Source organism: Tauraco erythrolophus, chromosome 22, assembly GCF_009769465.1.
Source record: "Tauraco erythrolophus isolate bTauEry1 chromosome 22, bTauEry1.pri, whole genome shotgun sequence".
Classification (NCBI taxonomy): Eukaryota; Metazoa; Chordata; class Aves; order Musophagiformes; family Musophagidae; genus Tauraco; species Tauraco erythrolophus.
Window position 1 is genome coordinate 3,084,456 of NC_141486.1, and position 144,179 is coordinate 3,228,634.

The 144,179-nt window shown below is 41.8% G+C and overlaps 1 protein-coding gene across 6 annotated transcripts; it reads right to left on the reverse strand.

Moving 5' to 3' along the window:
* Positions 1–7,271: 7,271 nt before the first annotated feature.
* On the reverse strand, positions 7,272–55,710 carry TNC (tenascin C). 6 transcript variants are annotated; one of them, XM_086625369.1, is made up of 28 exons: positions 55,248–55,710; positions 54,204–54,308; positions 52,995–54,110; positions 50,956–51,219; positions 49,987–50,102; positions 49,735–49,891; positions 48,849–49,118; positions 47,544–47,729; positions 46,710–46,799; positions 45,727–45,990; positions 38,577–38,996; positions 35,577–35,849; positions 33,250–33,522; positions 31,889–32,161; positions 29,271–29,546; positions 26,206–26,478; positions 24,457–24,729; positions 18,610–18,732; positions 17,222–17,365; positions 15,934–16,053; positions 15,369–15,512; positions 14,424–14,554; positions 13,311–13,443; positions 11,631–11,782; positions 10,594–10,690; positions 9,745–9,906; positions 7,876–8,039; positions 7,272–7,382 (listed from the first exon to the last, which is right to left on the reverse strand). In XM_086625369.1, exons 1-28 carry the CDS (start codon positions 55,708–55,710, stop codon positions 7,272–7,274), a joined length of 6,573 nt encoding a protein of 2,190 aa, XP_086481495.1. The 6 variants fall into 6 exon arrangements, with proteins under 6 accessions (XP_086481495.1, XP_086481496.1, XP_086481497.1 ...); XM_086625370.1 differs by lacking the exon at positions 38,577–38,996 and having other exon boundaries at positions 52,995–54,308; XM_086625371.1 differs by lacking the exons at positions 26,206–26,478; positions 29,271–29,546; positions 31,889–32,161; positions 38,577–38,996 and having other exon boundaries at positions 52,995–54,111; positions 54,205–54,308.
* Between the last annotated feature and the right edge of the window lie 88,469 nt (positions 55,711–144,179).

Sequence of the window (144,179 nt, forward strand, 5' to 3'; positions counted from 1 at the left end):
TTTTCTAGGGAGAACATTTTTGGCTAAGTATCATCTTTGCAAGCAGCATCCTATTTGCATGGAAACCTACAACACGTTGATCAAAAAGTCCCAACACCTTCTAAAGCTGAGACTTTTACAATTGGTTTGATGAAAAAGTGAAAATTATCTTTGAGAATGAATCTGAATGGTTGTGCTCTCTAGTGACATAGCCAGGAATTTTTTTGCTTCCACTTGGACAAGAAATAGTCTTTTTCATGCGTTTTCTCCTCTCTGCTGGTTACAGAAATAGGACAAAGCACTAAATAAAGTAAAAGTGAAGAAGCATGGGAAGGGCGGGGAGGAAATGAGCACTTTCAGTCCTGAATGTAGTTTCAGTTTAAGCAGTGGACAAAATTTCATGATAGCTGCTGGTTATAACCCTTTCTGCACAACTGTAAAGAAGGGGGATGTCTTAGGGAGCCACAAAGGTGGCAGTGAAAGGAATTATCTGTGTTGAAACCATCAGTGTGTTCGTTTTTTCCCCCCTAATCTGCCTATTGATGTGATCTGCCCTCTTTCTCTCTTTCCTCTTTGCAGCATATAATTTACAGTAAAAACACAGGAAGCTGAATTATTTCCTCTGAGGAAAGTACCTGCCAAAGAGGTGAACAAGTAAAATCGTCGAGCCCTGTGACTTCATCACTCCCCGTGTTTCCTCAATGGTTTCAGGCAGACACTATCGTGCAACGAGACACCTTTGAAGCGGTTTTGCCAGTCCGTGGCAGGCAGGAGGTACACGAGGCTTGGATTTTTCCCTATGGCAATCCAAGCACAGGAGTTTGTGAATAGCAGCAGCTATTAGTTATGTAGCTACGTTGGGTGTTGTAGCCCAAAAAAACTCCAGACTATTAACACACTGTGACTAGTGGTCATTCTGCACTCAGTGCATGGGCTTTGGGGGCTTCTCTCCATATCCAGAGACTGAAAAGCGTGAGGCTGCTGGGCTGGCTCTCAGGAGCTGCAATGGGGCTACTGGGCAGGGGGAGGCAGTTACAAGCTCCTGTCTGTATGGCGTAGCCAGAGCTGCCATTCTGAACCTGTCTCCTCTGTTCCTCTCTGCAGTCTTTTCAGAAGCCAAGCTGGGGAAGTAGAACATCAGCAAAAAGGAACATGACTTGGGCCTCCTATATTGCAAGACCCCTTTGAGAAGCTCAGCCCAAACTTTTGCAGCTTCTGAGGGCCTGAAGAGGGACTTTTACCCTAAAAAAACCCCTTTATCCTCAATGTCACCTAAAAGGGCACAAGTGAGTAACTCTTCTGATATCATGTCACTGAGACCATGACTTGCCCACACTTTAAAAGTGACTAAAATTAAAGTGAGTTTTTCAATGTGCATGTGTCTAAATGTAGGAGTAGAAAGGATGAAAGACAGACAGAGATTATATGCTTGGGTAGAATATCAGCTTCTTTGTTTAACTATAGTGCAATAACTTTCACTATCTTTCTTTTCCAACTCCTACTACCTCCAGAAAACCTTCCTTTAAATTAGATAGGTGTTGAAATTCTTGCATATGATTATATGTTTCTGCTCCATCCTCCACTCGGAATATCATTTCCACTGCAAAATGAAATAGGACTGATTCATTTTGCAGAAGGAACATGATTGATATAAGCCCAGATGGAGACTCATTCTCAACCCTGTGGAAATTCCTCACCAAGCTTGCTAGTCAAGTGAAAACCTCTTCACTGTACAATCATCAGGGTTGTATTTCTGATCCTAAACTTCTTGGGCTGGAGCCAGGAACAGCTTGTGAGCAGCTGAGGATGACCCAGAAAGCCAGAGCTGTTCTTTGACTTTTCATTCCTTTTTTTCTGAGAACTGTCTTTCCCTCTCACCTAAACCAGATGCTTCTTCACCACAGAGAGGTCATTTTAAGATTTGAAGGTCTGCTTAAGACGAGTGTTTTTACAGTGAGGCTGTCAGCCTTCCAAGAACAAAGATCATATGTGCAGCTTTTGCTGATATTTGCTTGCAGCCTCTTGGTGACAAACGACACCTTATTTATCAAGACAGCCATATGTTGTACCCACACAAAGCTGCTGTGGCACTACAGGCTGAGATTTCTTTACCTGGTGAGGCTGCTGGGGAAGTACCCAAGAAAAAGGCATATGAACAAAGACTAGTCAGGAGGGTTTCTGAGCAGACATTTTTCAAAGAAAATGATAAGGCAATCCTCAACAAGGGACATCCCCACCTGGAGCTCTAAAGCTGCTGAAAGGTTCATGTCTTCTTTTTTTTTTTTTTTTTTTTAATTTTATATAGGTTTTTTCCTCCACTTCCCATAAAATACATTTTATCATTTTGCCTGATCGTTTTATCAAGATCTTATATTTGTAACATTATATGAAGGTGTCTCTTATCTGCTTATTACTTCCAGCCTGCCTGTAGCTCCTGACTGAGCGCAGAGAACCAGCAGCAACCAGCTGAGCACCATCTCAGCACTCCCAGCTCTGTTCCAGAGGCCTGTGTCACCTTGTCCACGACCCTGGAAGGCAGAAATATGAAGTGGTGAGGTACTTATGAGGCTGATGCCACCACCTTGCCGTTTTCTGAGTGGAGGATCAAGCTGCGGCGTATTTATGACACTTAAAACTTCCTATTCAGCTTTTCTTTCTACTAATCAAAGTCTGACAGAGAAAGTTCATTAGATTAAGCACAAAGAATGCTTAAAAGCAGGAGTAGGAGAAGAAGAAGAGAAAAAAGAAAAAACAAAGAAAGGAAAAGAAAAAAAAATTACTCCTGCAGAGTTTAACAGCTCTCAGTTAATGTGGCAGCTGCAAGAAGGTTTCTCCAGGCTGCAGTTCTGGATTCAGGTAGTGAAGACGGAGACCAAGCGGTCAGAGGGGGCAGCCACTGGACCACTCCATACTCAATTCGTAGCTTTAGGCACTCTCTAACCCTCAGTTTTGCCCAACTCCTCTTAAAGAAAAGAAAGCCAAACTTGTAATTTTGAGTGAAGTGACATCCTTGTACAGTAAAGATGGAAAATAGAAGGTGTCTTCTGTTACAGATCACTGTGATAGTTTGGGCTACTTATTCACTAATGTGGGCTCAGGTGAGATGCCCTGGTTTTGTGGTTACATTCAGCCCAGCAAGTTCAGATCAGTTCCCTTGATTAATGAAGGACATGGAATAGCATCAAGAGAAGCGGTAAGGGAGCTGCACTCAGAGATGGTGCAGCAGAGGTGGGTGCTCTCCTGGGGTCAAACTGAGCTGGCATCAAGGTCTTACTCTGCCTTGGCAGATGGAAGAATTTAAAGTATCTGTCATCTAAGTGTTCAAGGCCAGGTTGGATGGGGCTTTGAGCAACCTGATCTAGGGGAAGGTGTCCCTGCCCACGGCAGGGGGGTTGGGACTAGATAATCTGTCAGGTCCCTTCCAACCCAAACCATCCTATGATTCTGTCTCCCACATCACACTGGAGTGCTGCAGCCACTCAGTCAGGGTGGCTGCACACTCATGCCTGAATTCAGAAAAAATCTGTCATTTAGTAGTCCAAGTCCCACAGAAAGCCAGAGGATTTAATAAGCTAAAAGCTGCCAGCAACTTAAGCCTTAGTCCCCCAAAATTACCTCTCCAGCTGTCTTTTGCCCAGCTGGCTTGAGGCACTCACCTCACCCAAACTGAAGTAAGGAATCCAAGTCTGAGATCTTGCTAGGACTGCAGTATGGCCAAGGGTCTCTGCAAGGCTGAGCGTGCACATGGACTGAAGGAGGGATGATCGGTGCAGCGGCACGGGAGAAGATGCTTTGCCATCTACGTGTCTCAAAAATATCCCTTACACATACAGTCCCTACCCCACAAGTTCCACTCACTTCCCTTAGTATCTCCTTCAGGGCCTCTGAGACAGTGGGTCTTGCTGCCTAAATATTTTTAAGCCCTTCCTCTCCTGCCCCCCCCGAGGCTCCTAAACCACTTCACCACGTTAAGTATTAACATCAGCACTAAGGTGACTTATGTTTTTTTTAAGTTGACAAACCAACCGGACAGCAATTTCGTGCACCCTTGGCAGGTTTATAAATAGATTCAAAACTGAAGGTGTTTTTAAGGTATTCTCACAAGTTTCAATCAGGAGAGGTGGGAGAGAAAAGCCAGAAAGTGAATATCCCTTACAATAGCCCATGGTGGAGCTGCTTGGTACGGAATCGAGCTTGTGTCAGCTCTGAAGGGAGATTTGGCATGTGTTACTTCAAGGATTTGCCAGTTTCTCTCTTGCAGTAGTAATCATGAAAAATACCAAGCAGGGCATCTGTCAGAGAGTAATTACAGGAAATATCTTTCTTCTGTGCGCTGTGTTCGTGCCGTTTCTGGAGCAAGGTACAAATTTGAGGCTGTCTCCAGCAGCCCTGTTTGGATCTGTCAAGCTAAATGACATCACAGCCAGATACAGTCAGCTTTGTGATGTTACTAGAAACGAGGAAATAATTTCATAAACGTCAATTCTTTCTCTGAATGTCTGCAAACAGACTGCAAGAGCTTTCAAGCCACCAGTTACACAGATTTAGTGCCACTTTCTAATAACTTGAAAAGCATCTTGAGAGCGGAGCGTATTTCTTCATTCCTGGATTTGCCCTCTTTTATACTGCCAGTCATTTACTCTGACAACCACTAAACAAGGGCTATTAATTACAAAGAATTAATTTAACGCAGTGCTGCAGCTCAGACCCTTGCCAGAGCTCTGGAAGGTCAAAGAAGACTTGTGTTTGCTGAGCAAAACAAATAATATTCGTAAGCATAACTTCAATTTTTTGGGGGAGGGAGAAATAAATTCAAAGCACGTGAAATAATATTCATGAAGGAAGTAAATAGTTTCTCTTTGATGTATGCTTTTGCTGTGACCTAGCTCCTGCAAACCAAAAAAACCCTTTTTCTCCCAGGTGTCCTGGCATAGTTCCCGCTGTGTGGCCATGGGGCGATGCTTCACTGCCTGTAGCTGGTTTTCCTGATGAAGACCACTGCTGCAGAGGCACCAACAACGGGGAGGAAGCTTGGATTGCTGGACGTCACCGTAAGAGCCAACAACAGTGAGGAACGGCAGCGTCTGGACGGATGCTGGAGAGCTGCGGGATTTCCAAGCGCTGCCAAACAGAGCAGGCACAGACCCAGAGAGACAGACTCCATGTGCCATCTGCTGGTAGCTGGGCTGGAACTGGAGGAGAGGGAGCCGGGCTGCCAAGAGATGCTGGAATAGAAACTGTATGAACAGAAGACCTCCAATGTTTTCCTAATTCCATTAGGAACTTTTTCCACTTGCCCAGCCAGGCACTGCCTGTTCCCAGCCTGTAAATCCTCTGCACCATCCCTGTGAGTTCTCTTAATCTGCGTCCCTAAAGACTGCTTAGCGATGAATCTGGTGCGAGATGGTTCCTGGGAGAAGCACTAGAAATACCTGCAGAAATCGGACATTTCTGACATGTAGTTGCTGAGACTGACTATTAATAAAGCACAGCACATGAGCTTCGATGCTCCTGTCTGCAGAACCTTCTGTGTCTCCATATAGCAATTCCTGCTGTCCTGGAGCTCCCTCACAGCACAGCTGGTCCCAGTACACACCCCAGCTTGGGGGTCCTCACCAGGCTCTCCCCTCTGGGGCGATGCCAAAGTTTCAGCCAAGACCGTGAACAAGGTGGCCCTGGGACATAACCATTGCCAAGGGCTAATGCTCGGCTAAAGCTCAGAAATGCAATAGTCGAAGGACTGCAGTTAAAAAGAGTAACGATATTAAAAGAAAAAAAAAACCACACAAGACAGGACCTGAGGGTGAAGGGAAGCGATTCCCTCCCTCCTTCCTTTCCTCCCTCCTGATTTTGACGTGTTTTAGTGATATTTCCCATGCATGCACATTTTTTGCACCCGATGTCAAACCAGCCAAGTCTGACCTTACCTAATAGCCAACGCTTCCCAGTTAGTGTTACCCACAGAGCTGATCATATCCGCTCTGACTGAAAGCATCTTCTTTCCCAGTCACCTTCCAGTGACCATCAAGCAGGAGGCAGAAACATCTGCTCTGTTTGAAAAGTGCAAATTCAAAGTAGGGCAGAGAGACTGGATTAAAACAAAAGATCTTTTATTGTCTTCAACTGAGGAGTATGGTACAGAAGAACTACACATAGGGTTCATTCATATATAAAAAAAAAAAGAGAGAGCCCTTTATTTACACAAGAGTTCGAAGTTGCCCATGGTACCTAACAACAATTCTGTATTTTCTTTGTATTTTTTTGTTAGTTATTCCCACCTAGATGGAGCAAGCATTGGTCAGTAACACTTAGAAAAACATTTAAGAAGCTTTGGGGCAGGAAAAGAATAAAAAAGAAATATGTTCTAAAAGAAACCAAATCTTTATGGGCGTTGCACTGTAACAAACCCAGCAGAATACTTACAACCAATCACTGACAAAAGGAGCAGTTTTTAGTACGGGCTTAACAGCCTAATCATTGTCAGCCTTTCTTTTTCTTCCCCATCTAAGTAAACATGCCCTGGACATGCACACACTCAACATGTATGAAAAAAGGTAGAAATTTATTTTAAAGTAATTGTGCTTTTATTTATAAAAAAAAAAAAAATTACAATCAGACACTGTCCTGCTGTGTTTCTGAAAGTATGGTTCTCTTAAAAATGACAAAAATTTAGCTTATTATTATCATTATTATTATTACTTTGTCATTATATTAATAATATTAATCTTATGCTTAAGTTTAAAAACATACTGCTTTCCCTTTCCCATACCCTCCTTCTCTGTGGTACTTGATATATATAAAAAAAGTTTTTTAACAACCAAAAAATTTCAATTATAACTAATAATAATAATAATGATAATTAATTGTACACATTTCTGTGTGTAAATTATGGCTGGTTCTAAAACAAACTACCAATGTACAAAACTGTTCTCCCTCCCCTACCCTGGGCCACCCAAGAGATAGTCAGACTGTGGAAGAACTTTATCCCAGAGGCTTTCTGAGAAAATAAAAATGAATAAAACAACATACAACCCTTGAGATCGTTGTCTTTGGTGTGGAGGACATTACTGATGGGCAGCTGGAGCTGCTCTGCTGGAAATGCTGGGACACTTAAGGCGTGTTGTTTGGACTGCTGCAGAAGCCTCTGTTGGGCCAAGGGTCACCGATGCTTTGGTACGACTACCAGCTCCTCACACCTCACCACCCCAATGACACCAGAGGATGCCCCCACACCCCCACTCTACATCCCTCCCCCCCATCACCCTGCCCATAGCCCCTTCACCTCTGGGGCTTTACGCTCGCTTTCGTCTTCCTTCCAGATTTCGGAAGCTGGAGGGTCTCAGCTTCATCTCCGCAAACTGGATGGAATATTCGTGGCCCTTCCAGTGGAACCAGTTAACACCCTGCAAAGACAAAGATGAGGTGTGGGAGGTCACACATTCACTTCTGTTGTCAGCCTTTACTGTTCTCGTTTCAGCTTGCAGGTTGTTTTCCAACTTGGGAACAGAGACACAACAAAGTAGAGGGGCTTTGGGAAGCACAGGGCTTTGGCCAGTAGCGCACCCAACCAGTACAAACCAACCCACACGCTATCTCGCTCTTTGCCTGGCTTTCATGGCAGGAAGAACACTTTGTTTCGCATGTTGAAAACTACAATTGTTCCCTGCACACTTGGGATATTCCCTTGGAAAATCGTACAAAACCATCGATATTTCACCAGCTGACATCTAATTCTTGTTTTGTGAACAACTGCCCAAATCTTTCCCTATGATCCTTTGGTCTGGAGAGTGGGCTTGGCTGGTGCTCTGATGTCGCTAGCTGAACCACCAGACAGATCCATGACTGCAGTTCCCCTTCTTCTAATGCATTACGGAAGCCTTCAAACACCAAGCTCACCTGACTGTGACTGTTGTCACCATATCTGCCCATCAGATTGACTCGGTGACAATTCTTGTACCAGAATGCACCCTTGTATGACAAAGCACAGTTGGTGATGGCAGAATCATTGTCCTTGTCAAAGGTGGAGAAGGACCTTCCGTTATGGTACGTCATGGAGTCACCTGGATGGGGGAGACAAAAGAAAGAGCAAAGTCAGCAGTTTGCCTGGTTTAGATCACATGAGAATGTTCTGCAGAAAATGTTTGTACTGTGCCGTGCACTGTCTGTAAAGTCTGACTGTGTATCCAAGTTTTTAAAAATTCACTTGTTTTACTACAGAAGGAAGTACATGATTTTTGTTGTTGGAGGCAAGGCTAAATATTTTTCCAAGCAGTCCATAATCTCAACTTTTTAAGTGTTTTTTTCATGCAGCTCAATTTTTGCACTTCTTGCTGAAAACTGGATTATGGCCCTGTACAGAAGGCACTGTGGACAAAACAAGTCCAAAGGGACGTCCACAAGGAGTGAGTCAAGACCAAAAGTCACGCTTAGCTGGTCCATGCAGTGAAGCTACTCATCTTCATTAGCTGGAAACACAGACAGAGAGCACCTCTCCTGTGAAGACAAGCTGAGAGAGTTGGGGGTGTTCAGCCTGGAGAAGAGAAGGCTCCGGGGTGATCTTATTGCAGCCTTCCGGTACTTTAAGTACAGGAAAGGCCTACAGGAAAGCTGGAGAGGGACTTTTTACAAGGGTATGTAGTGACAGGACAAGGGGCAATGGCTTTACACTGAAAGAGGGTAAATTTAGATTGCATATAAGGAAGAAATTTTTCACTCTGAGGGTGGTGAGGCACTGGACCAGGTTGCCCAGAGAAGTTGTAGACGCTCCATCCCTGGAAGTGTTCCAGGCCAGGTTGGATGAGGCTTTGGGCAATCTGGTGTAGTGGAAGGTGTCCCTGCCCATGGCAGGGAGGTTGGAAATAGATGGTCTTGAAGGTCCCTTCCAACCCAAACCATTCTATGATTCCATGTCTGCCTGCCATTGACTTCCCACTCCCAGGGTCTCAGTGCCCATTTACAGATAGGTGCAATAGAGGCAGCCTTCAGTGTATGCCTGAAGCAGAGCTCACATTCCTGCCTCAGAATCTGTGTTGCTCCATCTGTTGGTCTTAGACATGAAGGCTTAGGATGAGAAAGTAGTAGGATTGAATTCTACTAGCTGTAGCAGCTACTACTGCTCTGCATTAGCGTGTTTGCCTTAAATAGACATAAAGTCTACTACTGCTGCATATCTTTTGTCTGTATCCCTATCAGCTGTGCACGAAGTTCATGTGATGGTCACAGGGCAGAGTCCATAGACACACATCTCTGTCATCTGTTTTATGTACCGTGCAGCATGAGAAGTGTCGCTTTTTAAGACATCCTGTGAAGCTGGATTTATCTCCTTATCTTCTGAAGCCCTGAAGAGGACTCAATAAGGGCTGCAGGGTTTGCCCCAGTATGATTAGAAAAGGCAGATGATTTGTTGAGTAAAATGACAAATCGTGTTATAGCAGGACTCTGCCACATATTCCGCTGACAAGAGATGAGGCTGTGCCAAGCTATGATTAGCTGTATGAAGGACAGTCAAGCATTTGCCAGAGGAGATATGTGGCTGTTTAATACACTTGTTAATGTTCTGTCATAATCATGCCATGAAACCTAGCACCTAAATGACTGGAGGATTTAGAACAGAAACATAAAATATATTGGTATGTTCATATTTTCCAACACTTGACATACAAGATGTACCTGCTGTGATGATGATCTGCAGCATTCACACAGCGGTACTTCGAGCCAACTGGGAGGAAATTGCAAATCAGAAGAACAAGAGAAATTTCGTCTCACCCGCGGTGCCACTGTACCCGTCCACTCTTAGGCGGTATCTGCTCTTGGCATCTCCAACGCTGAACCTGTCGTAGACGGCATACGCTGTCTCCCCCTTGTCCCGCAGATCCACGCGCAGCTCGTACTGGCCCTGAGAAGTGATTTTGTGGAGGTTCTCCAGACCTGTGGAAATACCAAACCATCCAGTCATCTCCCCATATTTATTTGTCTACCATGACATTATCCCAAACAGGAGGTTATACTGGCCTGTAGGGATACACCCGAGCATAAACACTGGTGAGGAAAGTGAGATGTTTCAGGTGTTGTGCGCACAAACATAATGTTAGCACAAAACCAGGTAAAACCAGGCTGATTGGGAGACCTCTTCTCTTCAAATCACAGTAGCAGGTGGCCCTCGGGGAAAAGTAATCAAAGTTGTGCTGTGCCATCATCATTGTGTTTCATTTACAACCGAATCAAATGTAGCACAACCTTTTAAAATCTGGGGTTTACTTCTATTTTCCCCACTTTGTTTTTGTTGCTGAGGGTGTCCTAGGAGTGCAGGAAGGAGAAGGTTTGCAGTTGCTTCTCAGGTTACCTCCTGACTTCTTACAGAGCAGCAGTGAGCACTGGTTTGGTACATTTGATGATTCAAGCAGCAAGACATCTCTGAACTGCAACTGGAGGGACTGGTTTGGACCTGGCAATTCCCATCTCCCTCGCAGCATGCCGTCCCTAGCTTCCTTCACACAGATTATGTTCCTGTTTACAAATACTCCTGACAACTAAGTGGAGGCTTCAAAGTTGCTCCTAGTCTTTTGGGCTTTGTGCTTTCTTTTTTTAAAAAAAAGGCAAATTCTTGCCACTTACCTATCCAGAATTCATCCGTAGGATCTCCGAAACCAGCCACATAAGTCTTCCAGTTCTTGTAGAAATCTTCCTTTCCGTTTTGACGCCTCAGGAACACCTGCAAACACCACATGCAAGAGGCGTTATCAGCAGACTGCCTTTGACAGAGGGCACTACCAATGTGGCTTTCACAAATGCAGAGGTTGGCATTGCTGCTCCCCCGCCCTTACCACCCAAAGCAACAATCTCACCACAACTACTGAATTGTACCAACTTTGTGGGATGCTCCTGGCTTTTTTTAAGTCTCTAGTTTATCTACGGGATTCCCAGGCTCTTCTGAGTGATGTGGCCTTTTCGTTTCTGCTCTCTGCTTTTTAAACAGCCCCTTGCAGTTCTGTATTTCTCAGCCAAGACTTTCTACATCCTCTAATCTCATAGCCATGCATTTCTCCAGCCCTTTCTTGCTTTCTGTGCCCTAGGTCCCTCTGACGGGTTCAGATTTGAGGACATCGGTGCAGACAGCTTGCACTTTTATGGCCATTTAATTGTTGTCTGGGTGGGATGTGTCCCTTGTATAATGGCCTGGGAAGCCCAGCCAGCCACCACGCCATGTGGCTGTTGAACAAATGCTTTCTCTGTCCTGTGCTTTAACCTCCTTCACTGTCTCTCTCATTCAAGTGAGTCAGTCTGCCCTCCTCTGACCTCATTAGTTGTTTAGAAGGTATGTATCTGATGTAAGCTGGTCATTTCAGCACCCCCTATAACCAGTGGAGAGAGATCGGTGCTTTTCCTATGTGCTGAAACCAACTCATGTGACCCATCCTTTGGAGACTCCTCTCTCTCCTCTAACTACAGAAAGAGCTGGTGACCTTATTCTAGGCACTCATGTGTCCTACCTGAGATAAAATTCCCCAAATTTATAAGACGAGTCAGCCCTACTCTGATAATAGAGCACTATGAGGGATGCCATAGATGAGCAGGGATGAGATCTGCTACCCCTGCTCTTAGCACAGGCAGCTGCGTGCGAGCGCGGCGCAGACCCTCTCCCCCTTACTCACAATCCATCCGCCCCCATCCTCGCCCATGTCGCAGAAGACTTGCAGAGGCTGAGCCTTGTCCCCATTCAGGTAAACTGTGTAGAGCCCAGAGGTGGTTTCTCCATTCAGGAGAGCCTGGGAGCAGTCTTTAGGGTAAGGATAGAGAAGACCAGCTGCACACACACACAAAAAAAGGAGAAAGCAGTTCTTGAGAAACCAGCAATTACATGGAACTTGTTGAATACAAACAACTCATAAAAATCTGTTATGGGTCGATGGCACAGCCAGGTAAAGAGCCCAGGAGCAGGCTTATAGTTGCTATCTCCCACATGAATCTTTTTAGATTCACAGTAAACAGAAGATGATGTAAATTTTTCTTGTGAATATGCTTTTACACCTACGCCTACGCTTTTGGAAGTGCCGTGAACGCCAGATAACTACTCCTTGCTATGATGGAAGTGCATTCTCCAGCTAAATAAGCATGAGCTGTGTTTACAGTAACTTTTGGGTAAAACCAAATCTACCAATCTCTGATTATGTGACAGAGGAGGGGGAAATACAGAGATGTGTGTTGTACATCCCTGCCTGTGCTTCAGCTACAGAGAATGTTCATCAGCTTTGGGATTTGGAGAAAAGCAGCTGTCTGCAGGGGGCTACTTCAGTGTTTCCCTCCCAATAAAAGTTTCCCTCTCACTAAGTAGCACACAAATACATGTTTAGAGTTAAGGCCAGGCTTAAGCATCCGCCTGAACGAGGCTGGCACTGTGTTCATATGGGTGAGAACACCCCATTTAGTCCCTGTTTATGGCCAATTTGCCAAATATCACTTAAATACATCCAGATTTAATTCTTCTCCTGTTTCGGGTTGTGGGTTGTCGCCAGCTGGTGGAGTTCATCCTGCTCTACACAAGGAGTGACTGTGAGCAGACTCGAGGCTGTGTGACTTTTATTAGCCCTTCTGTAAGCCCTTCAGCTGAAGTTGGTACAAACGGCAGAAGGGAGAAGGGAAATGGCTGGAGGTCCTGCTGGGTCTGAAAGGCTGGAAACTGTGAAAAGTGAGACAAATGGCAGACAAGGTTTCACAGTTAATACTGAACAACTTTTTTTCTAATGTCAGCAGTGATGTGACCTTCAGAGAACCCAATCTATTCTTGAATCCAGCTCACTGGAAAGCTGTCCTGTTAGAGACGGAACAGACACGTCATGTGGATTTGCGAAAACCGATCTCGGAAAGAGGAGAAAAAAATCTGCCTGCCCAGAAATTCATCTCCTTGGACCACTGAACTGATTTGTGTGTGTGTGGTTTGCTCCATTTAAACTTAAAATGCTGATCTGTTTTAACAGCTTGTTCTGCACCAATACAGAGGTAAATCAGGGTGTCAGTTTGGATATCAGAGAGTAAGGTTCTTTTTAATATTTTTCATGGGAAAGACAGGATGTTTCATCAGAGAGAGGACTATAGGGGTGACGTGGATGGATATAAAGTAAAGAATTTCATCCTGCCCGCCTAGGGAAAGCAGATGATACTACAGCTCAGGAGAACAGAGACTTTTGCACCAATAGTACAAATGAAGTGCATACTGACAATTGGATTAAAAATCTTCTATGATGTCTGTGGCTGCTTATTGCAGAGCTCAGCTCTGCCCTGAGAACAGGAACTGGTATGTTAATTGAGCTGTGCATGTGCTCTGAAGTCCTTACTTGTGGTGAAAATAGTCTGGATTGTTTTGCTCCTCAGGGATCCGTTCAGCGCCTGAAGTTTCACCGTGTACTGGGTAGATGGGCTCAGCTCTGTCAGGCTGTAGGAAGTTGTCTCGGGGTTCAGGATGACTTCCTATGGGGAGGAGAAGTTATACAGGGAAATCTCAGTGAGAAAATCACAATGACTGGAACTGTTAGATATTTCAGTTTGTCGCATTATATTTTGTGGCAATTACTTATAATATTTTTAACCATCTAGATTATTTAATACAAAACTTCTATTCCGTTGAGATTTTTATAAAGCTAACTTTCTTTAGAAGTTCGAGAAAGGTTGCCTGGAACTGAATGTTTACCATCATAATGTATAAGATGTATGGTTTAAAAGCAAGTCAGCATAAACGTTTACATGCTTTGAACGTACACATTGTATAGAAGTCTCTGTGAAACTCATAAAAATTTGAGAAGGATCATCCCTTAGGACAAGGAAATATCATACTCTAGTCTTCAAAAGCTGTTTTTCTGTAACTTTAAAAGACTGACCTTCAGTATGCTTAGGGAATTTTTCTTCTTGAAAATCAGAACCCTTTCTGATGTACCAGGCTGGGTATCCAAAATTAGCTGTCATTTTTGCTGGGACTCACCTCGTTCCTATTTAAGCATCTAGTGTAATTTAGTTATGTAGGAACATACTAAAATCACTGGAGAACAAGAGATGCTTTCAAAGGCAATTCATCCTGCCTTAGACACCTCGCACGGGGACAGATTCTCCTGAGTTTAGAAAGGGGAATGCCATTCTTTGGGATGTGTGAGTTTTTTCCATGATACAGGTTCAGAATGAGAGAAAATGGTTGCTTGTGCTTTTATCCGTATTGTGCAAAGATGACTGTCAAAATTCAGGCTGCAATTGAGCTTCTGTTTCAGCACATAATATAGGAAAGTACTTGAAGCAGGTTTTAATGCATTTTTGTTCAAGCTAGCACTGAAACAGGAACTTAGTATTTTACCATGTTTAACTTAAGGCACATGATTCTGTTCCATTTTTGGACACTTCAGAGCATTTCTACTGCCTGGTTTTGAGGCACAGCCCTTCTGGTTTGGTTACAAGTGTTATACCTTGACTCTGCCATCAATGGACTCGTAGATCAGGAGATAACCAGTGACAGGAGCACGTGGAGGCCTCCAGGATAGCACAGCTGTTTCTGACTGAACCTCAGTAGCACTCAAATCTCTTGGAGCATCCAGTCCTGAAGGAGACAACAGATCAATTACAATCACATCTATATGGAATTTAGTACACAGGCTATCTTATGGGCAGTGTATTAAAACAGGTCAGGGAAGCAAACCTTTTCTCCCCAGAAATTAATAAAAAATAGAAATTAAAAAATATGTCAACCTAAATCTGGCGATTAAAAAGTAATTTTCTCCTTGGAATTTTTAAAATAAAGGTATTCATTTCATCTGTTGGCTTGTCTCAGGCACTTTAGTTTATAAGCAGTTGCATTGAAATGCCTTTTGAAACAAGACAACAGATCAGTATTTAAATATTCCCAGGAAGAGAAACTTTGGGTTTAATGATGTCTCTTTTGACGAGGAAAACTTTCATACTTGGTCTGGCTACATCTTCCCTTCTCGACAGTAGTTATAACACTGAATTTGTATGGCTCAGCTCTTGGCTGTCTAATTAATGTCCTGGGACAAGTCAAGTAACAGTCAGGAAAAAGGGAAACATCCATGGTTTCATTGATGCTCATGGAAAGCCACAAGTATTAAACCAACTGGATACCTTCAGCATTGATATTCAAACATCGGCCCTCAAAGTAGAGCTCCTGCTCCTGCTTTATGTGAGAAGCTGTAGAACTGGTGACAAAAACCTGCCTTCTGGATCAGCCACACTAGCCTTGCACCAGAGAAAATTTGGTGCAAATATTATCACAGTTCAGGTTTCTAACAAAAAAAAAAGCACAATGTGCGGACTGATTTTATGATATTAAAGAGATATAAGCCAGGTGGGACTAGAAGAGATGGCACCTCTCCCCACAGTGAGGTGGGACAGAGCACCTGTAGTAAACTGGGTGGAGAGAGTCTCACTCTTCTGTGTGTCCTTCAGCGCATGGATACTCAGCGTGTACTCGGTTGCAGGTCGAAGGCCCTTCAGGTCATACTCCACAGTGTTTCCTGATACCATCTGAGTAACTTCTGGTTCTAAGAAGAAAACACAGAACAGGTCCTGGCATTATTCAACTCCATGCTCCACTCAGTGATTTAGGGTTTTTTTAATAGCTGGGAGCAAGCCAAAAATAGTAAAAGCTCAGAGTCCACCTCTCTGCTTACACCTGTGCTGAATCTGAAATAGCACCAGACTCCTTTATCTAAAAGTACCAGCACTCTCTAGTGTTCACATGAATTATAACACAATGTTTTCTTTTCAAAAGTACCAGTACCTCTGTTCATGTCTCAATAGGGAATGCTTAACCAAAGTGATCACTTTTAAAATGCTTCCAGTGAGGAATCTCCTTCAAATAACAGACCCCTGCCATCCTCCTGGAGTCACACTGCTGCACCCATTTCTGAGCACCTCTCAAGAGCTGTAACGCTGTCATCTCCCATCACTAGCTCTTCTTACCAGCCTCAGAAGCATAGGAGACCACGTAATTATCCACAGCAGCAATTGCTGGCTGCCAGGTTGCCAGAGCCTCAGAGTCGGTGATGTTCACCACTGCCAGGCCTGACGGGCTGTCCAGAGCTGAAAGAGAATAACAGATTGAAGGAATGTGACAAACATTCTCAGCTCTGTGCAATACTCTGTTGTAAATATATGATACAAAACGCTCCAACACTGCTGCTTGGTGCAGCTTTTACGATCCCCTTTGGAATAGCAGAGCTCTGCAGAAAAGACGTCAGTGTCTATAAAGAGACATCAAATGCCTCCACTGGAAAGGGAGGTCAATGCATGAAAAGATTAAACGCTGGGAACAGACATAACTATGTTCTCAGATCAGTCTTGATATCATCAATCTTAACAGCTCTGTCAGAGCTGACATATTTCTCTCAACACCCTCAAATCTGGACTGCTTTTTGGAGCAAAATCAGGAGACAGAGCTGGGAAAGTAACTAATGTAACAGCAACTGATAGCCAGCATGACCTTCTATCAGCTTGCCCTGCATATTTAAAAATAAACCAATCAAACAGCCAGTCAACCATCCAAAATCCTCACATGTCCTGCCTTGGCTCCCCACAGGACTCTATTCTGCACATAGTTTTATGCTCTCCCTGAATTGGGATAGACAGCTGCCTCCAGTACATCTGGAATGCACAATAAATTTCATGTTACTATCCAATACTTATAACCTTCTTCCTTGCCTCAGTTCTCGGAACACTTGTTATCCCCCGAAAAAAGAATGAATGAGTGAGACTGCAGAGTGGGGTCAGCAGGAGCATAGTGGACCCTCATTTTCTGCAGGGATATTTAAAGCTGTATTGAAGAAAAACCAGGAGAGAGAATGTTTTTATGCTTAGAACACAGTCTGGAACCTGGGAGATGTGAAGTTTGAGTCCACAACAGAAACTGGTCTGAACTGCTCAGCTGAGCTGGCCCTTTGCTCCTCGTTTGTAAAATGATATTAATTAAACTTCTGCATTTTTGTGATGTATTAGGACTGTAAATACATGAGTTGTCTCTGTCTCACTGTAAGTTGGTTCAGCACTTAGCAAATGGGAGCCTGCTCAAACTTACAAGATCTATACTCATCTGAAATACAAAGATGCAAAGAAAGAGTCAGCAAAAAACTTCCTACAGTTTGTGCAGACAGCCTAACTGGGACCTCAGTGGGTCTTCAGCTCCAGTTTCTGAGTCACTCCTACAGAACAGACAACGCATTTGAAAACCTGCTATTTCCTTTTTATATATTACCTGTTTTCAGAGTGCCAGAGATGGGTTCACTTTCTTCAAAGCCTTTCACAGAGATGATACTAACGTTGTAGTCTACACCTGGGACTAACTTCACCAACTTGGTCCTTGTCTTGCTTCCATCGACTGTAACAACGTTTGGAGTACCTAGGATGAAGCCAAATGCCAAGGAATTGATGACAAAATGCTCCAGTAGACACTTGAAGGATGTTGTTTCAAGTTAAAGACATTATGATCAACATGGACATACTTGTACAGGGGAAGGTGAATTTTCATCAGTTAGCTACAATCACCAATGTCAAAGGGCAGCCTCAGGGAAAAAGTATTGCTGCCATGACACCTAAATCTAAGATATTTGTTTGTATTCATTCCTGGTGGTATGCCAACAGTAAGAAAAAATTAACATTTTTGTTCAGAAGAATATAATTTTACAAAGGAGATGTAAGGTGAAAACACAGCTCTCTCTACATGGAAGTTCATACGCTTGCGAGGACAGGACTTGCATTTAGATCTGCTTTGTTTCTGGCAAGGGCTGCAAGTTTCTCCTTTACCCATCTGATTTCAGACAGAGATCTAATATACATTATTTTGAGAGGTGCTGCATGTGTGGGTGAGGACTTAGGAAACATGTTTGTTTCAAATTCTGAGTTTATTCCAGGAAAGCACTTGGACAAGTGCCTAAGTTTATAATTGTGGGTTGTTCCTTTTTTTCTGTGAGATCACTACACGTGTAAAGCTGCGTATGTGCTTACGTACCATGTTGCCTAAAGGCCTATAGCTTTACTTGTCTTAGCCAATAGCACGACTTTTATGGTCCTGTCATCTGTAGTGCTTGCTCTTTAGCTAGTTGCTTTCGGAGATGTCCCTAAGTTATGCTAAAAATGCGTTTAAGTATAGGACATTTTTTAAGCTGAGCACTAAAGCAGAGATATAATGGGTGAAATGAAACAACATTAGGGAGTACTAAGAAAAATCACTGCCCTGGAAAACTATTACAACCATGGATTACGATCATTATTTCCAAGGGCCGTCTTTCCAAATCTGCTTAGCTAATAAAGTGCCTACAAAACAATGAGACAGTTTGGAAATAGATCCTTACTTAGGAGGCTCAGTGGGAACAGAGACTTTTGTGAGTGTGGCCTTGTTACAGGTGCAACCATTCCAGCACGTAGTTCTGAGCCCCCTTACAAGTCTTGTCCATGGGATGTGGGAAAATATGTTCAGACAGAGGCTGCGTACTGAGACCACGTATGCACAGCCCCATTCCTGCTCAGCAGCTCAGCTCCATCTCATCTGGGAGATGAACTGAGAGATGGATATCAGCACAACAAACCCTTTTTGCTCTCCCTTTTACCATCTTCCTTCCTGCCTCTTCCTTGCACTTTACTCACCTCCCGTGACAGGGACATATGAGATCCGGTAGCTCTCCACACGGGTGCGAGGGGGTGTCCAGCTGACTGTAGCAGAGTTTTCCGTGATGTCAGAGAAAGAAATTCCCTTGGGAGATCCAACAACTGTCAGTGGAGAATAGAGAACAAGCACACCACATAGAAAGAAAAGGTAAATAATTTGTTTATCACTCCTTAGTGCTGGAACACTCATTTGTCTTATCCCTCTACCTCAGGAGCTGACGATATCGATATTCTGCCCTAAACAACACTAATGCAGGGAGTACCAAACAGTTAATGGTTTTCTTACATACTGACAGAAATAATCTATTTGGTCTAAATTTTCCTATTTCATTAATGTTACTGTAGTGCAGAGCTTAAAACCACCCCAGACATATATCTATATATCATGTACACAGAACTAACAGAGATTTCAGTGTTACAAAAAAGTATGGAGGAACACTTACAGGAATGCCATTCTATTACCCAGGAGTCATTGTATTTTTAATTTTTTCTACTCTAGTTTCTCTTGGACATTTTTTGGACTTTCCATTGAGTCTCAGAGCCCTATCTGTGACATATAGCAATGGCAGCCCTTAGCAGCCGAGAGATCTCTCCTCCTGAGCATGAAGTTTCTACTATAGGATGCCTAGAAAAGATCTGGACTCAGTTGCATGAGTTCATCAAGGGTCCATCCTCTCAAGCACTGACTGCCTGTAACTTCTATTGGCTTCAAACTAGAAGCAATAATATTTTCCTCTTTGAATCTCTGAGACAATGATTTTCCTTAGGTACGTTCAAGCACATTCATCCAGAGGACATCCAAGTACAACCACCAAGAGGAAGGCACTTGTGGTTCCACTACAGCTCTCTGTCATACAACCCAACCTTTCCCTGTGTACACCTGGGCACTACATTTGCCCATATAAATTAAATCAGTAAGCTGGGCAAACAAAGCCCAAGTTTTGCCAAAATAACCCAATCTTAAGAGGCAAACCAATACATATCTGAATTGTTCCAGTTTAAGGCTTAATTAAGCTACTGCACAGCAGGTATGGAAAGGCCTTCTGCAAGGACATGGCAAAGAGACCTGCCACTTCAAAGTTTACATTCAGCATCTCACTTCCAATTTGCTTTTTTGCCTGTAACCAAAACAACCCTGACACTGTTAAAAAAATAAACAGCCCACACAGAGTAGGCTATTAGCACAAAGAGGAGACATACCAAACATCAGTCATGTTAAGAGCAGTGAAGATAGGCTGAGGGCAGGGGAAGGGGGGCAAGAGGAGAAAAAAAGTGACTGTGCTTGAAATAGCTTGGAAAGAACGCGTCTGCGGGAAAGAAGTCAGAGGGCTGTTTGTTCCATGTGTCCCCAAAGCTCCAGCAGCAATGCACTAAATCAACTGAAAGGCAAGGAAAGAATAACAACTGAGCTCTCAAGAGAAATGTAAATTATTTCTCTGGAGCTCACTAGACATGTTGCATTTGTGGGGTTTGCTCTCATGGAAAAGCCAAAGAAAGAAAAGAATTAAAGATAACGAAGAAAGCAAGATGGAGTTAGTAAAACTACATGGCACATGGAGTTGGTGTTTTGGTACAGTCCGAAGGAAACAGAAGAGCATAAGAAAACCTGGGAAAGAGAGAGAAGAGAAAATCACATTGATTTTGTTTCACATTGCAGGTGCCCTTAGTGAACTGGTGAAGTGCTACTGATGACTCTGGAGGCCAAATAGATGGGTCAACACTCAGTTTTCATACACATGGGGAATTCCAGTCTTTCCCAGAAAATAAGGTACTTAATCCATCCCACTTGAACTCTGCTGTGCACACTTCCAAGGGCTTCATACTTGTTTGCTGAACCAGGTGAACTGCACAACAAATAGTATTAAGAAGAGCCTTGACTATGTGAGGTTCCACATCCCCAACTACCCCAACTGCAGCTACTTTCCTGGGAGCAAACCTGGCAAAGAAAGTATAACGGACCATCAGAGCCAGCATCAGACCTGGAATAAGTCCTAGAGATGTAAGACAGTGGTACATTTGAGCACAGGGAAATTAAAAAGGAGCAAATGAAACGATCTTCTTGGGCTACCTGAAAGCCAAAATTAAGCAGGCATAAAAAATGGTCAGCATGCTTCTGTCTTGTCACTCATAAAACGCCTCAGTTCACCTGTTGGGCAGATTCAGGTAACGAGCATCATCCTCCAGCTCCCCATTAGCTGTATAAGAGATGGAGAACTTTCCTGTGAGGTCGCTAAAACACCCATGATACCTGAGTAGCTGCTATTATTTGGGGATTATTTTTGCTAAAAATTGTTCTTTTATTGCTAACAGGAGTATGTTCACTGGCTTTCTTTGCCTAAGCAACAGGAAGCATCAGACTGTGTTTATCATGTATAAAGAGCATGCTAAGTGTTTTGTGATCCTCTCAAATGAAAAATCCTCTCATGGTGTGGAAAAACACCATTAGAAGAGAAGTAACAGCATGAGATCCTCATTTCCTACCAAGGATGTTAAGTGGCACACAGCCATGTTGTGGTCCTTGGTGAGGGCTGAATTGCATCTCAACAGACACTACACAGATTAATTTCCAAAAGACACTGACTGTCCCTCTGAGAGCAGCAGTGGACTGACTCCCTTGTGCCGACTTGATGAGACACTGCAGATCTGTATCTCGCACTGCAGTCATCTTGTAATTAATGTTTTCTATCTCAGCTGAACTGATGAAGATAAAATGACAGACAAAAGCAGAGGGTAGGGATAGTGTGTACCATCGTCATCCAAAAAAGGATAACCTTTTAACAACATCAGTAGCATTCTGGGGGAAAACTATTGCTGTTCACGTGTACATATGAGTAAATAACGGAGGAAGAAGTACTTGCGGTGGGTGTGGGAAGAGATGACTTTATTGTCAACTCCCACACCCAGTGGTTTCACACCACATTCCTGGTGTGATGGGAGCAAGGGAGATCATCTCAGCCTCCGGGCAAGTTACCAGCTGCAGGCCCAACACGACCTACATGGAGCAAACGGCAAATGCCAGTCCTGCCATACTCATCCTTTCCACATCCAAAGCCCATGGCTGTTGGTAGATCAACTGCCTTGCTGACCTCTTCTTAAAAGAGAAAGAAGGAAAGGAGACCATGCAGGAGGACAAGGCAGCAAAAGATGAATGCTACAAGATCTTTCCTCCTGCTGCTTCCTCATGGTGGGTGGGTGGTTTGCTGTACAAAGATAAGAGGTCAGACCCTCAGAGAGGATTGCTTGGCCATGCTCAAACCAGACTCCCTCAGCTGCACATCAGTTGAGGACCTGATCGCTGCAGACCACATTTGTGTGTACAAGGGTACGTGTCCAGGTAGAGAAGATGGGGGAAGCTGTGAGTGACAAATACAGAGAAGAATTTTCAATCTAGATTATTTTCCTGCCTTAATTTCCATGGTAGTGCTTGGTTTAGGTTTGCTGCTCTGTTTGCTAGCTTTGTTCCAACTGTTATTTTACTATTTCCCCTACTAAAGCTAAAGACTTTCAAGCTTATTTATTCCTTGCTCACTGGTAACTTGTACACAGGCCAGAATAAAGCAAGGCTGAATATAAACCTGTCTGAGCTACCCCCTTCAGGGACAGAAATATTTCTTTGCAACCAGACTGGAAATGCTATAAATATACATATGTTTGTCTAATAATCAACTCCTAAAAAAGAAATTAGTTAGATGCCTTGGTGGCCCAGCTACCCAATGTGGTGTAACCCGCAGTACGAATTATTTAGCTGGATTTTTGTGGCTCCAGCTCTGTTATCAATTATCCATGGGCTATTTGCATCTGACAAACATCTTTTGGACTACTGGCTTCAGTGCTAAATCCCTGTGAAAGAACTGAATAAGAATGTAGTCATGAAGAAAATGATAACTCTTAGTGGTTTACCATAAATATCCTGGAAGTAAGTGAAAATGGGGACATGCTGCTAACAAGTGCAGTTGGCTTTAAACATCCTTCTCTGTAATGTCAACCCATATGGGCCTGGAGAAAGGTGCCTTGTGATGGATGCATGTTCTGCTTTATGTAAAGGTCTGGGTGAGTGTGCATATGCCCTTGCTGTTTATTCAGGGGATGTGATGGCAATCAGTGGAGCTGGTCAGAATCGTGCCTTTCCATGCTAACAACTGGCACCACAGACATTAAAGGGAATCACGAAGCCATGCTATTTCAGGAAGAGCTGTCCAGTACTGAGTTATTACTGCCCTGTTCTGTGTGTTGGCTGGAGTACATTGCTACAGCTGGGCAAATGCCTCTTTTATGCATTTATTTTCGCTTCCTTACACATTGAGCATCCCTGCCCCTTTCTCATTTCCCTCCTCCCAGAATAAGGTTGATTTGAAATTACTATGTTTTCATATCAGCAAGCTCAAAATTTTTTGAGAGTGAATTTGGGTTACAGGACATTGCTTCATTTGTTTTAGATTTAAATATGTTTCAAAATAAACCCATGATTTTGGTGGGAAAAAAAAAAAAGAAAATCCACATTCAAAAGTGCCAAAATGAAATGCTTCAAATTATGAACCATTTTTTTTTGTTTAAATTAATCTAAGGAATTGAATTTGAGCTTCAAGAATTTTTTACTTGACTAGTATCTGCATATTTTCATAGAAAAATAATAGAAGAAAAAATATTCCAGTTACAAATAGCAAAAATTTCCTCCTTCTCCCTGGCACTGAGAAAACAAAGCTCTGTTCTGGTGGAGATTTTTCTGAAACATATATAGGTTTAGGCTCACTTCAGACAGAAGATGTCTGTAGTTATGTTTACAATCAGAATGGTTTGGGTTGGAAGGGACCTCAAAGATCATCTAGTTCCATCCCCCCTGCCATGGGCAGAGACACCTTCCACTACACCAGGTTGCCCAAAGCCTCATCCAACCTGGCCTTGAACACCTCCAGGGATGGGGCATCCACAACTTCTCTGGGCAACCTGTGCCAGTGCCTCACCACCCTCAGAGGGAAGAATTTCTTCCTTATATCTAATCTAAATCTCCCCTCTTTCAGTTTAAATCCATTGCTCCTTGTCCTATCACTATATACCCTTGTAAAAAGTCCCTCTCCAATGTTTTTTCCTTAATCTGAAACTATGAAAGGCAAGAACTCCAGCTTTGTGGAACTGGCATGGTATAACTGAGGATTAAGGCCAAAATAGCATTAATTGGCAGTCATAACTGCATCTTTTCTTCTGGATGATTTTACCTAGGTAACTCACTAAGCTGATTAACATCAGGATTTTTGACACAGAAGAATGAGAATTTACAGCAACTTCCGCTAGGGAGTTCAAAGCTTTGTTTTTGCAAGAAACTCAAGTTTATTTTGAATTATTGAGCACATATTGCTCCCGGTAAGATCAGTCTAAATTAATGGGGCTTGGTCCTTTGCTGGTCGAACCACAAATAAACTTCTCAATACCTCTGGTAAATTCATTTTGTCAAACCTCTTTTCTGGGGAGGTAGATTGTTGTGCAGTGATGATATGTAATTAGTTGCAGGAAATCACTGAAAAAGACTGATGCAGAGACAATATTTCTTGGCCCTGGAAGCCAGTGCTTGAATTGCTACACTCTGCTGCCTAATTCCACATCATGAAAGTAATTAAATAAAACCCTATTAAATAGACAGTGATGAAGCTAAGGAATCTGAGATGATTGATTATAAATAACTACACTGCGTTGAACCAGTAACCTGGATAAGGAACATGCAGGAGACAGTTTGAACCCCTCAGTAAGAGCTCAAGCTGGCTATGAACAGGAGAGATGCTGAAAGAAACAGGCATGAAGATGTTAATGATTTTCCTACTGCAAAGACAATACCTGTGGTTGCTACTGCATTTACGGGTTGGGAACGTCGTCCACTGCTAACTCCATAGAGCTCAATTTCATATTCAGTACCCTCTTTCAGCCCTGTTATATCCTGGGTGCGCTCATGGCCTGGTATTATTAGTTCCAGTGGATCAGATTTCCTTTTGGTATCCCTGATTTTTAGAACAAAACTGTCGAAAACCCCATCATCTGCAGTCCAGGACAGACGGAAGCCATCTGGAGTGGCATCTGAAACCAGAAGGTTGTCGACCTCGGGCTCTGCTTCTAAAAAAGAAGATAGCAGTAGGGAAAAGAAATAATTTTTTAATCAGTTCATTAGAGACCTGCCTGAGGTCTGGATATAGCACACTGCAAGAGTCCAACCACAGTTCAAAGAAAGGGAAACAATCTGCCAGCTATTGGGAAAAAAAAAAAAAAAAAAAGAGAGTATTAGCATTATACACATACTGAAGAAGATACTTGTGCATCTGTGCAGGCTCATTCAAACTTTCACTCTTTAATAGCAAATCCACTGCATGGACATACACCGTTTGCCTCTGACATGCAAAGTTACACATGCTAATAGCAGGTTTCATGTGCATTTCTCCCTTGCTACCTATGTGAAACCTTCATGTCTGATAAAAACAAGCTCTTGTTATAGAACTGCAGGCATGCCTGTAATATCGTCAGGTCTCTCTGTTAGGAAGACAACACAGAAGCCACTTGAAAGAGTCTTTTTCTTCATGCAAACCCCTTATTTCATGCACTTCTGGCATCTGTGATGCTTCTGATCAGATGAATCCTCTACTTCGACATTAAACAAATGCTGAAGCAACAAAGGGCAATCAGGAAAATTCACATCTCTTAAACAGCACACTTAAATCCAAATGCAAGACCTACTGTCTTTAGGGAAGAACCCATTCAAGAGGATCCCAGGAGCTGTAAGTTATTAATTACCTGCAAAATATCTTTAGCTCAGTATGGTCAGTCATGATTACCTAGAGAAATGCTACTGGAGTGGTTACTATCTTACAGCATCTCCAATGCACTTCTTTCTTCCACAGAAAGACATTCCTATTTATTTTCTTGTGCAGCTCCAATCAGGTAACCCCCAGATTTACTTCTGCATAGACTGCGACATGCAGATGAGACTTGACAGTTATGGGGCTAGAGAATCAGTCTGCAATGACGTTTCAAGAAAGCTCAAGTGCTGCTGGAAAACGGCAGCTATGATGAGGTTGAAAACACGAGCTGAGGTTATTTGGAGAGAGATGCCAACTTTATGGGTGGCAATGATCACACTCAATGGTCTCTGTGTAGAACCCACACAGAGAGTGAAAGAAAGGAGGCCATGGGTGAGAAATCCATGACTCTTCCTGAAGGTCCTGACAGTTGTCAAGTTGGAGAATGCTGATGTGCCCAGCAGCTGTTAACAAGACGAGCTCCCACATGCAGCCATTGCTCTGTAAAGACTTCGGTTAGAAGTACCTGCATGACCATACCAGAAATTTTCGCCCCTCAACCCACGTCATGCGCCTCTGCAGGATCCCTCATGAGGACAAAAGGGAAACATCAAGTTAAAAGGTACAGAATTTCATTGGTGAACCTATCAATCACGAGGAGTTACGTGTAGCCACGATGCAGAAAAGGATGCAAAAGCCAAGGTTTGCTTTGCAAATGGATTGCATGAAAGATCTTCCATGTGAGAACAAAAGCAAGAAAGAAAGAGTGGAAGAGAACAATTTGTTCACATTAAAATACCTGTAACAGCCACAGTGCTTAGGGGCTTTGTTTGGTGCCCCTTGGCAAAACCATAAAGCATAACCTCATAGCCAATGCCAGTAATAAGGCCTTTAAGCTTCAGTTGCCGCTGGGCTCCCGTAAGGAGGAACTCCTGTGGGTCCAGCAGCTTGCCAGAATCCACCACGACTACTAGAAAGTTGTCAAAGGCATTCTCCGATGCCATCCACGACACTGTGAACCCATAAGGGTTAATATCAGAGACAGTTAGGTTTTCCAGTGGGGGCATGGCCTCTGAAAGAAGGGAAGGTGCAGAAACACACACACAAAAAAAAAGAAGCAAAAAACATTGCAAATTAGAAAGTGACACAGATTCCATCAAACATAAATCACATTTTTCCTCAAAGTACGGATTTAATAGAAGCGCACAGCCAGGACTACAAGACGAGGATTTTCAATGGAGCCTCCAGAAGTTGGATACTCAATTTTCATCTAGGTTGTCTCGGCACCTAACCTCACAAGCTCCACTGAAACTCCTTCCAAGCTCACTGTGTAAGTACATTTCGTCTGTCACACATGCACTGTAAGACAGTTACAACCAAAACTATTTCAGAAATACCGTGCATAAAGCTTTGGTTTCCTTCCACTTGTCCCTACTGTCAGTGCTTTAGGGACAAGCCTCAACTTTGGCATTCACAATTCCTGTATTTTGCTTCTTTACCGCTCTACTTCACGTGAATGTCTCCGGCTTTTCTGTTCAATAGTGGGGGGTCAGAGATGCCAGAAGGACTGCCAGGAGCAGGACATCAATCAGTCAGGATCATAGTGCAAGTACCAAATACTTGCATGATTGTTTTTTGCGGGGGATAGGAGAGAAGCCAGAGCTTGCACTGTATGAGGGCAGGGGCTAATGACTGCAGAACAGAGCAATAATCTGTCCAAAGAGCTTCACAGGCAGCTGTTAGTGTGGTATGTTGACAACTTAAAGAAATTCCAGTGAGGGTTTTTTTTTTTTTCACATCATCATGACATTTGTCAAAGTTTAGAGGCTGTGGATCAACTCCTCAAAACTTTCCCACTAAGTCTCTGGAAAAAGAGAAGGCCAAATTTTCACAAGATAGTTTCATAGAATCATAGAATGGTTTGGGTTGGAAGAGACTTTAAAGATCATCTAGTTCCAACCCCCCTGCCATGGGCAGGGACACCTTCCACTACACCAGGTTGCTCATTGCATCCAACCTGGCCTCGAACACTTCCAGGGATGAGGCAGCCACAGCTTCTCTGTTTTTTCTCACTCAAAATCTGACAAGTCAAATAGGAAGATCAACTGGCTCTTCTAAGCCCTGGCCTTGATCCTGGATCCCAGGCATTGCTAGCATTTCTCCAAACTATTTGTCAAACCTTGCTTTGTTGGCTCAGGAGCTAACTCGTTAGATCTTCCAATCACTCAAATTCCACTCACTTAAGAAAATACTGGTTAGTTAACACAAAACTTTCTCTGGAAAAGGGTTTTGGGTTTGGTTTTGGCATTTCATAACTAGTGAAACTGATGTTCTTTTAGAACTTGGCATAAAAATTGCCTCCTAAATTTTTATAATTTGGAAGTTCTTATGTTTTGATGTTTACACACTTGGGTGCCAGAGATTCATCTCGAATTTACTCAATTTGGAGACATTTTTGCAGCTTACGTGCTTCTAAACAAGCAATCTCAAAGATTCACATATTGGTTTGGTCCCTGGGAGGGTGAGTAAACAAATAAAGAGCCCAAAATGCTGAAATTATTTTCCTGGGACAGGTGTTGAGTGACACCAACACTCTAAAGCCAGCAGGCTTACGTGAACTGCTGCCACATCCTTCTGCTGTGCAGAGTGCCACGTTTACCTAGCCGTGGGAAGTTTCCTCTCAAAATACCAATGTCCGTGGTGTATTTTCAAAAAGGCAGCATTTGTGCTCTGGTGGAGCAGAAGAGGAGGATTTTTGAAAGCAAACAGTTGCTGACTTCTAACTATGTGACTAAATGTCATCAGAGGCAAGTCAGAGCTGGTGCAAAATGCAACCGTTCGTCTTAAGGAAAATGATCATGGACATTGCCTTTCACAAAAACCGGCAGCCCAGATGCTGTGAGGGATGCTGCTGCTGTTCCCACTGCATGTTAATGAAGTGAGAAGAAAAAGGGAAAGGTCTCAGTTTCGCTATTAATCCTGCTAAGGGTGTCCATGTGTCTGTGACAAGCCCTAGCAGCACATACTGGCCACAAAGAATAATAGAATCATCTGGTTGGAAGAGACCTTCAAGATCGTCGAGTCCAACCGTTCACCCTGCACTGTCAGGGTCCCTAAACCATCTTCCTCAATACCAAATCCACACAGTTTTTAAACACCTCCAGGGATGGGGACTCCACCACCTCCCTGGGAAGCCTGTTCCAATACTTCACAACCCTCTCTGTAAAGAAATTTTTCCTGATTATCTAAGCTAAATTTCCCCCGGCGTAACTTGAGGCCATTCCCTCTCGTCCTGTCATTCATAACGTGGGAGAAGAGACCGACCCCCATCTCCCTACAACTTCCTTTCAGGTAATTGTAGAGAGCGAGAAGGTCGCCCCTGAGCCTCCTCTTAATAATACATAATACATAGAAGGTGAACTCTGGCATTTATTTGATCATCTAGGAGGCATATGATGTACAGCCAATCCCAGGCAAAATCTGGCCAAAATATTCAGACATAGGGATGTGCTGAGGGGACATTACAGGTTAGGAGGTGTTCCAAAAGCCAGTCCTCTCCAGATCCTTCAGATATAACTACTGAATATTAGGCAAATTTCCCCCTCAAACTTCAGGAGTTAAAAAACATTAGACATGGAAGAAATACTCCAGAGGGTTCTTAACTCACTTTAAACTAGTTCTCCTCCTAGAAAACTGTTTTAAGGTCAACACGACTGGTCTGACCTATCCTTGCACTAAACTTGCAAACAAAACCATTGCTGCTGGATGAGATATTCAGTGCTGCAGAAAGTTTTTCTTTTTATCCATGCTGGAATACATATTTTTATAAGCCAACGAATAGACTGCAAACCTTTAAGCAGGTACCTGTCATGACAAAAGCCGTGAGGGGCTCTGTGTGAACACCTGCCTTGGTGGTCCCCTTAATGTTAATGTCATAGCCAGTGTAATCTAGCAGGCCTGAGATGTGGGCGCTGCGAGCACCTCCCGACACCGTGAGCTCCTGGGGTTCATGTGCTGCATAGGAATCTCTAATGTGTATAACAAACTTGGCAAAAGGCCCATCTCTTGTGGTCCATGAGAGGTTGAAGCTGTCGGGGGTAACGTTTGTGAGTGTGAGCGTGCCCAGCTGTGGCTCAGCCTCTGAAGGAGAAAGGAACACAGGTGAAGAGACAGCGTTACTCCTGGGGGCTGGGGGAATGGGCGGTGGAGGTTTATAGGTGCTTAAAGCAAAGGCTGAATGTTTTAGCCTTGTTTTGCAGTAGGTGAAGATTAAAAAAAAAAAAAAGGAGCATTGCAAGAGCTGTTTTGTAAGGTTTTGGAAAGAAGCCACTGAAATTAGTGCTGACTCCTAATTTATTTTTTCATTTAATTTCCTTAAAAACACTCAATTTTCCTAATGAAATATGTGCTTGATTTACAGAAGCACCAACAGCACACAGTCCTGTGGTAAAAACATGGAAATTACAGGAACTCTGCACCGGGAATATGATGGGAATAGAAACCCACAGCAATTCCAAAGTAGATAAAGTAGGATTCAGGTAGGAATTATGTCCAGAGCAGACATCCTTGAAATCCCAGTTCAGTTTCTGTTTAGTGTTTCTGTTGCCTGGAGTTGTAGATACTTTTATTTTTGGACCCTGAACTTTATGAGGTGTTTCAGTACTAACAGTAATTATCTCAGCACTAATCTCAGGCCAAAAGCTCTCTGGGCTCCACAGATGAGGTGTTCCTCATCCTCTGATTAGGCACAATTGGAGAATATCTAATAGAATGAACAAAAAACCCCACAACACTGCTGTTGCTCTCCTTTCTGACTGTTCAGCAGACAGGGCACTTCTTTAAGTGAAGACTTACCTTTTCTGCTAAAGAAAATTCAAAATCTCATCTCTCCCTTGCCAGGGGAGAAACTTGGCCTTCAGGTTATGGGAGGAGGAGAGCTCCTCGCTCATTCTGTTTTAAAGCTATTCCATTATTAAAGCATAAAATCATTAAAGATTCATTAAAGCCACAGAGAGAGCACAAACATGACCCGGCAGTCAGGTAGTTAGAGAATTCAGTGTCTCCTCTCAGGGCTGATTTTCTATTTTTTCTCTTGCCAATTGAATGTAAACCAAGAACACCTTGGGAAATGCAGCCAGTGAGATACAGGAAAATAACTATGTAAGTGATTCATGCTGGGAGAAAAGTAAGAAAGATGCATCCCACCAACAAAGAGAACAGTGAAAGAATGAAATCATTTTCTTAACCAAAACATGAACTGCTGCAAGATGTTCCAACTTTTACTCCCGTCCCTCATTGCAAGACTCTTCAATAATAGTCCACTACCTTCTCTGGAAACATCTAGGAACAGGTGAATCCAAGTGGCCCCAGTTAAGGACACATGCTGTTGTCATGCTGTCAACCAGTGACCATCAATGCCTTCATGGCTGACAGTGAAGATGTCACCATGTAAGCATGGTACTTCTGAAGACAGGGGAGAAGCTGAGAAAATATCCACAAAGCAAACAGGCTTGGGTGCAGAACCTAGTGAAACCGAGCACAGAGCCATCAGTTCCGCATGCAGATCACAGAGGACAAACTGATCCTTCCCAGTCTCATCCTGAAATGGCCACATTCCTTCACATGCCACTCGCAGCCAGTCAGGCACGTTCACATTGTGACACTCAGACTCCAAAGAACACTACATGCAAAATAATTTGAAATTATCTCTTCAGGCAAGTCTTAGTGATCTTCTGCCATCCTGGAATCACCAGAGGAAAAGCTTTGATATCCAGTGAAAGAAGACAGGTCTTAGAGGCTCAAAGGAGGCAATACAAGTGACAGAGTGGTGGGCTGACCATCAAGAAAGGGTGAACTTGCTTTTTGAGCCCTGCTCTCTGATAAGAACACATAAAAATGCTAGGCAGAGAAGAACATCAGAACCAACACAGGTGGCCAGACCACACCATGCAGTTTTGGCTGGTCATTTAGCATGCTACATGAAACTCCCACAAGAGATGCAAATGTCTTGGAAGACGTTTGGTTTTAAGAACAAAGAACCAAAATGGCATGCAGGTGCCTCTCCAGGCTGATAGAGACATGAAGGCCTCCCACTCACAACAAAGCAAGTGAGGATGGGAAGAATATGAACTTTATTCCAGATCAAGTGCAAAGATACTCTGTGAAAAACATTAACCATCTGGAGCAAGTTAATTATATATACACAGAACTTGCAGATAAGTGTATATATAAAGAAACCAATCATGGTTTACTACTGGCTCCCTTAATGCTGGGGGCACTTTTTCAGCCTTTTTCATTGTCTCAGATTTCTCTTTTTCCCAGCACTCCCAAGCTCAGCTTATTTCAGCCTTCCCTCATAGGGATCTCCCTATAATTTACCAAAGGAACGATGATGAGTTGGAGCCATGTTTTAGAGCAGTTCGGTGGACAGCAAAAGACAGAAGAGAAAAAAAGCAAACCTGGAAGGTGAAACAGTGAAATACCTGTGGTTGCCAGTGCTGTCAAGGTCTGACCACCTTGCCCATCGATTACACCATGGAGTTGGACAGTGTAATTAGTGGCAGCTTTGAGGTTGGTGACTACATAGCGCCGGAAGGCCCCTGGCACTGTGTGCACCAGGGAGTCCAAAGGGGAGTCAGAGTTTCTGACTTCTAGAATAAAATGGTCAAAGGCATTGTCCTGTGCTTCCCACGTCAGTGACATGCTGTCTGAGGTAGCATTTGATACAGTGAGTTTGCTAAGGAGAGGTTCCTCTACTACAGGAAGAAAAACAAATGGAAATGCGTTGCAATTATTAAAACCCAAAGCAAAATAAAATAATATAGAAGTTTGAGTTCATATGAGCCACAGGTCACAAAGATCGCCTAGCCTTGTGTTTCTCAATGTTTTCCCTACCACGACCCCTGTAGTTACTCTGCCCATGTTACCCATGATTCAGTGAAGGTATTCACAATCTGCTGATGCTAGAAACTACGACTCCGTATTGTCTGATCACTGAGATTTGATATTCTGTTTAATGTCATTGATCACATTAATCTAGTGCTGTGAGATCCTAAGATCATGTCAGCAGGCAAAATTTGGTAGAGATATTACACAATCTCAATGTGAGCTATTATCTGCCTACTTTGAGAATGTACCTTCTGCTTCTGTAGTCTGGTCCTCTCCTTCCACTTTCATACTGCGCTAGAACACATCAAACATTTGACTTCCCTGTCTTTTCTGGAAAAGCTGTCAACTGTAAAACCTCGAGATGCACAATGTGCCAACAACTAAATGCCTGCCTATTTCATTCACCAACGTCAAGTCAAATGGTCTCTTTCAATCTCTCGTCCCATTAAACTGAATTCTGGAGTTGAATTGAAGCAATGCATTCGCCCTGTAGAAGTCTGCTGATGCAGACTGAAATATGCCTGAAATCTATCTAGAGAATCAGGATAAAAACTGTATCTAGAATTTGGCTTATCTGAGAGTGTCTCCTCTATGCTAACACACATTGCAAGGCTAACATAATGAATCATCTCCTGCTTGGTTCTTGGGAAATTTATTTTGCTTCTCATCTGTGTCAGAGGTTGCCTCAATCTTAGTGTATGAACAAGAGCAAACTGATTGTGTGAATGAAATTACATCACAATATGATTGACAGACTTTGTTGGATGTGATGGTGGATTAACATTCACAGTTCAAAATGTGCTCCGGCAGGTCTTCCTCAGAAGGTATCAAACAATGAGGTAGAGGATTTGGTAATGGGTAAACTGATGGGGTAGCTGAGGGCAGGGAAAGGGGCACAACCTGTAAGGAAGACTTAGAGTAAAGGAGAGTTAGCATTGAGGTAGGTTTTATATACCTGTTGTAGCTGCAGCGCTTACTGCCTGTGTGCGGAAACCATGAGAGATCCCATAGAGGTAGACAATAAAATCAGTGCTGGGAGAAAGCCCTGAGATATGAGCAGTTCTTGAATCGCCTGAGATGTTGAACTCCATGGGCTCCAGCAACCTGTTAGAATCAATAATTTCAATAGTAAAGGCGTCGAAGTCCCCGTTGGTGGTTGTCCAAGAAAGGTTGAAGCTTTCAGGAGTAATGTCGGAAACGATTAGCTCACCAACTTCTGGGTGCACTCCTGAGGAGGGAAACAACATTGGTCAGAAGTGGACAGCCCTGTATCTCCTCCTGCTCAGAAATGCTGTGCTTCTCTCTGCTCATGCTGGCAGCACTCCAAGCTGCCATTGGAGAAAAAGTTTTGAGTAAAAGCTTGCTACAAGCAGACAGGTAGTAAGGGGAAGAAATCACATGAAAGCATCTCAAAGTGTTAAATAAGAAAAAAAAGAAAAAAAAAAGAAAAGCAAGCTTTAAAGCTATGGCTATTTCCTTTTATCTTCAGGAGCAGCCATGTGTCTTTCAGGTCTGAGCATAAAAGCAGATGCCAAAGAACTTTTCTGAATGCCCCCAGGACATTTGGAAAAGTCAGCTTCCAGTTTTAGGAGAAGCTAAAACTAGAGCTGTTTCTTTATCCAAAGGAAAAGGTTGTGGTTAAAAAAACCACAAAAAAAAAGCTCTTCTACTTTCCCTTTCAGCTTAAGCTTATGAAAGTTGGCATGTAATTTTGGAGCTGGAGCCAAAATGCAGTGGTAGCTGCCTTGGGGTTTCTTCCTCTCTGTAGACATCTCTGACGCGTTACAGGAAGGCTCAGAAAATTCTGACAATTGAAAGTCCCCAGAAGGGAAAATTTTGAAAAGCCGGGTGCTGAGCATGACCCAGAAAGGGAAGGGAAAACCTCAGCAGGGCATCTTCTGCTGTTTTCATTAAGTTAGTAAAAAGAGAGCACATTGCCTGTTTGGGCAGGACACCCATGCTGTCTGTTTTCTTGTTTGTCCCCGTGCAGCCTGCTTTGTCTGGCCACATTTGTCTATTTTCAATGGGCAATCTGCTACCAGCTCAGGCTCGGGACTCTCAAAACACAGGACTTCTAGCCTGCAGTGGGACACAGCCCAAAGCAAGTGCCTTCTGCCAGACACATTTCTACCTAAGCCAGGCTGCTTAAAACATTATTGAAACAAACAAGCTGTATTGTGTTTAACGTTTTAATTCTGTTTAGTTCTTATGTGTACTTTTATTCCCTTCTGTGCTGGGTGATATGGGGAAATCAAATATGAGCAAGTTCTGGCCATCTCACAGTCACAGGAGGTTGCAACGGTCTGCAAGGAAGCCCAGAGGCAGCAGATATCATCTACAAGAAATTGTCTGAAGGAAGAGCCACTGGTGCCCCTTTATTGCCAATTAATTCATACACTGTTCATTGCTAATGATCGTAGCACCAGGAGCAGTCAGCGAGCCGTACGGGATAGATATAAGTATATATTTACTTCTCACAGCCAGAGCTCATGATAAGCTCTCATTTAAAACTGTAGTCTTTCACAAGATGAGCCAGAAAATTATTTTTGTGGCTCTTGATTAACTTCATGCAACCTTCTGATAATGTGAAGCTTACCTTCCTTCTTTCAGGTCAGTTTTATGCCAGAGTAGTTCTGCTGAATTTGGTCTTGCATTATATCTTTTTCAGACCAATCAGACTGTTTCACGACTTTATGTGGCTTAATGTATGATACTGCTCTTGGTAAGAATTCACTTGTGTTCGTTTTTATATGAGAACATAGAGAAGGTGTCTGTCCTTGCCCTTGAGACAGATGCACACGCTATTTCCCCGAGTTTGTGTTTACACAGGAGCTGGTGCATAATTTCAGAGGTGGCTTCTGAAGGGTAAAAACTAAACGTACTCTCAGGCTTGGATTATCTGCACTGTAAAGAATCGATTTTTGTAATTTTACAAGGCAACATGGGCTTTCCCGAGCATGTACAACAGGCAGCTGGGTATTGCTGTTAGCGTTGATCAGTAGAAAAGTGAGTAAAGGGAACAAAATCAGCCATTCTGAGGTGGGGGGAAAAGCATTCCTAAAAGCGAAGGGCTCCATGAGGGCACTGAGACTCTTATTGGAAAGCCTGATCATGCGACATTTCCATGCAGAGATGTTCAGCCCAGCTTTGGAGAGTTCAGTGCGCCTCATGCAGAGCCGACCGAGCCAGCGAGCTTTGCCGAGCGGTTGCGTCAGCTCTGGTTCACATCCCCGTCCGCAAGGAAACGGAGCCGTGGGATGGATGGGGGACTTGGAAAGATACCTGTCAGGGTTTCAACAGAGAGGGGTTTGGTCTTGTGGCCTTGGATCACACCATAGAGTGTGATGTTATACGGTGTGTTGGCCTTCAGGCCTGTAACATTCACAAAGCGCAGTCCTCCTGGGACTGTGATATTCTGGCTTTCTTCGGGATTGTCAGACTCCTGCACCTGAATGATAAAGTTCTCATAGGCCCCGTCGGCTGCTGTCCAGGTGAGCTGGAAACCATCCCAGCCAGTCTCCGATACTGATAATTGTCCAAGCTCAGGTTCCTCCTCTGAATAAGGACAGAGAGTCAATCAGTTACTCAGATTACAGACTGTTGCCGATGAGGAATTACTTAATGATGTTCCATGTTAATGAGTTTCATTTGCAATCAGTGACACGGAGATGCGCTCGTACACACAGCGACATCCTCAGCTGCCTCACAGAGCTCGTAAAGTTTCTTCAGAGACTTGGCAAAACAGAACAGTAAGAAAAGAACCGTAATAACAAATAATAACCACAATAATACTAAACAACTGCTTACAGAAGGCAGCTTATAGACCATCTTACAGCTGCAAGGGTTTTGCCAACATTAATTACAACTCCCTATGAGACAAGTAAGGATTACTCTAACCACTTAACTGCATTATTAACAACTCAGTGTTGGCCATTATGAAGTGACTGTGAATACTGCAATAATGCCTGTTGTAAGGGTATGAAGACACTGAGTTTAAAGTAGTTGAGATTCAGATGTTTATGCTTTTAATTGTGTCCATATAAAGGATGCTATTTATTCTTCCAAACCATTTCTAATCCAAAACAATATAGGGGAAAATTCCTCCCTGTCTGCATGTCTTCAGTTTAATGGATTTGTCTTCCTTATATTACATTATTCTGTCCACAAAACCTTCCTGAGGGCAGAGAAGCTTGGATTTTCAGGGTTACTGATATTAATCTCCAATTGAAATCTGAATTCACAGAAATCAACATTTTCATAAGCCATCACTGAGGTGCCTAAGGAAGTTGGGAACCATTAAAGCTAATTCTCTGATGCTGTTACATCAGAAAGTTTATTTTCTCAGCAAGAATAATAAGTCTTCTGTTAAAGAGGAAATATGGCTGATTCCTTAAAATCAGCAGTCATATGGGAAATGGACAGAGTTATACTTGTTTTTTTCTATATGGAAAATCTTGCTATATGATCTATCACAGGTCTGTGGACTCTGATAACTTTCTAGCACTTTTCTTATTTACTTGCATTGTAGATACACAAGCAATATAATAAGAACAGTATAATAAGAACAGTATCTAACCAAATAATCCCAGTCTGCACGATTAAGAATTTATATGAGACAATGCAGGAGGGAAATGGATCTGATTCGTCAGTTGTAAACTTCAACTTTAAGCTTTATGCATATTTCAAGGCAGAATGTAAAGGAGCTCTGGAACAAATGAAAATTAGGCTCAGCAACATTACTCTCATAAATTTTTCCCCTGTAAAAACAGAGTCCTTATTGCATGACTGCTGCATAGCTTTATATAAGTAGCTGGGGTTGTATTTTCAGAGGTTGAGTACTCAGAGATCACAGCCAATTATCTTCAGCGAGATTCAGGAATGCATAGTAAATTGCTACTACTCAGGAACAAAAAAGTTTTGATGAGTTTTTCCCATCCTGTTAGAAAGGAAGAGATTGTTTATGAAATAACACAATGTTGTTCAACAACAATAAAGTACGAAGCCAGAGCTGTTTTGTTTTGTCAGGAACAGAAATGAGACACATTGAGGCAAAACATGAATCCTGTCAACTGTTTAGCTGAAAAAGAGAAAGCCGGACAGAAAAGGAACAGGTTGTATCAGAAATAATGTTTTGGTGGCAACAGAAAGAAATAAAACAACCATATTTCCTTAAAATGAAGATGAAACTAAACCAAAAGTTATAGTAAGGTAAAATGTCTTAAGTAAAAGCTTGATTATAATAAGTAATGCAGTAATCATCAAAGCTTAAAAGCAATTCAGATTTCTCTGAAGAATGCTCAGTTTCATTCACCTCCAAGATGCAGAATCCCATTTCATCCCATTTGTTTCTCATGCACATCTGAAATGGAAGCGCACGTAACCCCATCATGCTCTCTAGGGACCGAGGGATTCCCATACAAAATCATGCACCAACTTGGAGTGTTGGAGACCTCCAAAAGCCTCATCCACAAAGCATTCAACATATATGACAAAACAATGACAATGTCATGGCAAATGATATCAAGGGATGATGTTTCTTACTTTAAAAAAAAAAAGAGAGAACAAACCATTGAGAGATGAGACTGCTCTAGCCTTGCAGTAGGTATGAAATAATCTGTCTGTTTCCATGTAAATATTTTATCTCATGTTGTGAATTTGGGTTTGGGTGATGGAGAAGTAGAGTCATTAGTCTCCGGCTAGGGTCTCCAGATATGAACTTGCACACTGGTACTTTGATGGTTATTGAACTGAGCCCTGTGGCTGTAGGCCTGTTTCCTCATGAAATTCATGTAATAGGGGTAAGAGGTGGAAGTTTTCAGGAAGATATACTCCCAATGTGTTACTATCTCTTTTTTCTCTGACATCACCACTTCCATGCCAAGGCTGCAAACTGCAACTTCCTTGTGATCTTTCTTGTGTTTGAGCCACAATCCAGATAAATACCTGTAACATCTTGCTATTTTCATGTGCCTTGTAAATAGCAAATACATCAATGTATCTCTTTGCATGCAATTTGAAAAGAGAGAATTGATGCTACATCGCCTTCAAAGTCCCCCTAATGCCCCATAGGGCATTGTCCATGCTGCACTGCTCCAGGCTCTCATTCCATAGCAATAAGAGTTTTATACCATGCAAAATGAAGAAGGGAAAATCCAAAAACCTAAGAAGAAAGGCATCACTCACAAAGCCTAGCATTTCTGCAGTGGAACAGCAGTACGAAAATGAAGTTCTGTATTTCAAAGCAGAAAAGGAACATACGGCTAATGAATCCATAGAAAATACCTGTAGCAGCTAGGGCTTCCAGGGACCAAGAGAGCTGACCTTGAGTGCTTCCATGGAGGTTAATCTGGTATTGTGTGCCAGCTGTGAGATTGGTAATTTCTGTTTCTCGATGGTTTCCCGGCAAAAAGATTTCCTGTGTTCTGTTTAAGCTGGACAGGTCTTTCAGAGTGATAAAGAACTGATCAAATGCCTCATCCCGTGCTGCCCAAGACAGGGTGAAACTACTGAAAGTCCTGTGTGTTATATTAAGGTCATGAAGAGCACCAGTGGCTTCTGAGCTGGGAAGGTCAGTGGGCACCAAAAGCGGAGCATGAGAATCAGTGCTGGGGTATGTTACATAACTGAGCTCTGCAGGTGCAGGGCTGGTAGGATTAAATGACGTTTCATTGTTTGATTCTCCAGGTGTTGTGACTAGATGTGCTAAATAGAGGTAAATTACAAGTTAAAATTTCCTGAAAATAACCCCCCAAAATACACCAAAAGACAGCTAACATCTGCTACAAAACAGTTGGTGTGCTTTGCATTACAGAGCTCTAAGAACAGAGAAAACAGATGGGTGCTTCTTTTTTGGAGACTGAATCCAGGCCACAAGCAAAGGTAGCATCACCAAGTACGACATAACTCACACAACCATGCTGACCAGCAGATCCCGAGCAACGACCATTAAATAGAGACGAGCCGCAACGCTTCCAGCGGAGAAATGGGCACATCCTCAGTTGACGTAAATCAGTACACTTTGACTACCTCCAGAGAACTTAGCTAATTTACATCGGTGAGGATCTGAACCCTAAGTCTCTCAAACATGCCTTTTGTCTTTGCTACAGCATGTCAGTTGTTGCTCCTGATAGACACCGTAGGTGGAACACATGCCAAGTATCACAAATCTATCCAGATCCAGACTGAGAAATCAACCACAGCAGAAGCATGCTAAATCTCATCCTATCCAACCAAAAGCAGGCTTGGAGGAGTTATCCATCTGGATACATGCACAATTTTCAAAAAAGGCAGGGGAGGACACACATTCTTACCTAAAAACCAAGACAGAAAATCTTTCTTTTAAGACATCCAAAGGAACGGAAGGGAAAAAGACTTGGCCTTCAACATGCTGAATGATCTGTGAACGTATCTTGCAGTACAGTCAGACTCTGAAAATCTGAGGACTGTGGAGATCACAGAGAATGTGTTTCTGATCACAGCTGCAAGGCGACAAGCAGGTGATTTTTCTGACATGCAGAATTATCTCCTTGTTAGTGGAAAACCACATCATTCCACACCTTAATGACTGCCTTGCTTTCATGCTCCACTTGCATTCAATTAAGAGAGAGCAAGTCATCTACCACCATCAATCAGATCAGCACAAATATATAATTGGGATTCAGTATCTGTCTCCAAATTCACACATGTAATCAGGAAAATGAGTTTTCAGAGGAGAAGGATCAATTAAAAAAGTTTTTGAATAAAGGCAGGAACGTTATCTTGAAAATATACTCTCAGGACAAATATAGACATAAAAACATTGTTTTCTGCTCACCTCCAGGAAGGAAAGAAGCCTGTGAGGCAAACAGTTATTTATATTTACATATATCATTGATATTCTTGACTTAGGTAAGGGCCCTCCTTAAATTACTCCAGCACATGATGTGAACCAGGCCCTACATATGGTGCAACCTGAAGACAGCCATGTTGTCATCACACCAGCATCCTTGTCGTGGTAACCACTGACAGAATTCACTCCTCAGCAAATGGACCATCAGAACCATCTGACTGCACCAGGGTTACTGAGCTCATGCAACAAAGCAGGAACACATGCAGCACGGAACCGTCAGCCTCCTGCCACTCTCAGCTGCTGTGCACAACCAAATGCCAATCAGCTCTTTTCTAGTTTGGGGACAGGCAAAAAACTATGACGTCAAGCAAGTGCACTGGTACTTGTTCAGCCTTAAGGTTGTCTACTTAACATGCATAGTGGTAACTAGGCTTTATCATGGAGTATTTCTGCAGAAGACGTGCATGGATAGAGTGAATAGATCAGTGAGGAGGAAAGGGCAGCAGTACATGACACATGTACAGCTCCATGGTGTGGATGGTCCCACAGGGAAAGTGCCATGCACCCTGAATTGGATAGCTAGGACAAAACATTCAAAACCACAAGGGAAACAAGAGGAAAAAACAAGTCTGGCATTATGACCCTGATATACTGAGGATCCCTGAAAAAAACCTGTGACGTATTAATCAAAATTGGGTTCTCATTTTCTCTCATTTTACTTGACCAGCCCTACTGATGTTTCTCCCAGATTCCTGCTGGTAATAGTATAACCACACAAGGACTCATTTTCTCTAATCTGAACGGGAAATACAGCAAAGGTTCAAATGCATTATACAAAAACTGAGGGACCACCCACCTAATTGGCATTTTAATTCAGAATTTTGCTGTCACAAGTGGGTTAATTTTATTGTGCCAACTTTGACAACTACATGGGAGGTTGCCATGTACACATTGTCTCACGGAGCATATGTAATTATATGTAGTTACATTACCTCTGAGTTTTTTTCTGGACCTAATTCTGAATATTACCTTGGGTTTAATGACTTGACTCCACAAATGAATTTGTGGACGAGAAAGAGTGGTCTACTCTCTACACACACATATGATAGAGAAATATGTGGCTTTGTGTATAAACATACAACAGATAGAAAAATGAAAATGGCATGAATATATGGAAAATACTCTGATACCACAGACAGTATCAGTGTTCACTGTTTAGCAGACAGAATACTATAACAGATAATGGAAAATCTGGAATACAAACTCTAGGATAAGACGACCAATGGAGTTCAAACACTTGACTAGTGGAAGAGACGGGGAGAAGAGAAAGAGAGCTCTAGGAGACCTAGGTGGGTGGATGACAGTCAGATAGAATGATTCATAGTGGCAAGATGAACCAATAGCAGATGCCGAAGAGGTGAAAGCTGTGTAGAAGGGAAACTGGATGGACAACAAACATATGCTCTTTCTCAGACTGGAATACTTCTCAATATCATTTTCTCAGCAAAATATTCAGGCTGAATATGGCCTAAATATGTCTATGCTGCTGTTGCTGGCCTTTTGAGGAATTCTATTGTACTTCTTCACTGGTGATTTTGCTAAAAAGAATGTTAATGTCCTGCCAGGACAGTTCCCCGGCTACTTGGGACGGAGCAAACAGTATTCTGCATTATTTCTTGCTTCTGTCTCTTGGATTTTATATTATTTTCTAAGAGGGGCTATCAGCCAGTTTCACTGCGGAGTCTCTTGTCAGCTCAAGCACACCTGAAGACGTGATGGCCTACCAAGGTATTTGCATTATTTTCAGACCCCTTTGGCTAAATGGCTTTCCCCACTCTCAACCAGCTGATTAAACTGGGCTACAGTGCCAGTGCATGTCTGAAATTTATATAAAGAAAGCATTGCAGTATATCATAAGCCTGAAATAGTACGGGAGCTACCACTAAAAATCCTCATACTGAAGTCAGGTTCCATGTACTCTTAGAAGAGGAATCAGCTGGACGAAAGGACTATCTTTACTGGCAAATTTATTTTCCCAGTGGTCAGCGCTGTAGTTTCCCATTGAACTGGCTCACCTAAACATTCCTCCTAATGTTTCTTCGAGTTTGTATAAAAAAAAGGTGGAGCAATCTAGGACTAGCAGAAGCCAGGAGAGGAAGAGGGACTGACGCACAACACAGACAAGGGTCTTTGGTAAACAGCATAAATCTTCTTAAAAACATTCAACAGAACGGAAAAGTTACTTCTCCAAGCCATGCTCCTATGTGCAACTCACTTCCAGAGGCAAGACAGTATCACGTCCATGATTCATCAGCAGTTGCTGCACAATCTGGGTCCTTCAGCAGAGGAATCTGAGGTTGGCACTTGGTTTCTGTAGTGTCCACTTATTTATCTCCACAGGCCTCTCATGCCTGATATATTACCATCCGTCCTCCTCCAGGACCCACATTGTGCTATGCAGGCAAGGTTCCAGAACCAGAGCAAGAAAGAACAAAGCTGCAGCCTGACTGCTCAGCTTCCTCAGAGCTGGGTTACGTGCTTACCCTACAGATTAGTTGTTAATCTGATGTAACATTCTCAAGACATGCTGCCAGAAAGGTCCCTCCAACTAGTAAAATGGCTCATTCTCTTTGATTTCTGAAGCGGTTCTAAACCAAAACCTTAGTGCAATGCTGGGTGGGACCTCTAACAAATAAGCAGCACCCTACTTTGTGACATCTTTGTTAATAACAGAAAGGAGGTACCTGTTGTAGCCACAGCTTCCAGAGGAGAAGAGCGCTGTTCTCCAGCCAATCCATACACCTTGATTTTATAGGAAGTGTTAGCTTGGAGGCCATCAATCACAGCACCCAGGGATTCTCTGGGCAGGAAGGTTTCTGCAGGGGGCCCAGCTGCCAATGACACTTCCTCGTACTCCACCACAAAACTACTGTAGACTCCTGTATTCGCATACCATGAGACACTAAAGCTGTGGTCTGTTACCCTTGAGACCACGAGGTCCCTCAGCGCATCCTCCTGCATCCCTGAGGCCTCTGGAGCAAGAAAGCTCCCAGAGTCAGAAAGCTCCTCTGGGTCAGGAGTCGTTGCCTGCATTAGGGATAGACTATATAGAGCTACAAAGAAACAAACAAGCAAATAGCAGTGTGATATATTCAGTCTTTCCTTTTCAGTAAAACAAAACAACATTTAGCAAACCATTCACTTCATGGTCTTTACCATCCCTTGAATGCAGAATCATGGGCACCAGTTAAAAAAAGTTTTGTCACTTGAGCTGCACTTCATCCATATGAAGAGACAGAAGCAACAGAAGGCTGCCATCCTATACTACGGAAGATTTTGTGACATGTCCTTTGCTAGAGGTTCATGAGTTCTGAACGTTTCACCTGTCTGTGTGTGGGGAGCTGATATGCATAAAAAGATAACGGGAAGAATGTGAGAGGGGAGATGAGGCACCAACACAAGATCTTCAGCTCTGGGGCTGAAAGAAGCTTTACCCTCAGTGACAGACAATTCACTTACGCAAACAAATAAGAACAACGTGTGGGAAACTGCTGAATATTTGCAAGCAGAGAAGCCTGACTGAACCATCAGGAGGCTGGGAAGAATATAAGATGAAAAACTGGTAATCTGGAGAAGAAAATGAAACTCTGAAAAGAAAAACTCTAAGCCCTTCCACAGTCCCTGGCCCTCTAAACAGCACCCCTGCCACATGGCCCTCTAAACAGCAGGACTGTCTCCTCCACCCACTGAGAAGAGCTAGTCCAGTCCTAGCTGTGCTACTGGCATTTTCCACTTCAAACATTCCTCTCTCTCCCTGGTTGCTCCAAGTACTCTCCCCAGCAGGGCAATGGACCTGAGGTCCCTCATAGCTCTGCAAGAGAGGGTAAAACAACAAGTTTGTTTGGCTTAGCCTGAGGACTTCAGGACCTCCCAAATACTGGGAACACGGATAAAGAGGACTGACTCGAGGGTGGACAAAAAGTAAACTGAAGAGGAGACCTCTTGTCTTATACCCCACAGGCTCACAGAGCATTTCTGCCTCCTCATGCTCATGTGTTTGGATTTGTCCATTCCGACACAGGAGGAAGGTCACAGTGACAGGTTATGTCAACTACTGCTGTTGCTTCTAAGGAGCCCACTGCAGAGAACTCTTTGTTTACTGGCTTCCCTGAGTAAAGATTTAAAACAAACACGCTGGCCAGATGAATGTATTTGTAAAACAATCCCAAAACCCAACCAGGAAAAAGAAGCCACCTTGTGAAACTTTAGAAGCTGGTGCTGGAAAGACGAGACTGTGAAATTCCACAGCATGTTGCTTCTGCCTTTTCACTGTCTATGCATACTTCCTTTGAGACCACTCAGTCTTCAGATGAGGAAACATAACTTTGGAAAGATTGAAGCCTGCTCACTCCTGCCACAGAAACCTTCTCCTTCCTTTTGTATGTATGTGCCTCAAGGCCTCCTATTTTTTCCCAACACTGGACACAGGCCTGACTTATGCATCGAACAAGTGATGAAGTACTGACAGCTTTCTGTGGTTTACACAATACCATATAACTGTTGTACTGGATTACTCAACTCTATAAAGCCTTCAGAGGTTCTGCTGGCAAGGATGCTAGCAGGGAACACAAACCCAGTTTTGATTAGTTAAGCTGTAGAGTTATTAATTTGCAAAATCCACAACTTCTGGCATGTGTTTACCTCATAGATGGTCTTTGGGGAGAAAAGGATAAACACCTTGAGATCTGCTAAGGATAGTAATTGTAGTCCAGTTAATTCTGATTTCACTGTCTCTGCTTACTTATAGAAGTTCAGGTTTTGCCTCACAGGATTTAGCCTGAAGGCACCGAAAGATTCAGGACTTAATTGTTTTCTATACTGAAATATAATTCTGTATGCAACAAACTTTGGGTCAAAATGTTTCACAAAGAATACAAGCTTATTCAATAAGTAGTCCACTGATCCTGCCTAAGTAGAGTGGTTTGTACAAATGGAGATGGTAAAAATGGACTACTCCTTCGTAGACAAGTGTAACAGTCATGGTATCCAAGGGAAATGGTGACTGTGACCAGATTTGTGGCGGTAGCCTTTCTCATTTTGGATGAGAAAACTGAAAACAGGCAACAACAGAGCCCTGTTGACCCTGCTGAAGCATGACGGGTGGAGGCATGCTGTGAAGAGAACTCATTAGGCAGGAACAAGCAATGTCAAATACATCCTGGCTGCTCTTCCTCTTAGTTTTTGGCTGTAGAAAACAAAACAAGTTATAAGACATAATGCACAAAAAAGCAGCCTCGTTTAAAAAAAAAAAAAAGGATGAGGTCTGCATTTCCTGCAGGACAAACAGCTGCCTTTTTTGTGAGTCTTCTCAAAGGATAAACAAGAAATCACTGAGAACAAGTTGCTAAACACAGTAGGTAGGGAAATACACAGCTATTCCTCGGTTAAGCCTGTCATGCTAGACAGAGCTAAGTCTGCTCTGCATGCAGGTGATGTTTTGAAGTGGTTCTCCAGACATGGCTCACCAAATCAGGTGAGGCTGCACTCGGGCTAGTCATTGCCCAATGACCTGGGACATGGCACTCATCAAAAGCTTTTACTCACCGGTCGAACCCTTGACAGTGGTGGGTTTGCTTTTGTGTCTGCCTTTCTCCGCCACCAGACTAACGGTGTATTCCGTCCCTGCCTCCAACCCTCGCAGGATAAAAGAGGTACTGTCCACGGGGATCTCCACTTCGTTCTTCCTTCCAGAGGGGCTAACGTAAATGAGGCGATAACGATCAAACTTGGCCACTGGTCTTCTCCAGCGAAGGGATAAGGTGGTTTCGGTAGGGTCACTGACTTCCAAGTCCTTGGGGTTATCAAGATCTACAGGTTAAAAAAGGAAAGTTGAGGTGTCTCTGAACTGCCCTGGGACAGTTTTTCAGGCCTCTGTAGACAAAGCAACATCTATACTGGGTGTCTAGAAGCAGCTCAGCATGTTATCCATCTTTTGGAGCATTTGAGGACCCATTGCTTGCTATAGGTGGAGGATGATGAAGTTCTCTTTTATGGATAAACCACACTAGAACACATTTCCCCCACCTACACTCACTTCAGCAGGCACTGCATGGAGGAGAGGCAGAATTTAAGCCTTTAGATAATTTGTGTGGGAAATGGGGGATATTGTGTGAAAAATCCTGGATTTGAAAGGCAGGCAGGACTATTGAAACCACTGAGGCTGCGCTCTTGGTCAGATCAACCTTTTGGCCATGACCATCATTCCAGCCAGAAACCCTCAGAATTAGAGAATGGCCAGAGTAATCAGTGTAAGCATAATTATCATTAAGGAGCTCACCTGAAGATGAAACTCCCAGAGCATTAAGAGATCCTTGTACAGGAAAAGGAAGACAGATTCAGAAGTCAAGATCTTTCGAGGAAATGTTTTTTCTTTCCTTTGAGGGGAAATGTCCCATTGGTACCAAAATGAAATCAAGAACTTTCTAAAATGTTTCTTACAGCATTACATGGAAAGGAAAGAAACATCAAAGTGGCTCCACCTGACTTGCTGCTTCCACCAGAGGACAAAGAAGGATCAAGCTACTCACCAGTGCCAGCATTAATGGTAGCAGGAGCACTTTCCCTGTCCTGTCTCACTGCTGTCACTCCAATGCCGTATTCAGTTCCAGGTCTCAAACCTAAGAGATAAGGAATATAAGTATGAAGTCATGCCCATGGAATAGGCCTATGGGCATTTCTTTAAATAAGGAAGGCTGAATGTATGCAAGGTAAGATATGTGCTTTCCTGTGTATGCAGAGATTCAAGGTTTCAGGTGACACTCCAGCTGACTTAATGTTAATAAATCTTTTTCCAGGTACATACGAAAGAATAAAGATTATGGCTGACTGAGACTGCATGTTGGACACTGCAAATGCATAATCAGAGATTGCTTCTACTTTCAAGAGCTTGCAGTACAGGTACTTCAGCCAAAGAAAAGCAGGTAGACATCCATATGACATGGAGAAAGTACCATTATCCAGCCTTAAAGGCTGGTAAGGCAACTTGCAGGTACACAGAAAAGTTGCAGACTGGCATCAGTAGATACCATCCCTAGCACATGCAAAAGCCTTTTGAACCCAGGGATGTGAAGCTGTCTCCACTAAGACTTGTAGCTACCTAGAACTCAGGGACCTGACTAGTGGGATTCAGAGATGCACATGAAAGTGAAACGGCTACACACTTTCTGTTGGCTAGTTATTCATCTGCAGGTCTGTAAATATATATCACATATATTTTAATTTAATTGCTTGCACTCCAGATGTGTAACCTCTGCTCGTGCCTCTTATGTGCAGCGACCAAAAGGACGTTTTTTGACTACATTGTTGTGCTCTAGGGCGATGGCAGCAGCATGACGTCGATGACGATCTCTCCATTCTCCTACCTGTGAGGGTAGCTCTGGTTGTTGCTTGGTTGCCCTTTGGCACTGTGATCTCAGCATGGTCTCCACCAGAGATGGGAGCAAACTTAATCCGATAGTTATCAATATCTGCATGGCTGTTCTTCCACTCCAAAGTGATGCTATTGTCTGTCTGAGACACTCGCTTCAGGTTTCTTGGAGCATCCAAATCTGTAATCAATCAAACAATAAATAAATAAATAGGAATAATTCTCTTGTGACAGCAGTCTCTTACGACAGTACTTTTTAGAAGGTGAAGTGATCCATAAAGCTGAAGTTAAGCTTCCTCTCACGTGATACCACTATGTTCTTAACTACATCAAGCAGATTTCTTGTAGCATGAAGCAGAGAGTTCCCTAGCTTTGGCCAAAATCAGTGGAAGAAATTCAACTTTTATCTCCCGAGACAAAAATAACATTTTGCATTTTAGAAATTATTTTTTATTACAAAATAGGCTTGTGGAAAAACATATTTGGATGAAAATATTTTTCCTTTATAAATACCTCAGCTTTAAAAAAGAAAAGGACTGCTAAGAAAAAAGAGTTGATCATCTCTAGAATTTCTGTTCAGTACATATCTTGCATTCATGGCTGAAAAGAACTTTAAGTCTCAAAACAAAAGGTGAGTATCATGTAGAAATTCAATGAGCTTTCTCTGTTCACACCTATAGAAGACAAATCCTGCTCTGAATGAACTACTACATTTTGGGATGAAAAGGGAGGTAATTGTCTATGCACTGTTTACTCAGCTCCCTTAATGCATCAAACCTTGATAACACGCTAAAGTACCCACACTTTCATCATGGATTCCCAGGATGACTAAGGAAAAAGTAAATCTATAAAAGCATGACAGAAAACATTTGCAGAACTGAAGAAGGAAAGAAAGCAAAGTTCTATGATAACCTGTTTCGCATTTAGATAAACAGAAATAAGGTCTTAAATGGAATAGGAAACATGGAAAATACGTAGCTCAGCAGACAGGCAAGTAATCCAGAGGAATTTGTTTCCTGAAGCAAAGATTTAGAGCATGATGAACAAAAGCTTCTAAATTACCTATAACATAATTCCCATTTTCAAAATACTTTTAGATACTTGGGGGATCTAAATATTTTATTGAGCCTGTAAGGTATATAAGACACAGAAAAACATTCTCCATTTTCATGTAACTGTACAACAGTGTTGATTCCATTTTGATGCAGTGACTCAAGCAACATGATGCAAATAGCATAGGAAGATTATTGTTGACTGTATTACCTTCCCAGAAGTTTGGACTGGTATCCAAGCCTCTCACCTGTGACAAAGACTTCTTTCATGGGGTCACTTTCCATATCCCCTCGACGAGAGACGAGTGTCACTTCATACTCTGTGTGCGGTCTCAGGTTTCCAATAGAATATTGGTTTTCATCTTCAGAGAGGTCAATGGTTGTCCTGTCCCCTGGAACGTCCTTGGGCCCATAAGTGAGCTCTATGCCTTCAATTTCAGCCAGGGGTTTGGACCATGTGATAAGAGCTGTGGTGTCGGTGACATCTTTTGCCTCGATCTGGCTAGGGGCATCAAGCTCTGTTACAAAGAGAGAAAAAAGTGTTCTTTAAAGAAGTCTTGCCGGAAAAATAATACACATTCTTGTGCTTTTAATTGCTGATTCAGAGCAAAATTAAAATGAGTGGCTTCTACCAACTGAAACTTATCTTCATTTACTTCCTTTACTTTCCATAATTGCAGAAGAAAGTGCCAAATGGATTCAATTCATCAGAGGCAAATACATCAAAATTCATTAACATCAGAAGTTGCCAAAGGAAAGACAAGCAGGAACCCTAAGAGGTTCTCCATCTGCACAAGAGAAATTCTCCTTTAAATAATTTCTTCATGCACATATCACCAGGATGAAAGAAATTCTAGTTCCTGTTGAGGTACATTTTGAAAAAGAATTCAAGTGCACACCGCTTGCTACCTTCTAGCTAAACATAAATCTCATTTTCAAACAGGTAATTTGGAAAGGAATTAATTTCTGCTTATGTATTTTCATTAGCAGCTCCAGTACCTTTTTTTTTTTTTTTCCCCCCCTATCAATTCACAGTATAGAGGTTGGTTTTCTCATCATTTAAAAACTCCCTAGGCTACACTGAACAGCAGTTGTTTCATTGGTGGCACTACTCCAAGTGCAGGTTGTGCTTACTTGTGGTTATCACTCTGGATAGTCCTGGTCCTCTGGTATTGTTTTTCACTATATGAAGGGATACATTATACTGCTGCCCTGGTGCCAAACCTGGCTGCATATAAGATGTCTCTGGCCTTTTCAAGCTGCTGGTTATATCTCCATTATCATCCTTTTTCTGTAACACATGGAATGGTCAGTTAGTATAAATGTAAAAAATCCAGGATCTTTCACTTACACATGGTCTCTACACAAGAAACACTGTTTTCTTACCATATTATGGAAGACCAGCTCCCAGCCATCAAATGAGAAGTTCAGAGGATCCCACTCCACCTGGACAGACGTTTCTCTAACAGATTTGAATTTCAGACCTTCTGGAGCAGGCAAATCTGTGACAGAAAAAAAAGTATATCATTACATGAGCAACAAGTTCCCATAAATAGGGCACTTTCATGGGACATCTTTCCATCACTATAAATATCTGCTGCGTAGTTATCTACATCTGAGATGTTTAAACCCTCTTCACAGCCAGTTATTCTGCCTTTGGAGAAACATTTCTCTGACCTGTTTTGATGCCACCTTAGAGTAAAGCGAATTTTGCCCTAGAAATCTCTGGTTTTGCCCTCTTGAAAGAAGCCTAGTGCAGACATTTGAATTTAGGTGAGATGAATCCTGCCCCAGGTCTCCAAAAATGAGCACAGTGACAGAAGTCAAAGAGCATCTTCTGAGTCTGGGATGTTTAGACATGACTGCAGTGTGCACAATACAAAAAGGAAGATGAACAACAAATGAACAGACAGGCAGATTCAACTAAGTTGTGGTAAAAAACACTGAAGATGCAAAACAAATACAGCCTCCATTTTAGTCAAAACAGTTTGAATCCAAGCGATTTCATATTGGTCTTTTACATGCTGCTACATCTATATGTTTTTTCAGGAAGCATTACCACATTTTAAAAATGTACCTTATTATGAAAAAACCACGGGTCTAACTTACAAAGACCCAGTGATGTTCGTTGGGAGGCACTGCAGAAGGCAGAAGAGCTACTGAACTGTACACTCAACACAGCCATTGGTATTGGAAAAGAGTAGGAAATGCAAGTGCAGAAGGCTGTCTTCGTCCAGAAGAGAAAATGAATTGAAAATAGAAAACACAAAAGAAATAATAACCTGAAGAAGAGATGGAAATAAATACATACTATGGAATAGACAAAAGAATGAATACAGGAAATACGAAACTCACATGTTGCTACTCTGGCACTAACTGGAATACTCTTCTTGTTTTTAAGGATTGCAAAGACACGGATAAAATACTCAACACCCGGCTCTAGTTCATGAATAGTGGCAGCTGTGTGGTTTCCTGGCACGGTGAACTGCATATCTAAGCCACCACTGCTGGTAGGGACATAGGTGATGAGGTACTCATTGACCAGATTCTCATGCTTCCATTCCAGATTTACGGTTTTATCCGTTACATTTGTCACAGTCAGCTCAGTTGGAGGAGACACTAGGAAGGAGAAAAAATAAAACAGACTTATTAGAAGTTTTCAAAGCCCAGAAAACAATAACTTACTCAGTTTCGCATTTTCCCAGAAGCAGTTTATAAGAATTATCTAACCAAGAAGGAACGAGGAAGCCATGTCACACAAATCGGTCACTTGAAGAAAGGAATGTTCAGCTGATGAAGACTACAGACATTTGCAAAAGTCATGGGCCAATTTCTGCTCTCACACTTGCACACAACCTATGGCTGACTGTGTTCCAGCTCCTCCTCTCATGGCTACTGCACAAGATTGCTATAGCCAGGTCCCTAGGGATTCAGGCCTTCAATTCAACTGCCAGCAACACATGATTTTATAGCTGCAAGTCCTTGGGTTTGGATACACAGAATTACACAGATTTTCCAAAGGAAAATAAAACATGATTATTTTTGTAAATACTTTTAATAGATTACTCCACATATGTGCATGTGCAAGAGCACAAAATGTGGCTTGGGAGTTTTCCAGGAGGAGGAGATGAAAAATGGGAATTTCTTTTCAAGGGTATTCATTGTCTTTTATAATGTTCCCAACCCCAAAGTGCTCTTTGATTACTCGACAAAGATCTGAGTTCCAAAATTTCTCCCCTGGGATCTACTAAAGAAAACTACCTCCTTCACAGCATAATGCCTGTCATTATCTAGCTGCCAAAATTTCCTATCAATTTCCACAGAGTCGGTGGTACTGGGAAACTAAGCATGTGGCTTTATAGCTAAGTTTCCACTCCAGCTGAATCCATGATTTTACTCTAAGCTTTGTGAGATCTAACATATGCATACACGCACATATGTACATATATAATATATATAAAATTGAGTTTTACTTTAATTTTAAAAAATCTATTTGGCCAATTGAGAGATAGCCAAGGTCTCTGTAATAATCCTGAAAGTCTACACTGCAATATTTGCACCATCTGACAATTCCGTCATGACAATTGTCTTATAGGGATAACTCAGATAGGACGGTATCTTCTGTGCTTGCCTTGTCTCCAACTACACCCTCTGCCTCCACCAGGGCTCCAGCTCAGAAATCCACCTCCAAATCAAAGTCACTGAGCCCTTGGGGTCTATCAGTGTATATTGTGAGTGCTGCGTGTTTCGTTTTAGGCTCCTGCAATAGTGGTGGCATTGCAAATGCGAACCCCTTTCTTACCCACCCAGCATGAGACTGGGAACCAGCACCTGCCTGTAAGAAAGGTCTGATACCCAGGCTCTTTATTCACTGATGTTCATTATCTACATTATCTCATTCCCTCAAAGCCTTATTCTTCAGTCAAAATTCAGTCCATATTCTTTTGACTACTCATACTGAATATCTAGTAAGAAGACTCTGGATACATCTCCCTCTTCTCCATAGCTAGGACAGTTTCTTTCAGATGCGGGTTTTTTCAGCATGAAAGGTCATGGTGTCAAATCCCCATCAGTGCGAGCTACAGCTCTGGTGACACTGTGGTGGGAGCAAACTTGGAGGTAATAAATGGACTGCATCACCATTGTCAGCCTGTTGGCTTGCTGACCAGCGAAAGTCACCAGCAACTGCCACACTATACAGCCTTGAAAAGTAAGGGAGGCCAAGAGCTTGCTATCGGTGTTTGTACTTCTCCGATTCAGCTGTTTGGACTACAACAAAGAAGAGTGGCAACAGGGCCCAGCTATATGGAAAAGGTTCACAGAGCCTCTGAGGCTGCTGGATGGACACAGGGAATTACCTGGGGGAACGATTCAACAGGGAATTTGCAACCTACCGTTGGAGCAGTCATCCCCCATGTAACCATCCTCGCAGACACAGCGTCCATCGATGCAGCGGCCCGCATTGTTGCAGTCGTTGGGGCAGGACCGTTCACGGCAGTCCTCGCCCATGAAGCCCTCGTGGCACACGCAGCGCCCATTGATGCAGCGCCCGCGCTGGTGACAGTCGTTGGGGCAGGACAGCTCGCCGCAGTCCTCCCCCGTGAAGCCATTGTCGCACTGGCAGTGCCCCTCCACGCAGCGCCCGCGGTTGTTGCAATCGTTGGGGCACCGCAGCTCCCCACAGTCCTCCCCTGTGTACCCCTCGTCACACACACACTGCCCATTGACACACAGTCCATGGTTGTTGCAATCGTTGGGGCACCGCAGCTCACCACAGTCGTCCCCGATGAAGCCCTCGTGGCACACGCACTGCCCGTTGACGCAGCGCCCGCGATTGTGACAGTCGTTGGGGCACCGCAGCTCCCCGCAGTCCTCTCCGATGAAGCCTTCGTCGCACACGCACTGCCCGTTGACGCAGCGCCCGCGCTGGTGACAGTCATTGGGGCACCGCAGCTCCCCGCAGTCCTCGCCCAGGTAACCCTCGTGGCAGACGCAGCGGCCGCCCGAGCAGCGCCCACGGTTGTGGCAGTCCTTCGGGCACCTCTTCTCACTGCAGTCGTCCCCCACGAAGCCCTCGTAGCAGACGCACAGCCCGTTCTCGCAGCGCCCGTTGCCGTTGCAGTTGTTCGGGCAGGTCAGCTCCCCGCAGTCCTCCCCGGTGAAGCCCTCCTCGCAGAAGCAGGTCCCGTTGACGCAGCGCCCGCGGTCGAAGCAGTCGTTGGGGCAGATGAGCTCGCTGCAGTCCTCGCCGGTGTAGCCCTCGTCGCAGACGCACTCGTTGTCCACGCAGCGTCCACGGTCATAGCAGTTGTTGGGGCAGAGGGGCTCGCTGCAGTCCTCACCGGTGAAGCCCTGGTGGCACACGCACTGCCCGCTCACGCACCTGCCGTGCACACTGCACCCCTGGGGGCAGAGCTCGTCGCTGCAGTCTGTGCCCGTGTACCCCTCGAAGCACACGCACACCCCATCCACGCACTTGCCTTGGTCGTTACAGTCCGACGGGCAGCTGGCATGGCTGCAGTCCTCGCCAGAGAAGCCTTCGCTGCAGATGCATTTGCCCTGGACGCAGAGGCCTCGGTTGAAGCAGTTGTGTGGGCAGTCTGGTTCGGAGCAGTTGGGGCCTTTCCAGCCAGGCTCGCAAACGCAGCCACAGATCTCGATGCTGTAGTTTCCATGTCCACTGCAATAGGGTGTTGTGTCCAGGCGACCTGTACCAACGACCCAGAAAAATCATTAATCCTCTTGGCTCCAGGATGCGTTAAGCCAGTGTGGCACACAGGACCGAAAAGAGGTCTGATTTTCCCAGCTCCCTGCAGGACACAACTTCCAGAATCACCACAGCTCTTGAATGAGAACTTCTCCTCCTTTTTCTAGTGATATTTAGTTTACCAGGAATGCTTTGATTTGCACTAATGCCAGGGAAGAGCCCCTGGCAACTACTTGGTAAATGAGCATGCTGGATTCCTCTGACCTTCTCAAAATCCCTCTTCTACCAACTAAGCAGCTTTCCTGACTGCTTCATTAGGGCATGCCCCATGAAGCATTACTCACCATTTCACTCCAGAACATAAACAGCACGCTGTATCGTCAACTGCAAGACCAGCTCTGGGCTTGGAGGGACAGATTACTACTGAGAAGACCTCTGTTTTCTCTCTTGTATGACCAATCGCTTACTCAGTTCAAAAAGCAGCTGGAAGGATACTTTTTTTCACCCTTCTCTAACTATTTATGCTTGTCTATTGCCTTACGTCCTGCAGTATTTTTATTGGTCTCTATTAAAGAAAACTTGGAAAGAAAACTGTTACATTGGCAGCTTACTCAAGGGGGCAAAATGTGGAGCCAAGAACTTGGGCTGCATGAGTTTTAATCTTGACTCTGACACAGATTGTCACCATGCCCAAGAGCCACACATGCTCAATGCCACAGCTACAAAGTGGCCCCGACAGACTTCTGACCCACAGATTCATAAAACTGCAAAACTGTGAATGAGTGTATCTTGCAAGCTGGCCGTATACATTCCCAGTTTTGATACGTTTCAAATTTAACAGGTTGACTTTTGCTCATTCTTGAAACAGAGCATCTACCCTAAACAAGATCTACAGCCAGCACAAGAATTTTTGCAAGAGCAGCTCCCCAGTCTGCCTTACCTTCTACTGCCTGGGAATTAGGACAGCATCCAGCCCCGCTGGCACACTGCTCCCGTAGGGAGGATACCAGCCCCTCCAGCTCCTCTAGTCTGCTCAGCAGATCCTTAATGTCTGGGGCAGCTGCACAGCCACAAGCCCGGCGTGGAATGTTAATACGGTGCGTGAAGACAATCTGGTTCTCCTCATTCACTGTGTGCTCCTCGTAATTCTTAACGGGTTCGATTTCCGCCTTCAGGTCTTCGTCACCGCTTGCTGTATCCAGGTTCACAGAGCAAAGGGAGCCAACAGGCAACTTAATATTGTAGACATGGTTAAAAACCACAGGCTGATTATCCTCTGGCAAGGTCACATTTAGCCCAGTCTCTCGCTTCTGCCGGATAATTCGCTTGATGAGTCCACCATTGACATGCTGGTAGAGCAAAGCGAAGATCGCACAGGCCAAAACCTGGGTGGGGAGTCCCATTGCGGCGTGCAGTTCCTTTTCAAAGCTGATGGAGTCTTATATATGTTTGGCCTTTGTAGTCTGGAGCAGAAATTGAAGACCCAGTTCAAACCAAGTTGGATATTCTTTCCTTTCCTGGCACACTTGTTACCTAAAAGAAGAAGGAGTAGTGTAAGGGATGAACCATAGCTACATGACCCCACAAAAGGCCTATGACACTCAACAAGTGCTGGCATTCATAAAGAACATGACTGGAGTGCTACTCAATGTACAACCTCTCTTCCCCCAAGCTGCTGAGCTTGCTCTTATTTGTAATAACCTTATTTTCCAGGATCTCAGTGTGCTTGTGAGCAAAATGTCACAAAACGTGAATCTTGAAGGAAGTGACTATGATTTCTAATTTAGAGGAAGTATAGTGGAGCATGGAAAGTTTAACTGCCTCAAGCAGAAGACCAGGACAAAGAAGCCTGCTGAGCCTCATCTCAACTGAAAACACTACTTTCAGACAGAGGTAGGTAAAATAAATCTATGTTCTGTTATCATTCAACTATTATTAAAAGTCTGTGTTTCCTTCATGCATTAGTCCACTGCTTGAAAGATACTGAAGGCTGGATCATATAAGAAACTCGAGACGTTGTCAAAAGGCAAATTGACACTACTAAGTTCATTGCAGCCCTTTTCCATATGCTTTAAATTATTCCAATTACTTGGGAATCTGAACACCAGGACTTGTAGCCCAATAGTAAGTTTCACTATACTGATGATTGGTCTACAGCATGAAGATGAATGGCGCTCTCTGGAGAACACTGAACGTTGAAGGTTCTGGTGTCAGTGTTTGCATAGCAATAGCAATATTTTGGCAGAGAAGTAGTGAGACACACCAGAAGATGAGACCCCAACTCACTGTAAGGAACAGCAGTAGAAATACATGTGCGTTTGCACACACAAAAGCGAGAGGAAGAGAAGGAAAATAAAGCCTTTGCTCGTCTAAGTCCTTCAAGAAAGAGAGAAAGCTTTACATCCATACGGGTGTAAAAAAGTCTTTTTAGTAATCAATACACCTTTTGACTAGGCAACATTTCCCACTGCCTGACCTTTCATCAGCTACAATACAAGAGCTCGCTTACGGTTACAAGCACCTGGCGGGGCTGGATGAGCTCTTTCTGAAACTCATTCTTTTCAATTAGCTTCAATATTTCCTCTTCCTCCTCAGTCTGTGCCTGTTCCTTTTGAATGATGTGAGCCAGGGGAGCTGAAAGACATCTGTTGACTTCCATGCAGAATCAACCCTCCAGCATGCAGAGTGAAAACCAAAAGCAGCTAACGGACTGACTAAACAAGTCATAGCCCTTGGTTTTGTTTCTACTCCCAGAAAAGCTTGGTTAGGTTGGTGACTGCTTTCACTAGTTGCAAGCTCGTGAAATGCCAGCAATGGAGGAAACAGCAATTTATTCTCTAAACATCACGGTTTTGATGATAATTCATTTGTCAGATGGGACACTAGCTTCCTCCACCCTTCTGCTTCCCCCGAAACGTAGAGATCATTTTTTTTCCATGCTATGCCAACATAGAATGGCAAAATACATTAGACACTTTACTGAAGTTCATTTTTTTGTAGGCATTCTTGAGCTCACAAAGAGTGAACTTCACCCCCTTTTATTGGGGAATAAATCAGAGGTAAACAAGCAGCAGTGGAGGCTCTTTTCTTGTCATGGAAAAGCATTCAGCTTGAAGTCATTTCTAACACTTAACCCATTTGTTCAAATATGTCTGCAACCTCCGTCTGTGCCAGAAGAGATCACAAGGTAGCTAATAAAGAATAACAGAGACAGACATGGTCCAGGTCTTGTTTGTGACTCAGGCCAACCCCTAAATTGGGTTCTCAGTTCATGAAACATGTTCAGGACAGTATTTGAAATGGGATTTTACTGTCAAGCACTCCCACTTGAGAGTTTGGAAGCTGCTTTCCATGCAGCGAAATTCCATGTGCTATACACTTTATGCCCTGAGACAAGGTCATACGGCTGAAATTGGTGCCTAATCCTCAAGAAGTTATTAAAGGGACAGGCTGCTTGACAGATGCATCACCCGTGGAAAACAGAACAAACTGGAAGAAACTCTGCATCTATTTCTCACTAAATTTTAGTGAAAGTTGAGCATCAATTTTCTTACAGCTTTTGTAAATCCCAACCTACAAGAATATAGGCATTGCCCAAACCAGGAAAATGGAATGTACTTTTTCTGCTGACTGACATGAGTTTACATATCATTTTATGATGGTACAAACTTGTGATTTTTTTAATATGCTTGGAAAATGAAAAATCTGCTTCTGACAAGAGCCACTGTCACTATTCCCTTCACTGTTGATGAAAGCCACATGAACACCATTACTTTTACTGGATACTCATTGCACTGAAGTCAGCCAAACTCCTCAGCCTACAGATGATACTGGAAGACTTAATGTATCTTGGCTGACATCCTTTTGAAGTTTATGAAGAAGCACTCTGGTGGTCTAGAAGAAGCATTCCTCAGTGTCTGATCTGTGACCTCTGTGTTTTGACACCTAGTGTGATGTCTGAGTTAGTTCAGATCAGGTGTTTCTCATCTGATCTGCCAAGGACCCAGCATGATTAGCTAAGCTCCAGTCCTAGATCTGAGATCTACAAACCAAGACACCTTCATACAATTATTTATACAATAGCCATATTTTTGGCTGGAAGAACAAAGATGACATCCTTCTCTCCAACTCCCATCTCTCAAATATATCTAAACAACAGCTCAGACCCCTACAGACCACCCAGGAGAAGGCCATTCTAGAGAGAAATGGAAGCCACAGCAACAGTCAGGCTCTGTTATTCGTTCATTTTTCCCCATTTTCTTCCCTTCAGAATGGTTCATGTAGATTGTGTTTTAAAACCTGCCTCTTGGAGACATCCTTTTTATATTTTCTTTGCAGACATTAGCTGCTGGATTATTTACAGGCACCTAAAAGTCTTGCAGCAAGGTTGTGGAAAAGGAGATGACCCTTCTCATCATGAGTTTGGCCTTGCTGCAATATATATAAAAGGGGTTGGGGGATGTTTGTAGCATATCTCTCAGATACATTGAGAGGCTTGTATGACCAAGAACATGTCCATTTTTACAAGCAGTTTGTCTAATACAGAATACTACTCATCTTAATGAACTGTTTTCCTCATATCTTCCTGCTATCCTGACTACAATACAACTGCTTCAAAAATCTTGGCAATGATTATGTGATTAGTTTGCAAAATATTCTGCTTGTTGTGTAGAACAATAAAGTCTAGAGCTCATGTTCTTCCAGTCTGATCACTGGCATCTTCCCACAGCCATCACCCTCAATGGGCAAGAGTTATCCTTTGCTTCTCTCTTGTTCCCTTAGGCACAAACACAACACAAATAATAACAAGAGGCGCTGTGGCCTCTCACACGTCTCTTAAATTTGCTTCATCAGGAGTGACTTCCTGCAGGACTGAGTTTTGCAGTCATGTCACTGAGTTGCGTACTGGCACCAGACAAAAAAACAGATCCAAAAGTGTATCTCTTAGAGTCATCTAAGGCCTGCTGTGCACATCTTTGCTTCGAAGAACACTTAGGTAGCCTTCCCATCTGAGTACACCTTGTGCAGGTACAGGCTGAGCAGCGAAACCGTGGCTCACTCACGCTGGATGCACCACTTATCATCGTAAGAGTACCCGGGAAGAGGGTGTTTGGCAACGGCTCAGCCACCAGGGCAGTAGTGGTGTTGAAAGTTTGGAATCTCTACAAGGAGAGTTGAGTTCAAGTTCAAGTCAGAAGAGTTTGAAGATAATACACATTTTTCCATCCCAGCTACAGGCTAAACTTGCTGTCTCCTCTCTACTCCTCAGTCTTGGCTGGCTCAGGGCATGTTACTATTCACACTAACTGTAAAAGGTAGATGTTATCCAAAGAGAAAAAAAAGACCATTCCGAGAAAAACACTCCTTAAAACCATGATCACTAGCTAACAATACCCTTAATAATATGTGGCAGAAGTAAGATGGACTGTCAACAGTGCAAAGGAAAGGAATAATTTTCCTTTCCACTGCAGTCCTTTCATCTGAGGATCTGAAACCACACCATAGTCTGTCAAAACCTGAAAAAATGTGTTATTTTTTTGTTAAGATGTTCCCCCGCCTCTCCCCCCCACCCCACCCCCACCATCAGAACTTTTTCAGGACCTTTCCATTTAATTAGAAATTTGTTTCTTAATAGGAAATTTTCAATCAGTCTTGAAAAAAACCCAGGAATCCTTACTCCCAGGGAATACTAAGCAAAGGTAATGTATGAATATTTTCCTCCCCTAAAGACATATTTGCTGGAAACCAGCAGGTGTGAGAAACTAAATTAACGTTTGCATAGTTTAAAGTTCTAGTGTACCATTGAAGTCTCTCTTGCAAATACAGGGGTGGCAGATTTGTGAGATGATTTGTGGGTATGCGGAGCGATAAATATGCAAATGAGAACCCTGTGAGATTTTAATCAAAACAGATTGCAGCAATGATGAAATGGAGGTGTTAAAAAGTATCTCAGCTGTCCTTCTTATAAGGAGGCAGAAGGCTGATCAGAATCGCTCAGCCACTCTCTACATGTCATGACTTGGAAATGAGATTTTAAAAAGACAGGAAAAAAAAGAGAGAAAAAAGGAAACAAATACTCTCTAAAGAAATACTTCCAGCATTACTGCAGGAGGGGATTAAAATATTGTCAGTATATATTGGATTCAAGTACATCTTGTTAAAATCTGCATAAAAGCAGCAATGGGTTGGATTCTGACAGAGGGGAAGACTCACTTGGAGAAGAGCCATAGCCCTCTACAGAAAGCACAAAATGGTGCATTTTGAGGTTTGTTAATTGCTAACCTCAAAATAGTCTTCTGCGATCTGTTAAGTGAAGAAATATCACGTTTCAAGAATTTCCACCAAAGTGTGATCTGACCATGTTTCCACGAGACTGGAGTATCCAGCTCGTTTGTAGGCACTGGCATCATGATATCGTGGTGCTCTTCTCTTTATCTATTGCCATACAATTACAGACAAAAGAGCCATGCTAGGAATTTGATCTGACCTGGAATACTCCCTTTTTGCAGACACAGGGAATCTGTGCATTTGCTACAAGGAATACCAGCAGTGCTATTACAGAAGATTAATAAATTGAAACTGTCTGCCAGAGTGCATTTTTACAAGGCAAGGCTTCAAAAGATGCAACCTTTTAAAGAAAAAGTGCTAATGTAGCTTTGCCGAGAGCATGTGACTCTTGAGGCTCTAGGCACCTTCTCAAACACAGATGAAATCTGAAGTAAACCGAAACATTCTCAAATCAAGAGAGCTGGGGGGGGAGGAGGGGGAACAGGGGAAGGGAGGGGACTGAAATTTAGACATGGCTGGCCGAAACACAAACTGTTCTGAGTTCATCATCTTTCACTGCTGTTTTCATACATTCGTAACTACAGAAAATCATTTTCTTTCCAGTTCCAATTCCAACAGGGGAAAGAAATCAGCAGGGATACTCAGTGTAGGTCAAACTGCATTAAATCACAGTGGAGAGCAGATTTTCATAACAATCCTAAACCAACAGTACTGAATCTTTCCAGCAGGAATGATCAAGGCCAAAGTGTTCCTTTTTTTCCTCCTTCTTTATTTACATTGCATTCATTCTAAGGAGAAGAATTTTAAGGCAGCCAAATCTAGAGTAATTCAGAAAAACCATTGTGTTCCCCAAGGCTCACACAGAATGTGTGTGCAAAGTGTTGCAATTGTTTCAACACCAATTAGACACCACAGATATGAATAGGTCCTTAGGACATGAAGCTCCAAAGGGAAATACTCATAACTCAGAAATTTTCTTCAGTCTTAAATAACCGGCATGAAGAGAGGAAAAGAGGATCACAACTATTAAAGAAGAAAGAGAAGCCCATTCCCTCGTTCTCAAAAGTTCTAGCAGATGAAATGCAGTGTGATAAGCTGTAATCGATCCAGTTTCCAAGTTGCACTGTGAAGACTTACCTCTAGTCCACATTCAAACATCTTCACTTCTACCTCCACGGCCAGTTTATGAAGAAAAACATCCTGCATACATTCTACAGTTTACTATACAAGGAATCCCACATCTGGAAAACCTGCAAACAGCTACGGATCCAGACTTAGTGTCCCCCCCACCCCCCTTTTATAAGAGCAAAACGGAAAGGCACTGGTTTGAAAGCATTTGCCACCCGACTCTGCTCCAGATTTGCAGACTGAACCTATTCCTGGAAGTTAAAAAGAAATAAAAGCATTAACCAAGATGATCTTGCTGTCTGTGGATGTCCAACAGCGGAAGAGAGAGAAAAAGCACCATCTGGAACAACTGCGTGAAGAAAGAGGCAGAGGAGACAACTGGGAAGGAAGTTCTAAAACACATTTGTTTTTAACTGGGGAAGTATGAAGTCTAAAGATACAAGATGGCAGAGGTACTACAATCCACTTTCTGTTACAGATGTGATTCAGTGATGCCCACGGCCCCAGAACCAGGCTGTATGGCACCTATGTGTGCTGTAGGAGTGAAGGAAAGCCACGGTGGACAAACAAAGCGCCATTTCTCCACTTTACATATAGAAAACTGAGACCCAGAGGGGCTGGCACTGAGACACTCAAGCTCCCACAAGCCTCTGCATTTGGTCCTAAGTATTTGACCCACTGCAAGACTGAAGAATCTGATCCAGCTTTGCTGAGTCCCATCACAGTAGTTCAAACACAAGCACCTCCCAGAAGGCATTTATAGCACCTTACAGCACCAGACCCTAATATCATACTTTCCTTTTCATGAGTCTGCCTTTATGACTTGAATCTTTTTTATTCAAGAGCAACCTGGCAGGTTGTGTTTGATGTGGGTAAGCATCCACAAGGCAGAGCCACGGATACACCCTAAAGCCACCCGTCTTTCATCTAGTGCCGGTACCACACGTGTGAGAACAGCCCCCTTCATGGGACTGGGAACACTGGCAAATAGGGGCCCTTTGAATGCAGAGATAGAACTGATTTGCACAGTTAATTCAAGATTGATTTCTGAGCTCTCATAGATTAGGATTTTGATGTGCAGAGTGCATCCATCAGACATTCTGAGGGCCTTGCCCATGCCACTAGAATTACTAATAAAAACAAAACAAATTTTAGATTACCATAAACGAACACTACAGTAGATCCTGGTGACCACTAGCATTGCAATCAGATTTATACCTCAGACTTTTTCAAAGAACAATTACAAAAAATACACAAATATTTTTTGCCCCATCCAACCCCTGAGGTCCTGCATTAAACACCACTCAGCTAAGCCTGAACTCTTCACTCCAGTTGATTTTTCATCTTTGGCTTCAGCTTTTAGATGACATTTCGACTTTGAGGAATCTCTAGTTTCTGGTTCACAGATCCTACTGTATGTCATCTTTAAATAAAACCATTTGGATTTATATTAGCCTCCTCCCATTCCACCTTGGCTGAAAAGCAGTATATAGACAGGGCTTCGCCAAGGCTGTTTTGGAAGGAATTTTAATTAATTGCTTTGTGTACAATATAGAATTTAGCAAAGGCTCATATTTCAAAGCCATCAGCATGACAGTGCCACAAAAGGGGAAGGAAAAATAACCCACTGAAGCCAACATCCATAAAAAAGTGAAAGGGCTATGGTAAATTCTGAATGATAAGCATAAAAGCAGCCCCATGAGAGACTAAACCTTCTGTCGTACAGTGACTATTTTGAGTTAAATTAGCATGATTATTCCATTATAAACTACTTTGTTTCAAAAGCTTTGTACTCTTAGCCATGGAAAATCTCTCTAGGTCTATCCTTGTTTAGGATCTGAGAGAGAGAACAGACCTTTCCAAACTAAACAATGAGTTTGGCTGTTTTTCAAAGCAGAGCAAAAGTTCAGAGATCAGAGGTGGTCTTCTTCCAGTATCAGTAACACCTTTGATCAATAAAATATTGATTATTATGAGTAAATGTCATGAATTAAATGAAAAATTAATTCAGCTGGCAGAGATACAGATACGAGAAAATGACTGCTGAAAACATGTAATAATTAAACACAAGTGAAAAACAGATTATGTGATGAGGTGCCTGCAATAACAGGATATTGAACTCAACAACCAAGAGATGCCTTTCAGTTTCATAGTCCTAAAGACTTTTTTGATTTATGTTTCTTTGGAATTACCTGGCTGATGATGAGAAAAGCAAAGAAATTCTGCCTGAACATACTACTGCTGCTATTGCTATTCCATCAAGAGGAAAGGAGCAATAACTCAGAGGAGAGCCAGGCATGTGGAAATGGAACTGTGCTGGGACTTGTGAGATCTGAGATCATTCCTAATTTCTGGCATGAGTTTAGCAAAGTCAATTATCATCCTGATTTCTAATAAGTCTATGGGAGATTTACATCCTAAACAAAGTGCAAATGACTATACTAAATTACTTAATTCTTTTTATGTTTTCAATTGTTCCTCTAGAGAGATTCTTCAGTTTACCTCCTATGAGAAGACTTTCTCTGCTCTCGATTTTTGTGTCCAAGTTCTATGATCTTCATGCTAGAGGTTCTCTCTTAATGCATTTATGTACTATCTAAAACAGAGGAAGCCCAAAGTGTTTTAAACAGTAGTAGCCAAGTAGCTACAGTTCTTAAGATTTAATCACAGTCACCTTCTAAATAGGAAACAGACAGAGAGTAGACATGATTGATGGTGAAAAGGGCAAATGAGATGTTTTTGGAAATTATAAAATCTGGCTAGAGCAGAGCTGCTGAGTATAAGATATTCTTGTTAAGGCTGTGCCTACGCAATTATTTAGAGAATAAACTCAATGCTTCCTTTGGAGCCATTCCAGAGGCCAGACACCATCGAAGGAAATTAAATAACAAACCTGTGTTTAACATTATTAAAAGAAGATTAGTGTTATGGAAATGTTTTGTGTTACTACAAGGACATTTCCACCTCTATGTGCCGGGGGGTGGGGTGCAGCGATGGCCCCTGCTGCAGTTTGCACAGGGCAGAAGAACCTGCTCACCTTCTGCTCTGCCTACTGATCAGGCACAACTCTAGCAGGATGTGTGAGGGGCCACCACCCCTGAACATTGCCTCCTGCAGATAACTTCAAAGTTGTACGTTCAGATTGTCATGCTAAAAAGCAGCCCGCTGTCCCTTAAAGCAATGTAAAGGCACAGCATGTATTGTAACATGATGCTCTCCTTACTGCTTGAACCCTCACTTAACCCAGACGATCATGAATACCAATTAGAAAATGTCAAAAACAACATCTGTTGTCCCACCAACAGGTATCACAAGTGTTATGCAGAATCCACATTTACAGGATCAGACCCTAAGGAAATAGCACAGAATATCCCAGCTCCTCTTGTCTTGTGCCAGACCCTTACGGCTATTTAAACACAGTTGTTTGTATGAGAAGCATCCAACGTGGCATTACGTAACAGTTACACATAGCCAACCAGACTTAGGAAGAGACCCATACTAAACACAGGAATCAAAAGCTCTTAATAAGTCATTTTTGATACCACCAGAATTAATAAAATTATCTGCGTTCAAAATGAATGAAGATAATTGCGGAGTGACTTACCTGCATAATGCAGAATTAATCAGACCATGATCATAACTTGGTATTTAACCTCTCATGCAATATACTGTTAAATGTGCATAATTAGAAACAAATAAATGATACATCTCAGCCTGAATCGCAGATATGTTACCTTCCAGCACTCTCATGGCTCCTGACTATGGATAATGTGGCTTTTACCAAAAGCGCCTCCAGCTTATGACTTGGCAGGATATTATCATTTTAGTTAATTTTACTTCAACAACTACAGAAGTCTTTCCTGCTTTTTCTTGGACACCATAAGATGTCTGTTGCTATTCCTTGTCCAGGAAAAATACGCCAGGGTGGGAGGCTGCACTGATCTCCATATCCTCCTCTTCATTCACAGGGGCAATACAATCCATGTCTTTACACCCAAACGGAGATTTCAAAGCACCTGGCTAGAAATCAACATACTTCCTGAGAAGTGCCTACGAAAAGGATACCGATGCTGTGCGACATTAGGTACCAGAAACCCCCAGAGCATCGGGGAGATACAATGGTGTCACTTCTTATATATTAGGGAGGGATGCGTGCCACCTTCTGGCAAAGGGTTAGTTTTGAGAGCGCTGTGTGTGACCCCACAAGCATTCCCAGAGTCAGCTCCAGGCTGCCAAGGCTCCGAGCACCCAACAAAACCAAGACAGACAATGGGAGCTGTGAGCGAAAACCAGACTTGCTCCGCGACTGCAAACCTGTGCCAGAGCTCGCTGGTTCCAGGAGGGCAACGGCCCAAAGGCACCGTCCAGCCAGCAGCTTTTGAGGGCACGGCAGGCTATTTGTGACCAGGGAAATCTGCTCCTTGTGCTGCATTTCCATACATGTTTAATCCCAGTGACTGAGGAAGACATTGGCAAAGCATATGCCCTGCCGAATGGAGGCGAACAAAGCACTTCGCTGCAAACGGAGCCTAACATTTATTTTGGGTGTGCGATGGAGGCTGAATTCATGTGATGGAGTAATCCTGTCGATGAGGTCATGTGTTCCTCTAAAGGGGTCTTTGTAGCCCGGGTTAGTTAGCAACGCTTTTTCTGTTATCAAGCATCTGATTAAATTCACAAAAGAAGGGTCTTTAAAAAACAGTCTCAGGCAGAATTGAGAAGTGAATAAATAAATTGTTTTGTTTTTTCTTTTCATTTTATCCGACAGGAAAAGGAGAGAGGAATAAAATGGGAAAGGGGCACAAGAAAGGGATTCATTGTTCTCAGATGACAGAATAAAGGTCTCAATCTATTTTCAAATTTTCTACAGAGCCCAACTGGATGGCAGATACCAGTTATACAAATCCATGTGGCAAATTTCACCTTGAAGGATCACAGTGTGCTATCCGAATAACGCAAGCCTCCCAGCAGCCGTCCTATGCCTCTCCCTGCTGGAGTGACACAGCGCCTACCTTCTGCAGTAGTGAAATCCTTACCAAAACACTGGGCTTTTGTCCCATTATGGGGGAGGTAAACTAAAATATCCTCACAATTTTTATTTGACTTGAAGAAAGACAGCCCTTTGGATGTGAATATTTTGTCCTGCAGCTCAGACAACTTTTGTAAGGCTTTGTGGTACCCCTTAGCACATGGCAGGAACACCAGCTCAGCTCTGACAGCAGGGAAAGAGTGAGTTATAGCTAAATCATTACTACTATCCCTTGCAAGGCACACACCCCAGGCAATCTTAGTTTGTGAAAGCTCAAGTTATTTTGCACTGTTTTATCTGTAAAAACTCAAAGATTCTTATAAAGTGTAAGGTATCTGCTGTTAAATACCTGTAATCATTAGAATTACATTATTTCAGATTAGTTATTTGTGGCATCAGTGATCCTCTATATTAGAAAAAAAAAAAAACTGGGTTCCTCTCAGTCTGGATTATTTCATTCAGTATTTCCCTGTCATCTCCATTGGATGTCTGAGCAACCAAACAGATGTATAAAGGTTGGCTCTATAAAGGGAGCACTATAAAAGAACTGTGACCAAGTGATGATAAAGTAACAGGTACAGCTGGTTGAATGCTTTTTCACAAAGCATACTTTGCCATGGAAAAATGCCATTTTTCATTTGATTCTGAAAACTCAGCAAGAAGAAAACCAAAATATAGCCAGCAGTGTTTCAGAAGTTCTCTTTCTCAAGAAGAAATTCCATCTTACCCTGAAAAACCTCTCTGTGGAAGTGTTCTTCAAAACCAGTAATTTTTCTGCTATGGCTTGCTTTGAACAAAATGGCCTTTTTGAAGAATAACCATCTCCACCATTTCTTCAACCTCCTTTTTCTAATAAAACACAGAGCAGCCGGGACTTCAATTGCTGAGTGAAAAGCATTATGAAAACAAAACTGCAGTGCTCATGCTCTCTTTCATCCCAGGACAGGAGGAGAAAGAAAATGAACCTTATGTTCATTTACACCTCTAAAAGTGCAGAGATGTGCCCATAGGGAAGCAAGACATGTCAGTGCATTTTAAAACACCTTTAAACACTGAACTGAATTTTCAAATAGCAAAATACTTAAATACAAAATACTTAAATACAAAATACTTAAGTGGTCCAAGAGCCAAAGAGCTTTTTATTGATGGCTGACTCATTGTTCCATTACCTTCCTGTTTCTTACCATCTTCGAGGACACTGATTCTTCTGTTTGCAGGGCAAGTTCTGCTTATTATACAAAAAAAGTAACGTTAACTGCTGATAACTAACAGTCCCCTCACACCCCCTAGCATGTTTGGCTGGCAACCATCTTGGCTCAAGATGTGAAACAAACAGCTTGAAAGACTGGGAAAAGAGAAGAAAGAAGAGCTGGCAAGGGGGCGGGGGAGCAGAGAAGACAGATACTAGTGATTTCTCAGTTTTCTAATTTGATTGTGCTGTTCTGGTGTGTTAGCCAACTCCACTTTCTCTTTCCTACCCAGCATGTTAGACCAGCTGGTGAATTTGACCTGCGGCACTCCACTGATTCACAGCAGCTAAAAATATGTCTCTGTATTACATTTTTTTTAAAAATGTAGTCTTTGTTTGAGGCAAAATAAGGATAAGACCATGTAAAAAGGATGCTGCTGAATGAGTTCAAGAGAATAACACAACTGTAGTGAGTTGACTGAAGTGATGTCTCACGTGGTTTATGTTGCTGTTTCTTTCTGCCTTAGGAGTGTAAAGCCCAGGAAATTAAAATGTTGCATCTATAAAATGGGCAGGGTTTTTTTTATAAATTAGATTTATTCCATTTATTATGTGAAGAGGTGAAAAAATGCTGAGCTGAAAAAGTCAAATAAATGTTCATTTGGAGCAATTTTTTTTTTTTTAAATACATTTCAGCTGACGTTTACAACAGTGGCTTGTATGTTGATGCGATTTGGGTCCTGCTACTCAGGCAGCATAAGAAAAGGAGCAAGTATCTTCCAGATTTGTCCTGTAGGGACATGTGGAAGATGATGGCACGCAAGGGAGCATGCAGCTCACTTCTGCTCTACCGCAGAGTCTTGGTTTGTGGAGCTGTGAGGACAGATCTTTCTGGAGAGTAGAGATTCTCCTTTATGAAAACTGAGAATTCAAACTGCCAGATGGACTTACTAAGGAGTCTACTGCTGACTGATGAGAAAATAAAAATGGAAATAAAGTTTGAGATTAATTGATATATAGGGCAGTCAAAGAATATGTTCATCTGGGAGTTATAGTTGAAAGGAATGGCAAAGCACAGGCTGTTACCTTATAATATCATTGCAAAGTGAAAAATGAACAGGTCCCCCATCAAACGGATTCCCAGGCCTGGAAAACCAGTAGTTGAGACAAAAGCTTCCCAACGAAGGGTCTGCCATCTCTGAGTCTTCTGAACTTTAACAAGATAAATTATACTAAATAGAAATGGCTTGTTAGGGCTGGATGCACAGAGTTCCCACAGAACCACGCGCTCTCGGCAAGGACTCCAGAAAGTGCTCGCCACCTTGGGATTAATAGTGTGGTCTGGTGGTTAGAACTAAGGGCTCAAACTCAGGCATCCTGCACTGAAATTATTTTATAAATCATCTGATATGTCTCAGTTTATCCACTGGTAAAACCTCACAGGGGAAATGTATGTCTCAGTAAATTAAGTATTCCAAAAACCTCACAGGAAAGGTACTGTCAAGTCCTCATTTCCCTAATTAAACATCTTCCTGAAGAGTGCTATAAAATTGCCAGAAAACACACAAGTAAAAAGCAAAGAACTGAAGTGTTGTTCTCTGCAGGATAAAGGAGAAAAAGAATCTTTTTTTTGCACTGAAGAAGACAGGCTGACCATAGATGTGTAGCTGATACGCTGAAAACTGCAAGACTGCTTGAAATTCTAGAGTAACGACAGAAAACCGAAGACTTATTCTGAAGCCAAAACATAGCATGTGCCAAGTCAATTACCAGAATAAGAAGATGAATCCATGGAAATAAATGATAAGGTTAACAAAATCCACAGAGAAACACACCAGAAAGTTTGAGAAAAATCTGCAAATGAAGCAAAATACATGGGTCCAGCTAATTATCATTTATCTACAAAATGCCCTTTCATCTATAACGGTCTCCAGACGTTTTATGAAATCAGAGGAATCATTCATACACACATGTACACACAATCTTCCTCCATGAAGAGCTGTATCCACCATTGTGTAGCAATGTCTTCTGCTGTTTCACAGCTGAAGTGATTCATGCTTTCAGACAAGAAGTAAAGAATACTACTGTATTCAGCTCAAACCACAGCAGGATTTTTATACAAGTCACAAGCTAATTATTTTATGGGGCAGTTTATTCAAATATGTTACCTACAAACTAAGAAGGAGAAATAGAATTAGAAGAGACAACTAAAGGAGAACTAGCACCAACCCCATCTGGACCACCTCCCAATGACTGAGATGAGGCACAAGTTAACAGGGGATTCAGTCTGTCCTTCGAGCCTGTTTTTTTGTTAAAAGATCAGACGTTTGAGCATCGATTTCTGGAAATGGGAACTCAGAAAAGAGAAACAAAACAAGCAGGTCAGTGGGGTGCTTTTGAGCTGCATTCAGACTCATGGCAGGGTGCACAGCAATCAGCCAAGTAGAGCAATTTGCTACAAACTTGAAAAAAAAAAGACTGGATTATGCATCTGCTTATTAGTTGTTTTTTTTTTCTCCCATCTGCAAAGCAATATCTGTTCCTACTGTAGCTTTTAGAGCTGGAAGGAAAAAGCCACTGGCAGATACAGCCTAGACAAAAACTGTGGATTAGAAACAGCAGGACACATCAGTGATGTGTACAGCAACAAAGGCAATGGATTCAGAAAAAAACTCACTGTTCTAAAAACAGAAGCAGAACTATAGAAGTGGGTCATCTCAGAAGGACTCCATGGAAAGCAGAAGGGATGTGTTCACACCTTCCTTTTGCTTAGTTTCCCACTGAAACCCCTCTGTTTGCATTTGCAGCACAGAAGTGACTTTTACCCGTTAATCTCTGAAGACATATGTGGAGCTCTGGACTGTTAAATATGGAATTGAGTCAGGTCCATAGGAGAGCTGCCACAGACACCGAAGCCTAGATTAGTGTCTTTTCCAATATAAAAAACCCTTTTCACAGAAAAGGCAACTTTTGCACATAATCTCTCAGCAGAAGTCACTGTTGCCTCCTAAGTATGCACTGTACCTTTTAATAAAGCCTCTCCTAATAGCAAAAGCATTTGCTTGGTCTCTTGGCTTTTTCCTCCTCTTAGCAAAGACGCAGAGCTGGAAAAGATCTACGGTTTTCTAAACTTGTCTTTGGAAAGTTTCTTTGCCAAGTTACACTTTGTCAGGAGCTCATTATTTTCTGGGTAGACACTAGAGACTTCACTTTGAATTATTTTAAGGGCTTTGCTGATGCAGTTTCAAACTAAGAGGTTTGTGTGCTTTCTTGCATGAATCACAGCAACTTACGTTCATTCCTCATACAAAGCCCTGCTTCATTTCCAGACCCTTCTCCACAGTGTTTCTTCCAAAACCACCTATAGGTTTTCCACAGCCCATTTCACAACATTCTAGATGGTTTTGTGATGAGATGGAAAGAGCCGAAATTGAGGACTTCTGAATTTTCTTCCCATTCCTTTTACACTAAGCAAGAGTTTGAGAACAAAGCAGTAGCCAAATCTGGGGATAGAAGCCTGGACAGCCTCATTTGTCCCTAAAATTCACAACTGAGGTATCAAACATCAGCTTTTTACAGATAATGAGAAGCAGGAAATGAATCATCAACACTTTTGATAAATATAACATAGATAGGTGAAAAAATAGGTGATCTACTATAAAAAGCAGATGTCAAATTCATAAACTCACCAAAAATGTTGGTGAAAATTATGCTGTAGAAAATAGGATCTTTGCATTTATAACAACCATGAACTATTGACATATTAAACAAATACTTGCATAGTATACAACTGAAGAGGCTAAGCACACTGAAACAACATTGCTTTGTACAGCATCTCTGATGAATTTGTTTTTTAAATTTCCCCTGGAGATCAGAAGGAAGAGGTTAGCCAAAATTCTACTCCATACACCCAGCATCACACCTTTCCATATTTGAAGTGATTTTAGCTGAAGGAATGTCACGTACAGAGGCAAGTGATGTGGAATTCTTCTATTTTAATGACTTTGCTGTAGCTAAAAGCACAAATAATTCGCATGTGTATTCATCTGGAATAACAAAGAGTGTGGAAGAAGTATGAATTGCTACAGATTGTATTGGTCAGCAGGATACTTTGAAAATTCATTGTGGTTATTTGCATGCAGTTTGTAATTTTACTTTGCTTTAACCACATACTTATTCAAGCACTGAAAATGACATCTCTCAAAACATCTCAGAACTCAATCATAAAAGCCTGCACTATTCTTGGTGACCAGAAATATTATTACTTGCCTCCTGTCATTAGCAGACTTTAGTCATCTTCTTAAAAGAAGCTGGGAATACATATGGGTAACCCTTCCCCAGACAATTCTTTGCTTTTAAACCAGTTATTAGCTTACTGGGGCAGCTTTTCCTCCCTGCCAGAGCTCCTCTGTCCTTGGTACTAGCATCTGAAACGTGCAGGAATGTGCACATTTTTCTAACTCACGGGACCACAGAAGAAGTTCCTTGAAATCTGACTTCCAGTAATAGCCCCCAGGCTGGATATCTGGTTGGCCTAGTTCTGTCAGATGTGGTAGCATCAAGAATTTGCATCTTGGGCAACCTAGGGTAGGGTAGTAAACTCTTAGTAGAACCAAATATAAAATGAAGGGTGAAGATGGAGTGGAATCAACCACAGGCTGGTAAGCAAAATAAAACATAAATTAGATTCACAAAATATGAAACAAATCTAGTGCAAGGCATTTGGAAAAAGAGTGAAATCTGTTTCTAAAAAGTCCAGTCTGAGGATGTTTCTCAGTGCTCTGATGTAAAGCAGAAGCACTTATGTAATGTAATGGAAAACACAGCCACGCACACAGCCCTGAGCAAGTGATTAGTTGCAACGGTGACTGAACTCGGACAAAAATCTGCGCTGCTGCTTCAAATGTCAACAAATTGGGCACAGTTACACTAATGGGAGACTTGAGAGACCTCCAGCAGCAACACTTTGACCTCATTCTCTTCACCCACAGTGACTTGAGACCTGTCTGTGCTAAAGTCTTAGCTGAGCAATTTGAGCCGTGGAATAAAAGAAGGGACGTGGAGCTCAGTTATCCAGCAACGGATCTCCAGTGAAATCAATGCAGTTGTGTCACATAAGCATTTGGCTGGCAGCCTCTGAAGTCTGCACAGGAGAAAACCACCCCCTCAGAAATGCAAACTGAAGTGAAACGGACAAGGCACAATGCAGACAACGAAGTGCTCCTCTATGCATGAAAAATGCTTGGTGGATTCTAATTTCCTCTCTGTCAGACTGGTTTTATCCCCGTGTTACTCCATGAGCAGTACTCCTGAACTGTATGAGCACAAACCAAATCAGATCAGGCCAAGGCATCCTCTACAGAAAGAAATTTCTCTACTATACATTTAAGACAATGTCAAGCAGGTACGCAATACGCATATTCATCACGCCGTATCAAAGGGAAATAATAATTGCTCATGTTAGTAGAAAAAGCTCTCTCCCCGGGTGAAACCACTGAAGTTAGACACCATAGACTCAATTTCTATTTACATGAAGGCATCTTTTTTTGTCAGTGTAGTAGGGCATATTAATAGGATATTAGGATACAGGATTATAGGATATATAGAGCATATTTCTATTTCTAGGAATTGCACTTTTATTACAGCAAGTGTGAGTTTTATGTATGTACACAGAAACAAACACAGTTTAAGAGTTCCTGCAACATAAATTTCTGAGTTCTAAGCAGTATAAATTGTACAAAAGAGAGTCAGGCCACAACCTGGAAAGCACGGTATTAATTCACAATCAGTTCCTTTTTCTTACGGATGAGGCTTCACCCATTTGAGTAGCACCAGTGGGACCATTAGTGATGTGGAAATGTGATCACATCCCAACCTAGACAGATGCCAACCAAACCAAAGCACACGAATTCTGTCCAAAATGACCTTCCTTAGCACTGACACGGCATTACAATACCAGAAGCGAGGGGCTTCTGAGAACACAGCCAGGGCAGTGACACTGAGTTCCCAGAGATGCAGGAGCCCAGGCACCGTATCCAGTGATGGGGAAGGCATGGACAGGCACACATGGCCGGCTGGTGGTAAACCATAGTTCCCTGCTTCTGCCAGCAATCCTGTCAAATCCAGTGTACTACTACTAAGGCAAATAAACAGAATATGAAATGATAGCCTGAGAATGACAAATAAAGCAGAAATAATGTCTAACGGATTTGAGAATGGTCCTGCATTCTTTCCATCAAACCTAGAACTGCAGCACTAGTGCTGGATCACTGTGTTTGACTTGCTAACCTGTAAAGTGTACAAGTCTACTTCGTAATTAACACTTGGCAGTGGAAATATAAATTGCCTGGCTTGTAGATGGTATATCCTCCTATAAACACTTCACTTGGCCACCAAACTGGAAAAATAGATAGGACATTCATAAGGAGTGCTCACCATGGGAAATGCCAACGTTTTTTTCCTGGAAACTATTCACATTGCCAAAATACTTCAATAAGAAAAATGATCTGAGACCTTTGCCTTAATATGCATCCTGTTCTCATTCGACTTGTAGTCTACAGTGTGCAGCATTCATTGAGTCAGACTTGAATTACTGTCGTACAAGCAATGCAGAAGGGAAGTACAAGCCACAAGTAAAGGGAACACATGCATTACACTGTGTCTCACTAAGAGGAATGGATTGCCTACACATCACAAGCTACCTTTATATCTTCCTTGGCATAGACCTTTGTCACACAGCACAGAGAAACTATTTAGGAGGATTCAGCATATCCAAAAGAGGCTGGCTTTCCAAAAGAACCAGTAAAAACAAAGAACCAGGGCAAAGTGGACACTGAGCTCGTTTTGAAAGTCTAATAAACCAATTTCTGACAAAACGAGATCATGCCAGGCCAAGGACGAAGATAACCACTAAGCTCTCATACTGAAGTGTACAACACATACTGAAAGTGAGCCTTTCCTGTGAGAATAAAGGCTTTTCATCAAACCAAAGAGGCAGAAAACCACAGTCACAGGAGTGTTCAGCTCACGATTGGCTCTCTCACCTGCTAGACCTGCATCCTGTCTTAGAGACAAGCACAAGCTTGATTGACAAAATTTGTCTGTTTCCAGTTCTTTTGATTTCTTGGGGATGAAAACTGAACTCCTTTCTTGGAAATAATTTTCTCTTTTTTCTTAACCCTTTTCCAGCAGGAGTTCCTTAATGGTAGAAATAACTATTTCGCCAGTTCTGATAGACGCACAGGGAAACGATCTTACACTTTAATTTTTGTATATACTCAGAAGATATTTACATCTCCTTTTAGCTTTGTGCTGCCAGAATAGAGTAAAAGAGCATAAATTTAAAGAATAATCAAGACAGTTTAGATTAATATTGTGGTTAATATCCTAATCCCATAAGAAAATCAGCATTTGTAATTTTAGGCTTATGAGTTTATCATGTTCTGGTGCGTTTTGGAAGAAGGCACAGACAAATGCTCAAGTACTTAGCTGAAGCAAAACCATTACAGGGGAATTTCCCCAGGCACCCAATTTCAGACTCCTCTGAGTATCTTGGCCAATATCTACACACATATAGTTAATGCTACAGCCTGGCGTGGGGAAGAGGCAGATTATTACAATAGAGCTTTGTTGAGTCTATGATTCAAGCAATTGTTTTGAAAATCTGTATTAAAGATTTCTGTTCTACCACCCTGTGCTTTCTACTCAATTACTAAAAAGAATATGTTTTCTAAGCATGAAACAATATCATTTTTGTCAGGAGTTTGGAAACCGAGCACTTATATGAATTGAAGAAAGCTTCCTTTCTCTTCCCTGTGCGGTTCTGGTTATGGGGAAAGAGCTTTCTGTGTGAGTAATCTTTCTAAGTAGGAAGCAGAGCTCCCCTATTGCTAGGGAAGAATGGACCTCCAGTAGGCTAATATGTGATGGATGACTGAATGCAAACTTGGCAACGTCGTTCTCCGCTACCCAAAGAATACAAAATGCCACAGGCTATTGGTACACAGGGACTCTCTAGTTGGAAGTTCTGAAAACTTGGCAACATCCCACCTTAGTTTAATTGAAACTACAGTGGAAAGACAATTAAGGATGTGAATTTGGAGAAATTTATTGCAACAAGATCAACTCAGGATGAATTAATCTTTGGTGATTGGCTCATGCATAAGCCAAACAAAAACATAAATGGAATATTATTCTCATTGACTCCACAACCTGAGCAGCAAAATCTCACATTCATTTCTGAGAGGTACTTTATAGGATGTAATATATATTAACTAGTATTCTTTAAAATCTACATCCAGATATGCTCATTAAAGCTACAGGAGTTTTTTTGTTGTTGTTGTTTTGTCAACAATGGGATATGCAGTATACGAGAGAGAGAGAGAAATTATGCATATAAAAATCCAGTAAAATATTATATTAAGACCATATCTAGTTTTAAGGACATGTATATCATTTCAGTCAATGTTAAAAAGAGACACTAAGTTATTCAAACTTTGTTCTTTTACCAGAAAGATCCCTATTATATTCTTCCTTTCAATGCCTAAACACTTTTCTACGGGATCAAGAGACATCTCTTGTCAGGCAGAATCCCATTCTGACTCCTCCTCCCCTAGTCTGTCTATTCTGCACCGTTTAGTTACATCATACATTAAAAGATTTCACTAGCTGGAAGAATGCCCGGTTTCTAACTTTTCCCACATGTGGAAGGCATTTAACTTCAGCTCAGACTGGACAGAGGATCGAATGCACGAGTGGACAGCAAGCACTGAGTTAGGGGAAGTTTCACACTTGTATAAACCCCAGAGCTTGGTGGAAACTGAGACGGTTCAAGATTGTCTCTCGGGGTTGTTCATTTTCCTCCTTTCCGGTAGTCCCGTTCCTCAAAGAACTGTCTTCTTCCTTCTTTTTTCTCTTCACTACACAAAGCACTTTTTGGAACAGCTAGAAATAGCAATTGTAAGTTCTCTGAGGCAGAGAGCATCACTTGTTATGGCTATTCACTCTTTCTAACACAATGAGGCCCTAAAATGCTGTAGCAGTAGTAACAACATCATCAACTTCTAATAAACTCCTACATGAAACCAACAGAAGGCATGGACAGCAAGTCCACTTTGATATCAAGCAGTTTAATGAATTAAATTACATCTTATAAACTCATAAGTGATCTGTACACATTCCTTATTTTTCAGCTCTTGAGCTCAGGTCACAATGTTTCCTGTCCAGAACTTACTAGTTACTAGTCTTGCATATTTCTGACCCTGGGTGATGATAAAATATTTACTCATTAACTTAATTCACTTTGATCGCTATCTTCCTTAGTTTCCTACTTTGGAAACAATTATTTTTCTGCAATATTACATCAGCAACATCCTTAAAACTACTATGGGTATTACATTTTCCAGTAGTTTCAGACTTCTGTATTTTATAACCACTGGTTTTGATAACAGAGATCAGCCTTTGAGACGGGTGTGCTAAATTCACACCAGAAATTAAGTCTGAGGAAGTGCGTGTTGGTAAATCAGAGCGCAATTTTAAAGCCCAATATTTCAAACTGCCACAGTTCAAAACAAATGCCTTTTTATTATTGGAAAGCTGAGAATTCTAACTTTCTAGTGATATATATCATCCATTTCTAAGACTAGAACTTTATGAGACACTAGACCTTAAAACTGTCAATGGCCCTTTGGCTTAGCAGACTGTGATGGCACACGTCCAAGGACGAATATATTAAGTCACAGGCTTCAATGAAAAAAAAACAAAAAGTAATTTTTAACTATTCTGGATTTCCCATGTTTTGATACATGCCACACAGGTAGGACAGGTAAATGTGTAGCTGATAATGAAAGAGACACCACCTTCTGCATTTACACTTACTTCCAAATGTAATATCCAACCTAGGCAGGTGCCAGGGTTCACAAATGGAAACAACCAACTGAATGAACGCTCTTTCTCCCTTACAGATTTGCCAATATGGGACATCCATTTACACCAGACAACTCTTATACAATCCAGTACACTTCATTGCCATTTAGCACTACTCAAACCCTACAAAGCTGGATGAACAGATGCACTGTTGTGTTGTACGAGGAAAATGGCTGAGAACTGCACAAACAGGTCTAGTATTTCAAATGGTTTTACCAGAGGGGATGAAAGGGGTAAAGCTCTGTCTCCAAAGCAGCATCACTGTTTCAAACACACACCTGCTTCTCGGTTCTGCTTCACTCTTGAGAAGGATGAAAAAGTCTCGAGAAGCACACTCTGCCATCTAATCTCATTTTCTTATCAAAAAGCGAAACAATATTCAAGAACAAACCTTGACAGTCTCTGTACAGCAAGTTAGAACATCTTCATATATTAATAGTCTTTGGCTTTTTTTTAGATATTTTATAAAAAGCAGTAATGTGAAAAATAAGCCACTCAATCTCAACTTTGAATACCTTTAGAAATACTGTTCTAGCAACATGACAGTTAAGTGAATACTGAGGAGAAATGATCCAATCTTAAAGAGCTGGAACCAAAAAAAGAGAATAGATTTCCATTAACAAAAAATCTCCAGCTAACATAGTTACTTATATACTTGTGGAGTACTTTTTAGCCTGAGTTTAAGGATGTTCCAAATAAGTTCTAGCATCATTAAACATCATTATTTCAATGGAAGAGTTGGGTCTGGCTGGTTCTCTTTTTGTATGTCTGTCACCACAATGTACCTGAATGAGATTTTGTCAGCAGATCCTTTGGCTTTTCTACAGCTTTGGGAACACTGATAAAGTAACTGTAGATGTAAGATTAAGTACTGGAACTTGCCAATAATTTTCTTTGGGCTGAAAGGAGCCAGAGGATAAAATTAATGAGCAAAAAATGCGGGAAATTAATAGCAATTTGCTGAGGATAGTGACTGTGATAGCGTCAGTGACAGTAGGGGCAAGCAATCCCCGGTACAGCATCCCGTTCATGATGATGTTCTGTTCAGATGCACATCCAGATGAGTTCTGGTGCAGGGCTGTAGCAGCTGCAAAGGCAAGGCACTGGGAACACCCTGAAAACTCTTCCAAGCACTTTCAAAATTCACTGCCAAGGAAGGTGAACTGCAAATAGACCAATTCTCTTCTTTTGGCTAAACAGTTTCATTTGATCAAACATTTGCTCATGAGTTCCCAATAGAATTAAGAAAAAACCCAGAAGACATCATAACACTTTTCTGCAAGTATTCCTAGGATTTACAGGACTGCCACTAGCCCTCACTGTCCAGCTCATTCTCAGACTACAGCACGTTAAGATTTCACAGCTTTAAAAGGCAAACACACAAACTCAGCATAGTAAAATAAAAACCACGTCCAACATTGATCAGGAAGTGTGTAAAATGAATTCCCATTATTTAATATAATTAAAAAAAAAATACACTGGGAGACAGAAACAAAGACAATAGCTTGACAATAAGGTTTTTACCCAGTCCATAGAATCGCAGGCATCTCATAGTTGTTTTTTTTTTTTTATGAAGGAAAATTTGATTAACATCTTTATTATGCTTTTTAATTTTATAATGTCTCCACTGGCAAGAAGACATGCCACCATCATCTCAATCTGAACATACCTTTCTCCTGTATAGTATGATACAGACTTTTCCAAAGTTTAGAATAGTTGCCAAAAACTCTATCTCCTAGTAACCAGAGAGCCAATTGGGCAGGGAAAACTGCAAAGGTGATGTAACACAAAGTTTTGAGTAAGTGGGCTTAACTCCTAAATGAAACTAAGTGCGACCACCTCCCAGTCAGCTTCTCTATTTTAAGCCAATTTGAGCCTAACTGGTAAATGCAGACACAGTCATGCAGAAAATCCCAGTGCACAAGGGAGCAAGTAGTTAAGACCTGTGGTAAAGTGTCTCCGTTTTTCCATGATAATGGAGAATTTCACCCTCCCACTCCCCAGAACCCACCCATTTAAGTACTGGTAACAAGATACCGGTTGGATCTTCCTTTGTCCTTTGCTCCCCACTGCAGACTGGTGGTACCGCGCTTCTACAGGAACGGGAGCCCAGCGGGGGCGGGGAGGAAGGTGACAAAGGCTCCAGTGCAAACAAGTGTGCAGGCAGCAAATTAAAAAGGAGAAGGGCCTGACTCCTTTCGAGTCGCACACAATAGCGCAGGAAGAGGAGCTACCTGGGAGGTTTAGGAACTGCACGCGGATTTAGTCTGGTACGCGAGGTGAAATGAGGGGAACATTTGTATTACCTTCAGCAGCCCAGAGGAAATCCCAGATCTGATTTTCTGCCCTTCCTGTCAATTAGGTTTCTGTCTATGTTTCTGTAGATGTCCAGCATTCAACTAACTCATCCTTCATTCATTCATTCATTGGATCCGACTGATGCCATTAAGACATTTCTGATGTCATTATTACACCGGACAATAAAGACAAACTAAAGACAGGCATGCACCAACTCAAAAATACTCCCTAAAAAGACCCCTGACTATTCAGACTGATAGTCCCGACTATGAAGGTCATGACAGAACACCGTGTTTCTGCAAACTTGGGTGAGAAAAGAGCTCCTGAGTTTTGAATTCAGGAAGGAGTCAGACTTACCTTACAGACTGGCAGAGATTAGATCCCGCTGTGAGCAGCCTCCATGAAATAAATATGATGTCCAAGTCAGCTGTCGGCTTCTGACTTTGTTGCCGTCCTGTCAAAACTCGGAGAAGTTGCGTTGTCTAATTCTGCGTGTGAAAGACAGTAAGGCAAACTGGTCAGATCAGCCCGATTCTGCTGGGTTTATATAGCTGAGCTGCAAATCCTGATCCTTGGCTCATTCCACTGTAATAGGATGCCTGAAGGCATTTTTTTTTTTCAGTTTTGCTTTAAAGGAACAGCCTCTCTCTTTGGCTTGGCTTCTGAAAGACACACACACACTCACATACACACTCTGTCATACACAGGCACCCACACAAAAAAAAGAATTTGCATGCAATTTATGGCTAAAGAAGGAAACCCCTGAACCATTAAAAAAAAAAAAAAGTCAGCTCAGGGCAAATGACTCAGAAAGGAGAATATTTTCCTTACAGCATCAGCAGAGTATATTATCAGGAGTTCCAATCCCCTCATCCCCATTATTTTAACATTGCGAAAGAGTAGCAAACTTAAAAATAAAATCAGAGGAATCACAAGCAGGGTTTCAATTCTAGGAACTCCTACAGAACATAAGTCATCCAACGTGCAGTTGGTGTTAATTGACCCCACTCCACTGAAAAATTCAGATTTTCGGAAGCTGAGGATCTGGCAAATCCCGTATTTTCAAGCTTGTGATCTCCTTTGCATCCTTTTGCACCCCTCCTGCTCTCTCAAGAGCCATAGAGAGAACAGAAATCAAGAGAAAAGTCTGGTGAGCCGTCCCAGTCTGATTTTTTGGTGTGTTTTTTTTTTTTTTTTTTTTAAAAAAAGGGAGCGATAAAAGCATGAAAAGAATGACACAGGAGGGATTCCCTTTCTTCTCCGATCTGATAAAAAGAGATTACGTGGTTGTGTGTGTGTAGAGATAATCCAACCACTTTTGTGAGGTTTATGGTTTCCCAGTCACTGCATTCTCTCTGCTTCCCATCCCAGAAATATCAGTAACACACAGAGTGCTCCTCTGGGACCTTTTCAGGGACCTTTTCAGGGGTGTTTGTTATCTCTGGCTGCCCGGGAGCCTCAGGCTTGTGGCAAAAAGTAAAGATCACGGTTAAAGGATTCTCATTAACTCTGATCTCCCTTCTACCTCATACTAAAAATCTGCCTCTCCCTTGCCTACACCCCAGCCCACTACTGGTTTGTTTCTCCCTTGTTTTTTTTTTGGTGGAGTTGTTTTGGGTTTGATTTGTTTTGTTTTGTTTGTTTGAGAGGTTTTTTTTGTTTGTTTTGGTTGAGGTTTTTTTTTGGGGAGGGAGGAGGCGGGCAGCGGCACAGGGGGGAGAAAAGAAGATTAATCTTTAACTTTCACGACTATCTTCTAGGATAAAGGATAAAATCACTCTTCTGCTGGTTGATTTAGAGAACAAGAATTACCCAAACACCTCTGAAGACAATAAACACAAAACACTGCTCACTGAGATCTCATATGGGACAGCCCAGTATGAAGGTAATGGGATCCTGCTCAAGAACAAGGATGTTTGTAAGGATAAAAATTGATTATCTGGGCCTTTCTGATCATGTTTCTTCTGAATGTATCTCCTCCCAGATGGCTTTTCCTACGCTCCATGGACTCACACATCACTTTCAGGACTTTCTCCTTTTTGCTGCTTCACAGGTACAGCACTGTTTGGCCCATCCTACACATTTAGGGAAGGATGGGAGAATCCCTGACCCTGAAATTCTGAATCACCATTTTAAGATCAGTATTTTTGGAGACCATAAAAAGTAGAATTCTGTTGCTTACTGAACTACTTAAGTTTTCTTTGCTGTGGCTTTGATACATAGCATTGACCCCATGTGCGTATCCTCTTGTGTCTAAGAATATCGCCGAGCTCCTGCTGAGCTCCCTTTTTCAGCACATGGTACAAATTTTAATCATTTCCAAATAGCTGGTGATGAAAAACCAAGCCAAAACCCCCAAATAAACCAAAAAAACCCTCTCACAGACGTTTTTATAAATCATTTTTCCAAAGAACAGATCCTGCTTCTCCAACCAATCATTCCAGTGTTCAAAAAACACTGAGATCAAACGTTTCAGTAAAATCAACGATACGTGTCTATCAGCCATTTATGAATACCCATTTCCGATTTCTGTGTTAATTTTTGACATGGTGTGTTTCATAACAGTTACGCCCTCAGAGAAGAAACGAGCCTCTAATGGAGAGAGGGTCAGAAACCTTAACTAATCCCTGGTAAAGGCATCGGACCCTCTTTGATTGCTGATTTCTTAAAAGTAAATCTTGTTCTGGACATCTCCATCGATCTCAAGGGCAATGGGGTTACTCTATACAACCACCAGTAAGTTACCAATTTTTTATGTAATTCTCAGAATATTCTCAAGATGATTCTGGTACAAGCCTATGTTAGCTCTTGTCCGATTATATAGTCACGTGAAACTCAATTAAAACATGTACTCAAGGCCAAAAACTGCATGTGAGATGTAACAGAATTCCTCCATAAAATCTGATGGGGACTCAGCAAAAGATGGTTTCCCATAGAATTCCCATACAACGATTCACTGTCTCTTACTTCAGTAGTCCTTTCGCACATGTTTGCAGAACACTTCATTGCATTGTCCACACCCAGAAGTCCGAACAAGATAGTTAAAGCCTGTGTGTAAACTGTGGAAAGCAACTTGCAGGATTTGTTTTTACAGCATTTGCTAATATTAGCTTTTCTGCCAACAGCTGTTGAATCAAAATTTAAACTAAGTTTTTCTCCAATAATTCTCCACCCACCTACCTGACTTCAAAACAATATGCCATATGAGATGAGTTTCAGGTAAGAGTTCAGGCCTGTTCTTGTTTTATCTTTTTGGGCTCACCCATCCTTAATCATACTCTGTTGCAAATACTGAATGATACACTGAGTCAGAAGCAAATGATAAACATGAAAGAACAGAGAAAATGTATTTTAATCAGAAAGATAGCTTTAGGTTGTGATCTCTAACAAGCAGGACTAAACTGGATTCTGTGCCCTGTGGTATCCTCTTTCATTAGATAAATGTGGATAGGAATTGATTTTTTTAAAATGAAAGGAACTGGGAGAAATTAAATGAACACTGAACTTCATACTCTTGAGTTTATTGCTTTGTTTTTATTTGCTTACTAGCTTCTATTAGAGATGAAATTCAAGTGTGTACAGAAGATCATAGCAGAAAGGCAAATGTAGGAATATCTTGATGTTTATGAAAGCATAAAAGAGACCAACTAATTGTTTTGGAAAATATTAGTGAACTGCAGAAAACATGCTCATCATTACCTTTGGACAAAATTGTTACAACACTGGTAGTTAGACTTAGTTCCAATTTAATACCTGTGTTGGTTCACCCAGTCCTAGGAGTAATTTACTTTGTAGCAGCATATTTGAGAAAGTGAAAGCTGTCCTGAATTTGAAGACTTGAACATAGGGAGATCTAACTAACATTACTGTTAGTGTAGCCTGAGAAGTCTTTTGCCACACACACAGTGCAGCTGATTTCGGGAACATGCAGATGGGAACGCAGTGAGCCACTGGAATATGACTTATGAAACATAAATGGCCAAATGATACTGCTTTGGGGCAGGGAAACAGGTTCTTGATTTGAACAATTTTAGGAGCCAGGAGTATTCAGTGTCTGTGGATGGAAGGGAGTGAATTTCTCATAGCAAACTGTTAGCAGCACCCAAGAGCACAGTGTGGAGACAGCCAAGCCAGCCAGCTTGAGAAACAGAACCAATTTAGTCACAAAGAAACGCATTCTGCTGAAGACAGCTTGTCTCGTTTAATGCTAAGAGGAAGATGAAAATCAAGATTTAAAGAGAGACTATAATATCACAGGGTTGATCCTTAGGGAGACATGACTTTAGAGATCCTTTCTATGCTCCATCCTTATGACTGATGCTTTCAGGTCAAGTAATTTCCAGAGACATTCTGATCCTTCTTCACTGAATATCCTTTCACTACATTTTCTGTCTTTTGAGACCGTACTCACAAGATTTCACTGGTACAGGATCAAGTTCACAGTCCTTTTGTCCTTACATCTGCATTGCCTTGATTCCTCTACGACTAGCAGAATACAAGTTAGTTAATTCTAGTTCACATTGCGTAGTATTCTGGCAACCTTGCTAAAACTTTGGCTCTTGGCTTACTATCTTATCTGTTGCTTTTCTCCTGATTTCCCACTAATTAGCAGCAAACCATTGTCCCAGTGCGTTCCCTTGACAATCATTTGGAAACAGACTTTGATTTATATGACAGCATTCATTTAGAATCGCTCAATGCTAACACACAAGAATACACTTCAACTTATTTACCCAGAAAATATCTAAACTACTGTATTAAATATCTTCTATTTGCAGCAATTCATGTTGCCTCTACCCTAATATTCTCCTTTCCCTAATGTGATGACTCTCAGACAGAATAAGGCCTTTCAAACATTGCAGACTTTTATTACTTGTCCAGTGGTTATATGAGAACACCGATTTACATCATTATGCATAGACCATCCTTTCCCAAATGTTATGAGCACTGGTATGACCATGTTCAACAATGCTGAAGACAGCATTGCTTTGAGGCTGGATTGATCCTGATAATTGCAACCCATGTTGAAAGGCAGAAAGAGTGTCCACTGGTTTTGTATCAGAGAATGCATCAGCTCATTCTTAACCCAGGGGAAGTCTGACCTAAATAGACGATTGCAGAAACTGAAGGTACAAGTTTGCAATCGCTGCACAGATCAGCACTACCGAGAACTTCAGCGGAATTAACTGCACATGTAATGACAGTAAAGTTGAGGCCCCATAATGTCCATTAAAATATGAAATATCACACCAAACACTAAATTACAAAAATACACTTGTGAATTTTGGAATTTTTAAGATATGATCTCCAAAAAGGAAAAGGAAATTTCCTCTATTATTTGTATTTATAATTATTATTACTATCATCAGGACATTTCCCAAGGGTTGCATTCATTCCCTAAATGAAGAAATAAGAAGCAGCTGTTTAAGAGCAGACCCACTGGTCTTGCGTACTGCCTGTACGCAGGAAGACAGTTGTGACAGATCTCCATTTAGCCTTTATCTGTCTTTTTTTTAAGAGCTAAGTATGTCTTAGCAGTATTTACATGACCTGGAAAGACCACAAGCTTAATTACAAAAAAGAGGTAATTGAAAGAATGTTGGTGTTTAATAAAGTTATTTCACAGTCTCTTATCACATCGGTGAAAAGAAGATATGTGTCTGTTAAGGAATACATGAGACTGGAGCTATATGACTTGGGTGCTAATGCAAGGTCTGCCACGCTCTGAAAAGATGACCTTGATCTCCTTTTTCCCTGATCTATAAAATTAATATCCTTTTCAAGGTAGACATCAACACATTAATATACACTAGACAAGAAATTATTGTTAGCAATATCACAAACATTTACAAATATAATCTAGATAGCACTATGTTAAGTTCACTCAAAAAAAATCAAAGTTTCACTGGAAGAAAAAAAAGAACAAATAGATAATAATAACTATGCTAGTACATAAATATTTTCCATCCAAACTGTTGGTGTCAGGCTCTGTGACACAGAGTGACTTCTAATGTTCATAAATATCTTTGGCATTTATTATGTTTGCAGTAGATTTTATTAGAAGTTTATGAGACCAAATATAGTTTTCTCTACGAATCATGGTAGAAAGAGTGACAAGGAAGAATATACCAAATTGCTGAGGACTGAGTGAGAAAGTGAAGCTCACTATGTGGGATGGCATAAAGCTTTTATCAGCATGTTAGCATCACTGGTAAGTGGCTAATATATAGATGACACAGGGAAAGTAACTCAACTGCTGTAACAGTTTTATACCATGCCACACCAATTTGTATCCTCTAAGTGCTTGAGTTCATAAAAATACTTAAGCACAGGCTTCTATCCATCCCTATGTATGTGCACTTTACTGTAATCATGTTTTTAAGCTTATTGATGTCAAAATTGCAGCTAATCACATTAAATACATCCTTAAATATCTTGCAGGAAAAGTTATCCTACAGAAGCTTAAGTAACAAAAACAGCAAAGCACAAGTCCATAGTGTTTATCCGTTCTCTATGAAATATGTTCAAATATAATGATAGTCATTATCAGTACATGCCCCACAGTGACGAGGATTCCTTTGTTAGAAAACATGATGCAATTTCACCCAACTATCACCAGAAGGGGTTTGGCCTGGGAGGAAGGTAGCCTACATTACCCACAGGATTGCTCTGCCTACGTGATCCCTTCGATAGCAAAGGAGGCATCTAATAAATACGGTAGTTGAAAAATGTAGCTCTCCACAGGCAGCAACAGCAACGTTCCCTTGGCCTGCATCTTGGTATTTCAAGTATGGTTTGTTTAACAAAACAATTATAACATTTAATAAAATAGAATCTGTCTTAACTTTGGGAAGGAATCTGATGGCACTTGCTATCCAAATATCCTCATTTATGCCACATTAACACTCCCATACACCTTCCCCCAAAGCCCAGCCAAAAATCTGTGAATACTCCATAATCTTTGATGCTCTCCTGCACTAAGTGATGGCCCTGAAGGGCTCTGCAGTAAAAAGTGCCTGAAAGAAGCACTTCCAAGTTGGATGTTGCTCCTAGAAAACGTGTTCAGTCACTAAGAGACATGCCAGTTGGTCAGCATAAATGGGCCACTCACCTAGCATAAGCATGAGGTTACTCCCCTGCAAAAATGTACTCCTGTCACATAGACATACCTTTGTTTGCTGCCAGTAAATACAAAAATCTACTTTCTTAGAAAAAAAGAGAATGAAAATTTAACAAGAAGCTCCTCTGGTAACTAACTGCTTCCTTAAAAGATTCTGATTAATGTGAGATGTGCTATGCCGTAACTAGAAAACAGAGAAATGGTTTCATTACTTTATGCAATATTTAGCTCCAACTGCACGTTTCATCCAAAAATATCAAAGCACTTACAAAGAAAAATAATGAGATGGGACCTTAAAAGTAGTATGGTCTTTCCTTAGAGCACAATAAGCTATACCAAAACCAATACAGTTTAGTAAAACAAGCTTGGCAAAGAGTATAGCACCTTTTTTTTGAAGGTGAACTACACTAAAATTAAACATGATGTCGGTAGCAGAATGAGAAATCAAAGGCAAGGTTCGAGACTTTCTAATACCCACTCAGAAGCCTACACGACAAATTTGACATTTTTAAGCTATCTCAGCTATTCATACCCAAATACACAACACCCTGGTTCTGTCAGAATTCCTGCCTTTGGATGAAGGCCTCTATTCTGAGGAAAACAATGACAAATTATTTTCTATAGGGGAAGAAAAAAAAAAAAGGTTGCAGCTCAGTTTAGTCATTCCTGTGTCAGGCAATGCTGTCGATTAGTCTAAAAGCTGAACCTGGTCTGGTTAGCTATTTAACAGGTAAACCACAACAAGTGGTTAAACAAACCAATGCAAATCCCCCAACATAACAAAATGGAAACTTTACAAGGATTTGGATCCATGGAGTTGAGGTGTTGGGATTGATAATCACTCTGTCGCATGTAGACATTGTAGAAAAATGTGGCAGAAGGACCTTCAACTATATACTCTCTGGAAATTAAATAAAAGCTGCTGTTTAGCCACATTTATAAACATCATATCATGCATATCGTCACTGGCATTCCTGTGAGCAACAGTAAGCAAGCATATAGACAAATGAGTATTTATGATAGGTATTCCAATCAATGTTCTCTCAATAGCATCCATAAAAGATGCATTTGAGGATAAGCAGACCGACTGTGACCATCTCGCACAGTTTGACTGGCTTTTACAAAGATAATCCCCATCCACTGATGTAAGAGAGGGGAAAAAATCATTTCTATTCAAAGCACACTGATGAGAAAGGAAGAGACCTGTTTGTCTGTCCTTTGAGTTAAAAAAAAACAAAACAAAAAAACACAAACATCCTCAAAAGCAACCTTGGAGGAAAGCTATCTGTCCAAGTACTAGAATTCTCGAGCTGTGGTTGCGAAGATAGGAAACATCTCAAACCAACTTAAAACTATTTTTGTGCTGGCCCTAGACACTTATGTCTGTAGTCTTCAAAGCATATCCTAAAATTGTTTTAAACTAATGCATCATGGTCACAGATTAGCAAGTATTTAACCTCTGCATCCAGCTTTTGGGGATGAGCAGCAGATAAAGTCATTAGAGAACGTCAGGAAACCGGCCGATGGAGAACCTGTCGTTTGCTTTGTAATTCTTAGTCTCCGCAATCAGTGGAAGAGGTTCAAGAGCAGCATCCCAGGAGCAGAGGGGAGGGTGCTGGTAGGTACAATAGACACATCCATGAAATATAATTCTGGCTTCCTCGAGGACTAACAAAGAGGTTTTTACAGCTACATTTGCCTAATTATTGCCTCACTTCTTGATAATGTAACAAGAAACACGGACAAGGAAATGCAGACTTGTGAGAACTTCCACTTGACTCCCCAGCTCCAATCGTGCTGATTTTTAGTGAAAAGTGCAAATTAGTGTCTCACTCTCCTCTGTTTTTTTTTCTCAGAATTGCCCTCTGACCAGCTGGGATATCATATCCAAGTTTTCAAAGACTGGCAAGGACCAGCTGTATGATTAATCCCGCATCCTTCACAAGAATCCTCAGAAATGTCCTGCCTGATTGAGATGTTCATCTCCAGTTTGCACCCAGCCATAAAGAGACAGAAGCATAGTCCTAGCAGCCCAATTCCTGGCACTGCCTATTTTACCCAAAAATATCTATGGACACATCAAAGCAATGGGAAAAGGGAGAGGTGATGCTCTTTGCAGAGCTCTGATCCTATTTATACAGCAGTGAGAGGGAACACAAGCTCTTTCTGCTCTCTCCTTGGGTATTGCTCAACACGCTGCACTGTGTCACTGGTGAGGTCACATCATAAAAGCAGACCAAAGGAGTAGAGGGAGGTCTTTTTTCCTTGCCTTTTTCCCAGCATTTCCGGTAGCAGCCCATACACCTCTCCTCATATCCTGCATTTGGCTGCTTCTGGGACCAAAGGGAAACCTCAAAGCAGACGGGATTTAGCTTACTTACATTCCCCTATAGCCAACTCAGATTTTATTAAACCCAGCTGTAATCCTAGACTTCTTCAAATGGGTTAGCTCATTTCTTATGTTGCTTCTGTATCTTTAGAAATCCAGGCTTAGCAATACTTTTAAGCCAAAAAAAAAAAAAAAAAAAAAAAAAGTAAATTTGTCAGAAGCATTTAAGTCATGTATTTAGCAAAAAAAAAAAAGCAAGTTTGTGATTGAGCCCTGACCAATACTTTCTTATTTCCCAGTTCTTTCACATCTTTAATAGGGCAGTGTAGTCCACCCTAGGCTGAGACTAGAGATCATCAGGTAACACAGCAGAAGCAAAATATATGCTACAGTAAGATCATTTATAACCGACTACTCCTTATATCAAGCACCTTTCCTGTATTCACTAAAACCCAGGAGCATCCTGTTATCTCCTCCTAAGTTTGGAGCTCTCTTAACATCAACAACAGAAGAGCAACTTCAGTTTAAACCTGTCTTGCTTGTAACGTCTGGTTTAGCTCAGATTTAAGATTATATTCCTTTCAGAGCTGGCAAAAAAAAGACAAACCTTCCACAACAGAATAATCCAAATCATTGCACGCTGAAATAAGGTTGCTTGCAATCTATTTATACGACAGCACAACAATAGAAATCATGCACGCCAGTTTTATTCTGAACACAATTCTTTTATCCCCGTACTTCTGAAGCGCAAATTGTATGACAGTATTGTGCAAACACTCCTCCAAAACTTCGCCTACAAAATTGAAGTAGTTCAATGCACAAGCTCAATTCACAAAAGAACAGACATTTCATTTTTTTTTCACTGTCAGTATCAATAATTTAATAACAACTTTGTTTTCCAAACAATCAAGACAGAGTAGAAAACCCCGTGTACAGGGTTAAATTCAACGTTTTGATTATCCCAAACAAATGGTGGTTGCTGTCTGTAAGAAATGTACAGAACCACACAACTAAAACAAGAATCTAACCAAGGAAAAAAACAGTTCCTGCTGTAGATGTCTGTTTTAATCTGTCAGCTCCAGAACAGCCCTGATTTTGTTAAAGTGCAGTTAGGTTTCTCTCGTCTAAAGCAATTTTTAGGGCAAACATTTGCATTATGAAAGTTTTTTCTACTGTTGTTTTTTCAAACCGCATTTATTCTGACAAAGGCAGTGCCTCCCACAAGGCTGAATTCTAAACCTGATGCTTGGAGAACAGAGAGAGGACTCAGAACCTATAAAGGTATCAAATTCCAAATATTTAATTTCTTTTTTTTTTTTGGTGCTTTTTAAAGGCACCATTATGCAATGTGGATATGAAGTACTCATGTAACAGTCAGTGCTTTAGTGTCCCAAAATGATCACGTCCAAGATTGCTCATTACAGTTAGGAAGTGATTCCATTTTGTAAAGCCAACAGAAGATACTCCATGTCATGGATTCCAGTCAAATATAGCCAAATTCCGCCCATGTCCTCCTGCTGTAGTTTTCCACCACCTCAACATGGCAACGGCTACAACAGCAAAGTTTGTATCTTGCTACCTGTTGCTAATTAAAAATACGATATAAAAAAAGAGCAATGTGGTGGGAAACTCACAATTCAGCACATCAAGCATCTTGGATTTCCACTTGGCATTTGACCAAGGCGCGGAAGCACTTACGGACTTTACAAGTATTCCTCTGATAGTATCATGACTCTCTCTTTTCTTTTCTTTTTTTTCTTCTGTCTACATTACTAGTGTCTGCTCCCAATCTGCTGCGTAATGAAGTGACACAGGGCTTAGGAACGTCCCCTGGAACAAACTACCAACCCCCACCGCCTACTGCAATGAGGAGCCTCGTGGCTCTGACTTCATGGCACCCGGGACTAACAAGCACAGAGCTACTGCAGCAGCCCTGGCAGGAATAAAAAAGCAACCAGACTCCATATGTCCGCCCAGTACTGAGGCGGACAGGAGTGAGGACAGATTTTCCATTCTATAGCCAGAGGCCCATCTTACGGGAAATTTCAGTCCGTAAAAGCAAAATGTTACTGGAACGTTGCCTTCTTGAGTTTGCATGGAATTTTTTATTATTATTAAATTTGGAGAAACAGGTGTGAAAAATTCATCTCTTCCCACGGGGCTTGTTGAGATGTTGCAGATTGCGTGGACTCGGCGAGATGCAAAAGGCTTCTGTCTGGCAGGATTATCTGCAGACAAATACCTGTTTCTGATTAGCTGCGGGTGATCCCCCCCTGCCCACCCCGAGGCAAGCCAGGAGGAAAGCATTTGGTAATAACAACGATATTGTCTGCTGAAACAAGCTGCCAAATCACTTCCTTTGCATTCAGAGTGTCCCGTAAGGTAGCTGAAAAAGCGAGCTGGAGCATCTCAGTGCTTTGAGAGAAGCCACAACGCAAATAAACTGTTCACTGCAAGTAGAGGATGCTCAGCCCCACTGAGAGACTGCCGTGGAACGATGCAGAGCCCCTCTTAAAACAGACTGCCCTTCCTCTAGGAGAGGCAGCACAGAGAGGCTTCGTAGAGCCAGAAAGCATCTTTCCTGTTTGTGTCACCTCCCCATCCCTGCTTCCAGAGCTCAGGCACTGATGGCAGGGCTGCAGGGATATTAACCCTCGCTGCATTGACTCTCCTGCTATCCCAGAGCCCCACGCTGACAATGTGAATGCAACATGACTCATTTCAACACTCACCTTTAGGTGGCTTAATAGGCATTTCTAACTAGTCTAGAGCATGAGCAGGTGTGAGCAAGCCTGTGTCCTGTTTAGTGGAGGTATCACAGCCCTACAATACTGAAAAACAGTAAGGTAAGAAGCCCCTGAGCAGGCAGACAGACAATGACAGGAAGAGAACCAGGGAGAAATGCCCTTTTTATTCTGTGGGTCCTCTGTTATGAGCTGCATATGTTAAAACACACATTACAATCCAGGAAAGATAGTACAATAGCATCTACTCCTTTCAGCAGCTGGCTCAGACAGCACAGACATGGATTCAGGGGGTCTCAGATCCAGAAAAAAAAAAAAAGGCGAAGAGAGAACAACAAGCAATTGCTCAGTAAAACAATTTGCATCTCCAGGCTAACGGACACCTGAGGAAATAACTAAGATACAATCTTTGGAAGTGACTCTTGGCACCTGTGCCTGTTCTAACGGTGTGGTACAGATGAATAAATTAAACCTCAGGAAAAGAGGAAAAAATTATTTTACATTTTTTGCATCTACTGACAGAGAAAAGCAAAGGAACATACAAAACATTCTGAGTTTTCTAACTTAACTTGTATCCTTTCCAGAATCTGACTGCAAAGGATATGGTTGGTATAGAAGCTATATCGAGGAAAGCAACAGACAACACAGATGCCTTTCAGGTTTTCTCTTCTGAAAACTGTCCAGAGAATTAATGCTTCTTGTACCACGTATAAAAAACCAAACCAACCAAACTACAAAAACTCTTATGCATAAAAGACTCAGATGGATAAAAGCCGTGGGATTCGCTTGCAGAGGCCTGAGAGTCCCTGTGCACAGCGTTTTCTAGGGTCGAATCCAGCCTCCCTGCATTGTGGCCACTTTGCAGCCTGGTGTGCAGCAGGAGTTACGCTGTGCTGCCCTCTCTCCTCCCACCACCAGCAAAGAGCTGCCCTGGCCTGTGCCCATGGGCTGGCCAGAAGGTTCAACACAGGATGGTGTGGTTCAGGTGTACACACACGTGTATGTATATACTCACTTATTTTGTACAGTGCCACCTGCCCTTCCCTTTCCCTTTTTTTTTTTCTAGTCCTTATACTCAGGTTTTGCTTAGCAGAATGTAGAAGACGCACTTATTATGGAGGTAATTTTATCTCTAGGTTCTAGACCATCTGATAGTCAAACCTTTTCTCAAGGCAACATTCAAAGTGAGCTATTTGTTCCATAATTAACCATTTCAGATATAAGTTCCTGGACTGCCTGAACTGCTGTCTAGACCTTGTCTGGCAATTCTTATTTTCCTGCAGAGTCTAACGGAGTTGCTCATGTATCACATTATCTTTTATTTTTTATTCTTTTTTAACCATGAAATTAAATCTCTTACCTCATTAAAGAAGAATTTGATGACAGGCAAATCTATTGCAAAGAGAGTTGATATATTTGCCACAATGGCATAGGACTGCCTGACCTCCAGGCTGCTGCTGATTTAATGTGGGAGCCGACAAAAACTTCAATGTTTTAACTAGGCAGGAAGAGGTTGAGAGGAAGGACAGCATGCAAGAGTAAATTCTGCTCTTAAAAGGGTGTAAATCCAAAATAGCTTCCCCCGAAAAAACGACATTACTTCAGGTTTTGACTGGTGTAAACGAGCTCGCCTCCTAAAATACAGGTCAAAAGTTTGATGTTCTAGACTGGAGGAGAGGAAGTGGTTAATGTTTCACCACGCTGTAAAAAGCCAACTGTGTCAATAGACTATATTCCACCTGGAGAAAGAAAGTTTCTAAATGTGGTTAAATTTGACATCAGAAATGCATAGGTGCAGTCTCCTACACAGTATCAGGAAACACAGGCGAGACATAATACATCAACAGAATATTTTTTTACCTCAAGAATATGAATAATGTGATCATTCAAAATGTGACTTCAGGGACCCTCACGATCCGGCGTGTGCAAATCTCAAATTCCTTCACAGGTTAATAGGTCTATTTGGAGAAAACGTCAACAATCTGAACGCCTCTGCAAAGCTTTCTCCAAATGCCCCATGTCAGTTTGGCTTGGAAACCAGGCTGGACACAGCAGGAGACCCAGCGCTCCTCCGAGAACTGTGGGACTTGCTAAGGATAATTTGAATGCTTTTCTTTGCTCACTAAACACAAGCTGCACAGGAGGTTTTTGAGGACTTAATGAAAATGACTGTAACTTACTCAGTTTTCCAAGAAGTTCATTGATGAAAGTTCCTGATAACAGAACCATTCTGAAGTCAATTATAACAACTGGGTAAAACCAACAACTGCCATTCTCCAGACAAGGTGGTCAAAGGATACGAAATGACACCACCTATGAGATGCAAGTTTGAGACCACGTACACATTAGTAAGGCACTATGACTATGACTTTCCAGTCTTGGATAATCATGAAACATCATATTGCAATTTAACTGAGCAACCCTGGGAGCCTTATGCCCAGGATAAGCCGGTCCAGCACGTGCAACTGATACTAGACTGCTGCCAAAATCTCTTTGGAGAAACATCCTACTTCATTCACTTTACACTATTTGCAGTCAAAATCCTTTAATTTCTCATACTTACAGTGGGAATGACAGGCAGAGGAGCAGGCCCTCGGTACCTTCTGTTCCACCAGCCCAGCACTGTGAAGCCATATGTCTACTCATTCAACCTGAATTCGGGATCCAGGGGCAGGCTCAGAAACAGCTTGCAAATATGTTTCCTCCTGCTTCACAAGCTATCCCTGTATCACATACAGCTCTTCCAAACAGCTGCAGCCTCTTGAGTATCTCCTTTAAAAAACATGTAGCACGGTTTTGATATCCAGACAGACTGCAATTCTAAAATTGTGAAAGTAGCTTATGGCAACTAGTTCTAGACTCGACGGCAAAGGGAGCAATGAATGTGAAGGCAAAGAAAATATAATTTCCACGCAGACTATTTGTTAACAGGTTGCCCCACAACATAGGTGTCACTGGAGGTGTGTTTCAGAATCCCAGGAGAGTTTTGAAGCCCTCTTTGAGCAGCACTGCAGCCCTACTACCTACTACTGGGAAGTCCATCCCCATACAGTTAAGCCAAGGTTAAACTGCTCTCATGCTACCGGCCTGCAGTACAGACATACCCAAAGGCTCCATATAAACATCTGGCTCTTTCAAATAGAGAAAATAAAAGTTAAAAATACTTGCCAAATACCAGAAACTCCTAGAAAATGCAATATTTTCTGGATTGACTTTTGGCCTGTTCTTTCCCCTTTTGCCAGGGGTTTGAGCTGCACCTGAGCCAGATGCTGTGTGGGTCCCTCCACAGAGCGGGCAGAACAGCTCTGCACGGATCACACAGCCCTGTCTGAGCTTCCTCAGCAAGACAGGTAGGGATTTTCCATTTCCATAATCATTCCTGACTGGCTGCAGTGATTTCCCTTAAGTTACTGAGCACTTTCACATACACTTTAAGCACAGAAGAAAGGAACGTGACAGCTGAATTGGGAATCACTAATAAATACATATTTTTTAGAAGCTGTGCACAGATTTGCAAAACTCATCTCTTTGATACCAGTTAAAAGAAGAACCTAAATAACAGAGTAGCATAATTTTGCTAAGAATCTTCGCAAATTTTTCCACAGCAAGGACTGCGAATCCATCTGTATTAACAGTTACTGAGTTCTTTTGAGATTTAAAATATCAACTTCTTTATAGAGGCTTCTATGCTAACCCTGCCCTAGAATAACAGCGATCTTCGGCCTTACAGCTGTATGATCTCTGCTGAAAAGGCCACTGTTCATGCAAACTTATCCTTGGGATGCATCTGCACTGCAAAACGTAGGTGCAACTCGCTACATTGCATTCACCTTATCAACACGGGTAATGACTGTAATAAGGAGGTGGCAGTGGGGGACTTGACTGCAACGGAAGTTAGCTTTGAGAACCTACTGGAGAATGTAGCTATATAACATGGCATCTCTCCAATACTGAAATCTTTCAGGTGTTTTAATGGTCCTTACTATTCATGCCACCCAGTTTGGAGCTTACTTGGAAGTTATGCCCACATACAGTACAATTAGCTCTTTGTTGTGTTGGCAATATATTAGGACAGAAAGGGCAGGTGGACTCTGAATGAGTTCAATGCAGGCTCCTTTCACAGCAGCTGGAAGAGCCCCAACCTTACGGTATAAATGACATCCATAAGCTCTCTAGCTACAGAGTCTTCACAAACTTGTAACACAGGACAACAGAGATAGCACGATCATTTAAGTGGCTAATGGTCACCCTTTAATGACTCTCTAACTCACTGAAGTTTCAAACACAGTTGATAAACATGGCTTTGGCTCCCATTCACACCGTCTGGCCGACATTTACTGCAAACCAGTTTCCAGCAGACAATCTGGAACAATCTTCAATTCAGGATTCCCTTGCAGCAATAAGGAAGGGAGATGTAGGAACCCTTTTAATTGTTCTTATACCTTGTAAACTCCAAATTAGGAAAAATCCTGGAGGTGTATTGCTCAATGTCATCAAGTTAAAAGGCAGCAAGCAAAGTGAGGTCATCAAAGGCATCAAATCTATTTCTTGAGAGATATTTGGATGAAATGGCAATGTGGGGACTGATTCCATTTCAAAAGAATCCCAGCTATAAACAGATTAGCAAATTATTGTGACAGACAGTAAGCCTTTCGTGAGAATGTTTACCACTGAATTCCAGAGGCCAGGATCCAGCCAAGCCCATCATCTTGAAACATAATCAATGAGTAGAGACTTTCAGGAATCACATGCTGCTATGAAAGGTGCCGGGAAGTCAGGCTGGAAGCTAGAAGATGACTGTGGAAAAGGTAGCGGGGGCAGACAAGGGGGAATGACATTCTTTCCTGACTCTCACTCCAAGAAACAAGTTTGGAAGCCAGAGGACAGCAAGCCAAAGAGCTAAAGACATCTGGTTTTGTAGAGGTGTTAGCCAGAAGAGTCAGACAAATGGATCTGTGCCTACAAAATAGGTCCCTAAGGTGTCAAACTAGAACTGTGCAAGTGAAGATGTTTGGTTTGAGCTTTATCTACTTCAGATTATTGTAGCAGGTTCTTCCTTCAGTAAGATAATCAAAGTATTAGAGCAGTGAAGGATGGAAGTACTTGTATAGATAGTCTCATAAAGGAGAACAAAAAAAAAGAGTTCCATGACATAGTAGTTGTTCTTCTCAGTACAGCAAACCACAATACACTCCTCTCTGGAATAAGATAGGGCTAAGTTCAAAAGTTGAACCTGAAAACAAGGAATTTTATGTTAGTGCTATTCTTTGCCTTTCCAAAATCCTCTACCTGAAACGTGCACTGCATTTTGCATAGTTACACAAAAAACTATAAACTAAAGACCAAATGACATAGATAAGGTTATATGCAGTGTCTGTGGCAGAGCCAGAAGCAGCCAGATCTCCTTGCACCTAGGAGGATGCCTCAGCCAAACCAAATCCTTCATCACTTTGCAAGGCTGCCATGGAATGTGTGGCTTCTGGGCAAGGCAGAACTAGAAAGAAACTTTCTTTGGAATGGACATATCCGGGTGTGCTGGTTTGGCTGGGGTAGAGGTAATTGTCTTCCTAGTAGCTGGTATGGGGCAGTGTTTTGGATTTGTGCTGGAAACAGCGTTGGTCACACAGGGATGGTTTGGTTATTGCTGAGCAGGGCTTGCACACAGTCACGGCCTTTTCTGCTTCTCCCATTGTCTCACCAGTGAGGAGGCTGGGGAGGGACAAGGAGTTGGGAGGGGACCCAGCTGGGACAGCTGACCCCAACTGACCAAAGGGATATTCCAGACCCTATGACGTCAGGCTCAGCATATAAAGCTGAGGAAGAAGAAGGAAGGGGGGACATTAGGAGAGATGGCATTCATCTTCCTGAGTAACTATTACACATGATGGAGCCCTGCTCTCCCAGAGATGATGGAACACCTGCCTTCCAATGGGAAGCAGTGAATGGATTTCTTGCTTTGCTTTGCTTGTGGCTTTTGACTTACCTGTTAAACTGTTTATCCCAACCCATGAGTTTTCTCACTCTTCCAATTCTCTCCCCCATCCCGCCCAGGGTCGGGAGGGTGTGAGGGAGCAGCTGGGTGGTGCTTAGTTGACAGCTGGGGTTAAAACCATGACACTGGGAAAAAACTGTTTCAGCTTTCCAAAAGGGCAAAACCCAGCAATCCTTTCCCGAACTTTAACTTAAAGGATACTTTTTCCTGATGACTCATGATAACTGTCAGACCCGGAACTTGCAAACATTTACACGTTCAGCTGACTACAATCTACATAACAAAATCTGTTTCGATTAGTGTTATTCTGTCTCACTAGGATCCCAAGCACAAGAGATAATGAAACTTATGGGTTGTTAGAGCCAGCAGGGAACAAACATCACCAGAACCAAACTTCTGCCCTCAACAAACCAAAATACTTCCTCTAATATTTCAGTATATTAATATAAATTCAGGAATAATTCTTAGCTTGAAATGAGCATCTATACCTCTGCATAACTCCTTATCTACCTGTTTAGATCTTCAGAAGAACATCTAAAATCTGGTGAGGAACAAATCCTTATATTAATTTCACCAGCCCCAGTTCTGCCCTCACGATCCTCAGTCATGTTTGCCGTTTTCATTCTCATTATGTCAAGTAACAACGCGTTCCCTACCAATGATGGCTATGTTCATAAATATTTACAACTGACTGAATGAAATCATACTTTGTTCCATCCACCCATCTACACTTAAGTGTGTCAGAAAGCCTAAACTATTACACTGCCAAATACAGAGAACTTCATGAAATATAGTGATACAGCTCAACTTTGCTCAAATATAGTTCAGCCGATTTTCTTCAGCTGCAGATCTAGTTCTGTGTATAGTTTACATCCAGGACCTCATACCACCTGTTTCCTTGGTATACTGTGAGATATCCAGCCTACCTGTTTTGTCTGCTTCAGTTGATATGGTTTCTCATGGTTTAGCTGAGAAGTCCCTCCTGAATTCCAGAAGCTTCACAGGCATAGTCTTACCCCACTGTCCTCACACTTCTCCCCAAAAGGCCTTAGCCTCAGTAAGCTTTCTGTGTCTTGCTAAGGATTGATACTGATTGTCCAAGCTCATACATAAGAATGGGGGTAGGCTATTTGGTCCATTCTTTCCCAGCCCAGGGCATGTCAAATTCTGCCCCAGTTATGAACTGTAATGAGTTTCAGCCACCGGACAGCTCTTACCCACTATGTTTGTATGAACTGAGTAGTCGGTGCTTTCTTCAAATGCACGGTTCAAGTAGAAAACATCACAAGCTTTTTGACTCAAGGCTTTGTTTTTTTCCACAGTTTATTACTGACTGAAGGAAACTTTGGGATGAGAAGATTAAGACTCTAAATCCACTCTCATTTCATCTTGCTCACAGAAAAAAAAAAAAAAAAAACCAAGCCTTAGAGCCAAACACTGATTCTACTGTGGCCAGTTTGTTTTCTTACAATATCTGTTTAGAGACACTGAGGCTTTACCCTTTCTCAGTTTTGTCCTGTATTTCTAATTACTAGTAAGACTGGATTGTCTTTGTTTGGATACAGCTATTAGATATAAATAGACTCATGTACTTTCAACAGCTCTGCAGTGTATCCATTATTTATAGTTGCTGCTTCTTTGCATTCCTGCACATTGGACACTGAAATTGCCTTTTAATGAAGGTTTTGGCTTGCTGCATTTAACCTCATTGATCCTGAATGTAAATAAAGTTTCAGTTTGTTGGATTTCAGTTTGCAGTGTGACACAATGTTCTAGTTCACCATAATCAGACAAGGGGCTAGGGGGAAGAGAAATCAAGAAAAGCCCAAGTTCTTGAAAAGATCAAGAGAAGACCAGTGCTGGAATTCACTGAACCAAATACACTTGTTTGCTGCTTGTTTGCAAAGAGGAAAGCTTCATTCCAATATGGGCCACTCATTTTCATGTGTATATATTCCTTGCCTGCCTCATCTCTTCAGATAACAGTAATTCGTTGTTATTCCCTGTAGTGATAATACAGCTTCCTAGGATTTAGATGAAAGGTTCTTCAGAGGAAGGCATTCTATATCTTCAGTATATACATTTTATGCATTTCAGGTTTACTTCTGATTTCTTTGTTGCTTCTCCTTGTTAACTCCAAAGGAAAAAAATAACATTAAAAAAGAAGATATTAAATATGAACAAAGTTCAGAGGGACAAGGAAAACCAGTCTTGCCACAAATGCCCTGGTTACCCCCAAGACATAGACAAACAATTTAATATTCTTTGTGACCGAGTTTCCTCATCAGAAATCCAGTCATATCTATAAGTCCTTTATTTCTTCCAGCTTTTCAAAGCAGGAACTGCCTTACTTTCCAGGGCCTCTGCAGGTAACACACAGATTAAAGCAGGGCCTGTAGTAAGACAAATACTGAGCTTTGTCAAAAGCAATGCAATTGAGGACAAAATTTGACCAAGGGTGTTCAGTACATTAGCCCCATCGTTATTATACATAAAGGATCAAATAAGAATTAAGTTCAGCATCAAAAAAAAAGCATCAACTACATAAACCCAAATTTTCCACAAACCTGGGAATTAGTGACATATTCACATATGATATTAAAGGCAGGATACTACTGACTGAACATGTGATTCCAGTATATCCCTGCTACTGGTATGTTGGAATAGCTACTCAATGTCCAGCTACTGTGAAAAGTATTTATGAAGCATGCTGAGATGGATTAAAAAAAGAAAGGAGGAGGAGAGAGCTAACTGATTCGCCTATCACAGCTTCTCTATCACTTTCCTACCCCTATTTGGAGGGAACAGGAGCTTTCCAAATATCTGCATGCAGGAAAGGATGTAGGTCTGAAACCTACGTCAGCAATCTGCGCTCTTGCCCGCTGCCCTCCCAGACACAAACTCTGCCTGGTGGGAACTGAGTTGTAGGACCTGCTGAGTTTGTTATTTGCACTGCAGTGTTTAAAACTGCTGCAAGGAAACCCAGGAGATGTTAAGCAGAGCTGTTCCTTCCCTGTCAAAACGTGTAAACATGAACAAATATAGGGTCTGTCTGGAGAACATCAAAGTCAGGTAACAGTCCAGTGCAACACCCCATAGCTGTGGGGGGACTAAAGTGTGAAAGAGTTCTTGTTTTACATAGTTGCTGTGAGACGTCACGCAGCCTGGGGTTAGAGCATGTGTTGGCTGTTTTTCCACACCCTGAACCTGAGTCCTGCTCCTTCTAGCTGCCTGGAGCCAGATTGTTTCAACCTTTTGTTTTCTTTAAAGTGTCCTTCCATCCTGCTTCTCTTGAAACAACACACACCCCGCATGCCAGATGCTGCTAATCCAGCACTGCTGACTTGATGCATGTTCTGGCCTCAAGGAGGACGAGGGAATCATTTCTTTACTGTCACAGTGTGATATTGTACACAGAACAGAGACAAATGAAGTGGACACACAGTTCTCCCAAACTGTGTAGGCATCCACACAGAAACACCCGCTGCTGTCTCAGCCACAGATACTCCAGCCTCCAAACACATCAACAGACTTATTCTTTCCCTGCTCATAGCCATGCTGTGATTTGCATAGAGACATGAAATCATGGGGCAGACCTTAATCTTTACTGATGTGAATAATCAGATTGACAACTCATGTGTTTATAGACTGTTTATATGAGGAAGGTCTCCAAGAAAAGGCTCTGTTTGGATTTATACTTTATAAGGATATGACATCCTATAGTCCAAGTATGCTGCAAATGTATTTGTATTCAGGGCCAGATCTCTAGTCTGATACAGCACAGCTGATTTCGGTGAAGTCATGCTGAGTAACAAGCTGGCCTTCTGTCATTAGTTTGTCATTTCGATTTGCCCTTGCTATTTTAAAAGATCTGCCTGGGGTTTCCCATACCAGATATGACCTCCAGGCTGCCCTTTCTCTGTGATGACACAATAATCTCTAATTGCAAACCCTTGAGAAAATGTTGTAAGAGCGTTGTGCACCATTCTTGATCAGCCCTCCCCCCACCCAGCTCAGGTTTGAAACAGTTGACTCAGTGATTCAGCTGCAAAAATCAGCTAGAACACTATATAGTTTTATTATTGTAACAGAAAACCTGAATCCACACACCACATCTTTCCTCCAGATGGGGAATTTCTTCACTACAAAGCTCTCTTTAAAGTGTTAATTAGAAGTTACTTTATAAGAGAAAAGAGAAACTCCTTTAATCCTCTCTAGAAACAGTTTATTTTTTTCACGGTGACGGTGGGGTGCTGCATCTAGCAGGTATGTCTGGAGATCAGCAATATTATTAATTCTCTGCAGAAGTCCAGACCCCTCTGACGGAAGGACTCAGGCTCTCTGCAAGTCCCAGAGGTCCTCAATGGGCAGGATGGACAGAGCAATTACTTTGACAATTTTTTTCAAATTCCTGTTAGAAAAACTGGATCTCCTCCCACTTCATCCCAGCAATGTAATAAAGTGAGCATGGTTGCTTTGCCTCTTACTTTTCCAGGAGTGAAGAACACTGTCATCTGGACACAGAAATGAAGGCTCTTCTTGCACCTTTTGTGTGTCTTTCACTGGAGAAGTTAGACCACCAGAATAAACTCACTGAGCAACAACTAATGATCTGTAACCTGCATGTACTAAGCCCAGTTGCCTGCCTAACTCCAGCGCTTTCTTCTACATTCACTGTCAATTGCCCCCTCCATCGGATGTGTGTTGTCACATGGCTGGTGTCACAGGGTCACCATTGACAAGTGAATGGAATTCACACATGAAAAACAGTTTCTTAAATAAAAGAGTTTATGTATTCAGTAGTGTTCTCACTCTAGGAGAACGTATCTGTAAAAAATTTGATTGAGAACTGGGGTAAGCCGTTTATCCTATTATTTCACTTCATTACCTTTGGCCAAGCTCTAGGGTTAGATCCAACAGAAGATTTTGGTGTTTACAACCTAAGCAGAGGCCCTGCTTCAGGTGTGTGTCTCTTCCTCCTCCTCCCCAAATTCTATAAAGTCTCATTTTATCACTGGAAATCAGAAAGGAGGTGAACAAGTTTGGAAAACTAATTCCAGAGGATTTCCTTGTCTAATTCACACAGAAATCTGTTTACAGACCATCAGGAAAGCCACATTTAGAGTAGGAATGAGTGGGAACTTCAAAGATACTGTTCAGATGAAAGACAAAATAAAAACATTTCATAGCAGATAAATTATCACAGAGACCTGAGACTCAGAGTACAGTTTATATGTGAAAATTGGGAAAAAACACTTCTGTGAGGGTTTCTGACCCTTCAGACCAATGTTTTGTTACAAGGTATGCCTATATCTTTACCAAGTCCTTGTTAGAAAAATATTCAAATTTAAATCCTGACTTAAAATACAAACTGGCACCAGAAAATGTACACCTAGGTAAGAACACAAAACCAGTATACTCGCAGTCAAAAGTGATATTTATAGCATCTGCTAAGGGCAAAAAAGAACGCTCCCCTTATGCATCATAGACTTAATTTCGATGATCAAGGGAGTCAGTGACTTCTAAATACACCACAGACAAGAAAATGTCTCTCCTCAAAACAGTGATGCAAAGAGATTTAGAAAGCAGACAACATACAGGTGGAAATGCCTCTATGATACCCCAAACCCTGCCATATGACAAGCTGAACTTCAAGTACGTGCCTGTATTTACCCTTACTGAAAAAAACATCGCAATCCAAAAATCTTCAAATTCACTAACATCAAGTGAGTTTTAAAGTTCAACATATTCTAGAGAGTTTTGCTGAGCCAGGGCCCATATCATGTAGTTTTAGCAGGTGTAGAGATGCAAGCTTAAAAACTAGTTGTAAACCATTTGAAATTATTGGTGACAAAGGGTAAATACGTGTCAAAAATGCATATTTAAGACCTACAGAGCCCAAACTAGCCAGTCAGCACACACACACCAACTGGCCAGCTGACTGTGACCAAGCCATGTCATGGCTGAATTCTTCCTGCCTTTCCATTAGTGGGCACACAAACTTGGCTCTTCTGGTCTGCAGAGGTGCTGAGTTCATGAATGTGTAGATTTAGTAACATCAAGACTTTCACCCCTCAACCATCTGATCAGAATCCGACAATATGTTCAAGTTATCCTGGAGTGCAGGGGGAAGAGACATGCCAGGTGGGCTGTATGGTTAAATTCATGAATATGTAGGTTGTATAAACCTCATTTCCCTTGGAAAATATGCTAAAAATAGAGTCAATGAAAAAGACGAAGCAGCTTGGAATGCTTTATCTTTTGCTTATTTTCAGCACAGCTGATCTCTTTCAGAGTTAAATCAATTTGGACTATTTCAGTCTTTGCCTAATAAAGGGATTTTAAGCTTTGCATGAAACAAGGCGATACCTAGAACTTCCATGGGAAGGTAAATATCTTGGCAGTGTGGTACAACTATGGAAAAAATACCTTTAATTGCTTGAACAGTACCTGAACCTTCAGGTAAACCTACTAATCAAGCAGAGCTGCCCAGCAAGGTCTACACTCCTACAGCTAACTGCAAGAAAGATCATGTTTATCACCACAATGACACACATGTGCCAGGGAGAGAAGTGGTTTCTCAGTTACTCCTCTGTCTAACTGGGTAGTAGACAGAAGGGAAAGGGAAGTTTGCTGCAGAGGGTTTGGAAGTAAGCTGCTACCCGTTTTGAGCAAAGGAAGAGATGAGGCCTCCTGCCTTGGGGAAGAAAAAATCCCCCAAAACTACTGTGAGCGACTTAATTTGCCTTTACTCTCCCATAGAAATGTCTGTACCGTACTAACAGTTTACATAAAAGAGCACGTGCAAGCAAATTGCATGTCTTCTCCATCTGCAACCCATGTTGGCAGGTCACAAGCCAGCAAATCTGCAGCTACCACAGCCCAGCACTGAAACCAAACTGATACATCCTTCTCACCACCACCTGGGATTCCAATGCCATTTCAACAGAGCTCCTTAACCAGAGCTGGTGCGTATCTGCCGGCTTAGAGCTCACGCTGTACAATTCCATGACTGCCTGCTCCTGTCTGTGTAGCCATTATGAGGCTTACCTTAATCCAGTTTGGAAGCAGATGAGCTAAAACTGCATGAAGGCTCTCAGAATAATGTCCACAGGGGGATTTACTGAAAAAAAAAAGTAAGAGAATGAACTTTAATGACAGTAGTTATCCCTGGATAGTCAAGCCTTGAGCTATTTTGTTCTCTGCTTTGCCCAACAGCAAGGCAGTAACAAATTCCCTTTTCTCTGTGCTGGCTCTGCAGCTGTAGACTGGGTCACACTGCAAAACTACTTTCAGTAAATCCTTATGAAGGCATCAAGCCCCAACTACACTAAACTTTGAATTACTTTTTTTTTTTTTTTTTGCTCTACACAGCAAATTCCACCCCCCCCCCCCCTACAGATCCATGACCTAATTCAGTCTCAAAGGATGCAGTAGAAGCAGACAGAAAAACCAATGAACAATCTGGAATTACGGCACTGTATCTTTCACGCAGGATTTAAGCCATTTCATCCCTGATATGTTATTGTTACTCCTGACAGCTCTCTGCGTGTGATTTGTGGCACGCGGCAGTGACAGAGGGCATGAGTGTTGCAAATGTTGTAGCAACAACTCAACAAATTCCTGTTAGGAGAGATCAAGGCAACATGACATTTGCAGAGAGCAGGATTAAGTTGCTTTTGTGTGATGCTCCAGAAGGCTTAGGAGCTCTTGACAATTGTTTGGAAAAGAGCGACTTTTTTTCTTTTTCTCCCTAGGAACAGATTCTTAAGGAATAAAGTGTGTTATCTGCTTGTACAAAAACCAGTCAGGCAGAAATGTCGCTGACATTACAGAATTCACAATGAAGAAGGCAGCAGTAATGGGAAGCAGATGCAAACATTTTATGATTCAGAAGGCCAATCCAGACCGACAAAGTAGGTACATTTGGCAGGAAAGGAAGTGGGAACATCTCCCAAAAATATTCTGCTGATTTGACTTCATGTCTGCTGGTGGAACTCACGAAATCTTCAATGGTTTAAAGACAGCTGTAGCAATGTCTGAGCCCTCAGATTTCATGGAGAAGACGATGCTAGATAGCAGGATACAAAGCTGATTCTCTGCATCCCTTTCTATTTAAAAAAAACCAAACAATCTAATTGAAATCTTTCAGCTTAATGTGTAGCACATTCAATTTCGTGATTTGGGAAATGGAACATTCTGAATGAAAAGTTGCTGTTTGTGTATATTTTAGGAATCCCTTTCCTGCACTACTCACTTGCCTGACAGCTTCCAACGTCTCACAACGTTCCTTGTGAAAGAAGGCAACTTATGGCCTTCGCTAAAGATACAAGACACAGGAAAATTAAGGTCTAGATATTTTGAAGTGGGATGTTGGCAGAATTTGGGCATCTCAAACAGCTTCAAAAGCCCCTTTAACTTTGCTGGTTTTGACATTTTCCCAGTAAAACTCCCTTGGTATCTAAAGCCCTGTTTCTTCATTTCAAAGAATAGTTCATTTAGGTCATGTACGGGGAAGGGGTCTTCTTATCCATGGGCTGTTTTGCCACTTTTCCACCAATGAGGAACAATCCATCTAAAGTGAGTTCATAGAAAAGAATCAAAATAGTTGCTAGGTTGACGGAGCAGGAGTGTACATAGCTTATGCGCTTTATATCAAACTGTAATTGAAGTAAATGTAAATATTTTAAATAAAAAAAAAAAGGACCATTACAATAGAATCACGTCTGCTTAAGGAGTTGCACACTCATGAGGGTCTTCAGCACCTAATCCCCCTGTATCACATGCAAAATGCACCAATTTCAGCTGCTGAAAGAAAACGAGCAAAAGCGCACCAGATCAAACATCAATGGAAAACAATCTTCCACCTTGGGTCATTTTTTTGCTCATTCAGCTGATAAACAGTAACATTGCTGAGACTCTAACTATCAAATTCAATAATGTCTCACAGCCTCAACCTCAGAAGTCACAGCCTGGTGTTCCCACCACTGCGCATAAGCGAAAGGTTGTAGAGAAAAACTGTTACCTCTCAAGTACAGCCAGCTGTTGTACCAACAACCTCTGAAGAAAGAAGCACTAAGAGATAACACTAAGCTGACAAATAGACAAATTTGACAATAGGAGTGTCAAATCGGGCCAGTGTGTCCTGAATTTTCCACATTCTTCCTCCTTTTCCCACCCGACTCCCCACTTAAAACCTGGAAGTTCTTCCAAGAGTTTAGAGTAAATCAGGCATACTTTATAAGAAAAGACTAATATAATCCTGCAATGATAACCTAATAACAGAACCAATAAAGCAGTACAAGACACTTTAACTATCAGTATAACGAACTCCCTAGTAGATTTGAAGTAAACAAATGAAATGTTTCCCAGCCTTCAGAGCCAAAACACCCTGAGATATTCACAGAATCACAGAATGTCAGGGATTGGAAGGGACCTCAAAGGATCATCTAGTCCAATTCCCCTGCCAGAGCAAGACCACCTAGATCAGATCAGACAAGAATGTGTCCAGGCGGGTTTGGAACATCTCCAGAGAAGGAGACTCCATATTAAGGCAGAGAGAACCCCTGTGACTCTTAATTAGACTAGTTAAAAGTTTTAGCTGGATTATTTCACCTGATAATTTTAATGATTTCCGAATGACAAATTCTATTTCATCTACAATTTCTCTACTGAAATGGCTGAATAAACGATCAAGACAAAACAATTAGATTTCCATAGAAATTATGAGGTAGCATTGAAATAACTCTACAGCCTTATAGAATTCATTTACATTTTTAAAGTTTAGCTATGTATATTAATAGAGAACTCCAAGCACTATGAAGCAGTTTATGAAGCCTACAGAGAAGATCTTTCTGTTGAACTGTTTTTCCCCCTGCAAAGCACGGAACCTTGTGAGAAAGCACGTCCAAGAGGTCTGTGCCAGACCACCTACCGACCCGTTCAACACATGCCAGGAGCTGCAGGATGCCAAGTGGGCCAGTGGGTTTCTCTGCCCAGATGAACTGTGTGCGTCCCGGCAAGGGCAACAAGTTCAGCCACAAGACAAAGGACCATTTCATTTATCCTGCTTTCCTGTTTCACTTTTGTGTCTGCCTGTGAGTTTCTGTTGTTAAAAGCAAATTATTAATTAGGCACTGGGGAGCTGTCAGTATTTTTTTTTTTAATCAATGGACTTAACTCAGATGCTGAGCACTTTAAGATATTTGTGGTTGTTTTTTTTTCTTGAAATTTTATGTTCTTAAGTGCAAGGTTTGTCTTGGATTTGGGATATTTGTTTCGTTGGGTTTTTTTAGAAGATTCTTTATCAGAATTTGTACTTGATAAAGCACATGAAAAGACAGTGAGCCCTTGCAATGTGTTAATAAGAAGGTTACAGCCAAGTCCAGCTCCCTAACTACACAGTGTAATCCAAAATAATTATTTTCACTTCTGTGGAGGAGTAGCAAAACTGGGTACTGCAGCACAAATTAGAGTAACCGTAGTGCTGCTGTGATGTATGCTGGGCAGCTTACACCACCAGGGACCTGTTTTAGCACTGAAAGAACCATCAAGATCTGGGCTGTTTGGACAAGGCTGCTCCTTGTGGGACAGGTGGGCACAAGCTTTATTGTGTGAAGTCTGCTTGTTACCTAGACCAGCCATATTTAACTTCCCCCCCCCCCCCCCACTATGGCCTGGCATAAAGGAGCTTGAAACAGACTCAAAGTCTGGATATGCATTGAGATGAAAAGATCTTTACTGTGCTGTCCTTCCAAGCTGGAGTACTTCATAAGCTACAAGCTCTTCAGGATAGAAACAGATGCTTCTTGTACACATGGGCTGTGTTTGGAAGTGCCACTGGAATTCATCATCACTACGGGTAACAAAGCCTTTTCAAATGTCACTTTAGCCCTAAGCCAGGAACAGTAAAGTACAACCACAAGCTCAGAAGTGAAGTTCTCTGCCTACAGAAATCAATGAGAATTTTGTCCTTGACTTCACTGGAGCCAGGCTTTCATCCAATGTATTTGTACTTTAGGTTTCCCGTGGTGAATAAATAGAAATGAAAAGCTAACTTCTGGCACCAGCATTATGAGTCAGACAACAAAGTATGTGCAGTATGCATTTCTTCAGAACAATCAGGGGTTTAGGGCATCGGTGTCTAGATATACAGCCATGTGAAATTGTTAAGCTAGACAACATGAGTTCTTTAGCGGGAGCAACAACCTCCTGCATGTTTTCTTTTGTAGACAGGAAGCCAGCAGGGTTGTTGGTCGCAATGAAGTTTTGCAGATACGGAGTTGCTCTGAGAAACATACAGGGTTGTTCAGTATGCTGGGGAAAGAGGGGCATGAAAAGAATATTGTCAAAACTGGGATGGAAACACAACAGTCCACAAAATGAGATTTTGCTGGTTTATACTCCAAAGCCAAAGTGGTATTTGGTCCCCAGTGAGAATTTTTCCCCGTAACCCAGCTGAAAGCTTCTGTCGTTTGTAGGTACTTACGCCACTATACTGAAAAAAGTATTTCCACAGCATTTTTTGCAACTGTGAATAATTACCATGCTTTAGAAACATGTGTTTGTCACATCGGAATTACTGTTCACACTCATTAACTCTGAGCTGTTTGATGCTACGTTGTAATTTCCATTAGGAACATCTGACTGGAAAAAAAAAAAATAAAAAAATCAAAGACTCAGTAAGGCTAGTATTAAAAAATATCTCTTAAATCTTTTATGGTCCTCCTTTTGTCGTTTGATCTGTACTTTATCTGTTAACATATTGGAGAAATTACAGCATTCCCATTATGTATAAACATCTGGATTTTTTTTCTTTTTTTTTTTTTTAGACACATCCACAGCATGCTTTTGTCTGTACATTCCTGCATATATGTACCAACCATCCCAGTTTTGGATATCAAAAGTCCATACCCATTTTGAAAAAAAAAAAAAACAACAGGAGTTATCGAAAAATCATAGGCAATATGCAGAGCTAGCACATTTCTAGGATGTGTAAAATCAGAAATGTTCTTCTACTAATTGCCTTTTATAGTGTATATCTTCTCACGTGCAAAATAATACCCATCTGCTTTGTAAGATGGATGAAGGAGAGATACCATTAAAAACAAGTTATACTGGCATCCAATAGTCCTAATGGTGTTTTTTTTCTCTCTGTCCTATTTTTGTGTTGTTTTGTTGCGTTTTTTCTTAAAAAAAAAAATATAAATCACACATTGAAAGTCTGGTTCCTTGCAGAATTACAGGTCTGTGGCACACAATCCTTCTCGCCATGTGTCTTTGAAGATCACCAGCCATCTGGGAGCCACTTCCTTATTCAAGGCCATTGCTCCACAGGGTGCAGCTAGAAGAGCTGTTAGTGCTGCATGCACATGTACATCACACTCAACACAACTCAAATACCAAGGGGAGGGCTAGATGGGCAAGACCTGCCCCAGCCTATTACAGGTGCCACCAGGAAATCCCATGCTCTCCATATGAAGCAACATGATGTGCTGCTTAAAGAGCCCTTCAGGGAGATGAGTCAGAAATCCCACAGCTTTTCCTTCTTTGGGTCATCCCCACCTCTCTCTCCTTTTTCCCCCTTCTCTGCAGGGAAGCTGGGTCTGTGATGCACAGACTTTCCAATGTCTGCAGTTGCTCATATTCCCTTGTTGTGGTTTCTTAGGAGCATTCCTGAACCATGAACTTGTTGATTCTTCCAGATTAGAGCAGGAAAGCCAGTCCAAGTGCCTAGTATTCCCCTTCAATGTGGCCAGATAGAGTTCAGCTGGTTTGCACGTGGAGCCTGAACTCCAGAGAATGGCTGAAGCTAGAAGCAGCTGCTGATACTATCACAGCAGGATGCTAACTGCACATTTTCATGTAAAGACATCATCACTCAAGAGCTCTCTGCTAACAATCCCAACAGCTGCATTTCTGGCTTTGTTGACGTAGATACCCCAGAGTGAGATGTATGGGTGCTGTGCCCTTTTCCTCCCTTCAGACTTCTTTTAATATCCATTTAATCATATCTACTGTTTTTCTCTTTAATCCAGATGATGATTTCAAGCAGCTCGGTCAGCTGCACACATGACTTTTCAAGGGAAAGATATGTATACACACAGTTAGGAAGATGTTCCCTGACCAGTGTGAGGGCTGAACATCCACTGAACAGTGTGGATATCAGGGTGGCTCAGGACTGATGATCTACTCACAGGCTGTAAGCTTCAGCTCTTGATTTGCTTTGGATATGTTGATGTGGTATCCAGCAGACAGGGAAGACTTTGTTCTACTTATGCTCAGGTCCAGACAGTCACAAGCCCCTTTGAACCTAGCATGGCAGAACTTTTGCAGGTACATGCTTTCTCCCCAGTTAATAAGGTCTGCAGAGACGTGGCACATACTAGTTTAGGCAAAGTCCTACATAGTCATGTGTCTTTTGATCAGTTCAGAGCATGTGGTAACCAAGCTCATACCTGCCTGTAAAAAGACCATGTAGGCATAATCTTAAATACTCTCTAAAACCACAACCCAGGTCCTCATTTTCCTTAGGTTCTCTTGATAATTTTAAGGTTACTATTATTTGTTTTGAAATTGCTATGGTGATTACGTAGGCAAGTGGCTGATTCAGTTGATTTATTTGAAAACAATTAGCCCAAGGTGACATTATATTCCCATCTAGAATTAGTAACAGTTTGTAAATTGTGCTTACCAAGCTTCCGGCTCTATGGAACCACCTGCACTTCTCGCAGACCTCCCAGGCTCTCAGGGAGGTGCAGCAGCTGCCAAGGCCATAGGCAGTGGTGGCTCTTCTGATGGAGATGCTGAGGCATTGGTTCTCCCTGAAAAGATTTTGGTTATATGTTAGGAGACTAAGAAAATTCCCCTTCGTCAACTGGGCAGGGGAAGAAAACAAGATGGAAAACTTGTGGGCTGAGATAAAGACAGGGAGATCACTTACCAACTACAGCCATAGGCAAAACAAACACTTTTTTGAAAAGTAATTCAACATATTGTCAATTAAAATAGGTTTGGAAAGTGAGAAACAAATTAAAAGACCTTTCCCCCACCCTATTCCCTTCTTCACAGGCTCAGTTTCACTCCTGACTCTTCTACTTCCCCCCCAATCCCAAGCAGTGCAGGGAGATAGGGAATGGAGGGTTATGGTCAGTCCGCAACTCCTCCTCTCCAACACTCTTCTTTCCTCACATTTTTCATCTGTTCCAGTGTGGGTCCTCCACAGGCCACAATTCCTGTTGGAACAATATCCCCCTGCTCCAGCGTGGGGTCCTCCAGGGGCTGCAGTGTGGAAATCTGCTCTGGTGTGGTCCTCTCCACAGGCTGCAGGGCAACACCTGCTCCCCCTCCGTCACTGACCCGGCTGTTCACAGGGCTGCTGCTTCCTCATCCTCGCTGCCTGTGTGGCGTTTTGCCCCTTTTTAAGGACACATTTTTCACAGAGGCACCATCGCTAGAACTTCAGGCCCAGCTGTGCCCTGCAGTGAGGTGACTGCGTCCAGTACGGGGCAGCCCTGCAGCCTCCCCACCACCCAAACCTTGCCACCCACACCCAATATACACTTTTATAAGCTTATTCAAAAGTGGAGGCTTTTTTTTTTTTCACTTTTTCTTTTTTACTTTTTTTTTACTTTTTTTTTTCCATGCAGATGAGTCTTTGTCCCTGAAGCACAAACATTCTGTGCGAATGGAAATGGCCATGAAGCTTCCTCATTAAAATGGTAGGACAGCATCCACACTGCAGATCAGACACCCGAGCAGCACATGCAGAGTCTCATCTGGATTTCAGCTGGATCTGGCTTTTGCTGAAGTTTGTAGCCAGCGGCTTCTGTTCCACAGAAACACCGACTCCCTGCTCTGACGCAAAGGAAATTAGGACATGCCAGTTCCTGCAAGAACCTACGGACACCTTACGACATCCCATCCCGATCGGCGATGAATAAGGCAGCTCCCAGCCCCGCAGCCGGTGAGTCAGCATCCCCGCCGTCCCCAGTTGCTGCTCCAGCAGCACATGCTCGCACAAGTTCGACGGCTATTTACGGTCATTCCCGGCTTCTGCGTGGCCCTGGGCCAGATCATACTTGCAGGGCTTCAGCCAGCTCCTCCTCCGAGGAATCACCGCCTGAAACGCGGTACGCAGTCACCTCCTCTGCACATCCCTGGTGCCCCGGGCTGGGTGGCTGCCTCCTCCTCTGCCACCTCCGCACAGGGATCCCGGGGCAACACAGGACACCTCTCCCCCAGACGCGCAGCTGGAGCTTCGCTTTTTGGACCATGGAATCAGGGAAATCACTCACAAATGCAGCTGGAGCTCCAGTCAGACCATAAATGGGGAGCTTTGGGCTTTGTTACGAGGCTTCATTTGGCATTTAAACAATTGTTTTCATGCGAGTGTGCATCTGGCAGTAAGTTTGTGGCACATGGCTTTCAGAACAGTGCAATCTCTTGTGCCTCCGTGAATCACACAGGCTTTCTGAGTCATCTGCCTGAACCAATGGACTAGCCCTGACCCAGGTATACTGCCCAGATACAAGATGGAGCTTTTCCCTCAAGGTCAGATAAAAATACCTCAATTCATTGCACTGAAACACATTTGAAGACATAAGGGGATCTTTTCCACCCTTCTTTTACAAGAGCAGAGGTAGACAGAATTTTAATGTCAGCCTTGGTCACATCTTTCTTGCTGAGCACACTTTGCCATCAGTTCAGCAGTATCCCAATTGCTAACAAAAATGTTACAGTGCAAAAAAAAAAACCCCAAACAACAACAACTTGAAATATTTAAAGATGACTATATGAACAGTGGAAAACTTTATCTGAGAAGACATTAACAGCATAGGATTCAGCTTTGCTCAATCGTCATTTATTACTCTTCTCCCATACATAGAGACTTCATTCCAGAAATTAAGAGGTTAGAAATTAAGGTACTAGCTAAAGATACGTATTCAATATTTCTCCACCCTCCTCCAGAAATCCTGTGTGATTTCAGGTCATGCTTAACCCTTTTACGCCGCTCTTCCTCACCTAGAAAATTCCAACATCAATCCTACCTTACAGGAGTGTCACAAAGCAAAATGCTTTCATAATTAGGAGGTGCTGCTTTGAGATCAAATCCAGTGTGATTTATACTTTGCTTCCAGAGCAAGAAAAGCAGGCAAATTTCTGAGCAAGCTGAAAAATATCACTTTAAATTCCACTTCTGTCTCACTTATACTCTTTCAATTCCATTTATGTCAACATTTCATTTACCCCTAATCTACTCACCTCTCTACCTGCAGCTGAGGTGAGAACCTTCCCATATAGAGTAAAAATCTTCAAAGAACTAGGTAAATAAGGGCAGGCTCTTGAGTAATCCCAAATGGATGGGATTACTGAGAAATGCAAACACTTCATTAATTAATACAGTAACAAAGGAGATGTCTCATAAGATTTTGCAGGGAGAAGCCAGTACATCAAATAACGGATCACTGAGATATTAAAAATGGCTAGGAGAGGTGGCTAGGAGGATGTTTAATTTTCGACAGAAAGGAGATGCTTATCTACAGAACAGTCTCCTAGAGAGCACCAATGCAGGTTAATCCCATCTCGCACAAAATCCAGAAGACAATAGGTAGTGCTATCCTCTTCAACACAAAGTCAACAGCCAAAGCCATTTAAGGTGAAGGAGACACAGGATTAAGACAGAACTCTGTTATATTTGGAGCAAGGATGGGAACCCTTGAGTCGAAGTTCCCACAGCAGTCACTAATTACCAGCTGGCAGTCTCTCAGCTTCTTCTCATGAACTTGCTCTGCTTTGTGTCACTAGCTAAATATTTCTTGGAGCAAGGACAAGAAGCTGTTCCCATATTTATATCATATTCCATATCAAGTGGAGAATTTGGAAATGGGAGAGCAATTCAACCCAGATGAACTGCTAGAGAAGATCGTATCAAAGTCTTTGAGCCAGGCAAAAGGAGAATTTACTACATAGCTGCTGGGTAGAACGGCGAACGCTTTCACCTGAAGTCCTATTCCCAGCAAGTTAAAGCACTCTCCAAGTCCAGCTGATGAACTAGACACACAAGCTAGAGAAAGCAGCATCTACATTGTACAAATTAGCAGAGCTTAGCTGTGAAAGAGCTGTCAGCTTCGTTAGTGTTGTCATGAATTTTGATTTTAGGAGTAAAAATTAAGAATCAGAAATTCGGAGTAAACCAGGGCAAGCTGGCACCTGAGTGAGAGCATAAAGAAGAACTGCAGTGGCTATGCAGTAGATTTACACACTCAGAGGGACAGCAGGGTACCCAAGGTCCTAAAGTCAATCTTCCCCTCCTGCCTGGAAATGTAAGATCAAGTTCTCTTGGATGTGCAGTGCCAGCTTTCTCAAGATTACATGACTACATGTGTTGTAAGAGTAGAGGAATAATCTGTCCTACTTTTAACCATACCAAGATTCTAAGAAACGTCCATCTAGTAGACATTTTTAATTCTTATTTCACATGAGAATGTGAGGGTGAAAAGTGTGTCCTTGATGCCATCCAAGACAGAGCAAGTAGAAAGGAGAACTTTTCTGTTCCTTATCACGAAGCCTTCACTTTTATGGTGCTCCTCATAAATAGAAAAGGAGAGTGAACTTGCTTTAAGTTTTTAGTCTGGGCACCTCCTCAGAAACAACAAAACAACAATAAAAGCTGGCGTATATCAATATGCTAGCTGGATTTTTATGAGATTTATTTCTTAAGATGTTGATTCATTTGTAAATTAAGAACATGGTTTGTTGTGCAATCTCCTTTTACATGGCCCTCAAACATCAAATGCAGAAAATTAAATAGTAGATTGCTTACCAAGAAAAAGAGGTCTACTTTAAAGTAGAAGAAAGTTGTTTTGTCTAAAGTTTGGGGTTTTTTGCCCCAGTACATGACAAATGTGCCAAGAACATACAAATAAAATACATACAGTATGTACTCAGAAAAATAAAAAGCCAAGATTTGATTTGAATTTAGGACGACTATAAAAAGCTGATTCTTTTTGAACTAGTTACGCTACTCAAACTAGTTCCGCATTCACCAACCAAAAATTCTACTCAAAAAAAAGAAAGCTGCACAGACTCATGTTTGCTTCCCCAGTTAGAGGAAAAAAAATGAGTAACAATTAGATCAGGTACTTTCCCTAGTGTCAGCCACCTACCCCTATTTCATTGAGAAAACAGCATTTTGTTTCAAGTAACAGTAGTGACTTCTTCAGAACCTGCTGCTGTTTTTCCCTCTTGTACTGGTCTTGCCGCCTGAAGAACATGCATAGCTGCAAGACTGAGTTGCAGCAGAACTACAAACCTGCCCAAAGGTGCAAGATACACCATGAAAGTTTATAATGAGACATATATAGCTGGCTGTCTTCAGCAGTTAGGTGCACTACACGAAGCAATTTATCATGCAAAGCACAAGAATCTGCAAACTGGGTAATTTGGCTCAGCAAAATGTCTTGAGGGGCAGCGAAAGCTAGTTGAGTTTCTTGTAAACTTCCATTATAGTTGAACTGAAAGGCTGACAGAAAGAAAAATCGATGCATTCTGGAGAAAATGTTAGCTCTGCAAAATAGAGCAAGCTGCAAAACAAGCCTCATGGAAACCTTAGTGACACTAGAGGCAGCTTCTGGTTGGGAAAATGGATCGTGCAGCTCTTTGCAGAGCTTACCACCTGCTCGAGCTTTGACACTCAGTGTAATTAGGCAGAACAAACTACTGGAGGGAATGGAGCAGAGACATGTAGGAAAACATGCATTTCAGGAAACAGGAAGACAAAGTGAACTTTATCATTCATAAATCAAACTCTGAGCCCAAGTGGTACAGCAGCATGCACTTTAAGCCAGATTTCTGTTTTCACAAAAATGGAAAAAATTCCTTCCAGTAAAGTTTTCCTTTAAAAGGGCTAGTTATCAAAGTCACTTTTGTGAAGATTAAGCAAAGGCTGCCCCTACCATGACTTGCAGTGCAGCTTTTCAAGCGACTGAGGTCTGTCTGGTGTTGGTTCCTGCCTGTACAATAGCTCCATTTGAACTGGAAAAGCAGAACTCCTCTTCTCTTATTCATTACTGATACCGTTCAAGAGCTCAGACATTTACATTTCTAGTGACTGTAAATAACGTGCTTGTTCTAGTATGAGTGGAACAATTCTAAAACTTCTCTTACATATGGTTATTTGGGTTTTATCCACATATTTTTAGAAGGGATAACATTACTTCATCTTTCCCCGTATTGCTAATCCTTCTCCAAATTATGCTTTTGCACAAGACTGAAAGTGCAGGGATGCTCTGGCATCCTGTGCACCGTACCTTCTTCTCCTAAATGGAATGTTCTTGGCTATTAAAGCAAAAAACGTCTTGCCTTAATCACTCACCCTCATTTCTGTTATTAGTTAATTAAGTACATGCAACTTTCTAGCAAGAGATGCACACTCCATCTCAATTTTAATTGGATTCATACTTCCAAAAAAGAGCATCTTTCACCCCAAACCATGCTTCAGACCTGATTTTTTTTGACTTCTGGAAGAATCCTGCTCCTTCTGAGTTTTCTTCTCCTTACAGCCTATTTTTTCCTTATTCAGTTGCTTTTTCTAAGCTTGTGTTCTAGAAGTAAAATTCAGAGCAGAAAACTTCAATTTATTTTGACTTCCTTTCTGTGAGATGCTTGAGAATTTTTCCTATTTCATAATAACAGCGATAAAACCAATGCTATTGCAACACTCACAAATTATTCTGCAAAATATCTCAAAACTTACAAATATTTAAAGCAAATCAGTCCAACGTTATTCCCTGACATGTTCTGCTCATTTCTAGTGCAGAGCATGGCTTTGGCCCATTCTTCCATATGAGGCATACAAAAATGATTTGCAGGGGCAATATACGTCACTGTGAATTTCTCAGAGTCCTACTCAGTTCTAGTCAGGCCAACATGAAGATGCTTAACACATGACAGCATTAGGGCTAAAACAAGTCTGTGCTGCATCTGCACAGGACAGCGGGCCGCTTATTGCAGTCAGGACACGAATCTCACTGACACTTGAACTTCTCTGGGAGTGTCAGTGGGACGCTGGAAGGAGGGTAACTCATGTCTGCCATTCACTTTCAAACCAATAATATCAGGCCATCCCAATATAGGTGAAAGTGAAGCACAAGATCTTGTGTTCCAGCAACTAAATCAGAGTAACATGATGAGAAGTACCGCTGCAGTCAATGCAGTGAACGTCAGACTGTTGTCAAGATATTGATTCAGGCAACAGGGCACTAGTTGCCATATTCACAATGTCTCCCATGCTCACATGTGCTCTGTAGCATGTTCTGGAACTTGCAGTGGCATCAGAACATTTCATTACAAAAGCTGACCAAAAAAAAAAAAAACAATTTTATATAAAAAGTAAAACTTCAAAGGGACTTTTCTTTCATGCCACATCAGGATGAAATTCAAACATTTTCATTCTATTCAGAAAAAAAAAAATATATAAACTCCAAGAAATAAGGAAGAAATTAGTGTCCATTGAACTCCCAAGAATTCTGCTAAAATTACTGCTCAAAGTGTCGTGTCTCAGGAAAGTACTTTAATCAGCAAGGCACAAGTCTTTCCTATCAGAACTGCACCACTTTTACAAGAGCAACTGAACACAGGTTTTGACCACCTGGTTATCCTCCTAAGTGAGATGGAGTTACCACAATGCACCTCTGCAAAAAGAGGATGACTTGAATCTGACTTCATCCACTTAGCCACTGGCTAGCCTGAGACACTTCCCGTCCTCTGACTTTCACCACCAGTTCCAGTTACGAAGAGAGAACTCTTCCAGATAAGTTTCATCAAAACTGCTCCATTTCCAAGAACAGCTTTGGAAAGCTACTGGCACCAAGTTTTTTCAAAAATTCCCCATTCATCCACTCAGCCTTTTTAGTAAATTTACTCAGTCATTTCAGCAAAACAACTCTCTGCATGAAGTTGAGTGTGCAGCTTGTCAGAGGAGAAGTTCTGACAGTGTTTGCAGCTTGACTCTGAGAAACTGAGCACTGGGACTTCCAGCAAACACCATTAGCAGTGGATGACTGGGAATTTTTGAAGATGTTGCTGCCAATAGGAAGAAACTGTCAAGCAAAAAAAACCCCACCACTTGGAAAATCCCATTTCAGGAGGCCAGTGAAGAACTGTGGCTGTTTTCACATCTGAAGATTAGTAGAAGCCCTGTTTTTCTTATGATTTCCCTTTTTTTGTTTCGGGGTGTGTTTGTTTCTTTGGAGATGCTTTGCTGTTGGGTTTTTTGTTTGTTTGAGGTTTTTGTTTGTTTGTTTTCAAAATACCTTTATAAGACTTAAGAGCCAGTTACTGGAACACAGCTGCTCTTTCCTCTGAAGGTCTTCAGTATGTGCCTGCAGAAAGGGCAGCTGTCAGACCAACGATGCAGATCAGACTGTCCAGCAAATCTCACCACTTGGAGAAATCTGGTTTTGGGAGGCCAAAAAGTAATTGTTGCAAGCTTCACATCTGAAGACTATCAAGCTGCTTTTATTATGATTTTAGGTTTATTTTATTTTAGTGTCTTTAAAAGAACTAAGCCTCATTTGTCAAGTAATAAATATGTAAAATGGATTAAAGTCTTTGCGAAACAGTTCATTACCAAAATAAAAAAGGCAATCAAAAGCCATTTGTACAGCATCTTCCCCTGGGAATCTAGTGCTCTTAATTGCCAGTCTACATTGATCATAATTTTTCTTCACTAGCAGGGAAGGAAATAAGTCTTATCTTTTACTCAATAGCAAACTTGATCCTAAGGTCTAAACCAACTTTAAGCTCTGACATAGGATGTGATCAAATTTGTCTCATTTTCTTATTTTCCATTAGAAGAGGTAACTTGAAACCACAATATTTTTCACTCCCTGGATTTAGAGTGTCTCCCCAGGAAAGTCGACTATCCAAACATTTTGATCTATAAGTGAAACGTTCAGACTGTAGTTGTTCACACTATAGTAGAAGAAATGGATGCTTCAATGCATAGTCATCTGCTGCAAAACAAATTAATAAAAATATAAAGAGATCCATATTAACCCTTTGGGCTTCACTGGATAAACAACAAGAACTGGAGAACTCAGCAAAACTAAGCTCTCCACCATCAATACTTCTGTCTGCAAACACTTGTAGGCACAGATGTTTTCAGAGAAGGTTTACTTTGCAGGCTCTGATCCTCAGCACGAGGACTGCTAAGCCCTTCCTAGGCACCTCTAAGAGATGACTTATCTAGAAGATCCACTGTTCTAGGATATTAAGTTCTAGATGGTAGAGAATTATCACTTCCCAAATCTCACGCATCACTAAAGCTGCTGGTTTTCTGCTACTGCTGTTAAAGACAGTCTGCAGTGACAATCAAAAGCACCATTTCGCTTGGCCAACTGTGCACCATGCTCACAGAGATTCCCCTGGGAAAACCACAAACTCATCGCCTTTCTTGAAAGGCCATGGCAGCGACTTCTTGAAGACTTGTGAGAAAGAAAGGGGGATGCAATCACCACATTGTATTTTTCTTATTATTCCTTGCCTATCTCCCTGCTATAGTCAGCCAAAGACTCTGGGGAACAGGCTCGGAGGCAGGAAATGTTCCAGGGGTTGACTGATTTCAGAAGAACTGGCTGTAGCTCTGGGTTTGGATGGGGATGAACTGGAGAAGCAGAGAAGACAGGAACTCGCACAATCTTCAGCATTGTCTCCTCTTCAGCTGACAGCTTACCATCAGAAAGCAGCAACCAACCCAGGCATGCAAAAGCATCTTTCGAGGAAAACAGCTCATAACCAACAGCTCATTTGCCCTCTGAGCAGACAAACAAGAAACCACAATTCTCCTGCAAAACCCCAAAAATCCAAGTGTTGCTAAATAGGAGATTTTTTTCCCTAGAAAACTCAGGGTGTAATTAACTGTATGGAGTCTTCTACCTCCTTGCAACAGATGGTGAAACCCTTTAGTTGCCTGGTTTTCAGCTTGCTCCATAACTACGTTTAGTGAAAAAGCTATGGCCAGACAGCAGCTCCCCATTTGCCTTGTCCTGCCTGGTGTTTTTGGCTTAAAACAATCTAAAAAGAGCATAACAATTCCAGTCAGGGATACCAGGGGTTTCACTATCCCCTACTTTCCAGAGCAATGGCCTGAAACTAGTAGGAACTAGAAACTAGGAACTAGTAGGCTTCTCTTAGTGTTCTCATAGTGTTCTCATAGTTTCTCATAGTGTTCTGGTTGAGAAACTGATAACTGCTGGCCTGGATAGGCACACCCTCCTTTGGGTTAAAAACTGGCTGGACAGCCGGGCCCAAAGAGTGGTGGTAAATGGGGCTAAATCCAGCTGGAGGCCGGTCACCAGTGGGGTTCCCCAGGGCTCAGTGCTGGGTCCAGTTCTGTTTAACATCTTTATCAATGACCTGGATGAGGGGATTGAATGTACCCTCAGTAAATTTGCGGACGACACCAAGCTGGGAGGCTGTGTCGATCTGCTCGAGGGTAGGGAGGCCCTTCAGAGGGATTTGAACAGGCTGGATCGTTGGGCTGAGGCCAATGGCATGAGCTTTAATAAGGCCAAGTGCAGAGTCCTTCACTTGGGGTATAAAAACCCCAAGCATCGCTATAGGCTCGGGGAAGAGTGGCTGGAGAGCTGCCTGGCGGAGAAGGACCTGGGGGTGTTGGTTGACTACCGGCTTGATATGAGCCAGCAGTGTGCCCAGGTGGCCAAAAAGGCCAATGTGATACTGGCGTGTATCAAGAATAGTGTAACCAGCAGGAGCAGGGAAGTGATCCTGCCCCTGTACTCGGCACTGGTGAGGCCGCACCTGGAATATTGTGCCCAGTTTTGGGCCCCTCGCTTTAAGAGAGATATTGAGCTCCTGGAGCGAGTCCAAAGAAGGGCGACTAAACTAGTCAAGGGGCTGGAAAAGAAAACTTATGAAGAGAGGCTGAGGGAGTTGGGGCTGTTTAGCCTGGAGAAGAGGAGGCTGAGGGGAGACCTGATTACGGCCTATAAATACTTGAGAAAAGATGGTGGGGAGGTAGGGGAAGGACTCTTTACATTAGTGATGGGTGATAGAACAAGAGGAAATGGGCATAAGCTTAGTCAGGGGAGATTCAGGTTGGATGTTCGGAAGTCTTTCTTCTCTGAAAGGGTTGTCAGCCACTGGAATAGGCTGCCCAGGGAGGTGGTTGAGTCCCCATCCCTGGATGTGTTTAAGAATAGGGTGGATGATCTACGTGAGGATATGGTTTAATGGGGATTAGGGATGGTTGGACTCGATGATCTCTAAGGTCTTTTCCAACCTAGAAATCTATGAATTTGTGAATGTATGAATCTTCAGCTTTGCTGCGCCATGCTGGCTTTTTGCTACAATTACATTCCCTGCAAAGGTGTTTAGGCTTTCCCATTCCTTGTCACATCTAGAAATTAAGCAATTCCCCATCCTTCAGGAAAAATTAATCAGGAGTTTCTGGAAGTGATCAGCATTGTTGTACCCGTAATTAGTTTGCACACCATACACAATTTTATTGTGAAGTTACTTTTCCAAGGAACGTTCCGAGGTGCTCACTTTAACAACACTAATCGCTGCAAAAGCTATCAACTATCTGCAGCGATTCTGCTCCCTCCTGAAGTATTTCTCTGTTAAAGACATTACTGTCTCACAGGAAATCAGTACCTTCCATGCATACACTACCTACCTCATGCTTTTTGGTCACATTGCTATCAAAACCAAAACTCAAAATTATGCCTAAGCTGCGATGATCGTTATCTATTTATATAGGTGAGGTACCCCATTCATGGACTGACCACACAGAGACACCCCCTTGGACATAGGCTGGAAAATGCAAACACACTGGAACTGCCTTGTTTCTTTTAAAAATAGCATTGAATAAAGGGCTCCTTCATTTCAGGCAACTACCTAGGAAATTGGAGCATTTTGTGACCCATTCCCCAGGATTACCTGCTAACATCTCTATTTCATTCAGAAAGCTGCCTTGGGTTTGCACAGTAGGGAATGAAACCCTCCCCTTCTCAGCAGGAAAAGAAATAGTTAGTGGTATCAAAAGATTAACCACAGTGAGCCACAAAGGAAGCCTGCAAGCACACATGGAACCCTGCACAGCATCACGGCAGTGTTTCGCTCACATTCCCTGTGCAGCCAGTCTTTACCAACACTGATCGTTTCGCTTCCCCTCCTTGCCTATGTTGCTTTTTGGCAGGGAAGTGGTGGAAAACATATTTGGAGCAAGATGTAGCTCCATGTCAGTAACAGTATCACAGTTTCTAACAGACTCAATTATGTTTCCTACACAGAACAAGGTAGGGAAGACGCTAAAAACCAGATTAAACTTCAGAAATGGATCCAAACCTTTTCTGTGAATATTCAGTCATCCAGATGCGTAAACATAACTTATTTTGTTGTATGTACTTGTTGGTATAGCCTAACTTCACCATTTTTGTAAGAAATAAGATGGCAGATGTCTCAGTTTTTTACTTTCAACCATTTGCCCAGAATTTTGTGGATATACCACAGAAATGGGAAAGGCAAGTGTGTTACCAACATTACACTACACATGTAGCAAACCCTGTTTAAAAGTCTTGTGTTATAGTTGAACTGGATTGTATCCACATGGAGTGAGGCAGTTCCCTGACACTCTGAGTGGGTGGGTCAGACGTAGCAACTATTTTAGCAGGACACAGAGCACGAGTCACTATGTCATGCCTGTCCATTGATATGGATCTGAACTGGGTCATGTCAGGCTTTCTTGGAGCACAAGAAGTGCAAATAAGGTCTGCCTGCACTGTCTTTAAAAACATGCCCTTGACTCCACACTGCTTGTAGAGAATCTTTACTCTTTGTTATTTAGGCTACGACAAGCTATTACTCTTTGCAAAGGAGAAGCATTCCCAGATGTCAGGAAGGCAAGACAGAGAAGGAGGAGGAAGAAGAAAGACTGGGGCAAAGACAGGAAAGAAACAGAAGAGACACAAGCTTTACTGAAAATTAAAATACACAAGGAGACTGAGGTCCGGGTCTGATGCAAGACTCCGTGAGAGCGTGTAAAGTCTGAAAGTGTAACCAGAGAGCTGCTTCTGACAAGCACGGGCAGGGCCTGATTCTAGATGGTGACCCCCTAATGGACAGGCTGGCATCTTGAGTAGACATCTGGCAAAGGCTCAGGTATCCAAGACGACACGCAGAAAGTCTGGAGAGTCTTTTAGGGAAGAGGAAACATTCTGAACCATAGAGTGAAAGAGGAGAAATTCAGACATGAGAGCTGAGGTGTTATAAACAGACATTAGGAAAACAATGTAGCAGAGTTTGAGGGGCAGTCACCATTACTCACAGAAAAACAGAAGTAAAATGCATCAAGAGGTGAGACACACAGATAGCATAAAAGCCAATAGCAAATCTTTACTCTTAAATCTGCTCTTCGGTAATTTAAGTGTGAAAAAGGCTCAAAGGGAAAAAGCAGCACAATGTAAAGTGAGATGCTGCATTAACCTTTTAGCATTTCCATTCATGCTTACCTTCCTATCTACTGGTGTGTTGGCAGGACTGGGCTTCAGCTGAGCTTCAGCTCTTCTCCCTACACCATCACAACTCCCATCAACATCTGTAACTGCACCACGGATCCAGCAAGGAAACATAAGCTTTTGTGGATAAATCACTTTGACGTCAACACCAGTAACTAACTTGTCATTTAAAACGTTTCATCTCATCCACTGTAACACAAGTCAGTCTGCCAAGTTGTGCTAGCTCTTGAAGACACCACAGTCCAAAGTAGACTGAGGGCAGATACAGAAAGAGAGGACAAACCAGGTTCGTTAAAAGTCTACACTAGAGAAGCAACACTGAACTGCTGCATCACCTTAATAACTAAACCAAAGATTCTTTCTGCCACCTTGCTGTCTCTGCAAATCTGTTTCACCAATCAAATCCCTTTCCAAACCAGTGCTGGTCTCAGCTAAAATATGTTTACCTACTTTTTCCTGGCTACACAGAATTAGAGCAAGCCAGAGAAGCATAATCTCACTTCTCCGCTCGAGAAGTAAGAACAAGCTCCCTTTTCAATCTCCTCTATCAAGAAAAATTGATCTCTGCTAAATAGAAAAACAGTAAAGATTGTAAATCCCTGCCTCTACAGTTTCTAGGAGACAGAACAGGAACTGGAAAATAAAAAGCTTCTTACAAAAAATCAAAAGTCAACAACATTCATTATTGTATTGCGACATCAATAGCTCAGTGATAAAAAGAAACATTTGTTCTCGTGCACAACACAATTAACATCCTTTGTATCTATCACTGTGAAAGAAATTAAAGACCACCCTAATGGTCAAACTCTCATTACCTCCTTGCTTTTAGTACTCCCTCCCCTCTCATGTTCATGCCATTTGTGCCTTTTTTCTATCTCCTTTCTATGCACATTAGGGCAGTCACTTAACTTCTCCGTCATTTTTGCAGCTTTAAATCAGAAATTTGGGATCCTCATAGCAACAAGCAGATACATATCCAGTAAGGACTCCGAGACACTGTGTTCACTGTGGCAAAAGAGTAAAAAGGCAGCCTTTCTTGTGAGACTGATATAATCTATCTCATTTTGAGGAAATAGAGGCACACAGAGGTTGTATGTCTTGCCCAGGGCTTCAATGAGTCATTCTAAAGCCACAGGTTGGACCAGGAAGCCCTGCTCCTTTGCTCTAATCAATTAACCACTTTTCCTTTTCAGGATTTATTTCCTCTTTCATGACTGATGACTCAACTACTGTCTAAAGAGGGCATTATATACTACTTCATGAGGAGAGGCTAATTCCTCCTCAACACATGCTGTTGGGTGTAACATGACCCAGTGTTACTGAGGTAATCAGTCTATTGTCTCAGTACGTTAATTGAGACAAATGGGGTAATGAGTCATGTTTAGGTGTCTGCTTCAATGTACCCTCTTTGTTTTCTGCTGCTGAGATTGATGCTTTCATTCCTTGGAGGTGACTGCTGATCTTCCTCCTCTCTGAGCACTACTGCTGGAATAGTGTCTGTGCTTATGCTATCTCATTTGCAAAATATTCTGCTTATTCAGATCTGCTGTTTTCAGAGTCTCTGGAGAATTCTTTTTCCATGCCAACTGTTTCTGAGGTTAAAAGCAAATGAGAAGAATGGAATCAAAACAACAGCTCCCCTCTCACTCCCCTCTTTACACTCGAAAAAAATGTGAACCCATCATTTATAAGCTTCACCATTTGAGATCATGGTTAAAAGATTTTATCGGACAAATATTAGTCAGTTGCTAATCAGGAGGACTTCTGTCTGAGCTTTCAGCATAGGAGCCAAGAGACCTTCACTCTCAGAGCCACAGATGGAGGAACAGAGGACAAACAGTGCCAATTTCTTTACGGAAGGGCCTGATATTTTGTATTTGTCATGTTCATGTTTTCACCATAGCAGGGGAATCAGTTCCACAAAACCAGCTGCTTGAAAAAAAACACCATCGAAATCATTCCTCTAGAGAGCAAACCCACAGCTTCCAGAGCTGAAAATACGTGCTGCTAAAACTTGAGCTAAAACCCTAAGCCAAGTTTGCGACACTTCCTCACTAACAGACAGCTGAAACTTGGGATCCACTACTGTCTTTCCTCTTTTAATCCTAGCAGGTTGCAATCAAATCCCAGCAAAAGGATTTCCTTTGACCTCTTTAGCTGTGTCTTAGGCAGCTGCCCAAGTCTTGTTTCTCCCCAGCTGGTAAAGAACAGCACAGCAAAGGGAGTCGGAGAGGCTCTGTGACTCTTACCCCATGTATGGGACCAGTGGTCGTCTTTTGCTTGCCTTCTTTGAAGGCTCACCTAAACGCTCTTTGCAAGCAGCCACATGCTCCTGCCTGTGTTTGGGGCTGGCTAGACATGAGCCTAACTTCAGCCTAATAGTCATACGGGCCCTTTTACACACCCCTGAATGCCCAGGCTTGTTGCCACATCAGCATGGCTGCACAGCTTACAGACAGAGGCCAATTCATGCACAGGTGGCTTAAGCAGGCACTTAAATACCTGCATAAAACCATAAAGCCAGGCTCTGCATTTCTTCAGACAGATCTATTTCTCTGTTTCAACATCTCACCAAGGGAGAGAAAGGAAATAGCCATTTCATAGGTCCCTGCAATTTTTCTCTTTAAGGGCTATATAATCTCACATATCATCTGAGAGTATTCAGCAGATGTGGCCAAGTTCAGCACTTGCACGTTTTCCCTCAGCTTGCAATCCGTGGTTAGAGGTGAACAACCAGTCATCTCAAATCAAAATATTGTTTAGTGTTAACAGCAGAAGCTAACCATCAATATTAAAGCTAGAAGATTTTTAACATAGTGAAAGGCTTTGAAAGAATGTCTCCTGTTCAGTGGAAATGAAAGTCTTCCCTAAGACATCCACAGTGAATTAAGCCAAAGTATGCACAGAAAAAAACAAAACATCCCACAGAGCTGCACTGTAACCGTTCATGGTCATACTCAGCATCAGTAAATCACTGTCTATCAGGCATGGTCACAAGGGAGTGTAGCTGAAGTTGCTTAAGGATTCAACAAAAGGGCACGAGTCTGTGTACACACAACACTCCGCGCATGGGTAGCAAAGGCAGTACAGTAGAATTCGTTGCTGAAGGTAGTAGCAAAACCAGTGAAAAGTTGGCTCTTTGGACAGCTTCTAAAAAAATGAATCATGCTAGCCTTTGCAAGATCACACACCTCATCAGAAGCATCCACGTCTCTATCAACCCATCTGCAGGTGGGCTTTCCATAAGGGTCTCAAATGCAGTAGGATGGCATCAGCCACACGCAAGACAGGAGATACACACATACAGGACATGATCCATATGAAGCCATCGAGATACGGCTGACACAGCTTTATAAGACGCAAAACTTGGCTCTGTGCTCTCAGCTGAGACAGGTTAGAGGAAGACAGCACCATCAGAGGGGAGCAAAGCGCTCATGCATTGGGATGTAAAGAGCAGTTAAAGATGAGGCAGCACATAAGCAGCAATCCGTTTTTACACAACTTTATTCATTAGGATTGTATGGAGGTGTTAAAAGCTAGATGTAGTTTACAAATTTTAGTCCCAAATAGAGCCTTAATTCTTTAGCAAAGTGCTGCCCACCCCATCCCCATGAGGTATAATGTCCCCAGTTTGGATAAAGACAGAAGCTGTCACTTGAGTGTCTTAGCTGGCCCCAAGGCACATGGTTTCAGTTATGCCTTTCATAACTGATTAAATTCCAGACTTGTTTGGAGTTTGTTTCCAGCCTGGAAATACAATACATAAACACAATGCAATCACATTCGAAACAAGTTCTGATGAAGAAGTTTGTTTCCTGGTGAGTGGTTAAAGTGCCACCAAAATATTTGGCTGCCACTATAAAGGAAGGGGATTCCCCTCTATGCTAGGCTAGCTAAACTTGAAAGACAGCTTTATGAGTTTTCTAAATGTTTAAATAAGGACATGTCAGACAGCTCAGTCTGAAACAACAAGAAAACACTTTTCCCCCCCCCCCCCTCTGTTGCAACTTTCTGTAATTTCCATCTGATTGTTCAATGCTGGTCCTCGCTCAGGGACATAAATACCCACGGGAAGCTCTAAATATCCAGACATCACAAAGATGTTTGCAAGAACATCATTCAGCTGATGTTTTTGTATAGTAGACCAGAGACTAAACCAGGCCATTAGCTACATAAACAACTCAACTTCGTATTGCGACACTATTTCCTTTTTGTCCCTACAACTACACATCTCTGCACTAAGTTAAAAAGCTGAATTATGTCAACACATCAAACAGTCTTATGGCAGCTAGGGAAGAGCAAACATGAGAATAACTGAACTTGAACTTTATAATGAGTAAGTTAAAAAAGTAACACTTGGTATTTGACATCTAGAGTTTAATCAGTGGGGGTTAGGAGAAAGCTGGGCACCCTAGTGCCCACTCCTTCCCTCAGTCATTCTGCCATGCTGAACGGGCTACAGCATGCACAACAAGCAGAGCTTTGCTACAGCATATTCGAATTCAATTCCCAAACCCTTGAGAGAAGACAGAAAAATATATCATTCCAATGTGTACAAATGTGCTTCTTTACGGCTTTTTGGCCAAGTATGCCCATTTAAGACCTTTCCTTCTTGCTGCCAAAACAAACATAATTCTTGTTTATTATTTGAAGAACAATCAATTTACATTAAATGTTATTTAATTTTCACTGAATTTATCTGATCCCAGGACAACGGTCTTTAAAAAAAGCCAGATAAAAAAAAATTATACCAGAGGATTCAAAGTGAAGAAATTAAATGCAAGCTGGGCAGATCAAAGTAGAGTTTCAAAGCCAAGGTCAACATTATTTTGAGAAACACAGGAGAAATCTAAGCTCTTAACTGCTGCCCACACTCTCTTGCCTGCTCCCCAGCTCATCACAGATCCTTCCTGTTACAGCCTCAGACACAGTCCTCAATCTGGTCATTAGACTTTGGAGTACTGGAAAACCTCTTTAAGGACCAGTTTAAGTCCTAGTTGAGACCTACAGTGACAAGAGAGAGTTTGTTCTCTTGGAAGCCATTCAGATCTCCTCCTCTGCTCCCTTTTTTTTACTTTCTCTGTTTTCAATGCAAAAGCAGTTTTTGGAAAACAGAGTCCAGTGAACAATTTAATAAATTCTGGATTAAGCAAAAATTAAACTGTGCCATACACTTAATTCCAACAGCTGGATTATATATCTCTCTCTATTTCTTTTCAATAGCCTCTAAAGGAGAAAAAGGAAGGGAAAAAAATAAACAGGGAAGAGAAAGTGTTTTAAAGACAGCAAAGCTCTACTGCAGATTTCCGGAGAATCCATGGGGAAGTATATTCCCTAGAGGAAGATGAATGAATGAGGACTACACACAAAATAATTTTACAGTGTGTGGTAGGGGAGGTGGAAGAAAAGGCATTGGATAACAGTGACAGAAGGAAAAGCTGGAAACACAGAAAGGAAAGGGCCAGTGAAGAAGAGATCAGTCCTGTTAGAAGCTGACCTCTGACAGGGCTCTGCAGAGCAGAAGCAGCAATTCTTGCCTTGCAGATGCAGAGCTGTGTTTTGTAACTGAATGTTGTTGAGGGGCTTCGCACAGTGAGGTCTTTGTAGTGGTTTCTTTAATAGTCTCCTATTCTTCCCGGGGCTGCTTGTGGAGGCTGGGAGGGAGGCAGAGGGCAGGGTAAGATGGGAGAAACATTTCAGAGGGCTGAGAGACAGAAGGGAATAACAGCAAAATAAATTTCCCCATGGGCTGCAGTGGTAAAAACATACACCAGAGGTTTGAGAGCTTGGAAAGCTGAAACAGAGCGTTTAAATTCAAAGCAAGACAACATTTTCTTTTAGGAGCTCAGACTATTTACATCCCAGTTGTAACTGTGAACGGGGCCGGGATAACCCGCTGCCCAGAGCGCTCCTCCATCTTCTTGGGCTGAGAGGCTCAGCCTGTGCCAGGCAGGACGGTAAACTTCCATTTATTTTCTGACCCACTGATTCCTCTGTCCTGAAAAAGGCTGTATACAGGTAAATAACTCTGCCAACCTCTTCAAAGAAGATGTTTTATCTCTCATAATATTCGAGAGCCCAATTTCTCAAAACATGACTGTACTTGTACACTGGTTCAATTCCTTCTATCTTTTTTTCAGATCTTATTTCAGTGAAATTGGAGAATAACAGAAGTTGAAGGGCTCTATTAGATATGTTTACCTTTAAGGAGAATTTTATAGAAATGGATAAACCTGCTACAGATTGCTGGGAGTTTGTTCAAGAAGTCACACACATATACACAAACACACACATATTACTTTGTTTAGGTTTTGCAACTGTTCAGATGCTGTTTTCATCCTTAATAAATTCTTTATGACATTTTCATAGTAACAGCTAAATTCTGAGTTTCTCGCTCCCTTTAAGGAATCTATGCTCTCTGATGCCTTCTCCCAAACTACCATCTCAAAATGAGGAAAAACATTCAAAACAACTGAAAGAATAAAATTTGGATTTAGATGTATAGTTTCCACATCCATCCGTTGCATAACCAATAAATCACAATCAACATCTTTTTAAACATTAAAAAATAATAATAATCATCCCAGGATAACAGCCAGTCCCTCTTGGAGACGAGAATAGGAAGGTAACTCTAGCAGAGCATCACTACAAGTGTCACGCCTTCAAAAAGAAGTTTCACTGATTTTGAACAACTCCTGTTTCCAAACACCAGTAGAGGACATGCACACAACCATATAACCTGTACTTGCTTCCTCAGTTCTTTGTTCAGTCTTGTGCTTGTGGATAATGGCAACTTTGGATAATGGCAACAGTTCCAAATGCATATCCTTGCATCCATCCATACTATAGCTGCTTAAAGACGTGGACTTTGGATTCAGTCATGTGCTGATCTGGCCTGCTGCGGTATCATACAGCTCTGATGTGCTGTGCCATGACCCCAGCTGTCACATACAGCCGGTTGCCTGGCCGGTTCATCTGCCAGCCTGTACTGCGTGGCACACACTCAAACCTGAGAGCAATTGTACCTAAGGATACACCAAAATCAATGCAGAAGCTAGTCTGGTACTTTGGCTCCTTATAAGTATGCACCATCAGGTATACTATATGACCGGGTGGATTAAGTACTGGGCCAAACAGCAAAGTTTCATGGTCTGCAGTAGCTGGAGTCAGATACTTTCATGCCAAGTCCCAATTTCTTACAGAAATGCCTTCTTTGACTTTCTCCTATTTGGACACCACCTGCCTTTAGTTATTCTTTCCTTTCTGGAAGTAAAAACCAGCAAGCTGTATTCCTAGTGAACATCAGATCTACTGAAAACTTCAGTCTTAGGATCCCAAGATTTAGTCAGCTTCATCAAATAGTACCAGCTGAGGGGAAAACCAGAAATACCCCCATGGACGTAATAGTGCCTGTTCCCCTTGTGTATTTGTACACAGCCAGCTCAAGGGAAAGCAAACACACAAGGCAAGCAATCGGGGTTCAGCACCCATTTCTGTCCAGGTTGCAGCTGCCCATGTTTAAGGCAATCATTGTAACCAGCCAGGATTGCCTCTACGCTCACATGATCAGCAGATCTTCCACTTGGAAACCTTCTATGTTCCAGCAGGAAGAAACTGTGTTCTTCCAGTTAAATAACTTGTAGACTGATAATTAGAGTATCTACTTGGAAGCAGGAGATACAGGTTTGAATCTTTTCAGGATAAAGAGAAAACTGAGCCAGAATCTTGCAGTTGACTGAATGTCCCAAACTACTGTCTGCTTAGAGAAGAGGTAGGAACACCACTTTTATCACTCTCTGCTTTCCTTTACTCAGAACTCAAGCACAACAAGTATTTGCAGTAAAATAAGCTTTTCAAAGGATGGTTTCATTCCAGAAAGAAAGAGGAAACAATAAAAACATAATTTGTTTTAACTAGGTATCTAAATCTGGGCCAAGAACAAATAGGCAAACGGTTGCTCAGACAACCTATTTAATCCATCCTGTTCCTGATTAAAGTGTCTTGTTTTTTTCTTCTGCTTCCAACCCAGCTTCTTTCTCCACATCCTTCTCCCAGTTCCCTCCCGATTTCCCCTCATCCTTTCAGCTTCCTCCCCAGGGAGCTGGGCCATGCCATTGCAGTTGATACCCCTGCTCTTTGATGCAACTTGCTATCCTGGTACCAACTCAGGCTACTCTCATGGATCTACTGGCCTCATGAAAAACCTTGACCTGCTTGCTTCCCTGCAGCAATGCAGAATTGAAGCAGCAGAAACCTCCCATTTCAGTAGGCATTGCAGCATTATTTTTACAGGGACTGATGTCAGCTTGAACATGTGGCAATTGGAAAGACAATATTTGTACTATGGGAACAGCAAAAACTGTTTCCTTTGCTTTGTAATTAGATCTTCAAGTTGGCCCAATCCATGTGCTGCATAAAAAGGCTTATTCTTCTTAGACTCAGTCAATCCAGTTGGAAAAAGAAACTGTCAAATTGCTCTAAAAGGTATCCTTAAACCTGCTTTGTGCCATAAACCCCGACACTTGCCAAGTGAATCACGTATACTTGAAAGGAGTCCAGCAGGGTTAAAGACTGACTGTGGATGACATGGGAATGAGCATAACTTCTGCAGCTCTGGGATGGGAATGTTACAAAACATTTTGAATCCAAAAGCAGGAATCATCTGCACCCTCACTCATAGCTAAGGTCAAAGTCATTCTCAAGAAGTTAGATGGTTCTAATTCTTCCCATTAAGCAACCTTTACCCTCAAAGTCCCAGCTTTCCAGCAGCCTGTTGAGGGGAAGCAAACAAATCAAGGTGCCTATGAGTGTCTCAGTGTCTCCTATGCAAAGTGTGGATAATGGTGCTAACCTCTTTTGAGAGCTACAACAAAGAGTGTGACACGAGGACATTAGTAACAGAAGATGAGTGCTTTCTAAAGTTTTGTCCCATATTTTACAAGAAAAATATGCCTGTAAGCTCTAGCCTGGAAAAACTTTTTAATTCCAAGTTTGCTGTGAAATATAGAAAAAAAGCATTGCACAAGCCAATTCTCCCATTTTGTAAAAATAAATCTCAGTATGAGGTCCACATGGACTACATTTTCTCCTGGGCCATTTTTCCCCCACTGGGAACTGAAACAGATTTCTAAAATTCTCCCAGCAGGAATTATTCTGTGATGTGTCTACTCTACCACAGCACCATTGCATCAGAAACCGTACAGTCCTTATGCCTAATTTTGTTCTAACAAAGTTTATTCATAAGCCATCTTATTTTCATCAGCAGAAGGAAGTCCTTGAGAGCAGCTCTGCATTCAATTTCTTCATTGGCAAATTCAGTTTGAGATTATCCCCTTTCTCTCTCAAAGAGTTGTTTCTGATGTCCTGGGCAGAGTTGTGGGATTGTTTGGTTGTGGTTTTTTGTTTGTTTGTTTTGTTGTTTGTTTTTTTTTTTACCTTCAGTTATGGCAATGTAATTCTTCATTAGACTGCACTTTAAACTAGGTCTGTGAAGTGATCTGCAATTACCTAACCTAATATATGTACCAGTGCATAAATCCACACCACTTCTTTGTAATCCCCTTCCTCCTCACACACACATCCCTGCAATGCTTTGCTGACCTAGTTTAGAAATCTTCTGCTCCCAAGAAGTTATTCCGTGCAAGTGAGGACAATTTCGCAGAGTGACAGTGTGAGGAGTTGGGAATTGTTTTTATCACGAGTTTTCCTAGGAGAGGAATCTTAATAGCAAATCATTAATTTGAAATTATTCTTAAGTTCTGAGTCACTTCGAGAGGTTTCGTGTGGATGCATTACGTCCTGGGTTGTAGGCATACAAAATAAGTAATTACTTGTTCCTCATTAAGAAGGCACTAAATAAGAATAGTGCTCGTGCTTTGACTATTTAGCAGATACATTTTGCGAAACGCAGCAATTGATCCAACCTCAGAGTACAAAACATTCACAGTTTTCACTAAAAATAAGATGTCTCCTTTATCAGAAAAGCTGAAACTTCAATTAGAGAGCTGAAAACTTTCAACTGAAATTCTTAAGTTCTACTTCAAAATGTATGGGGCTTCCTAGAGAAGCCTTCTCAGTGCTTTTGAATTATTTAAGAAAAAAAAAATTGATGGAATATCTTACTAATGCCAGTGATTACATGGTTTGTCATGAGAAAAATGCCACACCTGCCATCCATAGCACCTTATAACCATGATCTTGTTTCTGCTTAGGAAAAATGTCATTGTGATAGATGCAGTAGCAATGTCTGCACAAAAAGACCCATAGAAAGCATTACCATCTTTAGATAGGTCAAGAGATCCAACAGCAGCACTTGTTGTTATGCTGATGACACACAGGAAGGAGTATCTCTGAAGACCCTTTTACCTTTATCAGGAGGTTTTGTAGACAGCTGCTCATCGTCTACCCATATCATTCCATGAATAGGTTCACTAGAAGTACACACTGAAAAAATATTTTTGCCTTATTTGCTATATAAAAAAAAAAAAATCCCACCCCACACAAATTCAAAGGAACACATCCCAGCCATGACATTATGGACTTAAGACAATGCCTAATTTTACCTGCACCATTCATATCTTTAGTTGATTTCATTTGAAGTGAAGGAAAATAAAGCTTAAAACATCCAAGCCTGTTGTCCTGTATCACAGTAAATTGATATGCACTGTACAGCATTGGCTGAGTAACAGATTTTAGATCAGAAGCCAGAAAACTTGCTCCAAAGAAACAGACAAAATATAACTAATCAAAAACATGAGTTAAGTTTGGGGTTTGTTTTAGTTTTTAAAACATTTCATGCAACTATTTAGCTTGCTTCAGACCTATGGAAACTAGAGGCCTGTCTGCAGGAGAACATCAAGAAGTTAAGAACTGATTTCAACTCACTTTCAGCAGCTGAGGCTTTAGTGAAGAACATTACCTTGCTCCCAGCTTGTCCTGGGGTACGAATCCCATTAGCTCAGTATCATGAGACTGCAAAGTGAAACAGAGCAGCTTCAGAAACCAGCCCAAAGCACTCTAAGAACCAGAGCAAATTAGTGCAAACGACGGGAGGACGGTTGCCAAAGCAATCTCTGCAGTTGTTCGCCTCTGACTTTGGGTGGCAAGAAAACGGGGGTGTTGTGCCACAGCCTGCAGCTTCACACGATGTCAAGGGAAAAGATTAGCTCATCTTTCAGTGACAGACAGGAGCTTGGCCTGTGTTTTTTCACAAACATCACCTTTCCCAAGGGAGAGAGAATTTACACCCTTGTCTGTCTCAAGCAATACGTGTCAGCTATCAAATGCAAGCCCGCCGCCTTCTCCAGAATGACAAGCAGCTGGAGGGAAACAGCACAATAACCTATTGAGTAGGAGAAAGGGAAAGCTTTTTGCCACAGGGCAGTGTTACAGGTCTTTCTGAAGCGTAAGGAAAGGTAATTAGAGGTCTTGTATAATCTATTCCCGTCACGTCTGGGCTGTAATGGAAAAAGGACCTCCACCGCTCTTCTAAGAAATTTAACATACTGCTGGAGACTCTCTTTAAACGTAAGCATTTTCAGCATGGTCCCCAATCATGAATACTGTGTGAAATACTCACAGTACTGGATAATCTTTTCAGTAGAATGGCTCCCCAGTTTTCCTATTTCAAATATAAAAGCTTACTCAATTTAATGCCTTTTGCCATCAAAAAGCCCAACAGTTTTCAGCCAAGTCAAACCTTGAGCAGAAGACACGTGAAGAACACTTGACTGCACTTGTGATGGAGAATTAAATATTGCTAATGCAATTGTGACTATTTTGGTAAAGATACCCAAGCAAATAAGCCTGGTTGAGAATCTCAGCCTCTATCTATTGGAGCAAGCATCTAAAATAAAGTCACAAATTGACGTGTAAAACAGACAAAAGCCAGTGCCACCTCAAAAACCCCTGCCATAATCGACATCTGTAAAAATGATTATAAAAGGAAAAGTTGTCCCAAAATAGGATGACATTGATCACAGTGGGAAGGGCAATTTTCCTACAATGAAAACAGTCAAAGAGAAGAGGTGACAAATTGATGAGTGCAGCAAAGCTAAGGAAGACCATTTTGGAGAAATGGGTTATGGCATGCTGAAAGCGCTTGATATCTGCCAGGCACAATAGGTGTAGTGGGGAAGACTGATGAGTTTCCTTAAATATGAGGGCAAAGGGAAAAAAAAATAAAAGAAAAAGAAAACTAGAAAGAAGACAGAAAACACGGAGCTAGAGGCTTTCCATGTTTCCTGCAGAAGCAGTAGCCAGTACTGTTGCAGTGATGGATCTCTCAAGAACTTTTAACCACATTGGAAGTGATTACCTCTTCCCAGGAACTAAAAGTCTAAGCAGACAAAGTGGGTAAAGAAATGAGTGGAAAGGGGAATAATTATCCAGAATTCATAGATAGGGAACAAAGGGATTATGTTATTTCATCACACAATACCTTGTGTTTCAAATACCTAATCCCATAGTCTAAACAATAAAGACCACCCTTTCTCCTGACAGTGTATTTTTAATTGCACACGATCCAAAGGAAAGGAAGACTCTATCACTAAGAAGTATTAATCCTTCTAATTAAGTGGAGTAGGTGAAAAGCAGTTAAGAAAACAAGTGAAAGAGTGAAAGGAAACTAGCTGAATAACATCAGAAATAAACACTAGACTTCTTGCTAAATATGACACTTCCATCAGTCAGAGGCCCTAGGGGAGCATGGTGCTGGAGACAGATTTGTATTTTTTGAGGAACATTAAAAGCCTGAGAAACATTTTAAGCAGTACAGTATATAACAGCACTACACAGCCCCACTGGAGTGGAGCACAGCAAGTGGGAGGTCTGAATTGTATCCCCTTCAGCTCCCACTGAAGTAATTTCAGGCTATTTACTTGGCTTAGCATCTTCAGTAGAAATGACCAAATTTCAAAACTCACCTTAAAATAAGCGGTTAAACTGAAGACATTAAAAATCAGTAATCATTTTGCAAATGCTTTGCCCTTTGCTTCTGCATCCCAGTCCATAAATTAAGAGTATGGAAACCATCTTCATAAAGCGGTGAGGCATTTCTGATGGCATAGGCAGAACTGGGATGTCCTCTTGTCATCAAGATGCTTTTAAAGCTCCGTTATGAGCGTCCTTGCAGATCAGAAGCTGATTGACAAGTCACAGGTATGTTACAAATCAGTTCTGAGATTTCCCCAACCCAAACGAGAAATACGTATTTTAACAAGCATGCACTACCAATAGTCTTGGTGACTCTTCCTGTGCAAGTACAAAGCGCTTGGAGTTTCCTTCTAGTAATAAGTATCCATGATGCCTTAGCAACAATTTGGGTCTACTTCTCCATGTTAAGTTAATGAAGTTCACATTTGCAGGTCATGTACTTAGTCTTCAGTGCATAGTTGTCAGCCTTTGTTCTCATATTTTGCCTTTTCTCCCCCCCACTCCCTCCTTTCTCTCAAGCTTGGGTGTAGCTTTAGTTTTTCCACATTTGTCCTTTTCCTGTTGTGCTTCTTGACCTCCTCAGCAGCTTTTCCCCACTCCTTTTGGACTCTGCACTTAAGTCAAAGATGGCTCTACCATTGCCAGTTACATTCTGGAATTACTTATTTATTTTACTAGTTCCCTTTATCTCTCCCTCGTTTGTTTATGATGTTACGTATTCCTGATAGTTTTAACAGTTGACCATGAATAAATTCCTAGCCTCTTCCACAGCTGAGTCCTTGAGCTCCTCAGCCACATGACTTCATTCCCCACTTCCTTTAGTGTATCCATCTCTGTTCTTTTAAAAATCAAGTTCAGACTTACTGTTGCTTCTTCTATTATATACCAAGTCACTGAGAAAATGAAATTGGTTGGAAACTTTTCTGCAGAAGGCATAAAAGCCTTTAAGTCCTCTATTCCCAAAATCAAACAATAGAATAAGAAAAGCCCTGTTGCTTCAACAGTGAATAGGCAGCAATTCATGAAATTACAACAGTGTATGAAGGTCAGTAATGCAGTCAGTCCTCCTCAGCTGGAATTCCTGACACACAGAAGCTATTGTCCATCAGAAATGAGCAGAGGAGAGTTACTGAGGATTTCTTCCTCTTTCTGAGTAAACAAGGTCGAACACAACATCCAAGAAAACCCCCAAGTCACCAAAACAAAAAGTAATTGCGTTCTTGCAGGCCAAATGTGGTCATAAGGAAAGGAGGAAAAGACATTTTGACCATGTGAAGAGAGAGCTGTCAAAGATAACCTTTATTTTATTGTGAAGCTATTTCAGCACAACTGTATCCCCTGCATTTCTAGAGAGAAAAAAATAAAAAAGGCAACAATAACTGCCAGAGAACTGAAGTTGAACAAACAAAATACCAATCAACTTCCTGAGAACCAGACTTCAGTAAACTTTTTATTTGATCCCCTGAACTTTTCAAGTGAGAAAAAGACGGAAAAAGTCTTTTCAACTAAAGCGTTCTTGAGGATTTAGAGTCCAGCGGTCAAAATGCACAGAGTATATTAAATCACAATACTTCATTCAACCCCGAAGACTTGATTTCATCAGTATCTCCTAAGTTTTTCCTTTCAGAGTGCGTAGTTTTATATTTGAAACTGTATTAAAAAATGAAGTCTCAAAACATTGTTTTGAAAGTAACAAGTGTTTTCTAAAACAGAAGTTACATGAATATCTCTGGCTTTCCCCAGCTGAACAGCAGGGAAAGAAGATTCTGTGCTCATTACAACTACTCAGCACTGAAGCAAGGAGCTGAAAACACATTCTCCATATGCTAAAAAAACTCTAGCTGAAAAGCCAGTGCAATTGTGTGACTACTGAAAAAACCCACAGCTTTCAATCACTAGTATTTAGTTTGGAATATTTATTTTAATGCTGTTATAAAAACTTGATCTTTGGGAGATGTGGGATGAATTTTTATTTTTCTTACAGAAAGTCAATTTAGTCAGTGAGGCATAAAAAGATCAAATTGCAGTACAGCATTAGCAAAAATTTAAATAGCATCTTTCTGGCATAATACTGCTTCAGAAAGTAGTAACACGCTCCTCCCGGGAGGGGTGATATTTAAATATTTATAGGATCAAATACTAATGACAGAAGATCTGCTCGACCTTCTCTCCTTGACAATAGAGTACACAGCTCTATAACATCTCTTCTGATATTTTAATTGTGCATCCTTTTAAGTGGTATAATTATCAGGGATTTCTCCCAGTTTATCTTTTTATTGTGTTTGAGACCAGAAGACTCATCAGCTTCATCAGATCAAGGGCAGGGACCTCATCTATACCCTCAGTGTAGGTTCCAATCCATAACTGGATGAGGTGCTATGCAATAAAAAAAATTAATGAAGCAGCAGTTTTCTAGTAGTTTATTAATCAGCCCTCCAACTGCTCTGACTAGATCATGTTCTTACTGAAATCATCAAGACAGATTCACAACATCTCAGCTAATCTTGCAACATCATGTTAGTTAAGCTGATTTTGCACTGATTTAACACAACTAGAGATTGTTCAAACATCAAAGGTGAGTCCAAAGTGGTTGTAGATACACCGACTACAAAACAAATCCTTTAATTGTAAAGCACTGGAATACCAATTTAAACACAAAATGCAAGTATGAGGAACTCATCTTCCAAACTTCCTTGGTACCTCTCAGAAAAAAATCTCTAAAATTGAGACAAACTGAGACAAATTAAGACTGAAGTATTACAAGGGTTCAACTGTCAAGACACAGAAGATGTTGAGCTAGCAATTCTTCTCTGCTGGAAAAGTTTTGGATTATCACTACAGGAAAGGAAAGTTCACCACAGAGGGGAGTTGTTGTTTAAAGTAGTTATCTCCAACCAACTGACATGATCTGATATCGTAGAGCATGTTGGATAAACACCTGACAAAATGAAGCTTTGTCTACATTTAACAGTTGAAGTAATACAAAACTCCCTGTGCATCAACACGTTAACCCTTTCTTTCCTCACAGGAGAGGCACAGAAACAGACAGCTTCCTGCTGATACTGATAAAATATTAATATTAATAATCTGAGTTTTTCTTCAAAACACTGATTTCACACAGTAATTTTTTGCTTTTCTCTACTTGTCTCTGTAGGAAGTGGAATACTACTAAAGTCCTCTGATAGATCTGTGTTAAGTACGGTAAAAAGGACAGGAAATATCTGCAAGAACCACTGGATGAGTTAGAGCAAGCAGGTAAAAAACTACTTGAGTGTTTCCCCTCTCTGATCACATCTGATTCCTTGTTGCTTTCTTCACTGAGGTCTTCCTCAGCTTGATGCTTGCCAAGCTTCCCTCGAAAACAACAGCAACCAAAGCTGAAAGAGTTCTTAAGCACCTTTTTACCATTCAAAGCTACAAGTTAAGCCCCTAAATACCTTTAGGGCCCTTGACCTATGTTCAGAGACAGGTACTCAGCAACACCTTATTCAACTGAAACCACTGTTCCTTCTGGGTTAACTGGGGGTTTTACGGGTCAAGTCACAGCTATATATAGAAAAACTTGCTAATCTATTGTTCTTGAATAGTGTAATCTTCCAAGGCTCTAAGTATGCTTCTCATTAGAAGCGACATTTGAATTTTAGGGGGTGGTGGATGATGATGTTTTTTTTTCCTGTTTTATTTTTATAGCTATTTCTGATTAGCTGCTTGTTAAATTGACTTTAGTGTTGATGTATTCTGTATTTAAGCAGGACAATGTGTTATACCTTAGATGTCACTTCATGTAAGATCTTCTGAAAGAAATTCACGTATCCCCTATCCACTGTTACTTTTAAACACAAATAGAATATAGTTATCAATGACAGAGGCAAAGGAACTCAAGAGAAACTAACTGGGTGCGCTATGGAATAAGTGATTGCTCCATAATACCCTGCACATATGTGGTTAAACCACAACGACATAGAAGATAAGCTTTTCTTTCTCCTGGCAGACCTCATAAGCAGACTTTTATCATAACAGACAGAACATCAGAGGGTTTCAAACGATTAAAAGGCAAGAACAAATCACAACTTTTTCTCCCTCCCTCAAAAAGATTAATGTGAAGCACCTTGGGATTTGTCTACATGAAAAGCTTCATATAAAATAATTGTTGTAAAAAATACTTGCCAGCATTTGTCATATGCTTTCCTTTGAACAGTTGACATCTCTTTTAAAACCTCTCTCAATTAGTATTCCATTCAGCATTAGTAAATGGTAAGTGTCAAACAGTCACAATATAGTCCCAGCTGATGCAACTAAAAAAGAATCTAATGCAAATTCCAGCAGGCTTCAGATACAGTTTTAAAACACTTTCCTCAGAGCCTAGCTTTTTATTTGCTGACAGATGCTTTTGTAGACCTGCTAACTTTTGAAGCCAGCAAATGGTAATCGCCCAGGCAGAGGTTGCATCAGCAGAATAAGCACAGCAACAATGAATAAGACTGCATATTTTGAATAAAACTTGAGCACATTTGCCAGTATCAACAGGTACCACATCACTGTTTCTTGGAGATTCATCTGCTTGTGTAAGCTGTCCCAGTTCTCTGGCAAAAAGGAAAAGCTGCTTTCAAATTTCACCTACATCAGCACCAATGAGGAGTAACGCCACAAAAACAGAATTAGTTCCAGTTTATATCAAGATTACTGAGGTTGAAGCCCTTGAAATTTCAATTTTCCAGTCAGTGAAATGAAGGCAGTAAATAATACTTGCTTACCATAAGAGGGAATTGGGCTGACGCATTAACATTTGCTCAGTGTTCAAAAAGCTCTAGCTCAAACAACTCCCATATTCTAAATTCACCTCAAGTTCATCCTGTGCCTATTGCCAGCTATCTCAATCAACCTACACCAAAGGATGTTTGGTCAGTCTCTTTTTTGCCTCAAGCCCACTGTATTTTCTGCTGCTGTGGCCAAATGCAACACAGATGGCTTCCTTGGCATGCAGCCAGACAGACACAGGTCTTCTTACCTGGCAGCAAATCCCTGTGCCAGTGCATCGCTCTGCGGCCTGAATGTATCTTCATATATGAAAAACAAGAAACCACATGGAACCTAAGATAATTTAATTTCCCTTCCCACTTATCAGCCTCCAGGAACAAACAATTTTTGCTCCAGGATTTTTAATTAAAGTTTCCCTTCTACAGCTGCACTGCTAGCTTATGCACTGTGTTATCTGGCTTCCAACACACCTCTAGAGTCAAGAGCTGTAGACATGAAACAAAGGAATGTGTCAAACTAGTGAGAAAGATGGTTGCTGGTGAGACTTGGGTCAAAGCTGACAAAAACAAATAAGGCTGTGTGAATGGGATCTCAATTCTGCACAACCCTCGTTTCACTGGTTACGATCTGTTTGGGACTTGTAATACAGAAACATCTCTGACAGAGCACACTAACAACCAAGTATCTTTTAAAAGATGAGCAGAGAAAGTAGTAATATTCACTTTTCTCATGTACAGCTTCCTAATCTTCAGGAGGGAAACCAAGGGTAATGCTCAGGAAACATCTGAGACATCTACACAGTTATAGGTCACTCCTATGTGGTTTTGGAGGTGTGCTTCATTAACTTACCTATAAAATTATCAAGAGTTGAGGGTTACAGATGCTACAGTAACAGAGAACAGTTAAGAGAAACACAGTATCTTCCTTCAATAGGTTGCTAGTTGAAACTGATAGCCATCTTTAGTTTCTTTCTCCATCAAATGGAAAAACAAACCTATTACAATGTTTTATTATAATTCTATGAAGAAAATGATGTGTTGGGGATTAACATCAATGAAAGAACTAAAAGCTCATTATTTTAGAACGGTGTGTCCTTGAATGCAAGAACTAATTCAGAACTAATAAATAAATATTTTAAAAATTAAAAACAAAAATTGTTCTTCACAGCAACTATTTTCCATTTTCTGCCAAAGAAGATGAAAAGAAAACAGCAGATTTCATGAAAAATAAGCTGAAGTCCACAATCTCAGTACAAAAAAGGGACATGGGTGACACCTAAAAGTGAATTACAACCTTTGGCCAAGTTGTTATGCAGAAGAGGCCACACATGAAGCAACCACATGAAAGCTGGAACTGTGGTGCTGCGGGAAGTGGTTGTATCAAAAGGGTGAGACATGCAGGAGGGCTGGAACTTTTCACTGAGACAAAAATACTGAACACCAACCTGCCGCTGCGGCTGGGCCTGGTGAACTCCCAAGTGTAACAACATATGATCTTATTTGTAGTACCAGACCCTTAATAAATTGGGAAGCACATGAAAAAAGATAATTAACAACAGAATTATAACAAACTCCAGCTGATTGTTGAGACATCCCTTGCT

Bases quoted from the DNA above. Each gene is read 5' to 3' on its own strand.
- TNC (XM_086625369.1), bottom strand. From the start codon at position 55,710: ATGGGACTCCCCACCCAGGTTTTGGCCTGTGCGATCTTCGCTTTGCTC. The intron at 45,991-46,709 runs GTGAGTAGCTTG...TTTAACCTGTAG, and splicing joins TACCATTAATGCTGGCACTG to ATCTTGATAACCCCAAGGAC. The intron at 24,730-26,205 runs GTATTTTAATGT...CTTCTTTTTTAG, and splicing joins AAGCACTGTGGCTGTTACAG to AAGCAGAGCCCGAGGTCGAC.